The 144,179-nt window shown below is 42.4% G+C and overlaps 2 protein-coding genes across 4 annotated transcripts; one reads left to right on the top strand and one right to left on the bottom strand.

The window, feature by feature from the left end:
• Positions 1–60,997: 60,997 nt before the first annotated feature.
• On the top strand, positions 60,998–115,109 carry appbp2 (amyloid beta precursor protein (cytoplasmic tail) binding protein 2). The gene is made up of 13 exons (XM_055658090.1): positions 60,998–61,445; positions 81,619–81,707; positions 82,689–82,840; positions 90,063–90,186; positions 95,125–95,293; positions 97,082–97,171; positions 98,056–98,123; positions 99,478–99,583; positions 101,647–101,771; positions 102,178–102,263; positions 105,624–105,814; positions 107,783–107,948; positions 113,586–115,109. The coding sequence occupies exons 1-13, from the start codon at positions 61,308–61,310 to the stop codon at positions 113,837–113,839; spliced, it is 1,758 nt and encodes a 585-aa protein (XP_055514065.1). The 5' UTR covers positions 60,998–61,307; the 3' UTR covers positions 113,840–115,109.
• A 6,319-nt stretch (positions 115,110–121,428) lies between these two features.
• Positions 121,429–138,639, bottom strand: si:ch1073-145m9.1 (uncharacterized). Of its 3 annotated transcripts, XR_008725736.1 has the most exons (7): positions 138,276–138,639; positions 131,742–131,834; positions 130,466–130,561; positions 128,671–128,783; positions 127,177–127,300; positions 121,698–121,885; positions 121,429–121,612 (listed from the first exon to the last, which is right to left on the bottom strand). XR_008725736.1 is itself a non-coding variant. In XM_055658094.1 (6 exons), exons 1-6 carry the CDS (start codon positions 138,313–138,315, stop codon positions 121,553–121,555), a joined length of 621 nt encoding a protein of 206 aa, XP_055514069.1. In that variant the 5' UTR covers positions 138,316–138,603; the 3' UTR covers positions 121,429–121,552. The 3 variants fall into 3 exon arrangements, 2 of the variants coding, with proteins under 2 accessions (XP_055514069.1, XP_055514070.1); XM_055658094.1 differs by lacking the exon at positions 131,742–131,834 and having other exon boundaries at positions 138,276–138,603; XM_055658095.1 differs by lacking the exons at positions 130,466–130,561; positions 131,742–131,834 and having other exon boundaries at positions 138,276–138,610.
• Positions 138,640–144,179: the final 5,540 nt, after the last annotated feature.

Here is a 144,179-nt window from a genome sequence, read left to right as displayed (position 1 = left end):
TTGGTCAGCTTTGGTTGTTTTTAAGGTGCTTAACAAATAAAGTTATTATTATTATTATTATTTGATATTTGTTTCCGAGCCTGGCAAGGAGCGTACAGACTTGGGATCCCCACAGCTGGATAATGTCTGTTGTAGCGCTAAACGAGAGATGAGTACGTTTGGCTGAGTGCACAGGACAAATAAAATCAATCATGTTGCTCACCCAGTTACAAAAAATGTTTCCCATGCTGCGATAGTTCAGTAATGTAGGATTTAACCCCCTATATCGGACGTGACGTCTTGGGAAATGCAGCACCATGTTCTTTTAACTCTTTTGTCACCCAGTTATTATATCACAATGAGTTCCTGGGCCTCCTCCATGGCCAGAGTGAGCACCGCCGGAAATTGGAGGAGCAGCACCTCATATTCCGCTTGGGCAGTCTGCACCCTAGCAGCATAAACATTGACTTCTCCAATTTCCGGTAGCCCTTGCTGTCTCCTCCCCTTCTCAGCTCTCCCTCAGCCCTCGGGCTCTTCCTCTTTCTCCTTTCTTCTCCCCGCCACCCCCACCCCACGTCACATCAGTCTGAAGAAGGGTTTTGGCCCAAAACGTAGCCTATTTCCTTCGCACCATAGATGCTGCTGCACCCGCTGAGTTTCTCCAGCACTTTTGTCTACCCACATTTTGTTACATAGACAAGCAGATGGGTAAATAAGGACGGCACGGTGTCGCAGCGGTATAGCTACTGCTTCACAGCGCCAGTCACCCGGGGTTTCCTTCCTGTCCTAGTTTGTACGTTCTCCACATGACCTGCGTGGGTGTTCTCCGGGTGCTCCGGTTTCCTCCCACACTCCACAGACGTGCAGCTTTGTAGGTTAGCTGGCTAATAAATGTAAAATTGTCCCTAGTGTGTAAAGGGTAGTGTTAGTGTGTGGGGATCGCTGGTCGGCGCGGACTCGGTGGGCCAAAAGGCCTGTTCCCGCGCAGTATCTCCAAACTAAACTAAACTAAACTCAATAGTCAGATAAATAAATAAACGACATTTTTTAAATAAACAGATGAATAAATAAGTAAATACATTGATAATTAAATAAATGTTAAATAATAAATAAATACACAAATAGATAGACAGATAGATAAATAAATAAATTGATACATCTATGGATAAATAAACTGTTTACTGTTGGCCATTGCATTGTTATTATCCTGCATTGGTATTCTGATTTTCTGTTTTGGGAGCAGCAAGCGCAGTTTGTTTAGTATCTCCAAGATCAAATTAATCTGCAATGACAACTGCAACATAAAATTATTTATGAATGCATTCTGACCTCCGCGGGGACCTCCACCATCCGTATACCCCTCTCAGATTATATGGAGACACTAGGAACTGCAGACGCTGGGTTTGTCAAAAAACACACAAAGTGCCGGACAAGTCTGAAGAAGAGTCCCGACCCGAAACGTCGCCTATCCTTTTTCTCCAGAGATGCTGTCTGACCCACTGAGTTACTCCAGGACTTTGTGTCTTCCTGTTTTAAAAGGAACTGCAGATGCTGGAAAATTGAATGTACACAAAAATGCTGGAGAAACTCAGCGGGTGCAGCAGCATCTATGGAGCGAAGGAGATAGGCAACGTTTCGGGCCGAAACGTTGCCTATCTCCTTCGCTCCATAGATGCTGCTGCACCCGCTGAGTTTCTCCAGCATTTTTGTGTACCTTTGTGTTTTCCTCTCAGCTAGATGTTTAAATATGGCCTGTTGCACAATCACCTATTTTAATTTGTCCACCATTAGATGCCTTCAGATGCCAAGGTCCTATCCTCTGGAATACAAGAAATAAAGCAACTCCTCACACCTGTTGTTAGATTTCTCTAACTTCAAGTAACCCCCGGCATTCCCTCTCTCTCCATCCCTCCCCCACCCAAGTCACATTAGCTTCTCGTTTTCACCTAATAAACAGCTGACAATGGCCTGTTTACCTTAATCATCTCTATGTGTTTTACATATCTTTCATTCATTATTCTTTATCTCTCTACATCATCGTCTATATCTCTCGTTTCCCTCTCCCCTGGCTAGTCTGAAGAAGGGTCTCGACCACGAAACACCACCTTCTCTCCTTAGCTTCAGAGATGCTATCTGTCCCGCTGAGTTACTCCAGCTTTTTGTGTCCATCTTCATAACTGTTGTGGCTTTTCTAAAAGTTTGGCAAAAGAAAATGTAGCATCAATCATTGTTCTTTGAAGCTGTGAGGATAAACGTATTTTCAAGATACCTGGATGTATGCAGTAGCCACCATTTGTCACACATTAGTTTATCCTGCCACCCTTTCTGAAGACAATAGACAATAGGTGCAGGAGTAGGCCATTCGGCCCATCAAGCCAGCACCGCCATTCAATGTGATCATGCCTGATCATCCCCAATCAGTACCCCGTTCCTGCCTTCTCCCCATATCCCCTGACTCTGCTATCTTTAAGAGCCCTACCTAGCTCTCTCTTGAAAGCATCCAGAGAACCTGCCTCCACCGCCCTCTGAGGCAGAGAATTCCACAGACTCACAACTTTCTGTGAGAAAAAGTGCTTCCTCGTCTACGTTCTAAATGGCTTACCCCTCATTCTTAAACTGTGGCCCCTGGTTCTGGACTCCCCCAACATCGGGAGCATGTTTCCTGCCTCTAGCGTGTCCAAACCCTTAACAATCTTATATGTTTCAATAAGAAGCCCTCTCATCCTTCTAAACTCCAGAGTGTACAAGCCCAGCCGCACCATTCTCTCAGCATATGACAGTCCCGCCATCCCGGGAATTAACCTTGTAAACCTACGCTGCACTCCCTCAATAGCAAGAATGTCCTTCCTCAAATTAAGGGGACCAAAACTGATCAAGACGATCTGAAGAAGGGTCTCGAACATTTTAGAAACACCCTTATTGTTGAGCTTCTAATAAATTGTGCAATTATTTATGCAGAAAATTATATCTCTAAGTTTCTCCTCTACTATGCTAATCATCTTTCAAGCATTAGGAATTCATCAGTATGCGATTTATGTATCTCATATTTCATTCAAATGATCTCTGGATCTCTGCCTGAATGCATCACTTTTATACAATGTGAAGAGCCTTGAATTATGGTTGTTATCATTGCCTCTCTGCACTTGAAATTATCCTTCTGATGCCGTGTTGTGTTTCAAATAGAACGAATTACACAGGAACAGTCAGTGGTTTTCCTCCTCCTCACAGTGGCCGGTTCTCTACGATGCTTCAGTAATAATTATAGCTACAATGTTTACGTATTGAGCGCCTCATTGTCAGACAAAAGTTAACACCCAAATGCTGAGCGGTTAAAGAATATGCTTCATAGTCTCTCCACAGTTTGGGCGGCACGGTGGCGCAGCGGTCGAGTTTCTTCATCACGGCGCCAGAGACCCGTGTTCGATCCTGACCACGGGTGCCGTCTGTGCTGATTCGTACGTTCTCCCTGTGACCATGTGGGTTTTCTCCGGGTGCTCCGGTTTCCCCCAAGTACAGGGTTGGAGGTTAATTGGCTTCGATAATATACTTAAATTGTCCCTAGTGTGTAGGATAGTGTCAGTGTACGGGTGATCGCTGGTTGGCGTGGACTCGGTGGGCCAAAGGGCCTGTTTCCACGCTGTATCTCTAAAGTCTGAAGTCCAAAGAGAGAAGGCTTGAGTTATAAGGAGATTGGGACTGTTTTCCTTGGAGCAAAGGTCGTTGAGGGTTTATAACGTTAAGAGCGGCCGATACAGTTAGGTTGGCGGTCACAATCTTTTTTTGCGGGGTAGGGAAGTCTAAAACCGGAAGGCGTAGGTTTAAGGGAAGAAGAAAAAGATTTAAAAGGAATTGAGGAACAAGTTTTTCACACAGAGGTCGGTGAGTGTATGATGGAGAAAGCTGCCAGAGGAAGTGGTGGAGGGGAGTAAAATTACAGTGCTTAAAAGATCTTTGGCAGAATTGCCATGAAGAAAGATTTAGAGGAATATAGAACAAATGCAAGCAAATGGGACTAGCCCAGGAAGGCACCTTGGTCGGGTATGGACAAGTTGGGCCGAAGGGCCTGTCCCCAAGCTGTATGACAATTGTTACAATGGGCCCTGTAATCCTGATCATTAAGGAGGAAAAACAACAACAATCGTGTAATTTGGCCTGAGGAAGGGTCCCAGCCGGAAACGTCACCCATCCTTCTTCTCCAGAGATGCTGCCAGTTTTGAGTCAACCTTCTAAACACCTCCAGTTGTTTGTGTCAATCTTATAATTTGCCATTTTACTTAGTGAGGTCTTTAAACTTAAGCCTGTGTTTGTCTCTCAGCTGCAGGCAAGCACAAGCGCCCAGTTTACACGAGTGTATCAAAGAAAGAGAGCCATGTGTATGAAGTCATGAATTAATTTTGGCCTCTGTTACGTGCATCAGCCTACTGACTGGCAGGTTTGTACTAAGGAGAGTCAGAGTACGAGACGGGAGGACAGCCAACTTCTCCGCTGGTCTGGCTGCCTCTGAACAAAACACACTAATGAGGCATGGAAGTGCAGTGAGTGCCACAGGGATTGAAGGAGCAGGGTGTAGAACGAGATAGAGCAGCAGATTAATGAGAGGGAAGATAGACACACAAAGCTGGAGTAACTCAGCGGGACAGGCAGCGTCTCCGGAGAGAAGGAATGGGTGACGTTTCACGTCGAGACCCTTCTTCAAGGAAACTGGGATACAAAGATCAGCAGACTCTGGAAACCTGGATGGCAGTAAGGGTTTATTGTAGTTTAGGTTTAGAGATACAGCGCGGAAACAGGCCCTTCAGCCCACCGAGTCTGCACCGACCAGCGATCCCCGCAGACTAACACTATCCTGTACACTCTAGTGACAATTTACAAATTTACCGAAGCCAATTAACCTACAAACCCGAGATAGACACAAAAAGCTGGAGTAACCCAGCGGGGCAGGCAGCGTCTCTGGAGAGAAGGGATGAGTGGCGTTTCGTGTCGAGACGTCACCCGTTCCTTCTCTCCAGGGACGCTGCCCGTCCCGCTGGGTTACTCCAGCTTTTTGTGTCTATCTTCGGTTTTAACCAGCATCTGCAGTTCCTTCCTGCACAACCCACAAACCTGCACGTCGTTGGAGTGTGGGAGGTAACGGGAAAAACCCACGCAGGTCACGGGGAGAAGGTACAAACTCCGTACAGACAGCACCCGTGGTCAGGACCGAATCCAGGTCTCTGGCGCTGTGAGGCGGCAACTCTACTGCTGCGCCACCGTGCCGCCACCGTGTCTGCGGTATTGGTTCCCACAATTTAGTTTACTTGCCGCACGTTGACCATAGACTGGCTAATTGTTAGCAATTTCTCAGGAATGACTGCAAGACTCTCTGTACCGGGGTGAACTGGTATAAATAGATCCAAGTCTCTGATGTTTGCACAGATCAAAACCTCACATCTTCGACACGAGTTGTTGCATGTGGGAAGTAAATGTTAAACTTCCAGAAATAGTATCTTGCCTGTTCTGCAAAGAGTCATTGAAAATTAAACTCAGCGAGAGGCCATTAGCAGATGCTGAGCTGCCAGACCTATCCTTAGTCTATCCCACTGTGCATGATTGACGATAGAAACATAGAAACATAGAATCTGAATCTGAATCTGAATCTGAATAGGTGCAGGAGGAGGCCATTCAGCCCTTCGAGCCAGCACCGCCATTCATTGTGATCATGGCTGATCATCCACTATCAATAACCCATGCCTGCCTTCTCCCCAGATCCCTTGACTCTACTAGCCCCTAGATATCTAACTCTCTCTTAAATCCATCCAGTGACTTGGCCTCCACTGCCCTCTGTGGCAGGGAATTTCCCAAATTCACATCTCTCTGGGTGAACATTTTTTTTCCTCACCACAGTCTTAAATGACCTCCCCTTTATTCTAAGACTGTGGCCCCTGGTTCTGGACTCGCCCAACATTGGGAACATTTTTCCTGCATCTAGCTTGTCCATGATGGTCCGGTCAGTGTGAGGATGAGACTATGTTTCTCTTTATAGGATGAGACTATAAGTTTCTATAGAAACTTACTAAATTCTTCAGGGGTTGGACAGGATAGATGCAGGAAGATTGTTCCCGATGTTGGGGGAAGTCCAGAACAAGGGGTCGCAGTTTAAGGATAAGGGGGAAATCTTTTAGGACCGAGATAAGAAAAACATTTTTCACCCAGAGAGTGGTGAATCTCTGGAATTCTCTGCCACAGAAGGTAGTTGAGGCCAGTTCTATATTTAAGAGGGAGTTAGATGTGGCCCTTGTGGCTAAAGGGATCAGGGGGTATGGAGAGAAGGCAGGTACAGGATACTGAGTTGGATGATCAGCCATGATCGTATTGAATGGCGGTGCAGGCTCGAAGGGCCGAATGGCCTACTCCTGCACCTATTTTCTATGTTTCTATGTTTCTATGTCAGATCCGTACTACCAGAGGCAGGTTAGTGAGGACAAGGCCAACTGGGATCATCTCTTGTGTTGGTTCCCTCATTACTTAGAGAGAGTGAACATCCAGAACACAACTAGCGCAGCGGTAGAGTTGCTGCCTGACAGCACCAGGGTCCCAGGTTCGATCCTGACTGCTGGTGGTGTCTGTAGGGAGTTTGCATGTTCTCCCCGTGATCTGTGCAAGGGTTTTCTCCAGGATCTCTGGTTCCCCCCCACACTCCAAAGACGTTGGAGGTCTGTAAGTTAATTGGCTTGGTATAATTGTAAACTGCCCCTTGTGTGTGTAGGGACAGTGTTAGTATGCGGGGATCACTGGTCGGCACGGACTTGATGGGCCGAAGGGCCTGTTTCCATGCTGTATCTCTAAACTAAACTAAACTGCTCAAGACAGTGGTGGTGCTACCAACCCACATTTGGTGATGGCCATTGAAGTTCCCCATCCAAGAATGTAATGCCCTTACTTACGTCAGTCTTTCAAGCACTGTTCATTGGAAGAGTACAATACATTTTCGGCACTGTCCGGTCCATCACGGGTATTAACTGTGGGAATAATGAGAACTGAGCTCTTCTTCCATCTTGCCATGAACATAGGCACCACTTCATACAGTGGGAACTGAATATCTCAGCGTTTGGCTAAACATGTCTGCTCACACTGACCCACCAAGTCAACAACTTGAATACCTGAAGAAGGGTCTCGAGCCGAAACGTTACCTATTCCTTTTCTCCAGAGATGCTGTCTGACCCACTGAGTTTCTCCAGCTTTTTATGTCTATCTTTGGTTTAACCCAGCGTCTGCCGTTCCTTCCTACAACACTTGAATACCTGCATGTCTTGTTAGTCTAGTTGAGTTTAGTTTATTGTCACGAGTACTGAGGTATAGTGATAAACCTTTGTTGTGTGCTATCCAGTCAGCGGAAAGACAATACATGATTACAATCGAGCCATTTCCAGCGTATCGATAAATGATAAGGGAATAACGTTTAGTGCAAAGTAAAGCCAGTCAAGTCCAATCAAAGATAGTCCGACAGTCACCAATGAGGTGGATAGAAGTTCAGGACTGTTCTTTACTAATAGGCCCATGGGGCCTAACATTGGGGAAAATGACAGAATGCTGGGTCATAATAGTCTCAAAACCGCTGTCTCAAAAAGGCAGCCAGCATCATCAGAGAACCACACTGATGATGAACAGAACGGGTCTTCCATTAGCTAAGATGTAGTTCTGATTTTCCAACCTACCTCATTGCAGAAGCTGGAGATTTTCTCTGGAACTGTAACGTTGCAATAATGTAAAACTATATTGGGCACTCCGGTATTTCCCTCTTTGCACTTGTTTAGTTACAGCGAGGAAACAGGCCCTTCAGCCCACCGGGTCCGCGCCGACCACTGATCCCCACACATTAACACTATCCTGCACCCACTACGGACAATGGTTACATTTACTAAGCCAATTAACCTACAAACCTGTACGTCTTTGGAGTGTGGGACGAAACCGAAGATTTCGGAGAAAACCCACGTACAACTTGTGCTGTGATTGTGCTTACAGATAAAAAATATCTGATTTAGAACATAGAACAGTACGGTGCAGGAACGGGCCCTTGCGGTCCACGATGTTTTTGACAAACATGATGCCAATAGAATCCAAATCCAGAGGAGTGTTTTGCAGAAGAGTCACAGACCTGAAACACGGCCTATCTCACTTTCCACAGATGCTGCCCGACCTGCTACGTTTTTTCCAATATTTATTGCTTTGCTTCACATTTCCGATTATAGCGTTTAAATTGCAAATGCTTAATTATATTTATATCCCAGAGTCAGATTTGGCCTCACGTCTTGACATTACCCAGTATAGTAAACACACAGCTATTCTCAGAGAGCGTACACAAGTATTAAACTATTCACATAGTATTTTTTGAAAAAAAATCATAACTTCTATTTCATTCCCGCCCGTACTTCAAATAAAATATTTTTTCTGTGATGATTCCCACACCTCATTGAAGAAACACAAGTTGGTGCTTTGAATTTGCACCTCATTTGCACTTTTGTAGTATTTTGCTACGATCACGTTTACATAGAACGGTGCAGACAATATTAAGGTTGGTGAGAAGTTTGCCACTTGATAGGAAACTCCAAATGCCAACAATTATCTCTTAGGACCTGTTTCCGCACTGTATCTCTAAAATGAAACCGGTTTTATACAGCTTGCAGCCATTTATCCCAATGGTTTCACAATCTGAAGCTGGTGGCTGTTTACGCAGTGTGCTGTGTGACACCTGGTCCAACGTCAAGCTTTTCAATTACACCAGTTCCCTGGTAAAGTGGAATACAATTCTTACTGTGTGATTAATTACAGCATTACTCAGAAGGGAACAAAACAGTGGCATCTTGCAGTGATAAGTGAGCACTTTGCAGCCCCAACAACTTACATCTAGATGGGGAAATGGCAGCTGTTTATTCATTATTTGGTTGATAGTATTAATAGTCTTGGAATATTCTAAATGTCAGGGACACCCATATGTTCTCAGGCGTGATCACAAGGCAAAGAGAAACACGCGAGGCTGTAAAAAGGCAATACTCAATAACCGTGTAGCATCTCTGGAGAGAGAAAGCGAGTTCACATTTCCGTCAGAAACGGAAAAAAATCAAAGGGAGTATCTGATAGGGGTGAAAACCAAGTGGAAGTTGCTTGTTATTGACAGGAAGAGCACGCTGAAAATCTTTTAAAGGCAACTAATATATAAAGGTAGCTATAGTCTATGTGATAAGTGCAGAAGGGTGTCAAAGGTTATAGGGAGAAGGCAGTAGAATGGGGTTGAGGTAAAAAGATTGAATGGCGGAGTACACTTGATGGGCCGAATGGCCTAATTCTGCTGCGATAACACAAACTCATGAACTTATTCCTGATATTTTAGGAAAAATTACAATGAATAAATATTTAAATACACTCGATGGGCCGAATGGCCTATTTCCACTCCAATGTCTTATGGTGATATAAGCAGAAGGCAGATAGTACAGAACATGTGTAGGAAGGAACTGCAGGGGCTGGTTTATACCGAAGATAGACACAAAGTGCTGGAGTAACTCAGCGGGACAGGCAGCATCTCTGGAGAAAAAGGATGGGTGACATATCGGGTCGGGGTCGGAAGAAGTGTTCTGACCCGAAACGCCTCCCATCCTTTTTCTCCAGAGATGCTGCCTGACCCGCTGAGTTACTCCAGCTTATCTCTAAAGTCTAAAGTCGAAAGTAAACAGTGGGTCTATTAACTCCGTTCTGTGTACGTCACCTGAGCTGCCGAGCGACTCCAGTATTTTCTGTTTTATTATGCATTTTATTACGGTGAAGTTTTGGGATTAGATTTCTGTCACCGCATCGTTTAAATCCATTTTATCCACTCCTTGGCTGTTGGGGTGGAAGGTGAAGAGCTGGGAAACTTTGCCTCTGAGGCCAAGGTATGAGAGCAGACAGGTGAGAAATTGACAAGGTGAGGTCAGGGTCTCTGTGAACCATGATGGAGGGGGTGACATGGTCCAGGTTAACGCTCTTCTCCGACCAGTCTTACCGTGTCTCCGACTACATTTTATCTCTAAGGTACACAAAAATGCTGGAGAGAACTCAGCGGGTGCAGCAGCATCTATGGAGTGAAGGAAATAGGCAAAGTTTCGGGCCGAAACCCTTCGGTTTCGGCCCGAAACGTTGCCTATTTCCTTTGCTCCATAGATGCCTATTTCCTTTGTTCCATAAATGCTGCTGCACCCGCTGAGTTTCTCCAGCATTTTTGTGTACCTTCGATTTTCCAGCATCTGCAGTTCCTTCTTGAATACATTTTATCTCTGTTTGCTTTGTTGTCACCTTCTCCCAGCTAACAATGATCAATTCTACATTTTCCTTGATCGCCATTCCCATTGTCCTGGTTTCACACCTTACGCTTCCTTATCTATGTACCTCCCTCTCCCCTGACATCAGTCTGAAGAAGGGTCTCGACCCGAAACGTCACCCATTCCTTCTCTCCAGAGATGCTGCCTGTCCCGCTGAGTTACTCCGGCAATTTGTGTCCATCTTCGGTTTTAACCAGCATCTGCAGTTCCTTCCGACGTATTTAGTTATCTGTATGCTTTTACGTCCTGGCACAAATAGCTTGTGCTCATGCACATGGGTACAAAACGTCAGAACTAAATGTCACGTACATGAGCAGTGAAGTGTTTTTGTACCTGCTGTGTTAAAGTGCACTCAGCTCTTTGACATAAGATAACGTCTATGTGCCTTTTCAAGCATTGTTGTTGGACCATGGACAGGAAGCTCTTGCAGTAAACACCTCTTGTTTTATTGACCACAAACAACATCTATTTCGGTAACCTTACTATGTTCAACCTGAAAAACAACACGAGGCTCCAAGCAGTTTGGTGTTTTGCTACCTATGTCACAGCTAACAATGGCTTTGTTTCCTTTATCATCGCTAATCACTTTGCATCTTTCATTCATTTGTTCTATACATCACCATATTACCATCTATAACCCTCGTTTCCCCCCCCCCCCCCCCCCCGATTCTCTGCCTGAAGAAGGCACTCACCTATTCCTTTCCTCCGCAGATGCTGTCTGACCCGCTGAGTTACACCAGCTTTCTGTGCCTAATCTCCTGTTGTTTTGAATGTTTGATTTCAGAGTAACTGGTGCAGCTGGTAGACCCGTTGTCTCATGGCACCCGAGACCCGGGTTCAATCCTGACCCGTGCGCAGTTTGCACGCTCCCCCTGTGACTGCTTGGGTTTTCTCCAGGTTCTCCCTAATCCCAAAGATGTGCGGGTTAGTAGGTTATTTGGGTCTCTGAAAAAATTGCCTGTAATGTGTCGGGAGTGGATGCGAAATGTGGAATAACTTAGAACTAGTGTGAACAGGTGATCGCTGGTCGGCATGGTCGGTGGAACCTATTTCCATGCTGTTTCTCTCAACTAAACTAAATTAAATAGCATTCACACAAGTACTTGATGATAAAATGGTGCTGGATCATGCTTAAGTACAGAGAGAGAACATGTAATATTTAACATCTGAAAATATTAACTAAAACTCTGCATAAATCAAAGCTGACAGTGCCGTGGTACAAAAAAATAACTCCTAAAAGGTGTTAAAAAATAAACTGTAATAAACGTTGAACCAGTTACAGCAGTATTTTAGTAATTAATGCATTGGCCTCAGCAGTGCATTTCATTGCTGACAATGTTTTAATTAATTTCTAGAAATGCTATTTTTATTTTCTCAGAATTTTTTATTATCTTAGTAACTCTGGCATGGCAAAATTATGCTTTGATTCGTTTTTCCTTTCCAAATGCTCGAAGAATTGTAAAAATAGAATATGATTCCACAAATAAAGCCTGTCGCTAGATAGAAACCTGATGCATTATTAACAACCCTAAAGTGTTCAATGCTGCGAAAAGCCATAAACACAGATAACAACATCACTGCACAACAGATCATTCAGCCTTGATCCAGCCAGTTTGACTGATTGATCCATTGAAAAATACAGCATGCAAACAGGCCCAATATGTAGAAACACTATAGATGCTGGATTTTGTAAAAAAAAAAGACACTTCAGACAACATTCTGCATCTATCTTCGGTATAAACCAGCATCTGCAGTTCCTTCTTATCCATTCCTTCACATTTAGAAACAAGGAACTGCAGATGCGGGTTCACACAAAAGGACATTAAGTGCCGGAGTAACTCAGCAAGTCAGGCAGCATTCCTGGAAAACATTGATAGCTGAACTTTCAGATCGGGGCACTTAAGTCTGAAGAAGGGTCCCTCACCTAGCCATGTTCTCCAGGGATGCTGCCTGACCCACTGAGTTACTCCAGCACTTTTTGTCTTTTTTAATGGAAACAGGCCATCAGCCCATCAAGTCCATGCTGACCATCGGTTGCCTGTTCACACTAGTTCTATGTTATCCCACTTTCACGTCCTCTCCCGAGAGTGATTTTACGTCTTTGGGATGTGGGAGGAAACCGGAGCACCCGGAGGAAACCCACGTGGTCCCAGGGATCACGTGCAACCTCTACACAGACAGCAGCACCCAAGCTCAGGATCGAACACGGTTACCTGACGCTGTCATAGGTGATAGGAGCAGAATTAGACCATTCGGCCCATCAAGTCTTCTCCGCCATTCGATCATGGCTGATCTATCTCTCCCTCCTGACCCGAAGTTGGTAGAGCTATGAGCCAGCAGCACTACCCGCTGCACCACTGTGCTGCCCGATCTGATCATGTATTCTGACAGATAGAGGATTACATGGTGCATGCCAAATAAAAAGATGACATTGTTCCGCTGCAAATGACAACCTTGTAAAACACATGAAATTAGTCAAAACAAATTAGCCAACCTTTTTTAGGATCAACCAAGAAGAATCTGATCTGCATTTAAATGGATGGAGAAGTTACAAATGGCATTTCTGATTCTGCCAAACATTGTTTATTAAAGTACCTTCACAAACCAGCAACAACATCATTATGCCAAAGTTTTGCCAAATCCCAAATGCATTTTCCTAAGGTATCTCGGGATGTTAAAGAGGATTTATCGCGGTTCTTAAGAATGGCATTTTACATACAAATAATACATGTTACATTGCTGTGTGTTACCACGTGTTCAGCATAGCAACAGCATAGCAACACAGGAGTGTCGATTTAAATCACAATCCAATGGCACAAAATTTAATGGTGAAGAAACCCAAGCATGACAATTGTGACAACAGCCACAAAATGCTGGAGTAACACTCAGCGGACAGAAGGAATGGGTGATGTGTTAGGGTCAAGACCCTTCTTCAGACTGCGAGGCAGGGGAGAGGAAGACACGGAGATATGGAAGGGCAAGGTGTGAGAACGAGAGATCAAAGGGGACAAAGGTCAAGGAAAATGTGGAATAGATCATTGTTTGCCAGGGGAAGGTGACAGCGAGGCGTGCAAAGATAACATTTAATCAGGAGAACAGCCAAACTGGTTGGAGAACTAGGGTGGGGGAGGGATGGAGAGAAGGGGCAAAGCAAGGGTTACTCGAAGTGAGAAAAGTCAGTATTCATACTGCCAGGTTGTAAGCTGCCCGAGCAATTGTGACAATTAGAAACATAGAAACATAGAAATTAGGTGCAGGAGTAGGCCATTTCATAGCCTGCCCGCCATTCAATATGATCATGGCTGATCATCCAACTCAGTATCCTGTACCTGCCTTCTCTCCATACCCCCTGATCCCCTTAGCCACAAGGGCCACATCAATTGTGACAGCCAATTGGCCTCAACTACCCTCACTGGCCTCAACTACCCTCTGTGGCAGAGAGTTCCACGGTGGCGCAGCAGTAGAGTTGCTGCCTCACAGCGAATGCAGCGCCGGAGCCCCGGGTTCGATCCCGACTATGGGTGCTGTCTGTACGGAGTTTGTACATGTTTCCGTGATCTGCGTGGGTTTTCTCCGAGATCTTCGGTTTCCTCCCACTTTCCAAAGACGTACAGGTTTGTAAGTTAATTGGCTGGGTAAATGTAAAAAAAATTGTCCCTAGGGGGTAGGATAGTGTTAATGTGCGGGGATCGCTGGTCGGCACGGACCCGGTGGGCCGAAGGGCCTGTGTCCGCGCTGTATCCCTAAACTAAACTAAACCAAACTAAATTATGTCACCTGATGAAGCAAACTCCATGTGGAATCTAGTGCACGTATAAAATTTAATTTCACTTTAACATCCATCCATGTTCTCCAGAGAAGCTGCCTGATCCGCTGAGTTCCTCCAGCACTTTGTGTCATTTTTACCCCCAAAAGTTCTATTAGAATGGTATAGAGGTTCTAATAGAATGGTATTTATTGCCATAAATGTCTCTGGGATGGATCTCCAGGGGTTAAAAGTGGCCAGAAAATGCTCACTCCCCCAAATATCTGAAGATTCTGCACCACCTATTACAATGGTGCCAAGCGCAAAGTGCTGGGTTGACTCAGCAGGTCAGGCAGCATCCGTGGAGGGGAACAGACAGTCTTCAGACTGATGAAGGGTCCCAACCTGAAACTTCACCTGTCTACTCCCCCCCACAGGTGTTGCCTGATACGCTGAGGTACTTTATATTTTGCTCAAGATTCCAGCAGCTGCAGTTCCTGATGGTTCTACTGTAATGCTGGAAGGCAGAAAATTCCCGACAGATGAACTAATATGGGAGATTCCTGATTCTTCAGAATTTGGATGCAATACTCCTGGCACAGGAGTAAAAGAAAAGTGCAATGCAAACAACAGATCAGGCATTGGTGTAAACCTTGTAAACCTTGTCCAGTGAATATCCTACTGTAGGGCACAAAGTGCTGGAGTAACACATGCAGCATCTGTAGAGGAAAATAGACAGGCAACTGTCTCAGGTCGGGATCCTTCTTCAGACTGAAGACGGGTCTCAACCCGAAACATCACCTACCCGAGTTCTCCAGAGATGCTGCCTGACCCGCTGGGTTACTCCAGCAATTAGTGTCCTTTTGTGTAAACCAGCATCTGCAGTTCCTTGTTTCTAAATGCGTAGGAAGGAAGTGTAGATGCTGGTTTATGGGACGACAGATGGCACAATGGGCTAAGTGTTCGGCTGGCGACCGGAAGGTAGCCGGTTCGAATCCCGCTTGGAGTGCATACTGTCGTTGTGTCCTTGGGGCAAGATACTTCACCCACCTTTGCCTGTGTGTAAATGTAATGTAATTATGTGAAGCACTTTGGGGTCAATGCAAGTTGACTAAAAATGGGCTATAATAAAAAAATATATTATACCGAAGATAGACACAAAATGCTTTGTGAAGTGTCTGAAGAAGGGTAGCGACCCAAACCGTCACCTATTCCTTTTCTCCAGAGATGTTTCCCGTCACGCTGAGTTACTCCAGCACTTTGAGTCTATCCTTGTATAGTGTGAACAATTAGAGTAAAATACCATATCCAAATCAATGCAATTTCTTTAGATTCCACATTCAGACTATCTCTCTCGAATTGTTCAGACATGACGGTGTATTAATTAAACAGCTTGCACAATGAAGAGAAGAAAAGAATGAGACAAAGGGATGGCAGATACAAAATACTGGAGTAACTCAGTGGGTCAGCAACCATTGATTATTATTCATGTAACTGATTTGTGAAGCAGGCTGTGTAGATAAAGTGCTAAATTAAATTATTGATGCAGAATTCTCAAAACAAATGGAAAAAGTGAAGCTTGCGACTTCTTTGAATAGAATAAACACTGCACCTCGATCTTCAAAGAGATGTGATTAAGCCCATCAATTGCAGAAGGACCAGCCAGTAATGTTTTATTTTTCATTTATCTTGCCACTGCATCAAGCAACCCTCTTAAGACCATCCCGTGCATTAAAAATAGGTCGTTTGAAGGCCCTTATGTGAATACAGCTTGCAAAGAGATGGGATTTTTAATGTACTTCTCACAAACCATCCCGAAGATTTGCATCAATATTAACATCTCTAGAGTGGGCAGCACGGTGGCGCAGCTAGTAGAGCCGCTGCCTCACAGCGCCACAGATCGGGGATCGATCCTGAACTCGGGTGCTGTCTGTGTGGAGTTTGCACGTTCACCACGTGGGTTTCCTTCGCATGCTCCGGTTTCCTCCCACATCCCTATGATACGTGGGTCTGTAGGCTAGTTGATTGCCCCTGGTCTGTAGGGAATGGATGAGAGAGAGGGATTACATAGAACTAGTGCGAACGGGTGATCGATAGTCAGCACGGAGTCAGTGGGCCGAAGGGCCTTGTTCCTGTGCTGTAACTCTAAACTAAACTGAACTAATCTTTGTTAAACGTGGTGCAGGTTCTAAGATTTAGAGTCATAGTCGCAGAGCCATCCAGTGTGGAAACAGGCCCCATAATATTGTTATGTGCTATTAAGGTTGCCGGGGGTAAACGGGCCAAAAGAGGTTGGGAACCCCTGTTCTAGGCCATTAACTCCATAGATGCTGCCTGACCTGTTGAGTATTTCCAGTATTTTCTTGAAAGACACAAAATGCTGGAGTAACTCAGCGGAACAGGCAGCATCTCTGGAGAGAAGGAATCGGTGACGTTTTGGGTCGAGACAACTGAGGGCGGTACATAGATCAGATTCAGATTCAGATTCAGATTCATTTTAATTGTCATTGTCAGTGTACAGTACAGAGACAACAAAATGCATTTAGCATCTCCCTTGAAGAGCGACATAGCAAACGATTTGAATAAAAAAATAATATGTGTCCGGGGGAGGGTGGTGATTGGCAGTCACCGAGGTACGTTGTTGAGTAGAGTGACAGCCGCCGGAAAGAAGCTGTTCCTCGACCTGCTGGTTCGGCAACGGAGAGACCTGTAGCGCCTCCCGGATGGTAGGAGGGTAAACAGTCCATGGTTGGGATGAGAGCAGTCCTTGGCGATGCAGACAGCGCTTGCTTTGGACAGACTCAATGGAGGGGAGCGTGGAACCGGTGATGCGTTGGGCAATTTTCACCACCCTCTGCAATGCCTTCCGATAAGGAAATGCTTAGATAAGGAAGTGTAAGGTGTCCAGTATTTCCTTGGTGTATTTTACAGGCCACCCCTAGGTTATGAATGCCCGACTTATGGAAATTCTCACATATGAACGAGCTCCCATAATATTATCAACGATCCGTTCGTTCGTGCAAAACCACAGCAGAAATAAGTCATCCTCGATCTTGAGGGACTGGCGAAGAAGAACAATGACTAGGATAGATGTGGCATAAGCTGCTGCATAATCTTGCAGAGTTTGCATATTCCATGGTCCTCTCAGCTTCTATTTTTGTTTTATGCTTTCAGCTATCTGGGAACTCCATTGGGCATACAATGATGAAAGATCAGTGCAGTGAGGATGTTAGAGTTGCGGGCCATGTGGCAACAGGAACAGGTATTTTTCACTACTCTTTGGGTAACAGTTGTAACATCCATTACCCAGCTTAGCTCCATATCTTTCCATAATATCATAAAATAAATAATAAACGAGTTGCCCCCCCCCCTTTCCCCCAAGAAAAGATAGAAAAATAACATGCTAAGATGCTGGTACACAAAAATGCTGGAGAAACTCAACGGGTGCAGCAGCATCTATGGAGCGTGTTCAGAGGGTGGTAGCTGTGTGGAATGAGCTTCCAGTGGAAGTGGTGGAGGCAGGTTCGATTTTATCCTTTAAAAATAAATTGGATAGATATATGGACAGGAAAGGAATGGGGGGTTATGGTCTGAGTGCAGGTAGTTGGGACTAGGGGAGAATAAGTGTTCGGCATGGACTTGAAGGGCCGAGATGGCCTGTTTCTGTGCTGTAATTGTTATATGTTATAAGAAGACTGCTTTATAGATTGAGCTAGTCTTATACTTTACTATTGAGTCTGTAAATTATTAAGTGTTCTGGCCATCCCCTGCAATGTTTTGTACAATCTTGTCTTAATGATTAATGGATTAAAATGTTCTAGGCCTGTTGTCCTTTCAAAGACCAATACATAATTAACAGACCCATTCTGGATGACAAAACACATAATTTCTCTGTAACCCTGGATAAAGATATATGAGTACTGATTTTCCAACAACTTTGACTTAAATTGGACTATTGGACATACAATCTCTAACCTCTCCATCAATTGAATGTTCTAATGTTGTTTTACATGACACATTACCCAATTCTGACTTCAAAACACAGTCAAGTGATTTTCTTTCTTGTGGGCTTGCCAGCATTATTCACTATGCTCCTCAAATGGTTTGGATTCATTATATCCCTACGTAATGCACTGAATTCCCCATCCTCCGCATATATATGTCCCCTGCAAATCAATTGAGATTTTATTTGCTGCAAGCTTGGACGATTTCTCTATGTCCCTGAGAACGTTACAAAGCTCGTTTTAATACTTTCCGCTACTCCCTTCACTTGAATTAACCAAACATTTTTTAAAAAAGACAGTGAGAACCTAAATCGAAGAATCGCATGTGTGGGAAGGAACTGCAGATGCTGGTTTAAACTGAAGGTAGACACAAAAAGCCGGAGTCACTCAGTGGGTCAGACTGAAACTCTGGAGAAAAGGGATAGGTGACGTTTTGGGTCGAAACCCTTTCTTCAGCCAAGAAAGGGTCTCAACCCGAAACGTCACCTATTACTTTTCTCCAGAAATGCTGTCTGACCCGCTGAGTCACTCCAGCTTTTTGTGTCTGTCTCCAAAGAATCACATAACTGTGAATAAACAATTATCTTTATTTAAAAGCCAAAACGCATTTTAATTCATTTAATCAATTAAGCTTGCCGAATTCTGGAGAAGAGAGAGTGAGGCTTACTCTGCATGTTTTTGTCACGAGCATCGCTTATTATTGGAACAGACTGGAAGGCATCTAACTAATGGATTTTAATTAATTACGTTTGCACGATACTGGGAAAGAGGGATCGAGGCCAATTAGACATGTTTTTGTGACAAGCATGTATATATTTTTATTGGAGCAGGCGGTTGAACCTAGGGCATCGAATTAACACACAAATTACCACGACACCATGCCGTCTTTCACCAACTTCAGGCAGCGATGGCCTCCTTGACTTCTCTTTCTCAAACACAAGCTTTATCTTTTTAGATATCATCCTCTGTCATTGCAGCCAAGAGGCCCAGAGCTGCTTCTCTGGATGCCATCACTGTTATTTAGATTAACTTGCAAAAGACCAGGGTCAGAACAATGAAACGTCGGTGACGAACCCAGTGTACTTGACACGAAGGTCACATTACATCCTCGACTCAAGGGCAACTTGTGTGTTATTTAGAAGCTTTAGAACAGCATATTCTTTAATGTGTTTGTTTATTTGCCTCTAGTCTTTCCATCGACTGTGCCTGCCTTTTCACAGCCCTGTTCTCGCTAAATTGTAATGTCCAGGTTCAGGAACAGCTTCTTCCCTACAGCCATCAGGCTATTAAACACTACAACCTCAAATAAGCTCTGAACTAAATAGACTTGGGGCATTGGTTTTGACTTTTTCCAGCTATTATTTGCACTATTATTGTGTATTTGTTTTTATGTGTATGTATGTTATGTGTGTGTGTCTGTGTGTATATATATATATATTATATGTGTGTGTGTATAGGAAGAAACTGCAGATGCTGGTTTACACTGAAGATAGACACAAAATGTTGGAGTAACTCAGCGTGACACGCAGCACCTCTGAGTAGTAGAAGTCGAGACCCTCCTTCAGACCTGAAACGTCACCCATTCCTTCTCTCTAGACATGATGCCTGTTCCGCTGAGTTACTTCAGCATTTTGGGTACATCTATCTATAAACACACACTGAACTTTTTTTTTCTCGTTTATTATATTGTTTACAGTGATCTATGTTTACATATTGTGTTGTGCTGCAGCAAGTAAGAATGGCATTGTTCTATCTAGGACATATGACAATAAAACGCTCTTGACTCTTTGAGTCCTTGATTGCCACTTCCTTGGTTGTCTTCCGAGAAGCTTATCAAAGTCGGAGAGCCTCCTCAGCCAGTAGACTTAGGCGTGGTGAGCAGCCACCAGACTAACTATCAAAATGATTGGAAATAAAAATATTGATGTTCAAATCTGCCCTTACTGACACTGTTTGCAAAGTGGGGTCACCTCAGCCAGAGGGTGGTGAATGGAGTCTCACAGCGTGCCCACGCCGGCCAATGTGTCCCATCTACACTAGTCCCACCTGCCTGCGTTTGGCCCGTATCCCTCTAAACCTGTCCAATCTATGTACCTGTCTAAATGTTCCTTAAACAGTGCCAAAATTATTCAAGACAAGAATGGAACCTAATACTGAAATGATTATATTTGGTGTAATGGAAGATGGGAATAAATTGAACACATAAAATCTTTCCTAGAGTCAATAAGAGTTATACAGCGGAGGGTAAATCAGGCCCAAGTTTTGGCCCAACGATTGCAGCCACATCGAATTCGTCAACATGTCCACATTGTAAAAAATAACTGTTTCAGGACTACACAAGACTAGATCTCCCTTTTCATCTCTCTCAACTTTCTTCTTTACGTTTTCTTTTCTTCACACACTATATATTTCACATTTTTCTATCCTTTACTATCTAACCTCTTTTTCTTATTCTCATCTTTTTTCAATGTAACAAAAAAAAAAAAAGAAGTTGTACATAAAATGTATTATGAAAATATATATTAGGCACTTTGGTGCCATATGACTGTGCTTACTTCTAATAAAATAAAATTTAAAAAAAAAACAAAAAAAACAGTGCCATAGTACCTGCCTCAACTACTTCCTAGAGTCGTAGAGTTATACAGCGAGGAAACAGGCCCTTTGGCCCAACTTGCGCACATCAACCAACATGTCCCATCTACACTAGTCCCATCTGCCTACGTTTGGCCCATATCCCGCTAAACCTGCCCAATCCATGTACCTGTCTAAATGTTTCTTAAACATTGCGATAGTTCCATACACCCACCACTTGTGTGAAAAACCTTCTAACCTGTGTTTTGAAAAAATATTACATTATTTACTTTGAACAACATTTCTTTGATTCTGAACATTGTGTTATTTCACATCAAATAGTTCCATGAGCTAAAATGTTCTTGGCCTTTACACCAGACTCTCTGACACTGTGTTGCGCAAGATTTCACAAAATTGCAGATTCTAAAATTGTGTTATGTGAACCGTAAATGAGACCGAAGAATGAACAAATCAGTTTAGATTAGAGATACAGCATGGAAACAGGCCCTTCAGCCCACCGAGTCCATGCTGACCACGGCCCATCACCCGTTCACATTAGTTCTACGTTTTCCCATTTTCTCATCCACTCTCCACACACAAGGCGTAATTTACAGAGGCCAATTAACCTGCAAACCCACGTGTGGTTGGGATGTGGGAAGAAACTGGAGCATCTGGGAATTTGCTGTTCTAATCTGGGAGTCTCCTCACATTGACAGTCAATCCCGTGACTCTATCTGGCTTGTTAATCTACAAAATCTCATTGAGCCTCATGTGATGGGTATCACTCGCAAACTATTTTTGTCAACGTTTCGCTTATGATTTATTAACATTGAAAAGGGTCGTAGTGCATAAAGTCACATGTCCTTAAATAAGGTCAAAGTCTCAGTTTGAGACTGAAGCGATGGTTCTCATTTGAAGCCAACTTGGATCTACTTCAAAATAATAGCATGTCCTTCACTGCTGTTGCCTGGTTGTCAGGGGTTATGGGGCAAAGACAGGAGAATGGGGTTGAGAGGGAAATCAGCCATGATTGAATGGCGGAGTAGACTTGATGAGCCAAATGGCGTGATTGTGTCTCTTACAACGTACCTGGTCTCTTTGTGGAACATGCTGAGCTTAAATATAAAATTCAATAGCCAAAACTGATAAAGGCACAAAGTGCTGGAGTAACTCAGCGGGTCAGGCAGCATCCCAGGAGAACATGGATAGGTGACGTTTCGTGGTTGGGACCCATCTCCAGACTGTTCAGGTCCAGACCCAAAGTGTCACCTATCCATGTTCTCCAGGGATGCAGCCTGACCTGCTGAGTTACTCCAGCACTTTGTGTCTTTTTTTGTAAACCAGCATTTGCAGTTCCTTGTTTCCACAACTAAAACTGATCATTTAGTGTTGACGATACTGATTTCAAATCAACCTTTGGATAATCACCTCAGTCTGTTTGAGTAAAAACATCAGATTTTTATGCTTCTTTGACAGTCAACTACATTTTCCAGATATTTTCTTAACGTCTCACTAAGAACAAAAGCACCCCGAACCACTAGCTAGTACACACATGTAGAAGTTAGGAGATCATGCTCCCGTTGTATAAGATGTTGGTGAGGCTGTATTTAGAGCATTGTGTTTAGTTTTGGGCACCGTGTTACAGGAAGGATGTTGTCAAGCTGGAAAGGGTGCAGAGAAGATTTTTTCGAGGCTCTTGCCAGGACTCAACGGCCTGAGTGATGTGGAGAGTTTGAGCAAGCTCTATAGGACTCTATTCCTTGGAGTGCAGGTGGATGAGGGGTGATCTTATAGAGGTGGATAAAATCATGAGTGGAATAGATCGGGTAGACGCACAGTCTCTTGCCCAGAGTAGGGGAATCGAGAACCAGAGGACATACAATAGGTTTAAGGTGTGGTGGGAAAGATTTAATAAGAATCTTAGGGGTCATTTTTTCACGCAAAGGGTGGGAAGTGTATGGAATGAGTTGCCAGAGGAGGTAGATGAGGCAGGTACTAACGCAACGTTTAAGAAACGTTTAGACAGGTTGGGATTAGACAGGTACATGGATAGGACTGGTTTAGAGGGATATGGGTCAAATGCAGGTGTGTGGGACTAATGTAGATGGGACATGTTGGCCTGAATGGCCTGTTTCCATACTGTAAGACTCTGTGACTCAATAACCCTCTTATATAATGTTTAGCTGTTAGTTCAAGTTATCTTGCACAAGTTTCCACAGCAACAGAGCAGTGAAACATTGCATAGAAAATCTTCTATATTTTTTCTTTGATAAATTATAGATTGCAAACCCTTTCAAGGATGAATCCCTTCCAATTCTATGATTTTGTTTTCTAAAAAGGCAGATATACCTCGGACTTAATATGAGTAACATCACCTACTTGTGGAAAGACATTTGAAGCGTACATTATATTTTAAATCTGATGCCGCAAACACAATCGATATCGAAGGTGTGAAAGACAATATGTTCCATAACCTCCTCACAACTTAATTATCTCTGATTCAAGTTGTATCAGAGTAATTGCTATACTGGCTGAGTAGTCCGAAGATCAGTCAGAATTATTAATTTCCTTCAGCAATGGAAAGACTCGCAGCTATTTTTATATTCAGGTGTGAGTTGACAAACACGGGCCTTATGAAAGTCTATTGAGAAAATTTCCAACCTTGGAGCGAAAATTCTGTGGCAGTCAATGCCATTAACGCGGGATTGCATAACAGCAGAGGATAGACACAAAATGCTGGAGTAACTCAGCGGGACAGGCAGCATCTCTGGAGAGAAGGAATGGGTGACGTTTCGATCGAGACCCATCTTCAGACTGAAGTCTGAAGAGATGCTGCCTGTCCCGCTGAGTTACGCCAGCATTTTGTGACTTCCCAGTCTGAAGAAGGGTCTCGACCCAAAGCGTCACCCATTCCTTCTCTTCAGAAATGCTGCCTGTCCTGCTGAGTTACTCCAGCATTTTGTGTATCTTCGATTTAAAGCAGCATCCGCAGTTCCTTCCTACACATTGTATAACACGTCACTCTCACTCATTAACACAACTCACACCACAGGGTTAGAGAGTCATCGAATCATACAGTGTGGAAACAGGCCCTTCTGCCCAACTTTCCCATGCCGACCAACACACCCTACCTACGCTTGTCCCACCTGCCTACATTTGGCCCATATCCTTCTAAACCTATTCTATACATGTAGTCATCCAAATGTATTTTAAAAGTTGTGATTGTACTGGCTTCACTTACCTCCTCCGGCAGCTCATTCCATACATGTACAAAAGTTGCCTTATTGCAGGTTCCTAATACAGGCACCTATTACATATTTCCCCCATCACCTTAAACCTATGGCTTTGGTTCTTGATTCCCCAACTCTGGGTAAAGGAATCTGTGCATGTACCTTATCAATTCCTCTCATGACCTTACACACCTCTCTAAGATTAATACAGGTGTCAAGGTTTATGGGGAGAAGGCAGGAGAATGGGGTTAGGAGGGAGAGTTTGATCAGCTATGATTGAATGGTGGAGTAGACTTGATGGGCCGAATGGCCTAATTCTACTATTCCTTATGACCTTATGACCTCTCATCATCCCGCGCTCCAAGGAATACAGTCCAAGCCTGTCCAACCACTGCCTATAGTCCAGACCCTCGAGTCCTTGTACGGAGGACATTCTTGCCATAGAGGGAGTATAGAGAAGGTTCACCAGACTGATTCCTGGGATGTCAGGACTTTCATATGAAGAAAAACTGGATAGACTCGGCTTGTACTCGCTAGAATTTAGAAGATTGAGGGGGGATCTTATAGAAAATTACAAAATTCTTAAGGGGTTGGACAGGCTAGATGCAGGAAGATTGTTCCTGATGTTGGGGAAGTCCAGAACAAGGGGTCACAGTTTAAGGATAAAGGGGAAATCTTTTAGGACTGAGATGAGAAAAAAAAAATTCACACAGAGAGTGGTGAATCTCTGGAATTCACTGCCACAGAATGTAGTTGAGGCCAGTTCATTGGCTATATTTAAGAGGGAGTTAGATGTGGCCCTTGTGGCTAAAGGGATCAGAGGGTATGGAGAGAAGGCAGGTACTGAGTTGGATGATCAGCCATGATCATATTGAATGGCGGTGCTGGCTCGAAGGGCCGAATGGCCTACTCCTGCACCTATTTTCTATGTTTCTATGTCCTGGTAACATCCCTCGAAAATCTTCTCTGCGCCTTTTCCACCTTAATAACATCTAATAACTAAACGCAACACTCCAAAGGGTGAGCTCCTTCAAAAGAAATGTAGTGCTGCAGAACAAGCTGAAACTTAACTGAATTTGAAATATTACTCATAATACTTTTTGACAAAAAAAGGATTGGCATTTGGCCCATCAATTACATTCCGTCCCTCAGACCAATCCCAAAATCCTCATCCTCGCACCTATCCTCTCACCCATCCCCAATTAATGCCGCCCATTTCTTCCAACAGCTTCCTAAACCAGATGTAGTTTCCAGCAAAGATAGACACAAAATGCTGGCGTAACTCAGCAGGTCAGGCAACATCTCTGGAGAAAAAGAACAGGCGATATTTTGAGTCGGAACCCTTCTTCAGTCTGACCCGAAATGTCACCTCTTCTTTTTCTCCAGAGACGCTGCCTAACCCACTGAGTTACTCCGGCATTTTGTGTTTATCGTCGGTATATACCAGCATCTGCAGTTCCTTCCTGCACATTTGATATTTTACAGCAGAACAATCAGCCTACCATCCAGCAAGTCCTCAGGGTATGGGAGGAAACCGGAGCGAACCCGACCGATCCGGTCAGTTACAGGGAGAACGTGCAAACTCCACACAAGGGACACCAGAAGCCAGTATCGAACCAAGGCCGCTGGAGCTGTGAGATAGCCACACTACTGCACTGCCACTGTGCCACACTGCACGAAGACAGCCAAGATGATCCAAGCCAAGGATATAACATTCCTTCTTCACAGTCTGTAAGTACAATCGATAGTTGATGATGAAGAGCTTCTACCTTGTTAACTGTCATGTGGAGTACCAGCACATTAGCTTGTTAAGCGTTGGGAAGGGCATTTCAATGCACTTAATGGCCTCTGTTATTCTTCAAAAAAAGACCTTTGTTGCCTTACTCTCATGATTTTGAGTGGAATTTGTGCTCAAACTAAATGTGGTTTGATCAGACCTCTCCTTGAAATCTATACTTAGTTCAGATAGAATCATAGTATCATATAGTACAGAACTCATTTTCACCTAACAATGGCCTGTTTCATTTACCGTTGTTACTTTTTTGCATATCTTTCATTCATTTGTTCTATATCTCTCCATATCACTGTCTGTATCTCTCATTTCCCTTTCCCCTGACTCTCAGTCTGAAGAAGGTTCTCGACCCGAAATATTGTAGCGGCACCTAGTGGTGGGGCTGGGAAGTCAGAACCCTCGTCACTGGTCGGCACTGTCACATGACCGCGGGAGTTCGTTCGCGGGCTTTTAGTTAGTTATCAGCAAAGATACTAGAGGAGCTCCTCTAGTATCTTTGGTTATCTGCGCTCCTCCCATCGACACGTGTCCGTTAGCGAGACTAGGCATGCGGGTTTACGAGTTTCCGTTTGTTTTTGTCAATAAAAACTATTTTGCTCACCCTGTCTGGTCTCACGACAACATCCCTTTTTTCCAGAGATGCTGCCTGGCCCGTTGAGTTATTCCAACTTTTTGTGTCTATCTTCGCTATAATTAGCAAGTTTGCTGATGCCATGAGAATCGATGGAATTGTGGATCGCGAGGAAGATTATCAAAGGGTACAACAACATATAGATCAGTTGGAAAGTTGAATGGCAGACAGAGTTTAAGTGCGAAGATAGATACGAAATGCTGGAGTAACTCGGCGGATCAGACAGCATCTCTGGAGAAAAGGAATGGGTGACGTTTCGGGTCGAGACCCTTCAAGATTCAAGATTCAACGAGAGTTTATTGTCATGTGTCCCAGATAGGACACTGCAATTCTTGCTTTGCTTCAGCACAACAGAATATAGTAGGCATGAATACAGAACAGATCAGTGTGTCCATACACCATTATATAAATATATACACACATGAATAAATAAAACAGATAAAGTGCAAATAAACAGATAATGGGCTATTAATGTTCAGAGTTTTGTTTGAGTTGAGTTTAATAGCCTTCCCCAGACTGAGAGGCAGGGGAAAGGAAAACGAGAGATATAGGCGGTGATGTGGAGAGATATAGAACAAATGAATGAAAGATATGCAAATAAGTAACGATGATAAAGGAAACAGGCCATTGTTCGCTGTGGGCGAAGTGAAAACTAATACAGACAATGAGACTCAACAAGACGAATTTGAAGATGGCACGACTTAGGTTGGGGGAGGGATGGAGAGAGAGGGGATGTAAGCGTTACTTGAAGTTAGAGAAATCAACATTCATACTGTTGGGTTGTCAGCTGATTCACTTGGGCAGATACAACCTAGTGGTATGAATATTGTAAAATCACCTATTCCGTTTCTCCACAGACACTCTCTGACCAGTTGAGTTACTCCTGCTCTTGTGTCCATCTTCAGTTTAAATCAGCATCTGCAGTTCCTTCCTGCACAGTGAATACAGTGATATGGACCATAAGTGGGGAGGTGAGATTAGTTTAATTTGTCATTATAGTTCATGTGTACATTGTGTCTAGATTTTAATAAAGAGAGCCAGCAATGCAGAATACAGAGATCTCGTTAACTTAATCCTTTCTCCCTTCATCAAACATATCTAATTGCAGTATTTGTTTACCAAGTATTCATAATGTCATTTCATTTAATCAATCCCATTAAATCAGTGATCCTCATTATAGTATTTTTTACATTGCATAACTTTAACCCACTCCCAATTTTATTTTATGTAGATTGGGTGTAAATCGGGTGTTTGAGTGGTGGTGCCACTCGCTGCAGCTGTCTGGCCTTTCATTCTTTTTGTTATTTTGTGTCTGTTTTAAAGTTTGTTTCTGGAGATCTTTTAGTCTTTTTTTTATGTGGGAGGGGGGAAACTGTTTTCTTGGTCACTTCCTGGTCGAGGATGCGACTATTCTCCGCATCTTCACGCCCCCCCTCCTCGCGGCCTACCACCTGGATTGGCGCGGAGAAAACCCACGCAGGTCACAGGAAGCAGGCGTAAACTCCGAACAGACAGTACCCGTAGTCGGGATCGAACCCACTTCTCTGGCGCCGTAATGCCAATACCCTCAAATGCATCTGTGCTATTCCCAACTTTCCTGTGATTCCCATGAGGATAATCATTGCCAGGCTTTGCCTCTGGAGCTATAATCTCCTCATTTAACCGGCCCCACATAGGTGAGGCCGCATTTAGAGTATTGTGTTCAGTTTTGGGCACCGTGTTATAGGAAAGATGTTGTCAAGCTGGAATGGGCGCAGAGAAGATTTACGAGGATGTTGCCCGGACTCGAGGGTCTGAGCTGCAGGAAGAGGTTAGTAGGCTGGGACTCTATTCCTTGGAGTGCAGGAGGATGAAGGTTGATCTTGTAGAGGTGTACAAAATCATGAGATGAATAGATTAGGTAGATGCACAGAGTCTCTTGCTCATAGTAGGTGAATCGAGGACCAGAGGGCATAGGTTTAAGGTGAAAGGGCAAAGATTGAATTGAAATCTGAGGGGTAACATTTTCACACAATGAGTGGTGGAGGTTGAGAATGCGCTCCCAGAGGAGGTAGTTGATGCAGGAACTGTCCCGACGTTTAAGAAATAGTTAGACAAGTACATGGATAGGGCAGGTTTGGAGGGATATGGGCCAAACGCAGGCAGGTGGGACTTGTGTAGCTGGGACATGTTGGTCAGTGTGGGTAAGTTGGGCTGAAGGGCCTGTTTCCATGCTGTATCACTCGATGACTAAAATCAACAGCCAGCACCCATTCAGCTCACGTACGCCTCTGTGATTTCCTCCTGCCTGGTCCCATAGCAACCACATCTTGACCAAGTACCCTCCCTGTTGCACCAGGTACTTCATGGAAATATTGTCCTCGAAAAATGTCTTGGAATGTTTTACTGCATTAAGGGTTAACCTATGTGTTGCTTTTGTAACTGGAATCTGCAGAGTCCTGGATTAGGACACTTTATCTCCCCCTCCCATTCCATTCCCACTGACCTTTTTTTCCAGGACCGCCTCCACTGTCAGAGTGAGGCCCAACCAAATTGGATGAACAGCACCTCATATTTCACTTCGGCAGCTTAAAACCCAGCGGTATGAATATTGGCTTCTCTAACTTCAAGTAACCCTTGCTTTACCTCCCTCTCCATCCCTCCGCCAAGCTAATTCTCCGACCAGTCTCCTAATTAAACTTTCTCTTTGTCAACTTCCCCTGGCTAACAATGATCTATTCTACATTTTCCTTGACCTTTGTCCCCTTTGATGTCTCATTTTAACACCTTGCACTTCCATATCTCTGTGTCTCCCTGACTCTCAGTCTGAAGAAGGGTCTCGACCCAGAACGTCACCCATTCCTTTTACCCAGAGATGTTGCCTGTCCCGCCGAGTTACTCCAGCATTTTGTGTCTATCCAAGATTAGGCTATGCTAAAGTCTCGAATGTAGTAATTCCAAGCCACTGAAATTCAATGGCGGCATCAACATGCATTTCATTCCTCAGAGAGATCTCAGCAAGGGTAATAGTCATTGTGTACTTTCCATTCACGAGATCAATAGAATGAGCTTTCAGTCTCAGGCTTAATATATTGGCACTTGACCTGTTGTCGCTACTGTTTGCCTTGCTAGCTGGCACAATACCAGCTGAACACAGAACTATTTATCTGGGCTATTTTATTGTAGTACGGTTTTATGTTCCACACAGTAAGACTCTTCACCTCTCCCCCACTCCCCTCCCACCCCACATCCCATCTTGAAACTTTCCGACGTACAGCACATATACAGATTAGAACATAGAACATTGGCGCAGCGGTAGAACTGTTACCTTCCTGCCCCAGAGACCTGGATTCAATTCAGACTGCGGGTGCTGCCCGTACAGAGTTTGCACGTTCTCCCAGTGACCACGTGGGTTTTCTCCAGGTGCTGCCATTTCCTCCCACATTCCAAAGACGCACAGGTTTGGAGGTTAATTGGCTTTGATAAAATTGAAAGTTATCCCTAGAGAGTTGCCTGTCCCGCCGAGTTACTCAGCATTTGTGTCTATCCAAGATTAGGCTATGCTAAAGTCTCGAATGTAGTAATTCCAAGCCACTGAAATTCAATGGCGGCATCAACATGCATTTCATTCCTCAGAGAGATCTCAGCAAGGGTAATAGTCATTGTGTACTTTCCATTCACGAGATCAATAGAATGAGCTTTCAGTCTCAGGCTTAATATATTGGCACTTGACCTGTTGTCGCTACTGTTTGCCTTGCTAGCTGGCACAATACCAGCTGAACTATTTATCTGGGCTATTTTATTGTAGTACGGTTTTATGTTCCACACAGTAAGACTCTTCAGCTCTCCCCCACTCCCCTCCCACCCCACATCCCATCTTGAAACTTTCCGACGTACAGCACATATACAGATTAGAACATAGAACATTGGCACAGCGGTAGAACTGTTACCTTCCTGCCCCAGAGACCTGGATTCAATTCAGACTGCGGGTGCTGCCCGTACAGAGTTTGCACGTTCTCCCAGTGACCACGTGGGTTTTCTCCAGGTGCTGCCATTTCCTCCCACATTCCAAAGACGCACAGGTTTGGAGGTTAATTGGCTTTGATAAAATTGAAAGTTATCCCTAGAGTGTAGGGTAGTGTTAGTGTGCAGGGTGATTACTGGTTGGCGTGGACTCGGTTGGCCTGTTCCCATGCTGTATCTCTAAAGTTTAATGTCTAAACGTAGAGTAGTAGAGCACCGGAATGGGTCCATGGCCCACAATGTCTATGCCGAACATGATGCCCTATAAAGCTGAATGATCTCGACCCAAAACGTCACCTATTCCTTCGCTCCATAGATGCTGCCTCACCCGCTGAGTTTCTCCAGCATTTTTGTCTACCCTATTAAGCTGATCTCATCTGCCTGTACATGAATCTCACCTCCCCGCACCGCGTGATCGGACCCTGGGTCGGGGCTGGTCGAACCTCGTCTGGCTTGGAGCTTCCCGACATCAGTCTCTGCCCGAAACTGCGAGCTCCTCGATGTTGAAATCCGCAGGCTGCAGTTGAAGCGTCGATCCCAGGCAAGGAATCGGCTCCGATGGTTAGTCCACGCCCCGCGGTGGAGTTCAAAGTCAGTCCCGAGCAAGGCCTCCAGCTCCACGATGTTAGGCCGCAGAGCGACCGGAGATACGATCCGGAAAACAATCGCATCTCCGGCAAGGTAAGAGATTGAAAAAATGTTTCCCCCGACCCCCCCACATAGAACAAACCAGAGAACATTAACACAAACTTTTTAAACACACTAAAGATAACAAAAAAAGACAAAAAGGACAGACAGACTGAAGGCGAGGTTGCCATGGAAGCACCAGGCAGTAGATCCAGCATTTATAAGATGCATACTGTTCAAGATCACTATTTATTATTACCTGTCATCAATGCATTTATTGTTATGTTATGAGCTTACAAATAGCATTGTATCATGGAGCTGCTTGGTTCTTTCTACTTCATAGAGATGAATTGGGTTGAACCACTGAAGAGTTACGGTGGCGCAGTGATCGAGGTGTTCAGCACCCGGGAGATCAGGTAGGTTTAGGCGGACTGAGCGGAGGTCTTGAGTGAAACAATCGCCGAGCCTGTGCTTAGTCACACCGACGTATGGGAGTCCAAACCTGGAACAGCGGATACAGTAGACGAGGTTAGAGGAAGTGCAAGTGAACCTCTGCCTCAGCTGAAAAGATGGCCGGGGTTCTTGCACGTAGTCGAGGGGGAGGGGGGGGAGGTAAAGGAACAGGTGTTGCATCTCATGCGGTTGTCGGGGAAAGTACCTGAGTGGGAAGGGATCTTCGATGTTCGATCTATCTTCGGTGTTTACCAGCAGGTTTGCAGGTTAAGTGACTTTGGGAGAAATTGTAAATTGTCCCTAGTGTGTGTAGGATAGTGTTAGTGTAGGGGGATCGCTGGTCGGCGCGGACTCAGTGGACACAAGGGCTTGTTTCCATGCTGTATCTCTAAAAGCAAAAATAAAGTTACGAAGGCGTGTTGCTCAGGAACGTGGGATTCTGTGACCCTGACAAACATATGGCCAGTTTTTACATGCATGACTAACATTTACCCATAAAGATAATGGCATTCTACAGATTTAAAAGGAACAAACTTAAAGTGCACAAAGCAAACCTTATTGGGAGTCTAAAATTAAATTTTAACTCCAAGATCACAATTCAATTTGGGTTTTTTTTGCCTGATGTTTTGCACACACTCCTAATAATGATTGATATGTGTTGTGCCCTGGCCATGGGAATGACATATTTCACTAATGAAACCAGTACTTTGCACTTCAGGGCAGATGAAGCAAGAATCCATCATATTACTGCGATGCTTCTCTGGCGCCTGTGTTATGGGCTGACTGCTTTATTGCTCAGATGAAAGGAAAAGGAAATCTGAGCTAAACTGATTTTGGTAAAGATGCATCATTACAATCAATAAAAGGCTTATTGAAGTGGCGTAAATCTGAATGAAACCCTTCTTTAGTGGGTACAAGATTGTAGCACAAGCTCATCCAGAATGTAGTGTCTGGTCTGCCACTCTAGACTTCAAAGAATTACTTTGGACTTTAAAGATACAGCACGGAAACTGGCCCTTCGGCCCACTGAGTCCGCGCCAACCAGCGATCACCCCGTACGCTGGCACTATCCTGCACGCCAGGGACAATTTGCAATTTACCGCAGCCAATTCACCTACAATCCTGCACGTCTTTGGAGTGTGGGAGGAAACCGGAGCACCCGGGGAAAACACACGCGGTCACGGGGTGAATGTACAAACTCCGTACAGACAGCACCCGTGCTCAGGATCGAACCCGGGTCTCTGGCGCTGCGAGGCAGCAACACTACCCGCTGTGCCACCGTAGCTCTTCAGATGTTCAGATGAAAACGGGGGAGCAGAAAACTGGGAGAGAGGAGAGGCAAATGGCAAGTCATAGATGGAACACAGGTGAGGGGGGGGTTTGATAGGCAGATGGTTAGAATAGAGGACCAGAGAGTGAAGTGGAAGATGGAAGATGGAAGGATTGAAGCCAGAGGTAGTGAAGTAGGGGGAGGGGGAGGGGAGAAATAGGTGCAAGCCTGAGTGGGGCACAGAAGGGGGGGGGGGGGGGGGGGGGGGGGAGGGGAGAAAGGGGGATCTAGGGGAAGGTGGATTGTTAGAGGTCACCTAAAATTGGAGAATAGCAGAATATGAGGAGCTATTCCTAAATATTTATACCTGTCTAGGAAGGAACTGATCGCAGTCCCATCCTACACATTTCATCTGTTCCACTGCAAAATCTCCTCAAGATATGTCTACTTTGAAGTTCCCTTCCTCTCTCCGACGAGGGTTCTGCAACACCCTCTCTTGCTGCCCCTCCCTCTGTGACTACTTATTTTTACATTTCTTTCATTCATTTGTTCTACATCTCTCCATACCACCGTCTGTCTATATCTCTTGTTTCCCTTTCCCCCAATGCACAGTCTGAGGAAGGGTCTCGACCCGAAACCTGTCCCTTCTCTCCAGAGATGCTTCCTGACCCACTGAGTTGCTCCAGGTTTATGTGTCTATCTTCTCTTTGTATGTGCCTATCTGTACGTATTGTGACGTTGTTAATTAATCTCTTTCTTTTGCCGATACTTTGAAATTAAAACAAGAGCTGAAGTATTGACCCATTATTCATTTTTGGTAGCTGTAGATTGAAGTAATTAACAAGCAGGAGCTGCTAGCTGACCACTTGTTAAATTACGTTATAAATTAGCTATTGTGGGTGCATTACTGAAAGCCAATGTTAAGTGTCAGTGAAGATAGACACAAAAAGCTGGAGTAACTCAGCGGGCCAGGCAGCATCTCTGGAGAGAAGGAGTGGGCAAGGTTTCAGGTCAACACCCTTCTTCAGACTGAGTCACGGGAGAGAGAGACATAGAGATACATTGGAAGGATGAGGTGTGATAACGTGTGACACGGTGGCGCAGTGGTAGAGTTGTTGCCTTGCAGCGAATGCAGCGCCGGAGACCCGGGTCCGATCTTGATTACGGGCGCTGTCTGTACGGAGTATGTACGTTCTCCCCGTGACCTGTGTGGGTTTTCTCCGAGATCTTCGGTTTCCTCCCACACTCCAAAGGCGTAAAGGTTTGTAGGTTAATTGGCTTGGTAAATGTAAAAATTGTCCCTAGTGGGTGTAGGATAGTGTTGATGTGCGGGGATCGCTGGTCGGCACGAACCCGGTGGGCCGAAGGGCCTGTTTCCCCGCTGTATCTCTAAACTAAACTAAACTAAATCAAAAGATATGAGGGTCAAGGAAAATGTAGAATAGATCATTGTTAGCTAGGAGAAGGCGACAACAAAGCAAACAGATAAAATGTATTCGGGAGGACTGGCTGGCTGGTCGGAGAATTGGTATGAGAAGGGATGGAGAGAGAGGGAAAGCAAGGGTTCCTTGAAGTTAGAGAAGTCTTACATGCAGCACCATAAGAGACCTGTAAATACAATACATGCTATATAATAAACAACAATTAATAAATTAATTATAGTAAGTAATGAGCCATAAGGCAAGTGACCTATCCAGAATCACCTCGTAACTTGGGACAATGGGTACGAAAGGTTGAGTCACTAAACTTTAGTGGGATATGGGCCTAACGCAGGCAGGTGGGACTGGTGTAGATGGGGCATCTTGGTCACCATGGTCAAAGTTGAGCTGAAGGAGCTGTTTCTGTACCGTATGATTCTACACTCTAAAATCATCCCGTACAAATTACTGTGCCTTCCAATCTAAGGGAGACAAAAATGCTGTAGAAATCCAGCGGGTGAGGCAGCATCTGTGGAGCAAAGGAATAGGTGACATTTCGGGTCGAGACCCCTTCCTCAGACTGATGTGGGGTGGGGGGAGCGGGAAGAAGAAAGGAAGAGGCGGAAGCAGTGGGCTGTGAGAGAGCTGGGAACATCGAACGTTGTACTTTGTAGTACTTTGTAGGGTACGTCAAACAATTGTTGTTCGAGGCATACTGTGGCCCTATCCCCGAACTCTACCTCCGCTAAATAAACTCTCTCACTGCCTTTCAATCTGGTAAGGTATGCAAATGAAGAACTAATGAGATTTTGAAAATAATGTGACTTTAAAGAAGGCAGTCGTTTTTACTTTTCTCGTTTTGTACTAGTTTCCTCATCTTCTTTAGCTCCCTCGTGGGTCACATACTGGAGTAGTAGGTGATCAAAATCATCAGAGTTTTGCTGCCTTTGCTCTTCCTGATTGACCATGAACACAGACACTCATCTTTCGGTGTCTGCCTCCAGTATCCCAACTCCAAATCTCTGGCTTTCCACCTAATTTTCCATCTTCAAGATGCTCCTTAAACCTCCTCCTCCATCCAAGGCTTTAGTCTTATGCCCTGTCATCTCCTTAAAAGGATTCAGCTGCGAGCCTACTTACATTCCTGACCAAGTTGTTCAGACCCCAATCCCAAACTCCCGCTATTCAATTGGCACATAGTCTAGACACGCTTCTTCAAGTTGGATATTTTCTGGAAGCCAGCCACGTGAATATTTGGTGCCTGTAGGACGAAGAAACAGCCTGTGTCAGCATCCGCACATGTTCATCTCCATCCAAATCGATTTTAAACCAGCATCTGCGGTTCTTTCTGACACCTGGTCATCTCCAGTTGTTCGCTGAAGAATATTCAAGTGGGATAAACGTTGTCGATGTTCTCCCCCTTGGACTGCTGAGGGGAACCACTGGAGATGAACATGTGCGGATGTTGACACAAGGAACTGCAGATGCTGGTGTCTTGAGCAAAAGCACAAAGTGCTGGAGGGACTCGGCTGGTCCAGCAGCATCTGTGGAGGGAATGGACGGACAGGCAATGTTTCAGCTCGAGACTCTTCTTCAGACTGATGTGTGATTTCTAGCTGAGGATCTGGTTTAGTTTGATTGTAAAACCTCAAAGTTGACTGACTAGCTAAGACATAGTGTCAATGCTCACTCAGGAATACAGAGGAGAAATCTTCTAAGGAACTTGTCCAACTGGGCATTCTCCAGGGAATGGCCTCAGTAATTGTCGATGGGCTTCCAAAGCAAACTAAGCTACCAAGACTGACCCATCTCTCTCCGATGTTGCTGGAGAGTGGAAACAAGGAGTGTGGAAACAAGGAACTGCAGATGCTGGTTTACAAGAAAGACACAAAGTGCTGGAGTAACTCAGCAGTTCAGGCAGCATCTCTGAAGAACATGGATAGATGACGTTTCAGGTCAGGAAGGGTACCTTGGTGCACGTGACAATAAAATACAGTGAAAAGCTTTTGTTGCGTGCTAACCAGTCAGCGGAAAGACAATACATGATTGCAACCGAGACATCCACAGTGTACAGATACACAATAAAAGGAATAACATGAATAATGTTTAGTGCAAGATAAAGCCAGTAAAGTCCGAGGGTCCCCAAAGAGGTAGTTAGTAGTTCATCACTGCTCTCTGATTGTGGTGGGATGGTTCAGTTGCCTGATAACAGGTGTGAAGAAACTGTCCCTTAATCTGGAGGTGTGAGTTTTTACACTTCTGTACCTTTTGCCTGATGGGAGAGGGGAGAAAATGGAGTGGGCAGGGTGCGACTGGTCCTTGATGATGCTGCTGGCCTTGCCGAGTCAGTGTGAGGTGTAAATGGAGTCAATGGAAGGGAGGTTAATCTGTGTGGCTTTGTCCACAACCCAGATCTGCACAGCTGCCTGAGATCTGAGCTCACAGCATAGATCCAGTATGAAATCATTTGGGTCTGGCTCACTGAATGGAATTCACAGAACCATTGGGGAATTGTATAGAGTCAGTGTGGAAACAGGCCCTTCGGCCCAACTTGCCCACCCCGGCCAACAATGTCCCAGCTATACTAGACCCACCTGCCTGCGCTTGGTCCATATCCCTCCAAACCTCTCCTATCCATGTACCTGTCGAACTGTTTCTTAAACGATGGGAATAGTTCCAGCCTCAACTACCTCCTCTGGCAGCTCGTTCCATACACCCACCGCCCTTTGTGTGAAAAAGTTACCCCTCGGATTCCTATTAAATCTTTTCCCCTTCGCCTTGAACCTATGTCCTCTGGTCCTCGATTCCCCTACTCTCTGTGCAACAGACTCTGTGCATCTACCCGATCTAATCTTCTCATGATTTTGTACACCTCTTTAAGATCCCCCCTCATCCTCCTGCGCTCCATGGAACAGAGACCTAGTCTACTCAACCTCTCCCTATAGCTCACACCCTCTAGTCCTGGCAACATCTTTGTAAATCTTTTCTGAACCTTTTTCAAGCTTGACAATATATTTCCTATAACATGGTGCCTAGAACTGAACAGAATATTCTAAATGCGGTATAGTAATTTTATATCATTTATTCATCTGAAATGTAACTGTTAATGGCATTTTACCAAGTTATGTAGCAGAAACATTCATGTAATCTATCATTTTGAAATTCAGTGTTCATATTCAGTGGCAAACGTATATACAGTATGCCCAGTTCAAAATTCGACACCATAAATCGTGGCTGATCTATCTCTGTGCATGTGCCCTATCTATTTGATTTTGTACACCTCCCTCCCTCATATATCAGGGCATAAGACGGAAGGTTTGGGCCGAGAGGAGTTTTAAGGAGATTCTTAAAGATGGAAAATGAGGTGGCAAGCCAAAGAGATTTGGAGCTGGGATACTGAAAGACATCAATAGAAGAATCTTAAGATCATAAAATCATGTGATAGTAGAATTAGGCCATTTGGCCCATCAAGTCTTCTCTGCCATTACATCATGGCTGATCTATCTCTCACTCCTAACCCCCTTCTCCTGCCTTCTCCACATAACGCCGGATACCCGTATGGTTATATCCATGGATAATCAGGAAGATTAAATGCAGTAAAACTCTGATGATATTTCGCACCTACTGTATTACTCCAGTATGTGAGGCACATAACTGCAAGCAGAGTGTGTAGTCAGTGTTATAGTGGGCCTGGGCTATGGGCCCGGTGAATAGCTGGAACTGGAGTTGAGGTCTGGAACAACTGTGTCAGGAACAAGGGTAGATTTATCACTGGAGCCAGCTCAGTAGTGCTTCTATTTGTCTAGGTACGGGTGTCAGGGGTTATAAGGATAAGGCTGGACGATGGGGTCAAAGATTGATCAGCCATGATTGAATGGCGGTGTAGGCTTGGTGGGCCGAATGGCCTGATTCTGCTCCTGCAACTTAGAACCATAGAAACTTAGGTGCAACTTGTACACTCACAAACTTATAAATTCAGCCAGAAGAAAATCCATCACCTCAGACAAATTTGTATATCAAAGGCTCAAAACCCCTTTAAATCTCACTAGTCCTCCCAGGATGTTCAAAGAATTTATCTAGATTTTCTGTTCAGCGTTATAAGTGTGGCAGAACAAACATAACCAGGCACAGCTAAAATAATGTTAGTTGTAAAATCAAGGTCATAGCAATAACTCTGGGATTCAATTTGGCAAGAGTTCAACAAATCCTTGTACCCAAGAGGCTATAATTTTCCATGACAAAAAATTGATTTTCTTTTTCCTGTTTTTTTTTCCTTTATCAAAACTCTTAAAATGTATTTCGTTTTTTTTTTGTAAGCATTGGAACAGCGACAGCCTGGTTTACAATTGATGTTTAATCTTGTTGCTAAGTAACAACATTATGTCACTAGGAGGACTGAAGCTAAATTCAGGAAATCCATCATTCCTCCAAGGGGGCAAGGTAGGCTGAAGCAATAACAAAACCATCTGATGCCAACAGTTATTCAATACTCCAGAGAGATAGGTAGCGCAGCGGTAGAGTTGCTGCCTTACAGCGCTTGCAGCGCCGGAGACCCGGGTCCGATCCAGACCACGGGCGCCTGTCGGTGCAGAGTTTGTACGTTCTCCCCGTGGCCTGCGTGGATTTTCTCCGAGATCTCCGGTTTCCTCCCACACTCCAAAGACGTACAGGTTTGGAGGTTAATTGGCTTGGTCAATGTAAAAATTAGTGTCTAACCCTCGAAGATATCTCTGCTTCTCTCCTTTTTGCCTCTTGATCATTTCAACTGTAATACAGTAGCTCCAAGGCCTTAATATCTGACATTCCCCTTTCTAAACCTCTTGGTGTTTTTAATAGCTTCCTAAGGATATTCCCTCTAATATCCCGTTAAGGAAGCTCAGTGGCAATTTTTATTTTGTAACGCAACTTTATGAAATATCCTCAAGGGATGCCTACTTTCCAGACATTCTCCCCCTCAATTAGCATCTGCAGTTTACACAAAAAAGCTGGAGAAACTCAGCGGGTGCAGCAGCATCTATGGAGCGAAGGAAATCCTTCGCTCCATAGATGCTGCTGCACCCGCTGAGTTTCTCCAGCTTTTTTGTGTAACCTTCGATTCTCCAGCATCTGCAGTTCCCTCTTAAACAGCATCTGCAGTTCCTTGGTTGTACTTGAGGAGAGACAACCTTAAAGAGGAAACAGGATTCTGGAGACACAAGGAACTGCACATGCTGGTTTACAAAAAAAGACACAAAGTGCGTGAGTGGCTCAGCCGGTCAGGCAGCACCTCTGGAGAACATGGATAAGTGATGTTCCGGGCCGGGTCCTTTCTTCATGCTGATTGTGATAGAGGAGGGTAAAGCTGGAAGAGAGGTGGTGGCAGGACAACATCTGGCGCGTGATAGGTGGATACAGGAGAGGGGAGGGGGGAGTGGTTGACTGGCAGATGGTTGGACAAAGGTCAGAGGTGAAAAGCCAAAAAGTGTGAGATAAGGATAGAAGAGGTGTGAATTGTGAAGCGAGAGGAAGGAATATAGATGGAAGGGGAGGGGGTGGGAGAGACAGGAAGGGGTAAGGAGATGAATGGTTGTGAATCCACATGGGGGAGAGGGGGGAAAGGAAGGGGGAGAAGGGTTGGGACAGCTCTTTCACCTTACTCTTCCTCACATTGCACCTTCATAGCCATTGATATTTAGAGTGCTCTCTCTCCGATTTTCATACATTCATAAGTCCTTGGAGCAGAATTAGGCCTTTCGGCCCTTCTAGTCTACTCCGCCATCCAATTATGGCTGATCTATCTTTCCTGCTCAACCCCGCCCTCCTGCCTACCCTCCGCATAACCCCTGACACCTAATACTAATCAAGAATCTGTCAATCTTCGTATTAAAAATATCCATTGACTTGGTCTCCACAGCCGTCTGTCGCAACAAATTCCACAGTTTAACCACCCTCTCACTAAAGAAATTCCTCCTCATCTCCTTTCCAAAGGTACATCCTTTTATTCTGTGGCTGTGGCCTGATGTCCTCGTCTCTCCCACTAATGGAAACATCCTCTCCACACCCACTCTATCCAGGCCTTTCACCATTCGGTAAGTGTCAATGAAGGTCCCCCCTCATTCTTCTAAACTCCAGCGAGTACAGACCCAGTGCCTTCAAACGTATATCATTTGCTAACCCAATCATTCTTGGGATCATTCTCTTAGACTTCCTCTGGACCCTCTCCAGCACCAGCACATCCTTTCTCAGATACGGGGACCAAAATTGCTCACACTTTTTCCAATATTGGACCCATTTATTGCACTTGGTCCTTTAAATTGAGGTGGCTACTCAGGGCATGAGGCCTTTACTGTTCCATCCAGTCAGCAGCATTGGCATTGTCATTGAAATGAAGAGACATTACGTTCCCCGGACATGAACTGCACATCTCAATCCCTGGCCTGCGTTCAGGACCTAATGAATTTAGTCATCAACATTTCCTTCGGTTATATATGTGTGTTCAACTTCAGTCCAGTTGCCATGGGAATGTATTGAATTTGTATGTTATACCAGAGAAAATATCACAGCTGTCAACAAATCAGTATGCATCACTGCACAAATAGGCATCTCTGAACTGATTCTTGGAAGTTGTACGTGGTTATTTAGATTTACTGCACAACAAGATCAACAAGTCTGAAGAAGGGTTTCGGCCCGAAACGTTGCCTATTTCCTTCGCTCCATAGATGCTGCTGCACCCGCTGAGTTTCTCAGGCATTTTTGTGTACCTTCGAGTTCCCAGCATCTGCAGTTCCTTCTTAAACACAAGATCTACAAGACCTTGCTTAGGCTGCATTTGGAGCAGTGCATGCAGTTCTGGTCATTCTGTTACAGGAAGGTTGTGGCGGCTTTGGAGAGGGTGCAGAGAAGGTTTACCAGAATGCTGCCTGCATTGGAGGGTTTCAGCCGCATGGAGAGGTTGGGTAAACTTGGATTGCTTTCTCTGGATCGTCAGAGATTGAGAGGATGAAGTTATGAGAGGCATGTGGGGTAGGCTGTCAGAACCTTTTTCACCGGATGGAAACTTCAACACTAGAGGGCGCAGCTACGTATAAGTCGAGAAGGGGAAAGTTTAATGGAAATGTGAGGGGCAAGTTTTTTACACAGAGAGTGATGGGGGGAGGGGTGGAATGTACTGCTTGGGGTGGTAGCGGGAGAAGGAAGTGGGTGTGGGTACCAGCTAGGTTGAGGAGAATAGAGACACGGACATCTGGAGCGGCGGCAGCGTGCGCCCCATGCACATACACAGTGAAATCTTCTTCAAAGGTGCGCCAACACTCGTCGAGGGCACCATCAAACACTAAAGGCTCGGGCTTGCGAAGAGAAGCGGCCATTGTAAAAAACACAAACAGAACAAAAAAACAAACTAAAATAAACGTAAACCAACTAGGCGAGGACAGGGTCCGAAATATCTGACACCATGTAGGAAATGACAAGACTCACACATCGTGATTAGAATCCATAGTCTTCTATTAGCAACTCTGTAGAGGAAACACAAGGTGCTTTCGTCTCCACTTGCATACAGCAAGTCTGCTAGAGAGAGCGAGAGAGAGAGCTCTCTAATAAGCCTGTGGGCCAATAGTATGAGTGACACTAATCTACAGTGGGGGCAGATGCAATAGTGGTTTTTAAGAGGCTCATAGATAGGAGCACGGAATGCAAGGAATAGAGGGATATGCATTGTGTACAGGCAGATGAGATCAGGTTAACTTGGCATCATGTTTGGGGCCAACATTGTGGGCCAAAGAGCCCCTTCCTGTGCTGTACTGTTTTATTCTCTTCTCTCCAGAGATGCTGCCTGTCCTGTTGAGTCATTTTGTGTCTATCTTCGATTTAAACCAGCATCTGCAGTTCCTTCCCACACACTGTACTGTTTCCATGTTCTACGCTAACAAAGTGCTGGAAAGTGAAGACCCAGATACTACTGTTTAAGAAGGAACTGCAGATGCTGGAAAATCGAAGGTAGACAAAAATGCTGGAGAAACTCAACGGGTGAGGCAGCATCCATGGAGCGAAGGAAATACCAACTTTTCGGGCCAAAACCATCCTTCAGCATTTTTGCCTACCCAGATACTACTGATGCATTGACTATATTTTCCTAAACAATATACCTAAACAATAGATCAAAATCTCCCACCAGCCTTTCACACTGGCAAACTGTGCGAATATTACAACCATAAAAGGCAGGTACATTGCTGAACATTTCCCAAAGGGTTTAAGTCTATTTCTGCATCTGTCAGCTAAATGCCTGTTTGCCTGAAAGCCCGGAGGCTCGAATTTTTCCACTTGAAATATTCTTCCTTATAAATATACATTCAGCCAAAGAACATGCTGGAAGATTAGTAATTACCAGAAATAATAACAGCGCTGGTTTGTGTGAGACGTTCTTGTTGTAGTTACTCCAGATCTTCCTACTATTCTTGACCGCATCCACGCAGCCGGTGAACAAGATGAGAATCTAATTGCACTGATCAAACTTTAAAGTGTTCGCCCACATTCTTGTTGACATTGCAAACCTGTCGAAATAATGCAAAATTCCTCATTTGATATTTGAACTGCCTCCTTGATACTTTGCTTGAAAAGGCGCTGCTAATACCATACTTGGGAAGCAGCAACCTAGCACAAGAAGGATTTCATTAGAATCATATATTTCAAAAGTACTTCATAGTCATACAGCGTGGAAACAGGCCCTTCGGCCCAACCTGCCCACACCGCCCAACATGTCCCATCTACACACTAGTCCCACCTGCCTGTATTTGGCCCATATCCCTCTATACCTGTCCTATCCATGTACCTATCTAAATGTTTTTTAAACCTTGCGATAGTACCTGCCTCAACTACCTCCTCCGGCAGCTCGTTCCATACATCCACCACTCGCTGTGTGAAAAAGTTACCCCTCAGGTTCCTGTTAAATCTTTCCCCTCCCCCCCCTCATCTTATGTATGTCCTCTGGTTATTGAGACCGCTCTCTGGGCAAGAGACTGTGTTTTTACCTGATCTATTCCTCTCACGACTTTGTACACCTCAATAAGATCATCTCTCATCCTCTTGCAGTCCAAGGAACAGAATCCAAGCATGCTCAACCTTTGTTGAAGCAGAGTATTTGGAAGCATTAAGCCAAAAAGATAAATGATCTAGTGTCATTGAAATAGTTTCTGAAGTTGGACTCTCAGGACCACCTCTTTGTATCTTACCACCAATGATGGCTCATTGGAGACCCTCGAACTACCTTTGATCGGACTTTACTGGATTCTACCTTGCACTAAACCTTAGTTTGTCTATCATGTAGATGGCTCGATTGTAATCATGTATTGCCTTTCTGCTGACTGGTTAGCGCCCAACAAAAGCTTTTCACCGTATCTCGGTACACGTGACAATAAACTAAACTAAACTAAACTAAAAAAAATGCTTGCAATATTTTCCATTTATTTCCCGGTTATAATATTCCAAGCTGACTAGTAGCACTGGGTTTGTTGGTGAATTGGCCTCTGTAAATTAGCCCTAATTTGTATTGAGTGGATAAAAAAAAGTGGGGTAACAGGGAACTCATGATGGTTGGCATGGACTCGATGGGCCAAAAGGCCTGTTTCTCTAAAATTTAAGTAAAAAATGTAATGTGAATTTAAGAACATTGATATTGCTTTGACCAAAGGCAATTCCATGAAATCTGCTCAATGTGAAAAGGTTGAGTTTTAAAATTTCTCTCTCCTATAGCTGATTTGTTTCATCATCATCATGTAACCTTTGCTTTCATCTTCATATAGGAAAGATTTAAATTTTAAAAAGCAAGTTTAAATAAGTACTCTTAATATGCTTTTTGATAGATTCCTACCTGGGGAATGTTTACACTGGCTGAATGCTTTTAAAATACTGTGCTTCAAATGAGCAGGTTAATGTGTAAATAAAAATAGAGAATTATTTTGGATTTGTGCATGAACCTTTCTGTTAGGAAATTATCCCCTCAGGGGTTTCTGATGAATATAGTTTTATTCAAACATGAAGGTGGAAGGGATTGGGCTACCCAAGAAAAATCGTGGGAGTCTTGAAAGGAGATTTCCAGGATACTATTTCCAAAAATAACACTTCATTTTGTGAAGGCCCTTCTCTCTATTAACTTTGCGGGCGGAACAGTGGCGCAGCGGTAGAGTAGCCGTCTTACAACGCCAGAGTCCCGGGTTCAATCCTGACTACCGGCTGCTTGTCTGTACGGAATTTGTACGCTCTCCCCAATGGTTTGCTCTGGGTGGTCCAGTTTCCCCCCACACTCCAAAGACATGCAGGTTTGTAGGTTAGAGGCAAAATGCTGAAGTAACTAAGGGGGGGCAGGCGGCATCTCTGGATAGAAGGAACAGGTGACGTTTCGGCTCGTTGACCCTTCTTCAGACTGAAGGCTGAAGAGTTGCTGCCTGTCCCGCTGAGTTACTCCAGCATTTTGTGTCCATCTTCGGTGTGAACCAGCATCAGCAGTTCCTTCCCACAGGTTTGTAGGACAATCGACTTTGGTAAAATTGTAAATTGTCCCTTGTGTGTAGGATAGTGCTAGTGTACGGGGTGATCGCTGGTCGGCGTGGACTCAACGGGCTGAAGGGACTGTTTCCGGACTATATCTCGAAACTAATTATTTGTACATGTTCTTTTCCATAAGGCTGTTATGTGGCATGTCAATTGTAGTGATCACACAATCTACACCTTACATAAGACAGCGCGGTGGTAGTTTAACACTGGATTGGTAATTGCTTTTTGTTTGTGCTAAATCAGCTGCTCCACAAACCCTCATTCTTTGCATCTTTGTGAGAAACTCAGTGACTAATGGCATTACTCGGTACTCTTGTGTAAATGTCACGCTAAGGTGCGGTTTTAATAACTGAAATAGACACCTTCCATTGTCCATGTGGATCCATTACAACCTTTTAGTTGGAATTATTGGTATCTAACAGATGGTGATCTGAGATATTCAGCACATTGTGTTATTGCTGGATCATCAAACACTTATTTTGCTTAGCGTGCAATTTATTCAGAATCAGTGAAACCCAAAATCCTCGTTTTCTCCCATTTAGAGCTCGTAGTTCTACCAGCTCCTGATTTACACTGGATTTAGATTTACGGGGATGTTGCCAGGACTAGAGGGCTTAAGCAATAGCGTGAGGTTGAGCAGGTTAGGACTTTATTCCTTGGAGCACAGGAGGATGAGAGATAATCTTACAGAGGGGTATAAGAGCATGAGAGGAATAGAATGTACAGAATCTTTCACCCAGAGTCGGGGAATCAAGATCCAGAGGACACAAGTTTAAGGTGAGAGGGGGAAGAGATAAGAGGAAAGTGAAGGGCAACATTTTCGTTAAAAATGTTGTGGGTATAGAAGATGAGCTGCCAGAGGAGGTAGTTGAGAGAGGTGCTATAACAACATTTAAAAGGGTCTCCACCCAAAACAACCCTTATTCCTTTTCTCCAGAGATGGTGACTGACCCGTTGAGTTACTCCAGCTTTTTGTGTCTAACATTTAAAAGGCATTTGGACAGGTACATGAATGGGAAAGGTTTAGAAGGATATGCAATGAAAATTCATGTCATAGTGAAATTTTTTTAATATTGATATTTAAGGCAAATTTTAAATCCAACTATTTATATTTGTCAAAGGCCTCTGAGATTCTAAATTGTGTCAATGCATTGTGCAAAGCATTACTAATAGAGTCATAGAGTGATACAATGTGGAAACAGGCCCTTCGGCCCAACTCGTCCACACCGGCCAACAATGTCCCAGCTACCTTAGTCCCACTTGCCTGCGCTTGGTCCATAACTCTCCAAACCTGTCCTGTCCATGTACCTGTTCAACTGTTTCTTAAACTGTTTAGAAGGAACTACAGATGCTGGAACGTTTCCTATTTCCTTCGCTCCATAGATGCTGCCTCACCCTCTGAGTTTCTCCAGCGCTTTTGTCTATCCTCGTGGCGGAGGTTGTGTGTTGTGAAAGACACTGTTATGCCCCTGTCCCACTTAGGAAATCTGAATGGAAACCTCTGGAGACTTTGAGCCCCACCCAAGATTTCCGTGCGGTTCCTGGAGGTTTTTGTCAGTCTCCCTACCTGCTTCCACTACCTGCAACCTCCGGCAACCACCTGCAACCTCCGGGAACCGCACGGAAACCTTGGGTGGGGCACAAAGTCTCCAGAGGTTTCCGTTCAGGTTTCCTAAGTGGGACAGTGGCATAAGAGTAGCTGAAGGCAAATAATTGCTTACATTTTGTAGATGTCTCACCACCCCTGTCATACGGCACAAATAATGGAGTGAATGACCGCTGATGGTGGTGGATAAGATGCCAATCGAACAGGCTACTTCATCCTGCATGGTGGCAGCCCTTTGGATAGTTTCTGCTGTCTTGAGGTTTAACTCAACCGGTCAAGCAGCATCTCTGGAGGACATGGATAGACGACGTTTCTGGTTGGGATCTGGTGTGGTGTACACTCGCTTTTGTTTTCAATAATTTGTGAGGTTATAGCGTTGTGAATCAAAGTGAACTTTATTGAGGTAATACAGAGAACAGCACACACGCGACTGGGGTGGGTTTTCCCAGGGCTCTCTATATGTACCAGGGCACACACACTAACCACGTGACGACTCCTTCCCGCCAAACACAGTCACGTGACCCTGTCAGACCAAGTACCGAGGGTTCGCTCAGTAAGTGGCTTAACCACAAGGTGGCGCCACAAGGTTGCTTTGTAATTAGGGGGAGGGACATCTTGATGTTATACTCACATGTACTCAATGGAACTCAGTGCAAGCGTGGCTTATTTTAGTTACTAAATAAGTATCTCTGGCTGTGTTCTACAGGAAATATTAACGTTGGAACATAATTATATTGCGTAATCAAAAGTGTGGTTTCTCATCGAGTATTGGTGGTGTTAGTAGTACAGGTAGTTGGCTTTCTGATGTATCTAAAAGTACAAAGGGAATCTGTTGCCACGGACAGGCCAGACCGGGTAAAACCCCCCAGAAATTCTGCCTGACCTGTTTAATTACTCCGGCACTTTGTATGTGTTTTTTGTTGTTGTTGTAAACCAGCATCTGCACAGTTCCTTGTGGCTCCATCTTTAGGTTTAAAAAGGATTTATGGAAAAAGGTTTGAAGGATTCCATTAAAAAAAAAAGTCAATTGCAGAAAGATTCATCTCGATGGGATGAGGACAGGTCTGCACGAGTAAAACCCCTGTCCCACGGTACGAGTTCATTCCAAGAGCTCTCCCGAGTTTGCCCCGATTCGAACTCGGAGATTTACGGTAATGGCCACTCGTTGGTACCCGGGGCTCTTGTGGACATTTTTCATCATGTTGAAAAATCTTCACGAGTCTTCCCGTGCTTACCTGCCGTTAGCGAGTCTTCCCGAGTACCTGCCGTTAGCGCTAAGAGACGTCCCCGAGCTCCAACGTACCCGCTGCGTTCATTCTCCGTGCTTACCACGAGTTTGATTTTTTTTTTAAACTCGGGAGAGCTCTTGGAATGAACTCGCACCGTGGGACAGGGCTTTAAATTGTAACCTTGGAATTGGTCAAAGTAATTGAACATTTGAAGGATTTGAGTATAGGAGCAGGGAGGTTCTACTGCAGTTGTACAGGGTCTTGGTGAGACCACACCTGGAGTATTGCGTACAGTTTTGGTCTCCAAATCTGAGGAAGGACATTATTGCCATAGAGGGAGTGCAGAGACGGTTCACCAGACTGATTCCTGGGATGTCAGGACTGTCTTATGAAGAAAGACTGGATAGACTTGGTTTATACTCTCTAGAATTTAGAAGATTGAGAGGGGATCTTATAGAAACTTACAAAATTCTTAAGGGGTTGGACAGGCTAGATGCAGGAAGATTGTTCCCGATGTTAGGGAAGTCCAGGACAAGGGGTCACAGCTTAAGGATAAGGGGGAAATCCTTTAAAACCGAGATGAGAAGAACTTTTTTTCACACAGAGAGTGGTGAATCTCTGGAACTCTCTGCCACAGAGGGTAGTTGAGGCCGGTTCATTGGCTATATTTAAGAGGGAGTTAGATGTGGCCCTTGTGGCTAAGGGGATCAGAGGGTATGGAGAGAAGGCAGGTACGGGATACTGAGTTGGATGATCAGCCATGATCATATTGAATGGCGGTGCAGGCTCGAAGGGCCTACTCCTGCACCTAATTTCTATGTTTCTATGTAACATTGGAAAGGCTTTAAACTGCAAAATGGGTGTATTCCTATGAGGGAGGAAAGTAGGGGTTTGAAGCCGGTGCTCTCTCGACGACAAAAAGTACAGAGATTAAAATAGAGCTGAAAAGAACAAGAACCCACAACAGGTGGGCAGCGCGTGAGAACCAGACCGGACCAGACAGGAAGTTCAGCTGGGAAGTGAAAAAGGGAAGAAAAGTAAGAACTTAAAAAATGTTCAAAAGAGGAACCGAGAAGTCTGGTATAAACTGAAGGACACAAAGTGCTGGAGTAACTCAACGGGTCAGGCAACATCTCTGGAGAACATGGATAGATGACGTTTTTCGGGTCACGACCCTTCTTCAGACAGTCTGACACAAGACATTGGTGAGGCCACACTCGGAGTATTGTGTTCAAGAAGGAACTGCAGATGCTGGAAGATCGAAGGCACACAAAAATGCTGGAGAAACTCAGCGGGTGCAGCAGCGTCTATGGAGCGAAGGAAATAGGCGACGTTTCGGGCCGAAACCTTTCTTCAGTCTGAAGAAGAAGGAATAGGTGACGTTTCGGATCGAGACCCTTCTTCGAAAGGTCTCGACCCGAAACGTCACCTATTCCTTTGCTCCATAGATGCTGCCTCACCCGCTGAGTTTCTCCAGCATTTTTGTCTACCTCTGATAGTCTAATTTATTTTGAAATTGGTATTTTGATGGAATATGAGTGGTTTTTTTTAAGTTGACATTTGGTGCATGTTAATGATTTTCTATTACTTAAAACTTTATTTAAGCTACGAAAGTTTTGGCTGCTGAAAATTCAGAAATGAATTACTCTGTCTGTGGCTAGCTGTGGAGAACAGAAAATACAGCACCGCCCAGTGGCCATAGCTTGCAACTACATTATCGTAGCAGCTATTTAATACTGACATTAACCGCATGCCCCAAATCACATCAGGGAAGGCACGGTGGCGCAGTGGTAGAGCTGCTGCCTTACAGCGGCAGAGACCCGGGTTCGATCCTGACTACGCATGCTGTCTATACGTAGTTTGCACGTTCTTCCTGTAGCCACGTGGGTTTTCTCCGGGTTCTCCAGTTTCCTCCCACATTCCAAAGACGTGCAAGTTTGTAAGTTAATTGGCCACTGTAAATTGTCCCTGGTTTGTAAAATGGTGCTTGTGTATGGGGGTGATCACTGGTCAGCATGGACTCGGTGGGCCGAAGGGCCTGTTTCCTCACTGTATCACTAAAAACTAAGTTGCAAAACTGCTGTGGTGAAGTTAACAGAGCTGCTGCCTCACATCGCCAACAACCTGCATTTAATCCTAACCTTTGCTGCTGTCTGTCTGGAGTTTGCATGTTCTCCCTGTGACCTCTTGCAATCTCCCAGAAATACCAAGGGAACGAGGGTCTAGTGGGAGGGACGAACTGAAGGGAATCCACATTAGTCAGGAAATGGTGTTAGGTAAACTGTTGGGACAGAAGGCAGATAAATCCCCAGGGCCTGATGGTCTGCATCCCAGAGCACTCAAGGAGGCGGCCCTAGAAATCGTGGATGCATTGGTGATCATTTTCCAATGTTCTCTCGACTCTGGATCCGTTCCTGTGGACTGGAGGGTAGCTAATGCAATTCATTTTTTAAGAAAGGAGGGAGAGAGAAAACGGGAAATTATAGGCCAGTTAGCCTTACATCGGTGGTGGGGAAGATGCTTGAGTCGATTACTAAATATGTTATAGCCAATTCACTGGATGTTTTCAAGAGAGAGTTATATTTCGCTCTTAGGATTGAAGGAATCAAGGGATATGGGGAAAAAGCAGGAACGGGTACTGATTTTTGATGATCAGCCATGATCATATTGAATGGCGGTGCTGGCTCGAAGGGCGGAATGGCCTACTCCTGCACCTATTTTTCTATGTTTCTATGTTAAATTGCCCATAGTGTGTAGGTACGTGATGAATCTAGGGGGAGTTCTTAGCAATGTAGGTTGATTAAAGCAGTGAAATAGAGCACGCTGCTAAGGATAGACTCAGTGCTTTGAAGGATCAGTTTCCAAGTTGTCTGACTCTATGACATTGCAGAAGAGAAAGAGAGAAAAGAAAGGTGAACGATACAGAGGGAGAGAGAGAAACAGGAACTGAGGAAGAGAATAAGAGAAAAACAATTGGGATTGGGAAGGAAAGGATACAATTCTGCTGTAGTATTGCGTTCAATTATAGGGACCACATTTCCAGAGAGATGGCAAGAGGTTCAGGAGAGTTCTTATGATGCAGATGAGAATACTTTGTCAATGAGAATTGTGCCAGAGATGTGAGAAAATAGATGTTGCATTATAAATCCTTCAAAAATCATTAAATTAAGCCTGGTTTTTGACAGAGATCTGCCAATATTGGTGCACGTTTCAATAATAATAGACACAAAATGCTAGAATAACTCAGCAGGTCAGGCAGCATCTCTGGAGCAGTCTGAATATCTTCTGCATAAACCAGCATCAGCAGTTCCTTCCTGCACATTTGCATAATAGTTTGATCGTTAAGATGATATAACTTGAGTCTAATGGCTTTCAGATGCCCCAGTTCCATATTTGCACAATCCTCAGTGTAATTCATCAAGGCTTAAATAATTCCAAAGTAATACGTGCAAGCTCTAAATAGCTGTCTTCCTTCCAACAGCAAATGGATCTGTACCCAAAGGACTCTGCAGTCAATAAAAACCTCCAAGTTAATGCTCATTTATCCTTGGTTATACATGAATGGTTGGAAATATATCTCCATTCATTTTTCTTCTTTGCAATTCTTTGTGGCAGGTATCCATGTTTAAAAATTATAGATTAAAAACAAATCTGAGATGCAAAATAAATCACTGTAGCAGAGGAACCTGCATTGAAGTTACTGATTAATTGCTTTTACGGATAGTTCCTGAAACTGCTCTTACCAAGTGCTCTTATTACTCTTACATCCTAGTGTATAAATATTGATTTCTCTAGCTTCAAATAACCCTTGCATTCCCTTTCACTCCATCTCTCTCCCACCCATGTCATACCGGTTTCAAAGTCGTCTTGTTGAGTCTCATTGTCTGTAACTCGTTTTCACCTAGCTCACAGCTAACGATGGCCTGTCTCCTTTATCATCGTTACTTTTTTGCATATCTTTCATTCATATGTTTTATATCTCTCCGCATCACTGTCTACATCTCTCGTTTCCCTCTCCCCTGACTCTCAGCTTGAAGAAGGGTCTCGACCCGAAACGTCACCTATTCCTTTTCTCCAGAGATGCTGCCTGACCCGCTGAGTTACTCCAGCTTTCTGTGCCTATCTTCGGTTTAAACCAGCATCTGCAGTTCTTTCCTACACACTACTGTTGCCAATCTGGCCTTCCAGAGGGAAGTGCTTCAAAGAGTTTGTGGCCTGGGTGAGAGGGGTCAGAGATGATCTTACCCGCTCGCTTCCTGGCCCTTGCAGTGTGCAGTTCATCAATGGGGGGAAGGTTGCAGCCAATAACCTTCTCAGCTGATCGGACGATTCGCTGCAGCCTCCGGATGATTGTGCTTGGTGGCTGAGCCAAACCAGACCATGATGGAGAAGGTGAGGACAGACTCTACGATGGCCATATAGAATTGGACCTTCACTATCTGCCTCCACTACTACCACCCCTGGCAACACTTTCCAGGCACCCACTACACCCTGTGTAAAAAACATTCCCCACACATCTCCTTTAAACTTTGCCCTTCTTCAAAAAGTGAACAAGAAGTAATAAACGTTTCTTAAATACACCTTAAATGCATCTGTATTAGTAGATTACTGTATGAATGAAAGGTTTGTGAGTAGTATTCTGACATTAGCCTGAAGGCAGCCTATTTATAGCCACGTTAATGTACAATGTCATTTGTTCTCCATTTGAGTGGAACACGGAAAAGTAAATTGCTTTAGATTCAGGAGCATATCAACACAGAGCGTAAATAAGTAAATGCAAATATATGAACTCAAAAATGTACTAAATTCATGTTACTACTAAAAAAGGAAATAGCATTTAACCATTGCAGAAAAGACAGAGTGTGTGCTTTTATCACAAATAGGATATATTTTGGCATTCTTGCCTGTCTCAAAAGTGAATGGATCAGTTTTGCACCAGCTCGGTGCCCACACAAAACTGATCCAAGTACGGAAGGATCTTTATTTAAGAAACTCCTCATGTAATGGGCAGCATTGTGGTGCAGCTGTATAATTGCTGCCTTACAGCGCCAGAGACCCGGGTTCGATCTTGGCTACGGGTGTTTGTCAGTACGGAGTTTGCACGTTTCCCTGTGACCTGCATGGGTATTTTCCAAGATCTTCGGTTTCCTCAAGCACTCCAAAGACGTAATGGTTTGTAGGTTAATTGGCTTGATATAAATGTAAAATCGTCCCTAGTGTGTGTAGGGTAGTGTTAATGTGCGGGGATCACTGGTCGGTGTAGACTCGGTGGACTGAAGGGCCTGTTTCTGCACTGTATCTCTAACCTAAACTAAACTAACATTTTTAACATTAAAAATAGTTTTAATACAATAATATTTCTGAACGTAAAAAAAATATTGCTAATCGTAAGGATGGCATGCTAGATCGTGTTTAAAGTGTGGATTCATTGAAAAACAGTTCCTTGCGGAAACAGCATAAGCACGGCGTATTTTTGGCTCTGCTGCAGAAACTAGAGAATGATAAATGTTAAAAATATTTCCATCTCTCTCGTTGCAGGAATATTATTAAAGAGATAGTCCACATGATATATGAAGGGTCAGCCATTTACAAATACATTTCTTCTTAATGCTTGAACTTTAGAATTACATAACCGCCTTCACCCAGATGTGTCGAATGCTTCTTCTCCACTTTTATATTATTCATTAATAATTCTCCCCAACACACCATATTTTATAGGTAGCACACAACACACTTTGAAAAAAAATTCTATGATGAAGACAGTGGCCTGTGCAATGTTTAGGGGAGAAATGGGAGCAAAAAGTTTAAATGTATTGTTCCTTGTGTAGTACATGAAAGATAGATCATTTTCATAATGTAATAATTTCTGTCAGCATCTGAAATATGGTAGGAAAGACACTGACGTGATATACACTGTGTTCCGTGGAATTATAACAATCTTCCAGTTATACTGAGGGAGCTCAGTTTTCCAACATTTATCCGGTTTTACAATCATTTTAAATTCTACATAAGTTCAAGGTCGAAAGATTACACTGAGCCTGGACCATAAGTTCATAGGTTCTTGGAGCAGAAATAGGTCGTTCGGACCATCGAACCTACTCCGTCTACTCCATGGCTGATCTATCTTTCCCTCTCAACCCCATTTTCCTGCCTTCTCCCCATAACCACTGAAATTATTTATTCCTCACGGGGATATCCTTCTTCTTTGAGAGTGAACTAGTGTAGGCAGCAACATGAGACAGAGTTCCCCACACACCCATCATACATATACACTCTGGCTCTGTTTTGTTCTGGTCTTTTCTCACCTCCAGTTCGCCCACCTCTATTTTTCAGTCTGAAGAAAGGCCCCGACCCGAAACGTCACCTATTCCTTTTCCCCAGAGATGCTGCCTGACCTGCTGTGTTACTCCAGCATTTAGTGTCTATCTTCAGCATAAACCAACATCTGCAGTTCCTGCACACAGATTGTACCCCAAGCTATAAACCAGTCATTTTGTGCAGAAGGACAGACTGACAATTCAAATCACATCTGAAAGCCACTCGTGTGAATCAACTTTTATTTTTAGCACACATGGACAGATACCTTTGATATTTTTGACATTTATATGAAGGCACAAATGCTCGAATTTATCGGGAGTAGAATTTCTGCTCTGATCCTAACAAAACAACAGGTCAAAATGTAGCCCCTTGTTGCAGAGGATGCAGGAGAAATGTGACTGATGAGGAGATCTTACAGACCTTCTCAATCAGGGAGATTCCGATAGGATTTTTAATCTAATCAACATCTCATTAACTATAAATTATTCACCATCTTTCCAAACTAAAATAAATGTAATTATTGCAGGAGTTTAAATCGGCCAATAAGTGTTACAATAATACAAATTACCACTCAAATGGTAAAACGTTTTGGAATTAGTCAAAGAGTGATAGAGTGTGGAAACGGGCCCTTTGGCCCAACTTGCCCACCTCGACCAACATGCCCCATCTACAATAGTCCCACCTGCCAGTATTTGTCCCATATCCTTCCAAATCTGTCCTATCCATGTACCTGTCTAACTATTTCTTAAATGTTGGGATAATCCCTGCCTCAACAATCTCCTCTGGCAGTTCGTTCCATGCACCCACCACTCTTTGTGTGAAAAAGTTACCCCTCAGATTCCTATTAAATCTTTTCCCCTTCACCCTGAAGCTATGCCCTCTGGTCCTCGATTCACCTACACTGGGCAAGAGACTCTGTGCATCTACCCGATCTATTCCTCTCATGATCTTACACACCTCTAGAAGATCACCCCTCATCATCCTGCATGAGTACCAGCCTATTCTACCGCTGCCTATAGCTCAGACCCTCTAGTCCTGGCAACATCCTTGTAAATCTTCTCTGTACCCTTTCCCACTTGCCAACATCTTTCCTATAACACGGTGTCCAGAACTGAACACAATACTCCAAATGTGGCCTCACCAATGTCTTATGCAACAAGATTGTATTGATATTATTGATGTAATTGGATCCTCGGTGGGCTGAAGGGCCTGTTTCGATGCATGATGCTGTATCTTTCAATCAATCCATCCAGTCCCAATGCTCAGGTAAACTGATGGATCACAGATCAACCACTAGGTGGTGCCATGTCACTGGTACCAAAAACATATTCTGAATACTCAGTCTGAAGAAAGGTCTCGACCCGAAACGTCACCCATTCCTTCTCTCCAGAGATGCTGCCTGTCCCGATGAGTTACTCCAGCATTTTGTGTCTATCTTCTGAAGACTTCTTCAATTACTGAGGTCAACAAAACTCCACAGTTGTTCAACCATTGTTTGGAAGAACATGTTATACATTTTCTACCAGTTGCAAATTTGTAGTAGGAATTGCACTGGAAAAGAGAGAAATGGAAAAACAAGTATTCTGGATAATTAAATGAGAGGGCTAAAAATACATAAACAGGAAGGAAATTATTTGTAATCTCTCTGTGTATGTCAGTAATACAGTCTACAGGCTAGATCATGTGCAACTAATTTATTCAACTCCTTATCTACACTATCCATGTGCGCATGCATCATAATATTAATTGGGCTTTTCACAAACTTTGGAGCCTCGTGAAATAAGGTCAGCTGATCTCAAATTCCACGACACCACTGATGGTGATCAATGAGAATGGTGCGTCCTAAACATTTACAATGCAAACCAGAACTGTCGTCATTTAATTTAAGAAGGAACTGCAGATGCTGGATAATCGAAGGTACACAAAAAAGCTGGAGAAACTCAGCGGGTGCAGCAGCATCTATGGAGCAAAGGAAATAGGCGACGTTTCGGGCCGAAACCCTTCTTCAGACTGATCGGGGGTGGGGGGTGGGGTGTCATTTAGTTTAGTTTAGTTTAGTTTAGAGATACAGCACGAAACTAGGACCTTCAGCCCAACGAGTCTGCGCCGACCAGCGACCCCCACACACTAACACTGTCCTACGCACACTAGGGATAATTTACAATTACACCAAGCCAATTAGCCTACAGACCTGTAAGTCCTTGGAGTGTGGGAGGAAACTGAAGATCTCGGGGTAAGTCCACGCAGGTCACGGGGAGAACGTGCAAACTCCGTACAGACAAGCATCCACAGTCAGGATTGAACCCAGATCTGTGGCGCTGTAAGCGCGGTAAGGCAGCAACTCTACCGCTGCGCCACCTAATATTGGAAACATTTGGGCAGGTTCATGGATAGGACAGGTTTAGAGGGATACGGGCCAAACGCAGGCAAGTGGGACTAGTGTAGATGGGACATGTTAGTTGGGCCGAAGGATCTTTTCCCAAGCTGTATAACTCTATGACTATTGAAAAACAATAGTGCCGAATTTACAGCACTGGGTGAATATTTTTTTTCTCTAACTTTATTGTTTCAATTTTACCATTTGAACTTATGCATTTATTCGAGAAATTATCCACAAGGATAGAGATAAAATATGTATTTCATGAGAATAATTAGGTATAGACTCCCTGTAACAAAATACACAATACATGGCTGTGTAGTGTAGCATTACTTCTAGTTATAAAATATTATAAAATAGTGTAAAATCTTCAACCTTTATTTCTGTTTTGAAACATCTCTTATGTGCTAATACTTTAACACAGGAAATTCACAACCAAAACATTATTGGTCAATGGGCCGATATTTATCAATTTTGAGATCTCTTAATTTTTGGGGTATTAGTATTGTAGTGCAGAGAAGATTTACGAGGATGTTGCCAGGACTTGAGGGTCTGCGTTATAGGGGGAGGTTGGGCAGGCCAGAACCCTGGAATGCAGGAAGATGAGGGATAGAAACATAGAAACATAGAAAATAGGTGCAGGAGTAGGCCATTCGGTGGCCATTGTGAGATGTGGAAGTTATTTAATTAATTAGGGGTGAATCTGCGGAATTCGTTATTGCAGAAGTCAGTGGACATCAAGTCACCGATTACATTTAAGAAAGATGTAGGTAGGTTTCCAGAAATATAGACATGAAGGGGTGTGGAGAGGGAATGAGAATATGGCATTGAGAAATGTGGTTAACCCTAATAATATTGAATGGCAGGGCGGGCCCACAGTTGTGACCAGAAATAAGGCCTGTCTATTCCCTCCACAGATGCTGTCTGACTCACTAAGTTACTCCAGCACTTTGTGCTTTGTACAAAGCACTGAATGGCCTCTTTTTTATTGTTTCTTTATTTCTATGTTCCTAAAATCTTGATGTTACAAACATTAATTTTCTTACATAATTAATATTTTTTCTGACATGAGGATTAGTCAATCCCTTTATGGTCAACATGGACTTGGTTGGTTGAATGGTCTATTTCCATGCTGTATCTTTCAATCAACCAATTTGAATCAGTCTGATGGAAGAGTCCCGACCCGAAATGTTGCCTTTCTATTTCCTTCAGAGATACTGCCTGACCCACTGACTTACTCCAGCACTTTGTATTTTGATTAACATTGCAGTATCTTCGGTTGCTTAAGTCTAAAATCCACTTGAACAGATGACTGTTTCCTTCTCCACAGATGCACATAGGTATAGAGAGGCACTTCTGCTCAATTTGCCTATGCTGACAAAGATGCCCCATGTACACTGGTCCTACCTCATAGAGTCATGCAATGTGCGAACAGGCCCTTCGGCCCAACTTGTTTAGTTTAGTTTTGTTTATTGTCACGTGTACCGAGGTAAAGTGAAAAGCTTTTGTTTCGTGCTAACCAGTGGAAAGACAAAACATGATTACAATCGAGCCATTTACAGTGTATAGATACATGATAAGGGAATAACATTTACTGCAAGGTAAAGCCAGTAAAGTCCAATCAAAGATAGACCGAGGGTCACCAATGAGGTCGATAGTACCGACTAACATGTCCCATCTACACTAGTCCTACTTGCATGCATTTGGCTCATATCCCTCTAACCCTGTCCATATCCTGTCTAATTGCTTCTTAAACGTTGCAATAGGCCTCAACTATGTCCTCAGGCAGCTCGTTACATTCACCCACCACCCTTTGCGTGAAAGCGTTACCCCTCTCATTCCTATAAAATCTTCCCCCCCCCCCCTTAACCCTAAACCTGTGCCCTCTGGTTTACAATTCCCCCGCTCTGGATAAGACTCTCTGTGCATCATGTGCTATTCCTCCCATGATTTTATACACTTCTATAAGATCACCCCTCATCCTCCTGCGCTCCAGGGAATAGATTCCCAGCCTGCTCAACCTCTCCCTATAGCTCAGACCCTCAAGTCCTGGCAACAACATCTTTGTAAACATTTGGCCACATTCATACAAGAGCGATTCCTCTTTCAAGAGAGTTAGATAGAGCTCTTAAAGATAGCAGAGTCATGGAATATGGTGAGAAGGCAGGAACGGGGTACTGAATGTGGATGATCAGCCATGATCACAGTGAATGGCAGTGCTGGCTTGATGGGCCAAATGGCCTATTGTCTATTCCCTATCCATACTATATACACTACCCAATCTGCTGAGTATCCTCTGTCTTATTTTAATTGCCCTGCCCATTGGATATTTATAAAAACTCATTCTTTGTAAGAACCTTAAGGGAATGGAATAAACTAGACAACAATATAGTCAAATCACCTTCACGAGACAGTTTTAAAGGGGCACTAACAGCACGTTAGTATGCACAACACATCCAAGTTGGCGATATGCAGAGTACTGAACTGAAATGAACTTTATTTATAGAGCACTTTAAAAACAACCACTATTGAAACAAAGTGCTGTACATGACTAATCATAAACATAAAACAAAACAATAAAAACATTAAAAGACAGTAAAAACAATAAAAAAACAATAGAAACACTAAAACAGGAGCAAAGTCTCATGCAGGGTCGAAAGCCAAGGAATAGAAAAGGGTTTTAAGACTAGTTTTGAAAATGGACAGTGAAGGGGCCTGTCTAATGTGCAAAGGTAGAGTGTTCCATAATGTCGGAGCAGCAACAGAGAAGGCTCTATCCCCTCTGAGCTTCCGCTTAGACCTCGGTACCTCCAGGAGCAGCTGATCAGCTGACCTGAGGCACCGAGCAGGAGCGTAGGGATGAAGCAGCTCAGAGAGGTAAGGCGGGGCGAGACCATTTAAAGATTTAAAAACAAATAAAAGAATCTTAAAATGAACTCTAAAGTACACAGGCAGCCAGTGGAGGGAGGCCAGAATAGGCGTTATGTGCTCCCTCTTACGTGTTCCAGTTAAAAGGTGAGCAGCCCTGTCGACTACAAATTCAGAAGATTCAGAAGTCAGAGAACTTCTAAAATGTTTGCAATCGCCTCCCGCCCGCGCCTGCCACATCCTCGCTCGGCGCGCTAACCTGAGAATTTATTCTTCTTCTATGTAGTTTTTTTTTGGCGGTTGGCAAACAACTTTTTAGTGCATTACCGCCACCAACTGGTATGGAGTGTGGATCAAATAACATTATAACTTATATACTAATAACCTATATCTTTCCGAACAAATTGGTTACCCTGAGAAAAAGCAATAGGATTTGATAGCACTTATATGAATTCTTTTGTAAAATATCTATTAAATCAAATTGTACTTTTTCTTTTCTGAATCGTTCACTCATTTGTCTTCTTTCTTCCTCATACCTCTCACAATGTATAATGACATGCTCTATTGTCTCTTCTTGCCCACAGTATTCACATCTGCCTGTATTATGCTTGCCTATTATAAAAAGTGTACTGTTCAGACCAGTGTGTCCAAATCTGATTCTTGAAATTACTGTCTCCTCTTTTCTGTTTTTTCCTGCACATCTCATTTCTCCCACTTTCCTCTGGACTCTGTAGAACCACCGTCCTTTCCGCTCTTCCTCCCATTGCTTTTGCCATCTTTCCTTCAGTCTTTGCTTAATAATGTCTTTAATTTCAGTTTTACCTATGTTAATACTTAAATCAATCTTACTTCTTTTTGTTACCTCTTTTGCTACCTTATCTGCCATTTCGTTTCCTCTAATGCCAATGTGTGCTGGTACCCATAGAAATATGGCTGTAAGCCCCATCATTTGAATTCTGAATAGGGTGATTTCACCAAAGGTCAAATGAGCGTAGATCCCCCCTCACGTGACCGAAAATTCTGACTGGAGGACATCTCTCAGTTTGGTACATGTAAGTGAATGGGGAAACACGCACTTTCCCACCCGTTAAAAACATGGAAAACGGCCGATTTTTGAGCTGAAAATTTCTGTGCTAGTCGGGGTGACCCTGAAGCACAGCGACCTAAATTTTCAGGCAAAACAAAAGATAGAAAGTGAGGTAATTACAAGAGGGAACTGAAGGTAGAAAACCGCGGAAATGAGCAGCTGACAATTGCCGTGGTGATTTTAAGATCCAAAATATCGGGAATTATCGCATTTGCTCGCTGAATTTCATCAAAAGTAAGGCATTATTAACTTAGTTTTGATGAAATTCAGCGAGCAAACGCGATAATTCCCGATATTTTGGATCTTAAAATCACCACGGCAATTGTCAGCTGTTAATTTCCGCGGTTTTCTACCTTCAGTTCCCTCTTGTAATTACCTCACTTTCTATCTTTTGTTTTGCCTGAAAATTTAGGTCGCTGTGCTTCAGGGTCACCCCGACTAGCACAGAAATTTTCAGCTCAAAAATCGGCCGTTTTCCATGTTTTTAACGGGTGGGAAAGTGCGTGTTTCCCCATTCACTTACATGTACCAAACTGAGAGATGTCCTCCAGTTAAAATTTTCGGTCACGTGAGGGGGGGATCTACGCTCATTTGACCTTTGGTGAAATCACCCTATAGTGTTTGTTGTATTTCAATCGAAATGTCTGGTCTACTGTCTGAATGGCTGTGCTGTAAACTGTTTATTGCTAAACTTGAATCTGAACAAATAACTGTCCTTAAAGGCCTAGTATCCTCGACCCACTGTACTGCTAACAATATTGCAATCAAGGCCTGGTATCCTGGACAACCTGAGGATTTAAAACCCGTGGCTGCTTCCACGTCGCCTTCGCGTCACCAGCCTCCTCCCACGGGTGCCCCTGCCCCCGCCCCGCCCCCTCCCGCGACGTGTGACGCGGCGCGTCGGGCTGCCCCTCGCCCGACGACGTCAGCGCGCAGGGCGTGAGGTTGAGATGGCCGTGTTCTGCTTGTGACCGAAAATGAAGTGGGAGGAAGGGAAAGGCGGTGGAGGTTGTGTATGTGTGTGTGTGTTTTTGTCTCTCCCTCTCTCTCCAACTCCTCCCCACCCCCGGTCCTGAGTGAGATGGCCGTCTGACCGTTTGGGGATTTTCGTCGACGGAGGTGAAGAGAAGAGAGGAGGGTTGGGTTGGGTTGCGGAGGAGGTGAGGGTGAGGGTGAGCGGGCCCGGGAGGGAGGGAGGGACACGGACGACCACTGAGGTGGGGGGGACGAGGCATCAACAACATGGCGGCCGTGGAGCTGGAATGGATTCCCGAATCCCTGTACAACACCGCGATCTCCGCCGTGGTGGACAGCTACACCCGCTCCCGCAGAGAGATCCGATCATTGCCCGAAAACATCCAGTTTGACGTTTATTACAAGGTATGTCTCACCCCGGGCGATGCAATTTTTCTTTTTGCATTGAAGCTCTCTCTGGAGTGTGAAGTTGTTTTTTTCCCCCTCCTTCTCTCTTATTTTCTCCCAGTGTGTATTTTAATACAACGTGGTGCAACGAGAGCGAGCTAAATGTTATTGTCACCAGACACTGGGTTGCAATGCTTTTATTTTTTTGTGTGTGTTTTTCATTTAAGGACACGTTTGCCGCAGATGCAATCCGTCATTTGCAATCAAGACCAGTACTGACATATTCCCATCCACCCCATCACTGCGGGCTATGTGGTATATCTATGGGGGATGATTTGTACAACGTCGTGTGATTGTTGTAGTTAAGGACACGGCAATGTCATTTTTGTGAAATTCCAGGTTTAAGAAATAATGTTTTGAACAATGAATACATCTGCTGTGTACACAGTTTTGTTTTAAACGTCAACAGCGGGTCAGACAGCACCTCTGGACTCTACCACTTTGTGTTTTTGCTCAGAATATCCTGAATGCTGCCTGATCCGCTGTTATTCCAGCACTTTGGGTTTTGCTCAAGATTCTAACATCTGCAGGCCCTTATTTACACATCCTTCAAATTCTTATTTAGGATAAAAGTATTGTTGATTTATTATTTATTACAATCCCAGATAAATTCCGCGCACTGTTCAAATTGCTACTAGGTTAGGTATTATGCAGTTCAGGCAAATTCATTGAATTAAGATCTGAATGCCATGATATTCACTTTTGTTATCATGTTTGGAACTCAAAAGTAATGACATGCATTGCACAGACACCATGTTAAACATAAAATATTGGGGTGCAAGATTGTCCATGTAGAAACATAGAAAATAGGTGCAGGAGTAGACCATTTGAGCCATTCATTATGGACATGGTTGATCATACAAAATCAGTACCCTGTTCCTGCTTTTTTCCCATATCCCTTGATTCCCTTTGCCCTAAGAGCTAAATCTAACTCTCTTGAATACATCCAGTGAATTGGCCTCCACTGCCTTCTGTGGCAGAGAATTCCACAGATTCACAACTCTCTGGGTGAAAACATATTTCCTCAACTCAGTCCTGAATGGCCTACCCCTTATGCTTAAACTGTGATCCCTGTTTCTGGATTCCCCCAACATTGGGAACAATTTTCCTGCATCTAGTGTATCCAATCCTTTAAGAATGTTATATGTTTCTATCCCCTCTCATCTTTCTAAATTCCAGTGAATGCAAGCCCAGTCGACCCATTCTTTCATCATGTGTCAGACCAGCCAACCTGGGAAATAACCTGGGGAACCTACGCTGCACTCCCTCAATAGCAATACAGGTGCTCCTCAACTTACGATGGGTAGGTTTCTATAAACCCATCATAAATCAAAAATATCATCCATCGAAAATGCATTTAATACACCTAATCTACCAAAATACAAATGGTGAGGAAAGTTGGAAAATATAATTCATGGAACTACCACAGCAAAGTATTGAAGAAAAATAAGTATTTCTGGTTACTAAATGTCATGTATATCCTGCTACAAATTATTACGTTGCATTCTTACTTAACGAACTGTCCTATCTTATGCTTTATTTAAATAGAACAAGCTGCAGGGGACGTTTTTGGGGGACAGTTCCGGGATTGTCAGTACCCCAAGGGGTTAAAAAAAAGTTTTTCATGATTACATAAATAAACTTATTGAGAATTTTTCCACCTCCAAAAAAATTAAACGTAATTAAGGTTGATAGATAAAGGCTGTACGACGCAGTGGCTGAGCTCGACCAAGGCAGGGGCTGACTGATGAGAGAAGGAGGGCGGGAGTTGGAGCTCAGCCACTCACTCGCCTGTCAGCCACTTCTTACCTAAATAGGACAAGCAAATCAGCCGGGGATCTCCAGCCCCAGCGAGCTCTTCCTCACATCCCACACCAGGTTGGTAGGACGTGACATCTTGCCCCTCCTCCACTTATCAACCGCTCGCAGCCTCCAACATTGTCCGCTCGACAGGCCACCAGCGCACGAGTTCCCAGGGCACAGCAAAACCAGCCGCTGCCCAACTGACGGCAATTTTTTTTATCATGCTGGCAACACTACACTGTGTACATTTCCAAAAAACGCTGGCAACACAGCACACTGTAGAGTATCGTGAACGCGTGGCTGAATGGGAGCTGCGGCTCGCTGCCATCGCCCAGAGTCACGAGAGAGTATCGTACCGCATATCGCTAGCCGGGGAAAATGACAAAATTTAAAATTCGAAGTACGGTTTCTACTGAATGTGTATTGCTTTTGCACCATTGTAAAGTCGAAATATAGTAAGTCGAAGCATCGTAAGTCGAGGAAAATCCTCAAATTAGGAGACCAAAACGGCACACAATACTCCAGGTACGGCCACACCAGGGCCCTGTATAACTGCAGTAGGACCTCCTTGCTCCTAAACTCAAATCCTCTCGCAATGAAGGCCAACATGCCATTAGCTTTCTTCACTGCCTGCTTTACCTGCATGCTTACTTTCAGTGACTGATGTACAAGGACACCCAGGTCTCGTTGCACCTCCCCTAATCTGACACCCTTCAGATAATCTGCTTTCCTGTTCTTGCCACCAAAGTGGATAACCTCACATTTATCCACATTATAGTGCATCTGCCCACTCACCCAACCTATCCAAGTCACCCTACAGCCTCATAGCATCCTCCTCGCAGCTCACACTGCCACCCAGCTTGGTGTCATCCGCAAACTTATAGATGTTACATTTAATTCCATCGTCTAAATCGTTAATCTATATTGTAAATAACTGGGATCCCAGCACTGAGCCTTGCGGCACCCCACTAGTCACTACCTGCTATTCTGAAAATAACCAGTTAATTCTTACTCTTCGTTTAAGAAGGAACTGCAGATGCTGGAGAATCGAAGGTACACAAAAAAGCTGGAGAAACTCAGCGGGTGCAGCAGCATCTATGGAGCGAAGGAAATAGGCAACGTTTCGGGCCGAAACCCTTCTTCAGACTGATCGGGGGCGGGAATTCTTACTCTTCGCTTCCTGTTTGCCAACCAGTTCTCTATCCATGTCAATACCCTACCGCCAATACCATGTGTTCTAATTTTGCTCACTAATCTCTTTGTGTGGGTCTTTGTCAAAGGCTTTTTGAAAGTCCAGATACATCACATCCACTGGCTCTCCCTTATCCATTCCACTTGTTACATCCTTAAAAAATTCCAGAAGATTAGTCAAGCATGATTTCCCCTCCATAAATCCATGCTGACTTTGACCGATCCTGTCACTGCTTTCCAAATGTGATGCTATGTACTCTGATAATGTTAATATTCGTCTCATCTGTCCACAAGACCTTTTTCCAGAACTGTGGTTGCTCTTTTAAGTGCTTCTTGGCAAACTGTAACCTGGCCATCCTATTTTTGCGGCTAACCAGTGGTTTGCATCTTGCAATGTAGCCTCTGTATTTCTGTTCATGAAGTCCTCTGCGGACAGTGGTCATTGAAATTCACACCTGACTCCTGAAGAGTGTTTCTGATCTGTCAGACAGGTGTTTGGGGATTTTTCTTTATTATAGAGAGAATTCTTCTGTCGTCAGCTGTGGAGGTCTTCCTTGGCCTGCCAGTCTCTTGGGATTAGTAAGCTCACCAGTGCTCTCTTTCTTCTTAATGATGTTCCAAACAGTTGATTTTGGTAAGCCTAAGGTTTGGCTGATGTCTCTAACAGTTATATTCTTGTTTCTCAGTCTCATAATGGCTTCTTTGACTTTCATTGCCACAATTTTGGTCCTCATGTTGATAAACAGCAATAAAAGTTTCCAACGGTGATGGAAAGACTAGGTGCTGAGAACTCTCTTATGCCTGCATTAAGGAGGCATTTAAACACACCTGAGCAATTACAAACACCTGTGAAATGGGGAGACTATGTATAAACGTGTATATACAGCTGTAATTACTACATGGTAAAACCAAAATGTATAAAAATACCCTTTAATAAAATCTGGCAATGTGCATTTTGACCACATGTGATTTTTTTTTCTATTACAAATCTCAAATTGTGGAGTACAGAGGCAAATAAATAAATGATGGGTCTTTGTCCCAAACATTATGGAGGGCACTGTATGTTCCCTATCTTGATGCACACTATTAAGATCAGGCATGGTGGGGTTTTTTCCCCTATAGGGAAGGAGAGTTAGAGTCTTGTTCATCCTAAACTGCGAAATAGCTTCAACATTTTTTTATAAAAGAGTAACAGAGACAATAGCCTTGAAATGTCCTTGCCACTTGGTAATGTGATATCTGCAGCACAGGAGAAATATAGTTAACCAAATGGAAAGTGACAGTAGCTTATTCAAAAAAGACACCGAGCTCTTGAGTAATTCTGCAGGTCAGTCAGCATCTTCAGAGAACGTGGCTAGGCAAAGCCTATGGATTCGATGTCCAAAAAAGGGTCCTAATCCAAAATGTCACCTATCCATGTTGCTGCCCGACCAGCTGTTAATCGAGCATTTTGTCTCTTTTGTGTCAAACCCGCATCTGCTTTCGAAACTATGAACTTCAGAGATGAAACTACAGAGATGCTCCTGACCCATTAAGTAAAGGGCCTGTCCCACTTGCGCGTCCTTGGGTCGCAAATTACGCGTGGTCGCTTGAGGCGTACGGGCACCGTATGGCCGCGCGGGGCCGGTCCCACTTAGATGCGCGGAGGGGTATGGAGTTGTGCGGGGCTGGTCCCGACATCGCGTGGGGCTCCGAAATTCTTGCTGTGAACGAAATCTTCGCGCGCCAACGGCCTGTCGCCGAACTGACGGCCAAAGTGGGACAGGCCGAAGACCCTGCCGCGACACAACGTCTCACCTTCAACAGCAGCAGAAGCAGGCAAACGGTCGCCGAACTCGGCCTGAGGCTCACGGCCGTTGCGGATCCGGATCCGCCCCCACTTCTACTCCCAGAGCGGGGCCAAGAAAATTGAAGATAGACACAAATTGCTGGAGTAACTCAGCGGGACTGGCAGCATCTCTGGAGAGGTGACGTTTCAGGTCAAAACCCTTCTTTTCAGACTGAAGAAGAGTCTCGACACAAAACGTCACCCATTGCTTCTCTCCGGAGATGCTGCCGGTCCCGCTGAGTTACTCCAGCTTTGTGTCCATCTTCAAATGACGTCGCGCTCTAGACGGCTGTGCGTACGCATGTAATCGCGCCCGACCTTCGCTCGACCGTCTTGGCTCAACGCGACCATGAGGTCGCATAATTTGCGTGCCAAGGACACATAAGTGGGACAGGCCCTTTACTCCAGCACTTTGTGAATTCCTTTTGTCTTTGTAGCTTATTCAACGGTTGTTCTGACATCCACAATGAACAAGTCTTACTATCATCAATTTTAATATCTGATTATATTATCATGATTATTTTTTAATCATTTGATCTATTTGCTTCATGTCCTTATTACAGTCATATTGATTAAATTGCAATCGGAGCAAGGAGTTGTAGGCTTCTATAGATTTCAAAGTTAGTGAATAAATACAGAAAATAAATGAGTGCTATGTTTGATGTGATCTTGAGAGAATTGGAATGCAAAAAGGGAAAGATGTGCTTTGGATGCATAGAGTCTTGATCAAATGTCATCTGGATATTGTGTTATGTTTTGGCAACACACCTAGCAGGATCTTAGAAGTGAAATAGTGCAGATTCAGCAGAATTACACTCTGGGTTGCCATAAACTATGTTTGTATTCTATTGTATTCCATTGCATTTGGATGTTAACGGGAAGTATTTCAGATATGGAGAAAATCTTCCTTTGGCGAAAATACACACTTTAATAGCTGCAATTTTGAATTTTGTGGCCTCAATAGCCACAATTGCAAAACAAAAGTTGGTTTTGCTCGGCGTTGCTTGCTGACAACTGATAAGAGAACTTCACCGTTCTTCTGCTTTACTTTGTTCAAATTTGACTTTATAATGAAAAAGTGGTAACCTAAACATTTGTATTTCCATTGGAAAGTTAGATATATTTAACTTGTGTTGAGAGGTGCTAATTTATGCTAACTAAATGGGTCATTATCCACTATGGGTCACAAAAATAAGAACAGGGGTTTCCAGCACCCCAAAGCTGCTCCACCATTCAATAGAATTCTGGATGATCATTTACCTCTTGCATTTTCCTGCAGTAGCCCCATATCCCTAGATTCCCTTAAAATCCAAAAATCTAATGTCATATAGTTATACAGCACAAACATATGCTATTTGGCCTACCTTGTCCATACCCTACCAAACTGCCTTCCTGAGTTAGTTTCATTTGCTTACATTTGGCCCATATCTATGTAAAACGTCCCTGCCCATGAACCTGTCCAAATGTCTTGAATATACTTGGTGACAGCTTTTAAACATGAGTGAATTATGAAGATTCCACCATCCTCAGGGTGAAGAAATTTCTTCTCCTCTGTCTTGAATGTCCAACCCTTTTATCTTGAAATTGCAATCCAGCCAGAGGAAACATTATCCCTCATCTACCTTGTCAAGCCCTATTAGAACTTTGTATGCTTCAAGGAGACTATCTTTTGTCTTTCTAAACAAGTGTTTTGGTCCAGTTTGCTTAATATCTCTTCATATTGCAGCTCCCATCTCAGCAGATGAACTGTGTATCACGAATGCATCCGTCCTTAAGAAGACACAGTTTTACTGTATTCCTTTTAAAATATTTTCCACCAGTGTTATTATTGCAAAGTGCATTTTATATTCTACCCACAATAAGACATTTTTTCAATAATAATAAATTTTATATATGGGCGCCTTTCAAGAGTCTCAAGGACACCTTACAAAATTTAGCAAATAGAGTAAAAACATGTAAGTGGAATGAAATAAATAGTAAAGACATCACCAGTACACAAATTAATGACAGAATTCAATCCAAAGACAAAAATCAAAAACACAATATGAAGAGAGAGCAGCGGCAGCTAAAGCGCGCCAGCGTTCACTCTCCCTTCCGGCAGCCATCTTGGGTAGAATAAAATAATCATTTACACACAAAAAATCATCCCCCCACAATGGTTACCACTGTGGGGGAAGGCACAACGTCCAGTCCCCATCCCCAGTTCTCCCATAATCAGGCCTATTGAGGCCTCCACAGTTGCCTCTACGGAGGCCCAATGTTCCTGGCCGTTCTCGCCGGGTGGTGTTGCTCCGGCATCGGGAGAGTGCTCACAGCGGCTGGAACGGCCGATTCCCTACCGGAGTCCGTGGCATTCCGAAGCCGACAGGGCCGTGTCGGTTGGTGCTCCGAGGCTCCTGATGTTAAAGTCGGCGCGGCCGCCCACGGCTGGCCGCTCCACAGTCCTGCAGCTCGACGATGTTGATCACGGCGGTCTCAGAATACTGGAGCTCCAGTGCGGCGACCCAGGCAAGGCATCGCCCGCTCCGCGATAGCGCTCCAGTGCTGTGCCGCCCCCAAAGCTGAAGGTGCTGAGCGGTCCCCGCCAGGAAAACGCCGCTCCACTCCCACTGGTAGGCCGCAAGGACGGGTCGACGGTGCAGCCCGGGGAAAAGGCTGCATCACCGACCAGGTAGGGACCTAGAAAATAGTTTTCCCCTTTCCCCCCCCCACATAAAAAAAAGTCAAATTCCCCAACAAACATAGGACAAAATTCACTAAAAACTAATTTAAAGTGAATTGAACGGACAGCTGCTGGTTAGCAGCCGTTCCCCAGGATGGCTCCTCCTCCGATGGAGAAGGCACAAAGTACAATGTACTTTGTGCCTTCTCTCTCCTCTCACAGGGTCAGCAATACCATTGTCTGTAACACCCCATTGATGGCAACCTCATAATCTAACATAAATCATTTTGTTATGTCTGTCTGAAGAAGAGTCCCAACTCGAAATGTCACCCATCCATGTTCTCCAGGGATGTTGCCTGGCCTGCTGAGTTACTCCAGCACTTGGTCTTCATTTTGTTCCTTTCGGTTTGTGTAGATGAACCAATTCTCAATCCACTACAATATATTGTCCCCAATCTCCTGCGCTCTAATTATTGTCATAACCTTTTGTATGGCATCTTATCGAAGGCCTTCTGAAAGTCCAAATACTTTGCATTCGCACATTTCCTCCAATCTTTTATGCTCAATAAAGAAAATGTCCCTTTCAAGAAATCCACATGCCAATTGTTTTCCTTGTGCAATGTTAAAGTGGCAAATTTAATACCCTCTATGTCAGTTCTGGTACTTATTTAAGAAGGGCTGCAAGGACAGGCCAGGGATTTACCGGATGGTGAGTGTAACATCATTGTGCAGAGGGAGAAGAGGAGGGAAGAGACTGCAGACCAAAGACTTTTGCCTCCATCACAGTGTTGAGATGTTGGGTGGTCTCACTGTGGTGGATGTTAATATGTGTTTATTGTTGTTTTTTTAATTTTATGTATGACTGCTTAAATTTTGTTCAGACTTCGGTCTGAATGACAAATAAAAGGCTATTCTGTATTCTATTCTACATCATGAGTGGTGGGAAAGTTACTGGAAGAGATTCTGAGAAACAGGATCTATCTGTCAGGAAAGGTAAGGGGTGGTTAGGAATAGTCTACATGCCTTTGTGCATGTGAAATTATGACGTATTAGAGCTTTTTGAAGAGGTGACCAAGAGGATAGTATAGAATGAGTGTAAGGATGATTATTGGTCAGTGCAGACCAAAGGGCATGTGTTTCCACGCTATATCTCTAAACTAAACATGCGGGTTTGCAGGTTAATTCGTCTCTGCAAATTGTCCTAGTGTGTAGGGAGTGGATGCGGAAGTGGGATAACATGGAACTAGTGTGAAAGGGTGATTGATGGTTAGCGTGGAATCAGTGGGCTGAAGGCTTATTTCCATGTTGTCTCGAAACTAAACTAGAACTACTAGAGGGCTTTAGCTGCAGGGAGAGACTGGATAGGCTGGAACTGTTTTCCATGGTGTGTAGGAGATTGAGCAGTGGTCTTGGAGAAATGGAGGAGCAGAGATAAGATGGATGGTCACAGTATATTTCCCAGGGAAGGTAAGTTTGAAATTAGAGAGCATAGATTTGTGATGAGAGGGGAATAATTTAAAGGGGACGTAGGGGGCATGTTTTTCCAATCTGGATGGTACATATATGGAATGAGCTGCCAGAGAAAGTGGTAGAAGCAGATAGTTACATAATTTAAACGGGTACATGGATAGGAATATAGAGGGATATGGGCCAACAGCAGGAATATGGATCGAGTTCAGGAAAGCACAACGATTTGGGTGGAAGAGCCTCTCCTGTGATGTATTATTATGATTCTACTGTATACTTCCTGTAGCCAAAGACATTGAGTTTATTAATAAGTCAATCACATTATTGTTTAAAGCCTCCTCCCCTTCTCATTCTGCGCCATGTCTTATTTTCCCTTTGCACCAGCTTCCACTGTTGCACAGGTCACAGTGCATCAGAAGTCTTCACCATTTTAAATCCCCTCGTTATTTCTGTTTTTACTGCCACTGTTTGTCATATACCAGCTCTCTTTTTCACTAACGTCCATTTGGCTTGTTGTTGCTAATTGCTTCTTCTGCTATACAGTCCGTATGATCAAAATGCCCCTTCTGAATTTCTTCCCACTTCCATCATTCTAACTTCAATTGTTTTTTATAACAGCAAGTGGTCTGGCTTTTGTATACTTTTTGGCATGCCTTTGATGCGTGCCAAATCTTCCCCATAGGAATAGAATATAGTCAGTGTATATATGTTTGTTGTCAATTCGGCAATAAACTGAAATATTTCACATTTATGTGTATTACAAATCATTAGACTGGTTTTTGGCATGAGAGTTTTTAAATTCCTCTGTAACTTGGCCCATCGGAAAGCAGCACCACTGCGTCGCAAATGTTTTCAACGATTTGATAAAATAAAATGATAATCTGTAACTGAATGCATTTGCTGTTAGTTTGTTGCAAATGTATTTGAAGTAGTTTCTGCCTTGTGACACTGTCACAGATTGAGTTAATTAAACAATGCAAATTCCAGAGTTTTTTTTAAATTGCAGAACCATATGTCCTAGTGGCTGAATTGTATCCATATTGTTGCTACTTTGCCTAAAGTTTTGGAATAAATGTTAAAAGTGTAATTTCACTGTTCAAGAAGGAACTGCAGATGCTGGAAGATCGAAGGTACACAAAACTGCATCCGCTGCTCTAGATGTTAGCTGATTTACATCGGGGAGACTAAGCGGAGGTTGGGCGATCGTTTCGCTGAACACCTCCGCTCAGTCCGCAATAACCTACCTGAACTTCCGGTGGCTCAGCACTCCCATTCCCAATCCGACCTCACTGTCCTGGGTCTCCTCCATTGCCAGAGTGAGCAACACCGGAAATTGGAGGAACAGCACCTCATATTCCGCCTGGGTAGCTTGCGTCCTGATGGCATGAACGTTGAATTCTCCCAATTTTGCTAGCCCTTGCTGTCTCCTCCCCTTCCTTAACCCTCGAGCTGTCTCCTCCCATCCCCCCCGCCCTCGGGCTCCTCCTCCTCCCTTTTTCCATCCTTCCCCCACCCCCCCCCCCCCATCAGTCTGAAGAAAGGTTTCAGCCCGAAACGTCGCCTATTTCCTTCGCTCCATAGATGCTGCTGCACCCGCTGAGTTTCTCCAGCAATTTTGTGTAATTTCACTGTTTAGCTTTGGTTTGTTAAACACAATAACATGGTGGCTATAATTTTAATTGAACCATAACTTCTCTGGAAAGTGAAATCTAATTACGGACTGATCTGCGTTTATCAAATGGTACAATAATAATAATAAGTGAAATTCCATGCCTAATAGAAAGATGGTTATGTTTCCACCTGAACTAAAAGATATCAGTTGCACAAATAAGATTGAATGAATAATTGGATTCCTTGCTCTCATTTCTTAGCTCATTTGTAAACAGAAGGCATTTTTAAGATAAATACTAATTTGTGCTCCCTAAGACCTCTTGTAGGTTTCCCATTGCTTGTTCATTTGCAGGGCCCTCCATAATGTTTGGGACAAAGACCCATCGTTTATTTATTTGCCTCTCTACGCCACAATTTGAGATTTGTAATAGAAAAAAAATCACACATGGTCAAAATGCACACTGCCAGATTTTAATAAAGGCCATTTTTATACATTTCGGTTTCACCATGTAGAAATTACAGCAGGTTTATACATAGTCTCCTTATTTCAGGGCACCATAATGTTTGGGACGGCAATGTCATGTAAATGAAAATAGTTATGTTTAGTATTTAGTTGCATATCCTTTGCATGTAATTACTGCTTGAAGTCTGCGATTCATGGACATCACCAGTTGCTGGGTGCCTTCTCTGGTGATGTTATTGAAGAAGCATCTGTGGTTCAGCGAATTCTGATCACGATACCAATGATTGCATTCTATCTTAAACATTTTCTCTCCACAAATGCTGCCTGGTCTGAGAATTTCCAGGGATTACTGTTTCAGGGCTCTCACTTAACTTTTTTTCGCTGTTGCCAGCCGGGCAACCTCAGGAGATTTTTAGGTTGCCGAATGACAGCTTAGGTGGTTATTTAAGACGGCTGGCATGATGCGTGCGATAATGTGCTCGGACGAAGTGCGGAGTTACCAGTCGGAATTATGCTCAATGAAGCATTAACATATTATTTCTGCTCCAAATAAAGTCACAAACTAAACATATTCACCAATCAAGATATATACCATAATGACATGCAGCTAAATTATAATACAGTTATAATCTCAACTGTTTTTACACGTTGCAATTAATGCAATTTCTATTATTTCTTTCCACTTCCAAACAAAAATGTGGTTAGATTAATCAGCGTATGATCAACCTCGGTGAGACCAAGCGCAGGCTTGGCGATCGCTTCGCTCAACACATCCACTCAGTTCGCAATAACCAACTTGATCTCACGGTGGCTCATCACTTCAACTTCCCCCTCCCATTCCGAATCCGATCTTTCTGTCCTGGGCCTCCTTCATGGCCAGAGTGAGGCCCACCGTAAATTGGAGGAGCAGCACCTCATATTTCACTTGGACAGTTTACACTCCAGCGGTATGAACATGGACTTCTCCAATTTCAGGTAGTCCCTGCTTTCTCCTCCCCTTCCCAGCTCTCCCACAGCCCACTGTTTCCGCCTATTCCTTTCTTCTTCCCGCCCCCCCCCAACCCTCAAATCAGTCTGGAGAAGGGTCTCGACCCGAAACGTCGCCTATTTCCTTCGCACCATAGATGCTGCCTCACCCGCTGAGTTTCTCCAGCATTTTTGTCTACCCATTTGCACAAGTTCTGTTATCCCACTTTCCTCACCCACTCCCTGCACATTAGGGGCAATTTTACAGAGACAAGTTAACCTACAAAGCCAATGTGTCTTTGGGATGTGGGAGGAAACCCACACGCTTGCAGGGTGAATGTGCAAATTCAACACAGACAGTGTCCGAGGACAGGATCAAACACTGATCTCTGGCGTGTGAGGCAGCAAGTCCACCAGCAGTACCACTATATTTTGTTTTCCAACACACAAAAAATTATAATTTTGCTTGATAATTTTGCTCAATAAAATTTTCAGAGGAAATGTAACTGAAGGGTCTCTACCCGAAACGTCACCCAATTTCTTCTATCCAGAGATGCTGGCTGCTCCATGGAGTTCCCCCGCACAATTAAACCATGGAATAGTCTTCACCCTACCATAGTTAGCCAACCAGAATTTAAGGTAGCTCGTTTTCCCCCAAAAAAACTTTTTTGCTTAAGTCCAAGTCAAGAGAGTTTTATTGTCATGTGTCCCAGCTAGGACAATGAAATTCTTACTTGCTGCAGCACAACAGAATATATAAACATAATACAGAACAGGAGATAAATGTTCAGTGTGTCTATATACCATAGACCTTATATGTACACAATAAATAAACAGCAATAGGCTGTTAGTTTTTGGAGTTTTGTGGGAGGGTCCACTCCACTCCAGTTTAAATCCCATTCGGAATATTTTTGGAGGACCAGGAAACCAAGAAGCAAGAGTTACTCCAGCTCCAGGGAGTTATTCTGCGTTAGTTTTCAGCGGTCGCTGTGGCCATGTGCAAGGCGGCCGGCCATGCCGGCGGATGAGGAGCGGCGGAGAGTGGAGAACCGACGGCCCGGACACGGATGGCAGGCGGAGACGGAGAGTGACAGAGATAGAGATGGAGAGGGCGGTCTGAGCTGAGTTGAACGATAGGTGTCCCGGGTGCTTGCCAAGCCGGGTAAAATGGCACAGCTTTTAGGTTGCCTAGCGGGACTTTAGGTCACCATTGGCACCTGGGCAACCGTTAATTTCGAGCCCTGCTGTTTATATTGTGAAATAATTTGAAGATATTACGTGTAGATATTTCAATCTTGTAGACTTCAAGATATATTTGATGAAATTCTTCACAAGAAATTAAAGTTCATAGAATTGACTGCTGACAATTGACTTGGCAAGAAAATCAGTATCAGGAAGTAGAGAATTGGATTAATAGTCCTGTCCACTGTTGTCATGCTGTGATTAGTAATGTCCACAAGAACCAGTGTTAGGCCTGCAACTATCCACTATGTTTATAAATGTTTTGGGTAGGAAGATTTATATCCATGGTTCCTGATGACACAGATAAGCAGTATTGTAAGCAATGTTGGCAAGCATTAAATTACAATGAATAGATTACCTGAATGGGCAGAAATAATGACAAATACATTTTGTTGTGGATAACATTGGGTCGCTGAAGGAGTAACCAGTATTTTCCATATGACATAACAATAACCATTGATTCATAGACTATGCATTATGAAAGAGTTTAAGGTTGCTGAAAAATTTAATTAAAAAATTGAACTGGAACAGTGGTATTCCGGCATTAATATGGTGGACTAGTGTACAAGAAATTTTGCGCAGATTTAATTGACTACTTCTTGATTGCCACTAATAGGGTATATTGGCTGACAGTTTCCTCTGTAATTCAAAAGAAGTATCGGGCATGTACTAACACAGAAGTCGCAAACTACTTCACAACTGATTGTCAAAAAGTTTTTACAACTGTATTCAAGCATAGCATTTGCTCATAGAGTCCAGTAATGAAGCTACAACTTCCTAATCTTTCTCAGCAATTATACTAGATGTATGCTTGTTAAACTTGTTTCAGGGCAGACTATGTTCATTTCAATAAATAGGAATAACTAAGAAAGAGAGATATATATTTTTGATTGCTCAAGTTTAAATTCACAAAACAAAATGCTTTATAATGTTTACGATGTTTACTTCCAAGCATTTTCAGTGTGCAGGGGTGTCATCCTCCATATAATGAATTGTATGCCCAAAAGGCCCAATATTTTGATTGGAGCTGTTGATATGGACCGTAATTGCTTGAAGATCCATGCAAGTGCTGTTGGCCGGTAGGAGATCACCTTCGATGGACAGCTTACTGTTCAAAGCAAGCCCGGCTATTATGGTGTCGAAAGGAAGTGCAGATGCTGCATTAAACTGAAGATGGACACAAGATGCTGAAGTAACTCAGCGGGACAGGCAGCATCTCTGGAGAGAGGAATGGGTGACTTTTCAGATCGAGACCCCTCTTCAGACCCTGAAGAAGGGTCTCAACCTGAAATGACACCCATTCCTTCTCTCCAGAGATGCTGCCTGTCCCACTGAAATATTCCAGTATGTCTATGCCCGGCTATTCTTGAAATAAATGCAATGTAGATTAACTTAATTGATATCTAGACTCCAAAATTTAAATTATAAGGGATGGTGAACCAAACACGGATTGCTTTTACTAGAATTTGAGAATCTGATTAATATTCCGAATATTAAGGAGAACAGAAGTGGTAGAGATGGAGAAATAGTTTCTGCTGTTGGGGTTTGGACTAGGGAAAAAGGTTACATTCTTAGATTGATGGAAAAGGCTCAAAGGGCAAGATGGCCTACACTTTACAATGCAAATAGAATCCTATGATTACTTTTATGACAAAGCAGTATCTTTACCTCACCAGCCTGCCTATTGATTTTTTTTTAATGCGGTGTAAGTGAACATATTTTGTGCACTCAACGCTACTTTAATCGCTTATAAAATGCTTTTGAAGCAATAATCGAACAGAGAATGACAGTTATTTGCAGGAGACAAGGTCAGCTATAATTAATATATTGGTTCTTTCTAGGTGGAATTGGATATTTTGCACTAATTATTTGAAATATGACTGACTGACTATGTAAAGTGTTAATCGCAAAAATATTTGAATGATTACCATGATGAAAACCCTTTAGCATAACAGTTTTTACCGATGTGTATTAAAAATATGATTTAAAATGGAGTTGCTGGAGATATTTGGTTTTCATTGTATTTTGTAAAACAATTTTTGTGCAGATTGCAGTGGGCTGGGTCGTCAACAGATCTGCTTGTGTCTGCTAGTACATTTTACTGTATGGAAGAGCACCAGCCCCAAGACATCGTTGTACTATGCTTGTGGAGCACAATAAGGCAGAGCCAAATTTCACAGGTTTTCTTGTTCTCGGATTGGGAAATAAGTTTAGTTTAGTTTAGAGAAACATAGAAAACAGGTGCAGGAGTCGGCCATTCGGCCCTTCGAGCCTGCACCGCCATTCAATATGATCATGGCTGATCATCCAACTCGGTATGCTGTACCTGCCTTCTCTCCATACCCCCTGGTCCCTTTAGCCACAAGGGCCACATCTATCTCCCTCTTAAATATAGCCAATGAACTGGCCTCAACTATATTCTGTGGCAGAGAATTCCAGAGATTCACCACTCTCTGTGTGAAAAATGTTTTTCTTCTCTCGGTCCTAAAAGATTTCCCCCTTATCCTTAAACTGTGACCCCTTGTTCTGGACTTCCCCAACATTGGGAACAATCTTCCTACATCTAGCCTGTCCAACCCCTAAAGAATTTTGTAAGTTTCTATAAGATCCCCCCTCAATCTTCTAAATTCTAGCGAGTACAAGCCGAGTCTATCCAGGTTTCTTCATATGAAAGTCCTGACATCCCAGGAATCAGTCTGGTGAAACAAACCCTTCGATCCACTGAGTCCAACCAGCGATTCCCGCACGCTTACACTATCCTACACACGCTATGTACAGTTTATAATTATACCTGTACAATTTTGGACTGTGGGAAGAAACCAGAGCACCCAATAAAAACCCACACAAGTCACAGGGAGAATGTACAAACTCCGTACAGACAAGCACCCGTAGTCAGGATCGAACCTGGGTCTCTGGCACTCTAAGGCAGCAATTCTACCGCTGAGCCACTGTGCCACCATTTGCGTAAGGCGAAGAAATTCACATTAATTCAACAAAAACATTTCATGACTGTAACAGCTTCACTATTTGGCGACTTTGGGACATGGTTGAGTTTTCAGTCAAATCTATTCTGTCAACAGATCCTTTTTGTATGTTAGGGATTTTTCATGTGCGATCCTATGAGTGCAAGGATCTCTAATGACCATTATGCATATGTTAAATATTGATGGTGCCTATTAAGACAGTGTTAGGGCAGTTTTAGGGAGCATCCTGGTTTAGATTGATCCTGCCATTGCATCACTCGTAAATGCACACACTTCCTGCTAAAATTGGCACAGTAGTAAGTAAAGAAATATGAATATGTAAATCATGCAAATTAAATTCTCAGTTTTATTTCATTGTGTATAAACATAACGTGTGCTATTGAAGTGATTCATTCTTGGATGATTTTTCATTAAAAAATCATACAAAAAATAGATTTTCTTTTTTTTTGTAATTCTAACGTGCTGAAGCATAGAATGGAATACGTTGGATGGAACAGTTGACCACGTAGTGTTTTGTGTTTAGAATGAATTTCTAAAAGTTTTGATATCATGATTTTATTTCATAAACATTTTTTAGCTTATCTTTACATGAAATGGTGAGAAAATCCCTGTCTCTGTTCAAACCAAAAAATAATGGATAACATAAGAAATAGGTGTGGGATTTGTCTACTTAGCAATTCAACTTGTTCTGACATTCAATGGGATCATGGCTGACTGTCCCATTATATTATAAGTCCTGGTCTACCCCCATACCCTTGCATCTAGAAATGTACCTATCCTTTCCATAAGATTCAACAACATGGCGTTTACAAAGCTTTGGCAACACATTTCGTAGGTTTGCTGCCTTTTGAGTGCAGATATTTCTCCTCGTATACGGATGTGTGGTAGGGATGTTTCACAGCTTCGTTTGTCAACAACTCCATCCAAGACGAAAAAGAAATTGCAGAGGCATGTGGACGTGGCCCAGACCATCACGTAAACCAGCCACTCGTCCATTGCCTCCATCTACACTTCATGCTGCCTCCACAAGGCCACCAGCATACTCGGGGATCAGTATCACCTGGTCACTCCCTCTACTCCCCTCTCCCATCTCCCGAACTTCTTCGGATGCGCAAAAAAAGTATTCTGATAGGATGTATCTCACTCTGATCTGGCAGCTGCTCTGCTCTTGACCGCCTGAACTGCTGAGAGTGGTGAAAGCAGCTGGTACATCACAGACTCGTCACTTCTTAAATCCAGCCCCTATTTACAGGAAAGTTGGAAGTATTGTCGAGGATACCTGCCTCCCTGCCATACCCATTTCTCTCTTCTACCTTCTGGGAGAAAATTGGCTGAACTTCAGAACAACTTCTTCCCCACTGCTCAGATTCTCAAACCTTCACTTCTTTCATAGCCCCCTTTCCGAAGGTGCTCCCACATACTCTTAACTATCTTGTCTGGTTATTCTGTATTGTATTTTGCATTATAATCTTTGCACTATTTGGTTGTATAGCACCCACATTTATTATTGCTTTTAACATTATTTTGTCTGTCTACTGTTTACTCCGAGCTTCATTGCACACCATATGACAAACTACTCTGAATCTCCTAGATCAACAATGAGGCAAGCAAAATAACTGCTATAAAAGATGCCTTAGCAGCCAACATGCACCAATTTCTGCATGTGGTTAGTAATCTGGCTGAAGAACAGAAACTATTTTTGATATTACAGGAAATATAATTTACATGAATTTACAATTTCTCAGTCAATTGAGAATGATGCAAAATTGTCTGCAATTTCAAGTCTGAATAACAAAGCTGCAGCGACTAATAACTAAATCCCATGTTGTGCCACAGTTTAAAGAAAAGTACTTCCCAAGCAGTGCTGACGTTGCTAGTGGGATCTGCAATACGCTTTGAAGGATTTACTCGCGTTCTGCATCACTCTTGACAAGTCAGCAGACATAGATGAAATTGCACAACTAGAAATATTTGTGAAATACAAATTTAGCAACGTTACGAAAAACAATCTGAAGTAATCAGGATGAAATGTGCACTTGGCTTCTTTGGAAAAAATGTGGCGTAAAAATGCAAGTTCATGCAAAGATGAACCTCCCAGTGGTGCAATGGATGAAGGGAAATATTTCCCCAGTTCAATGCATCATTCATCAAGGATATCTCACAGACAATTATTTGAAGCGCAAAATGTTTCAAAAACTGTTTCAGAAATTGTCAGCTTCATCTCAACTGGGAAGATGATCAACATTTTAGAAAAACTAATCAAAGTGCTGGAAACTTAAGAGAAATATAACCTCCTTGTGTTGGTGATATTTTATGTTTGTGCAACTACGAGAGTCCTTTATTACAACAAATAAAAGATGGAAAATATTGATTTCTCAACTGATATCATGCATGACCTTGTGTCATTAGGGTAAAATAATTATATCTTATACAGTCTTCATCTTTCAGTGCAGGTTTAAACATCGCCAAAGTGACATTGTTTTAAGACACTTTATTCATCTTAAGTGGAAGGTGAATTACCAGAAATCCCAGTATGTGACCACAAACTCTAGGACTATTACGATAAACCACAAAGACTACTTCATGACTTTCAATCAAGTTTTGAAAACTTGTGGAAGTGGACATTTTATTCCGTAAATAATGGTTATCGAAACCTCCACTGTAGAAATAAAATGATTGGATATCCAAAAAGGACAAATTTTGAAAAATGCAAAAATCACAGCTTATCTATTCTGAATCAATTAGATGGAAATGTAAGGAATAAAATATTCTCGACTCAAGAAGGACCTGAATGCAACTTATTTCCGTTTGTACACAGCGTAAATGATTCTATTCTGCAATGAACTTTGTAAATTTGAAACATCTTGCAACATGAGCAAATCAATATCTGTCCAAGTTTCTTCATGCCTTGACAAAATCACTTGTCCAAAGGCGTGGCCAGATTGGTGTTGCAAAGACTCTGACTCTATCTATGTGGAATTCATGGCTGTGGTGGCCAAGTCATTGGGTATTTTTAAAGTGAAGATTGGCGGATTCTTGCTGCTTATTAAAGGTATCATGGGTTACAAGGAAAAGGCAGGAGAGAATGGAGTTGAGAGGGATTGATAGATCAGCCATGGTGAATGATGGAGTAGAACCGATGGTCAGAATGGCCTAATTCTGCTCCTATAACTTATGAACTACAATTAGCTGTGATGCTACAAGTACTGGCAACACGCCCAAGCCCCATGTCTCCATTACAGCCACTCTGGAACCGAAATTAGTCTATGCAAATCATTAATTTGAGATACAAAATATAATTTGCTCTCACGCAATTTGTGCGGGGAAAATAAATGAACACACAATTATTTTCTCAACGGGTGTTCCTTGATGCACGCGCAGATGATGCGGGTTTGCGTTGGAGAAAATTGCGATATGAGCAGTTTTCTTGGAGCGTTTACCTTTTTCTCACTGGATTATTAACATTAAAAACACATATCAAGTTCTGTGTTCTTGAGAGTCTTAAACCTCAATGTCATTGGAAATTTGATCTGAATGCATTTGGGATTGGCACCTGTGTGATGCAGAATATACGAACCAAGTTATTAGTTACTTAAACCTTTGTCCACAGATGTACTTTGTGCACGGTGCACCCTAGAAAAGTTCATAGCTCTTCCTAAACCCAATGTTATTGAATGTACCAACATTTCCATTTTCACGACCTGAATGCAGTTCACATCCCTTGATAAATCACATGGGCATAATTGCATCGTTTCTTAAAAATAACCAAAGTATATTTATATATTTTTTAATTGCTCTCAAGGGCAAATTAAAATGGGAATTAAATGCTAACTTTGTCAGCCCTACTCGCATTCTATGAGAGAGTATTAAAGTACTATTTTTTTTTCTCAATAAATGTACTTGTTTTTTTACAGCTTTATCAACAAGGACGTCTTTGCCAACTGGGTGGTGAATTTTGTGAGCTTGAGGTATTTGCAAAAGTACTGCGAGCTTCAGACAAAAGGTAAGCCTTCTTTGTGCATGTTGATATTTATGCTGTCATTTAATCGGTTTGTATTTGTTGTCTCGCCGTTTCCATCTGGAATCAACCACTGAGTAATAGGATTTTGAGAATGAAACGTAGTAATCTAGAATTGTCTGCCGTGATCTTTGTGTACTAAATTCTTTCTTTAACATTTTTTTGTGACTGTAGGCACCAGTATTGGCACCTTTATAAACTAGATTTTCACATTTTTCATTTCAAGTAAGCCCCAGCTGACTGCAGGGCCTCAGCTGGCTCAGTCCATAAACTGACATCCCTCTCCTTGCACGACCGCCTCTGTCCATGAGCACCTCCTGCAGTCGTCCTTGAAGACGCTGGAGGCAATACCCCAGTCCCTCTCTTACCGGCCTACTCCTCGCATCCATCATCACCTGCGGCTCCCTTTTCCTCGGTCCTTTTTCCATCGGGTCCTTCCTCACGGCGGTGGGCTGTCCACCAGGTTTTCCTTTTTACTTTGTTTGACTCCGCGGCACATCCCGGGAGCCTGTTAATTTTTTTTATACATTTTTATTATTACCCAAAAAAAAGATTTATAAAATAAAATTTATTAACTGAATTAAAGGGCGGCACGGTGGCGTAGCGGTAGAACTACTCCCTTATAGCGCCAGAGACTATTTAATAATTGTTAATTGTCCATAATAAAATGTGACTCTGCCTCGTCCTTTCTTTTTCCCACCCCCCCACATCAGTCTGAAAAAAGGGTCGCCTATCCCTTCCCTCCATAGACTCACCCGTTGAGTTTCTCAGCATTTTTGTCTACCTCCTATAATAAAATGTGATGTTATTCTTGATATGGATATGTCAGTAAGTTGGGTGTTCATAACCCAGGCACAGCCTGTCTTCTGTTTTTTCCTGCATATCATTATTATCTGTAAAGGTAAAAGTTGGTTGTATCAAAGGATATTTTTAAGTTGGCTCTCATGCAGAAGTTCTCTCTTTTAGACATCTCCTGCATCACTGTTTCCAAGCTTTAATGGACCATGGAGTAAAGGTGGCTTCAGTATTAGCAAATTCCTTCAGCAGGCGGTGTTCCTATATTGAAGAGTCAGATGCCCACGTAAAAGAGAAAGCAATCCAACTTGGCTTTGTGTTAGGTAAGCCCTGTTTTTAAATTGATTAAAAAAATTGCTTGGGTTAGGGTTAGGAAATAAATGTATTTGGATCATGGTGTGATGGTAGGTTCTTGTGCTGCGCTGTTCTTGAAGACAATACTGCCCCTCCATCTTGCATTGCGTTTTGATGGTCTCTCTTGTTAATTTTGAATTTGTCTTCACAAGTTTGAAAAATACATATGTTTTGATTTTTTCCCTCTATAATCAATTTCTCATTACTTCCTACATTTTTTTGAACCACTGACTTTAACAATAGGTCCTTTATTTTTTTTCAAACATCTTTTCCAAGAATTCTGTGGATTTTTTTTTTTGTGTGGAAATTCTAGACTTGAATGAATGAGTACTTTATTGTCTCATGTGACAAGTCTTTGTTTTGCATACCCAAGGTATGCATAGAGTCGCCACATGAAGGGCGCTGACAAATTTACAATGCATCCCATGCCATGTCCTCCTTCGTCCATCCCTCCCCTCCTCCCCTTCCCTAACGGCAGTTTCCCTGTATCAGGTCCCCCTTTGTTCTCCTTTTCATCATTTATTCATAATTGCTAAACTGTCGGTCAAAATTCAGTGAATTTGAAAGCTAGTGTTTCTGCTGATAGCTCTTCTGTTTCGTTAGCATTGGACACAAGTCATTTACTACCTTTTTCATTTTTTTTTAGCAATTGTGACTTTGACTTTAAATATTCATGATGAACAATTTGTGTTACAATCTAAATAAAATACACAAATTCCATTCTGTTCAATATTGAAAGTTCAAATTAAATGTACGTATGGTTATAAATAAAATTGCCTCGAATATAATTCTTGCTGAATACAATTTATTAGATATTCATGCACTATTTTGAACAGTTGGGGAAAGACAGGGATATAATTTAACTAGAGGGTTTGCAGCTGTTGCTTTAGAAGGTGCAGTGAGTAAATGTAGAAATAACATTTTACAATTAATATTAAAATAACTGATCCTGTCAGTTGCTCGATCTAATTTCGTGAATGTGAGAATTAGATTGTTAAATATGAGCTCAGTGCCGTGTTTAAACAGTCTTTGAACGTTTAATTATATGTAACTTGGTCAGACATTTAGATTTTTTTAATTGGCACTGCAGTTTTTATTAAATGCTCAACTGCTTTATCTTGAACTTACTGTCCGAGCTAATGTATAATGCTCTCTCTTAAATTGTCTTTGGTCTCTAAGATTTCATGTTTAATTTTTAACAGTTAAAGCCACCACCCCTCCCAATTCCTACAACAATATGTGATTTGATTTTGCAATTGACAGGAAAAGATTCCTGCATGTATTCACCTTTTTGTCAGGAATTTTAGGAATAATTAATTTTGAGCATTGTCTGTTTGGATCTTGTAGACATTATTAAGAAAGATTAAATATGATAATTGTGATAAGAAACCACTCCAATTGGACATTTATTTTAGTGTTTCATCTAGCCTTCAATTTAATTACTCAACTGGAATTTTCCACAAATGCTCATTTAATTATTGTTACAAACATTTGTAATTAGCCAGCTCAATTGGGTGGTGCTTAAGTATTTGCTATAAAAAAAATATTACTATATACCTTTTGCAGTGGTAAAGTTTCATAAGTACAACAAAAAAAAACACAACAAAGCATTTTTAGTAAAATGGTCAAGCTATAATTTTTAAGAAACAAATACAGAAATATTCATCAGGTATATTGCGTCTAATGCTATAGTCTAAGCTTTTAAAACATGCTTGATACTCTTTCTACCCAAAATAATCAGTTTAAATCAACAGGCCATTTAGATCCTCAATGGTCTACAAATGTACGTTGTAGACTTAACTGTAGTTTTAAGAATAAGTTTTCTTGTCCTTCCATGACAACTTCTAGCATTTCATAAAATCAGGGCTAATTATTGTGGAAAACTGGGCAGAATTTGCACTTGAAACTTTGCAATGCATTGAATTGAGGGGAAACCAAAGGTCGTGTGGGCCTCTTTTCTAAAAATAATGTTTTTTTAAATATACACTTCAAATTTGGCATTTTCAGCAATATTATCTTTGGTTTGAAAATATATTGATATCTGTATCCTATTGTCATGTGTACTGAGCTACAGTGAAACATGCTGTGTGCTATTCAGTTAAATCAACCTACACATCAGTACAACAAGCCATACATAAGTACAACAGGTAAAGAGAAAAATACCATACAGAATCAGGTGTGCAACATTATAGTGTTACAGCTCCAGAGAAAGTGTAGGTTAAAAGAAAGTGCAGGGGCCGCAGTACAGTAAGTTGGGAGATCAAGGCTATACCCTTAACTTATGAGAGAGCCGCAGTCTGATAACAGCTGTTCCTGAGTCTGGTGATGCGTGCTTTCAAGCTGTTTTATCTTTTGCCCTATGGAGAGAAAAGAAAATGACCAGCGTGAAAATGGTCTTTGATTATGTTGGCTGTTTCACCAAGGTAACGTGGTGTAAATGGAGTCGATGGGAGGGAGGCTGGTTTGTGTGGTGGACTGGGTTACGTTTACAACTCTTGGTCCGGGCTGTTACCAAACCAAGCTGTGATGCATCCTGATAGGATGCTTTCTATGGTGCTTCTGTAGACGTTGGTATGAATCATTGTAGACATGCTAAACTTCTTTCATCTTCTGAGAAAATAGAGGCATGGGTGTGCTTTTTTGGTCATAGCTTCTTTGTGGTTGGTCTAGGTCAAATTGTTGGTGATATGTATGCCTAGGAACTTAATGCTCTCAAGTGAATGGATATTTTAAGGTGGAAATTGACAGATTCATGATTAGTCAGGGTGTCAAGGGTTATGGGGCAAAGGCATGAGAATGGGGTTGAGAGAGAAATATAGATCAGCCATGATTGAATAGCAGAGTCTTGACGGACCGAATGGCCTAATTCTACTCTTAGAATTTATGAACTCACGACCACTTTCAGTTCAGCACCATTGCCAACGTGGGAGTGTATACCACCTTGTTTCCTGAAGTTAATAACCAGCACCTTCATCTTAAGTGACATTGAGGGCGAAGGTGTTAACTTGACACCATGTTACTAAGCTCCTTGTCGTCTTCATTTACTCCATCTCGTTATTGTTTGTGATTGGGTCCACTGCCGTGGTGTCCTCTGCAAATTTACAAATATTATTGTTTCTAATGGATAATAGCCCTGTCCCACGGTACTAGTTCATTCCAAGAGCTCTCCCGAGTTTGCCCTGATTCGAACTCGGAGATTTATGGTAATGGCCACTCGTCGGTACTCGGGACTCTCGTAGACATTTTTCAACATGTTGAAAAATCTTCACGAGTCTTCCCTTGCTTACCTGCCGTTAGCGAGTCTTCCCGAGTACCTGCCGTTAGCGTTACGAGCCGCTAAGTGAAGTCCCCGAGCTCCGATGTACCCGCTACGTTCATTCTCCGTGCTTACCACGAGTTTGATTTTTTTAAAACTTGGGAGGGCTCTTGGAATGAACTCGTACACCGTGAGACAGGGCTTTTAGTTGTTAAGTCACTGTTTTACAATGACGGGTTTCTGTTTGTCCTTGGAGCTTTCCCTTTGAAGGTGGTTCAAGATCAATCTGTAACCAAGCTGTTCTATTGCATGCTCATTCAGCAGAAATTACTGTCTTGATATCTGAAGTCAGAAACCAGGAGAGTTATTCCACTATTTAATATAACAGTAATGATCCACTATTTCACATCACAACCCATCAACTGATTTAGACGGATGAGGAGTTGAACTCGGAGAAATGTATGTGCTGTGTAATGAATTATTTGGTTCATTACACTGTTGAGCCATCAAGCAAACTTGAATGGTAAACTTGATTAAGAAATGTTTTAAAGAAGAGGGGAACGTTGGGCAAATTAAAAATAATTTAACATTTGAGCACAGATTTGTACAGGGTGGGCTAAATACTCTGCCATGCAACACAGGTGAGAGGTATGGGTGCTTAGTTATTTTCACCCCTGCTGCTGGTGTTCAAGATCGACTACAAAATTTGCCCTCAACCATGCTCCATGCATTTTGAAGCCAATCACCAAGTCATCAACTTATTCTGTGAAACAAGAGAGCAAATCATGGCACTCAAAATCCTAAAAGCAAAAATCTTTTGCCAACCTATCCTAAACACGAAAGGTCTGAAAAATATTGACCATTCCTTGTATATCGGATGGAACATCGGCAAAGATAGACGGCAATAATGAAATTTGCCGTCACCCACCATATACCAGCACAACCTTTGTTGTTCTGTGGATATGGCTGTTTATAACACCGTGAAAAACCCAGGACAAAGCTCATGACCTACCAGGCATCAGTGATCACTGCCTTATTTCATACCTAGGTCTGAGCCTTGGGCTGCCTATTCAACTGGATCAAGAATAAGCAAACCAATGATTTATTGATACCTTATTGTCAAGTGTACTTGATTCATTTTTTGCATACAGTACAAATATGCAAGAGTTGCCACGTAAAGCTGTGCCTTCAAAGCTCAATACAGTCCCCCCCCCCCCCACCCCCATCCCTCTTTGTTCTCGGTGCCCCCCACCCCTCCCCCCAGCACCAGATCCTCTTTATTCTCGGCACCCCCCCCCCCCCCCCCAAACAGGGTCCTCTTTGTTCTCGGCTGCATTGGGAGTCAAGCGGCCCCATCCTAGGCCGGCCACCGGCACACTCACGCAGACGACGGCTCCCTCGATGGTCCTTCATTATCACCGAATTCTCACCCGCCGCCAGCCGAGCCGGGTCCTGGTCAGCTCCAGGCCGGTGGCCGGGCCCAGTCCAGCACGGCTGCGCAGCACTGGCTCCCTTCTGCCGGTGATTCCTCCAAGGCCAATAGCCTTGACATTATAGCCCTATTTACACTCTGTCGATCGTGTCATGCAGGATTCAGTGTTTCGAAGGAGGAAAAAAACTTTCTTAAAAGGACACTTCCATTCTCAGTTCTGACGCAAAAATGAAATTACCCAATTCATAGGCTAAAGATTGAATGATATTCTGAAAATCTCTTTGAGGTAAAAATGCAACATTTCCATTGACTCCTTGGAATTCCTCGTTCAAGGCTTTACCTTTGAGATGCCACTGGGACCTTGAGTTTATATGCAGGATCACATTGATTAAAATGCGCACAGCAACCTCCAAGCTACCCACCCTTTCTGCCCCACCTGAAGCAAAATGTACAGGTTTTCTGTAGGCCTCAGCAGCCAGTCATCTGGGAACCCACGGAATTTGCATGGAAACAAGCATTCTCAATTCTAAGGCCCGCCACAGAAGTATGAAGCCTCAGTTTTATTTATAAGAAAGGTTTTTCTTTGTTCCTTAAAATTTCTTGTGTAAACATCAGCTGAGGAACATCAGCCGAAAAATATTTTGCAGCTAAATTGATTTTCCTTGACATTTTACACTTCAAATTAAGTATGTTAAACAAATTGAGTGTATAGAGATTTGAATAAAAACAAGGAAAGTGAGTGGCTCATGAAATAGCTTGCAGAGTGCAATATGTAGGAGAGGAAAATAGAAGGTTTTGGAGGTAGTCTCTGCTTGTATCGATGGGGTCAATAGGGCTTAGCTGATGATTCAGAGTGGGATTTGCGAAATCTTCCAGAACCAGCCAAGCGTTTGAAAAACTCAGCATGGTTACATAAATCCTTTCGGTTTGCTAGATGCTTCTGTATTCAAAGATGAAGCATTCACAAAAGTCAGCTGGGTGACCATTTATAACATTAATGTGGCAAATTCCCTCATATTCTCCACATGTGACTAATGAGGAAGGAAACTATTTAGCCCATCAGAACCATGCCAGCCCACAACGGAGCTATAGTTCACCTGACTCGCTGATTTCTTTTGATTCATGTGTCATCTGCTGTTCTGGTGATTAACAAAGACATAATAAACAGTTTGTACTTTCTAAGTCACCTCTGGTGATGTGGGAGTGGGATGAGGGATAAATACTTAGTTGGATGTTTTATCCCAAAAAGATCTGTTTATTCTATTTTCACTGTGACCTCGAGCATTATAATGTTCTATTGAAATGGACAAGGGCCTATCATCTTGCTCTCAGTAATTTTAAAAAGAAGATGGAGTTATAGATATAAATGCATGCTGGAGAAATGGCCTGTTGCACGGTTGTTGATCATCAGCTGAAAAGCAGCTGTGAAAGCTTTGATTAATGCAAGACTTTAATCTGACGCTCCAAGACCACTCCATGCAAGACCGCAAGAAATTGCAGTGTGTTGTGGATGTAGCCCAGACCATCAGACAAACCAGCCTCCCTCCCATCAACTACATTTACACTTCACACTGCCTCTGCAATGTCGCCAGCATAATCAAGGACGAGTCTCATCTCAGTCCCTCCCTCTTCTCCCCTCTTCCATCAGGCAAGAGGTACAGAAGTTTGAAAACACATGCCTCCAGATTCAGGGATAGTTTTTTCGCAGCTGTTATCAGGCAACTGAACGGCCCTCATCAGCTAGAATTATCTTTAAATGGAAATGATCGGATTTATATCTTTGCACTAAATGTTGAACCTTTATCCTTTGTGCTCTGTGGAAAGGGCCTGTCTTATTTGGGCGTCCTTTACGCGACATCACTTACGCGTCACGACGCGCGTATGCCGTGCATTACGTGCGCGTGGTGAGACATGGTGGCGTAGGCAGTGATGCACGGTAGCGCGCGGCGCCCCAGGATTTTGGAATTCTCAAAATCTTCGCTCGCCACCTGCGTGACGCGCAAATTGACGCCCAAGTGGGACAGGCCCTGAAGGCTTAATTGTATCCGTGTGTAGTCTTATTGTAACCGGATCGCACGCAAACAAAAACTTTTTACTGTACCTCAGTAGACGTAACAATAATACACAAACTAGACATTTGATGGCCGTGATGTTCATTAGAAATTGAATTGTGTGCTTAACTTCATGATCAGCTGAATGAGTACTCATGGTACAATCCAGTTCACTTATTGTAAGTCTGCTGCTGTGATTAATAGAAACTAAAATTAGAAAGCAGCAAGTTATTTCGGTTATTTTTGGACAGTTGAGGCAACTGTTCCAAAGCCTTTTTTAATTGCATAATGAAAGGTCAGCTGAATTTAAATGGAATATAGTTTGATGGCGTGCCTCTGATTATGTACATATACTTGAAAGCTATATAAAATACCATAAGCCAAAGAAATGTATTGGAGCAGTAAAGCAAGACCATGTTTGATCATTTTATTTTTCTTTTACATTTCTCCAGGTGGGTTTCTTTCTGATGCAGGCTGGTACAGTGATGCTGAGAAGGTGTTTCTTTCCTGTCTTCAGCTGTGCTCGCTCCACGATGAGGTGCTTCATTGGTTTCGTGCTGTGGAATGCTGTGTCAGGTGTGTGGCGGACAGATACATCTTTTTAAATAGCTTGTTTCGCAATTGCAGTCAATTCATTACTTTTCAGGTGTGGTCTATGTTATAAAGTAGTTAAATATTGCACAGGTCCACCAATGATTTTCCGGCAACTGGTCCTCCTTTAATTACCAAAAATACGAGAGCGCAGTTGAAATCCCCCCCCCCCCGGAACACCTCCCCCCCGTCCCTGAAAATGTGGCGTCAAAGCAGGGTGAGGCGGCCAAGCTTGACCGCACCAGGATTTCCACGGCTGTTCGGCAGGTCGAATTTACTCACCGCGGCCGGCAGATCTCTGGATAATCCCCCCCCCCCCCCCCCCCCAATAGCCGACTATATAGGCCGGTATAGCTTGCCACCCCTGCGTCCTAGGTGGGTAGTTTACAGCACCGTTGGACTCCACTTGGAGGCTGTGACCTCTGGTCTGGATAATCCAGAAATATCCTGAAACCAAGGATGCCGAGAAATAGGTGGTTGACCTGTAATAGTTTACTGCAGTCTTTTAAAGTGTAGTAGCTGATGAATACCTAAACATCGGCGTTGAATGCTGGAAATATTCAATAGATGAGCTAGTATTTGTGAAGAGAGGAATGATCCAGCTTAATGCCCTTGCCTGTTACATTTGCCAGACTTTGTCCTTCCCCCCCTTCTCTTCCAGCTTCTCTGCCCCCATAAAGAACCAGAATGGTTCTGGTTCTTTATGGGGGATGAAATCCACTTCAAAAATTGCTTATGATGGAAGATCTTTGCTAACTGTAAAGTGCAAGCAGTTTGATTACAGGATGCAGCAATTTGACACGAGGGATAATCAAATCTACTGCTAAATCTACTGTTCTATTTTGACTTAACTAGCCATCACCAATAAGATTAAGCAGTCTATTTTAGTTCCTAAATAATATAAATTAGTTAAATCGTGAATAAGACCTGCCTTCAACTTCAGATAAAAAGGATCAACTTGTACTCTAGAGTATGATTAATTGCATGGTATATCCTTTAAATCAGTGATGGAGAAGTTATACTTTATCCTTTGTGTAGGAAGGAACTGCAGATGCTGGTTTGCACTGAAGATGGGCACAAAATGCTGGAGCAACTCAGTGGGACAGGCAACATCTCTGGATAGAAGGAATGGGTGATGTTTTGGGTCGGCTGAAGAAGGGTCTCAACCCAAAACGTCACACATTCCTTCTATCCAGAGATGCTGCCTGTCCCGCTGGGTTACTTCAGACTTTATCCTTTGGTTTTTTTGGGGGGTTTTTTGGACAAAAAATGAAATTATGCTGTTCATTAAAGTGTCACTACAGCAGCATGAGGGAAGAGCTGGGTAAAGTTGATTGGACAGGGACCCCAGCAGGAATGATGCTGGAGAAGCAGTGGCAGGAGTTTCTGAGAGCAATTCAGAAGAGTCATAGAGGGATACAACTTGCCCACACCGGCCAACAATGTCCTAGCTACACTAGTCCCACTTGCCTATGCTTGGTCCATATCCCTCCAAACGTGTCCTTTCAATGTACCTGTCTAACTGTTTTTTAAACGATGGGATAGCCCCAGCTTCAACAACCTCCTCTGGCAGCTTGTTTCATACACCCACCACCCTTTGTGTGAAAAAGTTACTGCTCAGATTCCTATTAAATCTTTTCCCTTTCACCTTGAACCTACGTCCTCTGGTCATCGATTCCCCTACTCGTATAACCTATCGCTCAGAATACTTGCTAGTAACTTTCCAACTACAGATGTTAAGCTCACCAGCCTATAGTTCCCGGCATTTTCCCTGCAGCTCTTTTTGAAAAGAGGCACAACATTTTCCACCCTCTAGTCTTCCGGCACCTCTCCTGTATTTAAGGACGACTCGTAATTTTCAACCAGGGCTCCCGCAATTTCCTCTCTAGTTTCCCGCAATGTCCTTAGATATATCTGATCAGGCCCTGGAGATTTGTCCACCTTCATACACAACAGTAACCAGTACTTCTTCGATGGTAACACTGACTGCTCACAAAACACTTCCATTGACTGCCCAAGTTCCTCTGTCCTACTGTCTTTCTCCTCGCTAAATACAGAGGAGAAATACTCATTTAGGACCTTGCCCATCCCCTGTGGCTCCACACAGAGGTGACCGCTTTGATTCCTGAGCGGTCCCACTCTCTCTCAAGTTACCCTTTTCACCCTAATGTATTTATAAAATCTTTGGGGATTGTCCTTAATACAATCCGCCAGAGCAATCTCCTGGCCCCTTTTTGCCCTTCGGTTCTCCTTTTTCAGTTTACTCCTTACCTCCCGAAACTTCTCCAGGGATGCACACTCCCAGTTGCCTATACCTGTCCCATGCATTCTTCTTGTTTTTGACCAACGCCTCAATTTCCCTCGTCAGCCAAGCTTCCTTACATTTGCCTGCTTTGTCCTTCACTCTAACGGGGACGTACACACCCTGAGCTCTCTTCAGAACCCTTTTAAAAACATCCCACTTGACCAAAGTTCCTTTCCCCTCAAATAACCTGCTCCAGGCAACTTGAGCGAGACCTTCTCTCATACCCTCAAAGTTGGCCTTGCCCCCGTTGTGCATTTTAACACGTGGACCCTCTCTGTCCCTATCTATAACTATCTTAAACCTAATCGAACTGTGGTCACTGGTCCCAAAATGCTCTTCCACAAACACTTCATTAACTTGCCTTTCCCAAATTCCCAATACTAGATCCAGCGTTGCCCTCTCATGTGTGGGGGCCTCTACGCACTGCTTAAGAAAACTGAACACTTTTGAGGAATTGCACCCCATTTAAACCCATCACTCTATGATTTTTCCAGTCTACATTGGGAAAGTTAAAATCCCCAAGTACAACAACCTTATTTAACCTGCACTTGTCTGCAATCTCTGGGCATATTTGTTCTTCTAATTCCCGTTGACAAGTCGGGGATCAACAAGGTGATCATCCCTTTCTTGTTCCTCAGCTCCACCCATACAGCCTTACTAGATGAACCGTCCATAATGTCACCCCTGATCACTGCAGTAACATCCTCCTCAACTAACAATGAAAACCCCCCCTCCTTTTTCCCTCACCACCGTCTCTCCCGAAGCTCCTGTACCCCGGAACATTGAGCTGCCAGTCCTGCCCCTCCCTTAACCAGGTTTCAGTCATGGCTACAACGTCCCAGTATCCATGCCCTGAGCTCATTTGCCTTACCCGTCAGGCCCCTTGCATTAAAATACGTGCAGTTTAAACCAACCCTCCTTCCTCGCTCTCCGCATTTTACCTGCCTATTCTGTCCGCTAACTTTTCCCACGCCATCCTCCACACCAACTTCTAGCCTCTCACGTGCCTCTGTCCTGTACGAGATCCCGACTTCCTGCCAATCTAATTTAAACTCTGGGTCTTTTAATCCCAAAGAGCAGGAAACATTCCAAAAGGGAGAATGAGGTGACCATGGTTGACAAGGTAGCAAAAGTAAAAGAGAAGGCATATAATATTGCAAAGATTAGTGGTAAGCAAGAGAATTGGGAAGCTTTTAAAAAATAAAAAAAACCCACCAGAAGGCAGTTAAAAAGGCAATAAGGGGAGAAAAGGTGAAATATGAAAGTAAGCTAGCCAATAATATAAAAGAGGATACCAAAAGTTTCTTCAGATCTATAAAGAGTAAAAGTGAGGCAAGAATGAACACTGGATCTCTGGAGAAGTTTAGTTTAGAGATGCAGCACGGAAACAGGCCCTTGGGTCCCACCGAAGGTAGACACAAAATGCTGGAGTACCTCAGCAGGACTGAAGAAGGGTCTCGACCCAAAACGTCACCCATTTCCTTCTCTCCAAAGATGCTGCCTGTCCCGCTGAGTTACTCCAGCATTTTGTGTCTACCTTGAATTCAAACCATCATCTGCAGTTCTTTCCTACCCTTTGGCCTACCGAGTCCGCACCGACCAGAGATCCCTGCACATTAACACTATCCTACACACACTGGGGACAATTTACATTTAAACAAGCCAAGTAACCTACAAACCTGTACGTCTTTGGAGTGATAGCATACAAACTCCGGACAAACAGCACCTGTAGTCGGGATCGAACCCGGGCCTCCAGCGCTGCAAGCACTGTAAAGCAGCAACTCCACCGCTGCGCCACCGTGCCGCTCAAGCAATGAGGAATAAAGAAATGGCGGTTTCATTGCTACGTTTTTTGCATCAGTCTTCACACTGGACGACACCAGCAACATGCCAGACATTCAAGAGAGTCAGGGGCAGAACTTAGTGGAGTTGATAACTCCAGTAGATAAGTCACCTGGAAAAGATGGACTACACACCAAGTAGCTTTCCAGATTGTGGCGGTATCAGTAGTGGTCTTTCACGAATCACTAGTGGTTCCTGAGGATGGGAAAATTGTAAATGTTACTCCACCAGTTTTCACATTGAGATTCAGCGTTCCATTTAAGCTTTAGCTTTGTTCCGCTATAAGAAAATAAAAATTCCTTTCTGTGTGTTCATGCAGAATGAGCTGATGTTCATTTTTAATTCCGTACTTTCGGACCATCGTGATAGATAACATTTCAGTACTACAGTACATTAGTATATGCCACATGGGGGCTCTGCATCTGTGCTGCGACGCTCCGCGAGAAATAAGAAATTGGCCGCTGCATAGATATTCGTGTGGGGCTCTTTTGCATTCCTAGTAACCGGCGCCGCCCGCTGGAGATTTACTGAGGCCCGGTTTTGACACTTGGGTATTTTAAAGTTTACCCTGCAAGCACTTCCCTCATTTGAAACATTTCTGTGGCGTCCAGCACCGGGGACAGCCGCTATTGACCAAGGAGGGTGGCAAAGAAATTTGGTCCAACGACTACTATATATGCTACGAAAAGCAACTTTAACTACAAACTTTAAGTGTGGAAAAGTAGTGATTTGTTTTAGTGACTATTTGTTATAATTCTAATGTATTTATTTTCAAGGTTGCTCCATGTGCGTAATGGCAATTGTAAATACCACTTGGGGGAAGAGACGTACAAACTGGCTCAGACCTACATTGAAAAGTTGGCAAAACATGGCCATCAGGCAAATAGAGCAGCGCTGTTTGGAGAGCTCTGTGCGCTACTTTTTGCTAAAAGTCATTATGATGAGGTAAGTTCTGTCCAAAATGTGCTGCATATTTTATTTTAATTGCACATCAGAAAATCTGAATAGGTTTTTTTTTTAATGTTTGAACGTTGTTCAAAATTTCAAATTGTATGCAAATAATGTGCAATATGATAGTCCAAATTCATGCGCATGATAAACTCATCTCAATCTTTGCTGTGCATGAGCTCACAAAATATCATCCTGGTTTCTTGTTCCAATAAAGGGGAAATTAGCTGTGACGTTTCCCAACAAATGTCTTTGGTGCATCCCTGAAAGTTTGTTTCTGTTACCTTTTATGTACGAGGTTTATGTAACGTTTTTCATGTTGGAATGTCCTGCCGTTCCTCTGTCCAGATTGCAAGTTGAAGGAGAGTTTCAAGTCCCTGCAGCAACACTGCAGTACGTCATTATGCTCAGATACGAGTGAAAATGAATACAAATGAAATAATCATTGTTACTTGCTTTTATCACGCTGGTTGGAGTTATACATTCAGTAGCATTACCATTAAAAATACATTTTAAATTGCGTATTTGCAAATTTTGTTTAAAAATAACAGAGGCCAACATCCAAGGACTCCTGACAAATACCTGTCATGTATTTGAATGCTATATGTTCTCCATAGCAGCATTACTTTTGAAATCTAATCACTCTTGAAATGTGCCATGAACTGTGCACAAATATTGAAGTGAAGTGAATAATTACGTTGCAGTACGTGAAATATTGGTTTGGGCTCTGGGAAAGTTTGCCGGGTCTCAACTTGCCAGACAAGGTAGGGTTTGTTAAGTTTCAACATGTCTCAACATTCTCAGAAAAGGGGCACCTTTGACACTGCTGCATAGGCACGTGCATATTTGTTGATTTGTTGCTAAAATGGATGTTGACTTCCAATCTGTTGAGATCTCATCTGCCTGAACAAAGTATAACATAGATCATTAAGGTATAAATAAATGTTAACCAGAAAGAATGAGGGTTCCTTTCACATATTCAGGTCATGTTAAAAATATTGTGCAAATATGTTCATGCTTTCCCAGAAGCACTGTGTTCTCTTTTGCTACTGTGTTACATTTTCTTTGCCTAAATTGTTTTTATCGAAAATCATTCTTATATTAGCGGATAATTTTGTTTCTTATGGGCACTTTGCTAGTTTTTGGAAAGGTTAATTTTGATTCTACATTGATATTTCCTGTACATCAAGGAACCTTAATGTACATTTTAATCATTTGGATTGCAATGTAGATTTAAGTAGTTAAAAATAATAGACTTTGGAGAAACAGCATAGAAACAGGTCTTTCAGTCCACTTCCCCCTGCGATCACCCCTTACACTAACACTATCCTACACTAAGGACAATTTACAATTTGACCTAAGCCTAACCTACAAACCTGTATGTCTTGAGTGAGGCAGGAAACCGGAGAAAACCCACAAAGTCACATGGAGAATGTACAAACCCGTACAGACCGCACCCATAGTCAGCATTGAACCTGGGTCTCTGGCAATGTAAGGCAGCAGCTCTACCGCTGCGCCACATTGCCACCCTAATTGAGATGGAATCTTTTTGTGGCCATCCAGTGACCTTGGAGGTAGGCTCATGTCAAATGTGCACTGAATTGCTTGTGTTTCATCCACCTAATGTAATATGAATGATTATTGTAGCATAACCTTTAATATGGTCAAAATTATTGCAATCATTATCATAAAATGATTTTTTTAAATTGTAGCAATTAATTAAACTTGTTGAGTCTCTGGTGTTTAAAAGGCATGCAATTAAAATGCTTTTATCTTTGTTAATAGGCTTATAAATGGTGTGTAGAAGCAATGAAGGAAATCACTGTTGGCTTGCCAGTGAAAGTAGCAGTTGATGTTTTGAGACAAGCTTCAAAAGTGAGTTATTTTTTATTTTGGTTAATGTTGAAATAATGAAGATTATAATGAATCAAAGGGTGCTGAGTCGTTACCTCTTTCAATTAATCGGTAGTGTACAACCATCGTAAAACCTTGCTCCAACTAATTGTACCGAAATTCAAAATCTAATAGTATAAATTTGCATAGCCTTAACCCACATGCGTTGAGGCATTAAGTGTAAGGGTCAGGAAGTCACATTGAAGCTGTATATGACATTTGTTAGGCAACATTTAGAATATTGTGTGCAGTCATGGTCGCCACACTATTACGAAGGCTTTCGAGAGGATGCAGATGAGTTGCTTCCTGGATTGGAGTACATTGACTATAAGGAGAAGATGAACAAACTTGAATTGTTTTCTCTGCAGTTGGGTGAGGGGAGACCTGATAGAGGTTTAAAAATTATGAGATGCATAAATAGTGCAATTTCCCAGGGTATAAATGTTAAACACTAAAGAGAGTGCATTTTAAGGTGAGTGTTGTCTCTGTACTGTACACTGGAAAGTTTAAAGTGGGAAAGTTTAAATGAGATGTGCAGGATGTTTTTTTTGACAGTGGTTGGTACTGTCAGGGATACGGGGCGTGGAAGCTAATATCCTAGTGATGTTTGAGAGCCATCTAGATAGGCACATGAAGATGCAACGATTGTAAAGATATGGATTGTGCAGGTAGATGAGGTTAGTTTAATTTGGCATTATTGGTATCATGAAGGGTCTGTTCTTGTGCAGCTTTGTTTAACTGTACTCAATACTGATATCTTTAATAAGTTCCCAATAATGCTAACTTTATAATTGATCATCATTACAATCTCCAAATTATATTCGGGTCATCAAGTTGCTTGGAATTGAATTAATTTTGCTTTACAGGCATGTGTGGTGAAGCGAGAATTCAAGAAGGCAGAGCAGTTAATAAAGCATGCAGTGTATTTAGCACGGTAAGTTCTCGTGTAAAAGTATCAAGCTGTGTTGATTCATGCTTGGAATTTGTGTGTGGAGTCTGGGGATGTGCTAGTGCTTTGCATCTGTTATCACCAAGGAGAAGGTCATGTGTAGTAGGCCTGGCCATCTGCGAGTCACGACGCCAGGCGGAAGAGGGCTCTGCCCGAGCCGGCTGCCTGCCCCTTTACATCCGGGTTACATCCGCGCCCTGGTGGCACATGAGAGGGTCGACACGCTGTCCACGGGCGCCCTGGGAGATTTCCGAGACCGCTTGGGGTGGAAGTCATCCTCGATGGGGATTGTAATATAGTTGTATAGGAGTTTATTTCATATGTTTGTTTGACGTGTATTATGGTGGTGTGTTTTGTTTCGTTTTATATTGTACTGTAAATATTATTTTTAATAATTGATTAAATTATTTTTGGTTTAAAAAAAAAAAAAGGACATGGAGGACAGTGAGATCAGTGTGGAAAATACTAATATGCAAGGGCAGTTTGAGATTAAGAAGAAGGAGGTGTTGAAGATTCTTTAGGTGGATAAATCCACAGAACCCGATGAGATTTAACCCAGGTCATTGAGGGAGGCAAGAAAGAAGATTGTGGGAGCCGTGACGAATATCTTTGCATCTTCTCTAGCCACAGGCGAGGTCCTAGGGGACTGGAGAGGAGCTAATGTTGTTCCTTTATTTAAGAAGGCAACACGAGAGATCCAGGGAAATATAGGCCAGTGAGCCTCACATTAATGGTAGGTCAGCTATTGGAGAGGATACTTTGCAATAGGATTTACTCCCATTTGGAAGAGAATGGGTTAATTAGTAACAGTCAGCATGGCCATGTACATGGCAGGTCATGTCTTTCTAACTTGATCCAATTGTTTAAGGAGGTGATGAAGTTGATTGATGAGGGTAGGGCAGTGGACGTCGTCTACATGGATCTTAGATAAGGTCCCCCCCCCATGATAGTGTGGACCAGAAGATTAGGATGCACGGGATTAACAGTGATTTGGCCGTGTGGATTCAGAACTGCCTTACTGATAGAAGACAGAGGGTTGAGGTGGAAGGCCAACATACAGGCTGGAGGTCTGTGACCAGTGGAGTTCTGCAGACAGGTTGATTAGTAAGTTTATAGATGACACCAAGATTGCTGTAGTGGTGGGTTATGAAGAGGGCTGTCAAGATATCCAGCAGAATATAGATCTGCTACAGATACGGGCAGAGAAATGGCTGATGCAGTTTAATCCGGGCAAGTGTGAGGTGTTCCACTTTGGGAGGTCAAATGTAAGGGGCAATATAAAAATGTCTGAATTGTGATAATACGTGACTTAATATTAACTAAAGCCATTTATTTTCAGGGAGCATTTTGGACCCAAGCATCCCAAATATTCTGATACCCTCTTAGATTATGGATTTTACTTGCTGAACGTAGATAATATTTGTCAATCAGTGGCTATTTATCAGGTACGTTGGATCATTGAGATTTGTACCTATCCTCTTTGCATGTGCTTATTTGAATAGAGGAAGGAAGTCTATTCTTGGACTTTGTCGGACATGCTACATTAGATGACCTAGTATTTTCTCAGGCTAAAGTTTTGGAAGATCAGAGTAAACATATATGAACCTGACACAAATACCATGCAGTCTTCCCTGTACTCTCTCTCTCAAACTAAACCAGACAGTTTTTGCTAACTATATTCAATCAAGTAGATATTATAAAAAGCCTAATTTGACCACTATCTTGGTCTGTCTCCGCCTATACTTCAGATTATCAGTTCTGCAATTTGTGCTTGAGTTGTCACCTCTATACTCAAGCACGTGCTTTGCTCACTAACCTTTCAGCTTCTCAATAATTCACCTCATTCTCAACTTCAATACCATTCACAACCGTATACCAGATTCTCCTTGTGTGTCTACGTCGACTCTAAAACATTAATCCCCAAATTGTTACTGTTCAGTCTCAATTATAAATAATGTTCTGAACGTTGTGTTCCCTCCACTTTTCCTTTCCCCTTATTTCCACCAACACTAATAATCAAGTCACATGTCTCCTCCGATGTCCCATTTTTGGGGGGTATTGCACGCAGTTCTGGTCTCACCATTACAGGAAAGGGTGAAGGCTTTGGAGAGGGCGCAGAGGACGTTTACCAGAATGCTGATTGGATTAGAGGGTTTCAGTTACAGGGAGAGGTTGGATAGATTTGGATTATTTTCCCTGGAACGCCAGAGTTTGAGGGAAGACTTGAGAGAAGTGTGTAAACTTATGAGATAGTTAGGATAGACAATCAGAACTATTTTCCCAGGATGGATATGCCCAACAGCAGAAGGCATAGCTAAAAAGTGAGATGGGGAATGCTTAATGGAGATTTGCAGGGCAAGTTTTTTACAGAGTGGTTGGGGCCTGGAACACATTGCCAGGGGTGGAGGTGGAGGCAGGTCCAATGGTGGCATTTAAGAGTCTTTTAGATAAGTACATGGAAGTGCAGGGAGTAGAGGGATAGAGATCATGTACAGGCAGATTTGATCAGTTTAACTTGGCATCATGTTTGGCACAAACCCTGTGGGCTAAATGGCCCATTCCTGCACTATTCTATGTCTAATTGCTGGTAACACCATTAGTTTCCAGTATCCAAAACTGCAATTCCCTCCACCATAGCATATTTCTTTCTCATCCAAAAATTATCCTTTGGGAGATGTTTTTGGTTCCATAACTAAGGAAATATGTGCAATGGAGGGAGTGGAGTAAAATGTTACCACCTTGTTTTGCAGGATGTTGAGTTTGTCATTTGAGGAGATATTAAGCAGGCTGCGTCGATACTCGAGAATAATGAGTCAAAACGTACAAATTTCTTGGGGCTTGATTGAATTAGTTGCAAGAATGGTATTTTCTCCAGCTAGGGTGTCTAGACAAGGGATCACAGTGTACATTCAGGGCAGGGATAAAAAAAAATTCTTCCCAGTGAGTAGAGAATCTTTGGAAGGTTACAAAATTTCAATTGCAGAGTATATAACAAGCATTGATCCATAGGTTTTTGACCTTACGACAATCATAACGGTAGGAGTTCCGTGAAGGAAAGTAGTGCTAAAATAAAAGATCGGCTCTGAGCTTGTTGAATTTTGGAGCAAGTGCAAGAATGCTACTATCCTTTGCATTCTTATTCTGTATTGTAATATTTAATGTCTTTGGTGTGAATATAGAGGGCATTAATTTTATACGTTAGCCAATGGCCATATTGAAAGCTAATGGCAAGTTAATATAGAAGACTTTGGCAAAGGAGGAAAGACTTATTGGCTAATTAACCTGAGACTATTCTGGTCACTGTGACACAGTGCCCGTGCACTCATTGTAAACTATTTAAGTTTCATTATGTGTAGTCATGCATAACGTGGCCTAAAATGGAGTTTTGATCATGGATTAATTTGTACAATTAGATATCAGTCAGAGTACTCAAAATAAGTTTGTAGGTAGTTGATGCGTGCAGCATGTACAGGCTAATAATTGTAGACTTTTAACTCTTGTTTGTTAGACAGCGCTTAACATCCGACAGTCTGTGTTTGGAGGCAAGAATATCCATGTAGCAACAGCTCATGAGGACCTGGCTTATTCCTCTTATGTACACCATTATAGTTCTGGGAAGTTTGACAATGCACGGTAAGTCATTTAGTGTGTTTTGTTTTAGAAAACTGGTGATTTAGAAATCCTTTTCAGAACTTCATGTTAAGTTAGAACATCCTCTCAATTCATGCAGATAAAATATTTTCACACATTTTGAACATTTTTAATTTTAGAAAATATATTTGCGGACATTGACATGACCCATCAATCCACATTTAATGCTCATTCTGTAAGGTGTTCTGACTATAGATGACTGCTATTGTTTATATATGATGTGCTCATGTCTTCCATATACTAGTTTGGCTCTCCATCCTTCCTTCTCATCTCCTTTTTCTTTTTCCTTTTTCTTTAGAATTATCTGATACTTTTTGTTTGAAGGTTCACTCCCCTGACAAAAGCAGCAGTCTGCATTTTTAATGCTGAGTGTACTTTTCCTCAACAGATTTCACGCTGAGCGTGCCATAGAGATCATCACTCATATCCTCCCAGAAGACCACTTATTGTTGGCTTCTTCCAAAAGAGTTAAAGGTTTGTATGTTAAAATTGATCGTTTGATCAAAACTCATTGTACTTTTGAGACTTGCCTTCAACTTGTACCTTTGAGCACATGTATAATTCATAAAGGCAATATTTTGTTTTTAGTTTTATGATTATTCAAGCTTTGAGTAGTCTCGTCTACTACCAATAAAAAGACTGCGCTAAGATAATGCCCAGGCGCTGGCATTCTGAAAACAAGCCATGCGTAAAATTTTCTTCCATAACCAGTCTGACCATGAATGTAAAAATCACAAGCATGCACTTAATGAGGATGAAGCATGAGATATTAATGAAGAAGAAAAGGGCATAATAATATATAGCAAATTGTCTTGGCCCAGCTAAAGTACTGAGCTGGCATGGATTAAACCCAAATGTTTTACCCCAGTGCATATTATCCGCATCCAATATTGTTCGACCTGTAGAGACCATATTATTGTACGGGTGCGAGGCATGGACTTTCACTCGAGCACTGTCCAAGTCTCTCGATGGTACCTACACCCGAATGCTCAGAAAAGTTCAAAATGTCAGTTGGAGGGACCACATCACCAACGCCCAGCTCGATGGGGAGAATCCACCTCTGACCGAGAAGATCAGGTGGAGAAGGATGAGGCTCGCTGGTCACTGCCACCGCCACCCAGCAATGACCAGAGGACAAGGTTGTGCTGTGGGAACCCACCCATGACCCGGGACGGCTACTCAAGACGATGCTGAAGACGTTGAACAAAGACGCATGTGTAGAGGCAAGAGGAGCTTGCCAGCTGCATGGAGGACAAGAGATGTGTGGTGGGTCCATCAGCACCACTGCCTCACTAATGTCTTCAACGATAATATCTATCTATCTTTAGACCTCGAGTCAAAGAGCTAAGCTTTTTAAAGGAATGTGTAAGTCATGCATTTTATCAAACATTGGATAAAATTGTGAACTGAAACGAAAAAGAATTACACATGCGGGAAATGTTTAAAAAACAAAACAGACCTCCTTCTGGAACCACTCAGCAGTTTGGACAATATCAATTAAGTTAATGGAGGAACAGCCCAGAAAACACAATTCTCAGCTAAATTTTCAAAAGTATAATACTGCCAAGCTTTTACTCTGTATAGTTTTGGTTTAATTTAAAGATACAGCGCGGAAACAGGCCCTTTGGCCCACCAAGTCTGCACTGACCAGCGATCCCCGCACACTAACCCTATACCACACGCACTAGGGATAATTTACACTTATACCAAGCCAATTAACCTACAAACTTGTACGTCTTTGGAATGTGGAAGGAAACTGAAGATCTCGGACAAAACCCACGCGGTCACGGGGAGAACGTACGAACTCCATACAGACAGCACCCATAGTCAGAATTGAGCCTGGGTCTACAGGGGCTGTAAGGCAGCAACTCTACCGCTGCGCCACCATGCCGCCCTATGTTATGAATCTATCTATATCTCCCTAAATAAGTTGAGCACTGTGGGCATTGATGGGGTGAATATCTTGTTCTGGAATTTTTTCCAAGACTATTTCTGCAGCAGCCATTTGGTGGCGCTCAAGAGCAGCCAAGTGCACTTGCTTGATCCATCTTGTCATCTCTGGTCTCCACTGATCAATTAAACGTACTAATGAAGGTGAGATTGAATACTTTGGAAATGTGCAAACTTTGAACAAAACTTAGTGTTTGGAACTTAATAGCTTTAATATGTGATGGCATCGTAATGAAACAGAATTTGTCTTTCTATCCTCCTCGTTTTTATACCACTATTAACTCGCTCTTCAGCCTTCTCTGCTTCAAGGGAAATAAATCCAGGCCTATCCATTCTCTCCCGGTAACTCAAATGCTCCAATCCAGTCAACATCCCGAGGAATATCCTCTTCACTCTCTCTAGTACAATTGCATCCTTCCTATAATGTGGCAACCAGAACTGTATACAGTAATCCAGATGTCGCCTAACCAGTTATATAAAGTTGTAACAGGACATGCCAGCTCTTGTATTCTATACAAAGGCTGATGAAGGCGAGCGTCCTTCACTACTTTCTATCCACCTGTGCTTCAAGGATCTATTGACTTGAACCCCAAGGGCACTCTCTTCATCAACACCATCCCAACCATTTACTGTGTATGTCCTACCGTTGCTTGCCCTCCCAAAATGTATCGCCACACATTGTCGAGGTTAAATCCCATTGCCATTTTTGCCCAACTTTGCAGCAGGTTTCCACTCTGGTGTAGCCTCAGATACCGTTCTTTGCTATCTGCAACACTGCCAATTTTAATACAGAACAATTCCTGAAGATCTGCTCTTCAGGTTTTGGTTGCAGCTAATGGCATTTCATAAGATTCTTTATAAAATGCCTTCTGGAATGCAACATAAATGATGTACTTTGACACTCGCTATCTGCCACTTCAGTCACCTCGTCAAAACAGAAGCTCAGTCATAATATAGCCTTCATAAATGCATTCTGGCTGTCCTTGATCAGCTTCAGATTCAGATTCAATTTTAATTGTCATTGTCAGTGTACAGTACAGAGACAACGAAATGCATTAAAACAATGAAGGTGTTCAGTAGGTCTGTCCTTGATTCTATTAACTTCCCGATTGCAGAAAATAAACTCATTGGTTTTACCTTAAATTACAATATGCATTTTGGCATTTTAGTGCTTTCTGATTATAAATAGCTATGGAAGGCAATGTTAGATCTCTGCTATTTTCTCCAATTTCCTTTGAAATACTTTAATAGGCGTGGTCAAGCACTGATGATCGTGCAGCTACTTGCTATCGTTCTCTTTGCATTAACTTTGAGTCCACATCCCTCTTTCTGTATCGGCTTCCTTGTCACCTCCTTCCTCAGTTGTAGATATTGAAGTGAACATTGAACGTTAACTTTTCCTTGGTTTGCCATTTATTTGGCAATAAGATATTATTTTGTTTTGGTGTGGCGACAAGCTGCTGTCTCAGTATACAGACATCTACATGAGTCAAGGAAAGGGTCCAGATGGAGATGACTCCTCTACCAACAGCACTCATGTCGTAGTCAGCTCACAAGTGAATAGTTTGTGAAAATGATATCAAATATAATTATTGCTTTTGCTTATGTTTCTGATCAATTTTAGTATTGTACTACATTAATTTGTGATATTCTTGACATTTGTTGTGCTGTTTTAAAAAAAAATCCTGATTTCAAATAATGAATGTCGAGAGGCAAGAGTGTTTTATTATGTCCCAAACTAATCAATGAAATTCTTGCTTTTTTGTTAAGCTGGCAAATTCAAGTGGAGTGTGCTGTATATTTTTCAAAATAGGAAAGGTAGATGACTTTAACATAAGCTCTATCAGAATACTAAAAGTTTATTCCAACTTGTTTATGTTGCAGCACTTATATTGGAGGAGATTGCTATTGACTGCCATAACAAGGAAACTGAGCAGCGATACCTTCAGGAGGCCCACGATTTGCACCTTTCTTCACTCCAGTTAGCAAAGAAAGCCTTTGGAGAATTCAATGTGCAGACAGCGAAGCACTATGGAAACCTGGGCAGACTCTATCAATCAATGCGGAAGTTCAAGGTAGTGCTTAATGCAGAGCTTTCTGACTCGAGGATTGATATTTTCAGAGCCCATTTTATTGTCTCCTGTCTTACCCACCCTCTATCTAATACTTATGTTCATGCCTTGCAAATGAAGTATCCCTATTTCGGAAAATCTTTGTTGTTTTATCACCTACTTGCCGAACGTAAAATTCTGTCCTTTAGCTGCGACAAGAGAAACGCAAACTTGCAATAGACGGCAAATGATGCTGGTGCTTGCATGGAAACAAAGTTCAGTGATATTGGTCAGGATTGGCCCCGGATATTAGGTTAGTATGCTGCTGAGGTTAATTTAATATAATATCTCAGGGCAAACATGAGGTTCTTTAGCTTTGAAACACTTATATAGCATCAGAGGGAGATGGCAGAACCCTGGGAACAAACGTCTTTGTCAAGAAAATATACTTGATGTAGCCTTCACTTTGATGCTACTTTTTGTGATTGATTACTTCACACTGTTCTTGCACCTTGGGTATCCAAGCGTTCACCAGCGTTGATGTTCTGTCTATTTATCCATTTGCTGCGAAGGATGGGTCTCCCCACATTGCCTCAGCATGTTCATTTCAGTTATGCATTTCAACACCATCTGTCCTTAGAACACTTTATCCATGATAACAATTTTGAACATGCATATCCATGCACCAGTGTGCTGCACAACAGTTCATCAGAGCTCAGCTGGAAAAGGAGATGGTGGATCCTGTCAAGTGTCTTTCTGAGAAAACTGTCAGTCATTTGGCTGAATATCTCATCACAAAAATTTCAACAAGCACAAAACGCTACTTGGTTAGTGGTGAGAGAGGCTATTTGTGTCATTTCTTTCATTTATGGTCAGAATGGTGACCTGGTAACGACTGCTCTGAAAATGACTCCGTTACCCATCACCTTCTAGAATGCGACTTAGATCAGGGGATAGATGCCGAAGTATTTGTGAAAGCCCGTTCTGAACAGCTGTATAACATGGGACTCAGTGTTGGATGGGCTGTTCCCAGGTACTGCCATTGATACAAATATTCATTGCTGCTGGAAAAACTGTAATTGTTGGGAAAGACGGCTTCTAGGATGCTTGAAACTCAATGATATTCTGGAACGAGCAAAGTGTTGTCTGCAACCAAGTGTTGCAACCTTGCATTGTATACGTCCAGAACTACTTGCTGATCCTGATAGCAGCTATCGCAAAGGTCTCGTGGACAGGAAACCTCCTACCATTGCACACTAATTGGTGTTTTGCACACTAATTGGCTTTTCACGGGTGATGCTTGAGATTAAGGAGACTCGATAGGGGCATTTAAAATTATGAGAGGCATAGATAATGTAGACAGACATAAACCTTTTTCCCAGGGTGGAAATGTCCAACCCTAGGGCCAAGGAGTCCAACAAGGGCTAGAAAGATGAGACAGAGAATGTTTAATGGAAGTATGCAGGACAAGTTTTTTACGCAAATAGTAGTGGGGGGCCTGGAGAGCATTGCCAGGGGTGGCGTGGAGTCAGGTACAATAGTGGCGTTTAAGAGGCCTTTGGATAGGCACATCGAGTGCAGGAAATAGAGGGATATGGATCATGTACAGGCAGGTAGGATCCGTTCAACTTGGCATCATGTTTGTCACAAACATTGTGGGCCGAAGGACCTATTCCTGTGCCATGCTGTTTTATGTTTTACTAATTCATTGGAATCCTTGTTAAAAGAGATGTATATCAATAACGTCTGATGTCATGGTAATGTTAAATAATTGGAATAACATGACAAAAATATTAAATTGAATGTTCTCTATTATTAAAAATGTTTTTCTTCAGAAAATATTTGAATCGGTTTTGTCCCAAGTATGTAAAGCAGTAACTTATAGTAGTTGACATCATGTCTGTGAAGGGGCAATGCTGCAAAATAATTGCCTTGAAAGATAAGTCATCTCAATTGTAACAATTCTTAGTAACATTTCTGTTGCCTTTGTAGGAAGCAGAAGAAATGCACATTAAAGCAATTGAAATTAAGGAGCAACTCTTAGGCCAAGAAGATTATGAAGTGGCATTGTCAGTGGGACATCTTGCTTCTCTCTATAACTATGATATGAATCAATATGATGATGCTGAAAAGCTTTATCTAAGATCTATAGCAATAGGTACGTACAAGTGTAATTTCAATTTGAGGATTAAGTGCCAAACTCTCCTATTTTTATTGCATGCTTTTGTATTTGAACTTCAAATGAAGGTTCCAGTCATGACCAAGATTTTGACAGGTAATAATTGCAAATCTAGTGCTGCTTGCCATCGGTACTTCAGACCTGTCCCTGCTTTTGAGTTTCATGCAAAGACCCAAATGGTGCTGTATGCAAGCATGACTACTTGCCGGCTTCTCTATCACTGTAAAGGAGAAGTGATTACAAAAGGCATGTCGCCATAAAGTAGTCTGAAAAGGAAAAAAAAAAGCTGCAGAGACTCCAACAATAAAAGAGTACTGGAAGTACAAAGCAGATCAGACAGCATCAGGAGAGAACTGACAACATTTCAGATTAACAACCCTAAATCAGAATGAATACCTGAAAAGTTAATTATTTTTCTCTCTCCTCAGATGCTGCCTGACCTGCCAGGTGTTTATTGCATTTTCTGTTTTTATCTTTGAAAATCTTGCACTTAGTTTTACGAGTAAGGGAGAGATCGGCATTCACGAATATGTCTATTCCAGAAACAAGGTTGTTTGCAATCTTCTCTCTCAGTGTGAAGAAAGGTGACTTGAATAGGCATAAATCTAACCTATTTATATATTTGAATATCTACATCACGAAGGGAAGTTGTTTGGCTGATTGACTCTTGGTGGAATTTTGTACGGGTAATCTGCCTTTGTAATATCCTTAATTCAGCCTGCACTGTATAACATCCATGCTAAAATTCTCATCCGAGACTTTACTAGCTCTAGATTTATTCAATCCAGTGCTATTCCTACTGGGCTCCAGTGTTCCAAATTATAACTCATCTAATACTTTACTTCCTATACCTCATCTGGCACCAGGTCTTTGGCATATATGTTTGGCCTGGTCCTTTTCCTTTTTTTATTCCCTGTGTGATTTCATACCTCCTTTTCTGAGTGGTTTTCTATTAGGAGTCTTTTAACATTTAAAAAGTAAGCTGTGTAAAGACTCCATTTGATAAATCTGCGTTAACCTCTGAGGTCGTTTTTGAATTCCTTCCAAACCCCCCTTTGTATTAAAATCTGACTCTTTGTTCAAATTCCTGACATTTTTAGCATCTAGTTTTACTTGAAATGCTTTTTTGAAGGACCTTGCTACATTTACTTTGTACAACAAGGGAAGTGGGCATTCTGGCTATTGGGACAGCTCTAAACAAAACGGGTGCTTTGCCCTATGGACATGCAACTTATTCTCTCTCAGATGCCCTTAACTCCCATATGGTTCTTTTGCTACTTACCTGAACTGACTGAAGTTACTAATTAAGCCGCAAGATTGTCTTTTGGATGTTGGAAATAACTGAGCTTCCACGCAGAGAAAATGCAAATTCCGTATACACCACACCAAGGCTCAGGATTAAATCTGTGTTTGGAGCTGTGAGGCAGCAGTAATAAGTACTACATTATTATTATTGTTACTCTTACACACATGCTAAAATAGCTGAGGGTTTTTTAATTCTATGAAACCTGTAACTTTTCATATCTGCATGTTCAATGCAATGTGGCCAGGGTTAATGTTAATACTTTTATTCGTGTAGTTTATGCGAATTGCCTGACAAGTTCTCTTGCTTTCTCTGAATAACGCTAGACATGATACAATTTAAATGTTGAGTATAGGACAGAATGATTAAATTTGTTCACAACCAAACCCCTACGCTACCGCTGCAAGTAGTGAATTATTGCAAGTGACCAGGTAAGTGTTGCTTCCATTGTTAAACATCAAGAGTGTTTAATAATTGTAGTATATACGAACAACAGAACAATGAAACTCTTACTTGCTTGATGAAAATTGCCTCCTGACCATCTATTAGTTTGTTTGATTTTGACGTTTGGCAGGAATTGAAACTGATATTAATTTGATTAATTTGAATATTGTCCTTACAAATTTAATTTAATCATCAGTAAAAACAACTTTGGCCCTCTATTTTATCCTTCTGATGGCCTTCTTTCACCTATGATTAGAAACCGAAGGTTGTACAGTTGAAGAAGACAGAATGTGTGCTTTTATCATAGATAGGATATATTTTGGCATTCTTGCCAGTTTCAAAAGTGAGTGGATCAGCTTTGCACCAGCTCTGTGCCCACACAACACTGATCCAAGTATGGAAGGATCTTTATTTAAGAAACTCCTCATGAAATGGGTGACATTATGGCACAGCTGTATAATTGCTGCCTTAGAGTGCCAGAGACCCGGGTGCTATCTGTACTGAGTTTGTTTATTTTCCCTGTGACCTGTGTGGATTTCTCTGGGTGCTCCCGTTTCCACCCACACTCCAAATATATACATGTTTGTAGGTTAATTTGTTTGGTACAATTGTAAATTGGCCCTAGTATGTGTAGGATAGTGTTAATGTGCGGGGATCGCTGGTCAGCACTGACTCGGTGAGCCGAAGGGCCTGTTTCCACGCTGTATCTACAATAAATGGAGTGGATTATGAGGAACAACTAGTATCAAGTGGTTTCCAGAATTTACTGCTGTTTAAGGACTTTGAACTGCAGTCAAAAACTGTTCAATAGGCTTATGTAATTTTTAAAGAAGTTATTGGAAGTGCCCTAAAGTACTAGAAATTAAAAGAACAAGGAAAAGTAAATGAACCGGTTATTAATGAAGGTCGCAATCATATTCAAATAAATGAGGCCATTCCAACACAGAATTGAGAGGCCGCACCTGGCCACTGAGCTCACCATGTTAATGCTGGACTCTGGGATTACAAACACACCAGGAGGTCAAATGCTTTGGTGTCTGACCACCTGTGTTTCAGCGCAGAGATACTTGTATCAGCAATGAGCTGAGGATGTGGTTGGGTATCTAGAATTGGCAGCCAGAGGCAAGTACAGAGAAGTCCAGTTTAACTGCATTGTCTGATTTCTAAATGGTGTGGCACAGCGTCCAGTCAGATTTGAAATTTGCAAGCAAAAGTGTACTTAGAAAGTCTGAATTGTCTAGTGATTTGTTAATTGCACAACCAGTGCTGCAAGTGCAAGTCAAAGCATTTAATGCCAGTGTTACTCTGTCAAGCTATTTCACTATTGTCAATGCCTTGAATGAATGGTTGGCTAGTTCAAAACTACCATCTGCATTTTCTTTGTTAATGCCATTCTACCAATAATAATAGATATTACTGTAACTAATTTGATGGCTGGGTTATTTGTATAATTTCTACAAGGTAATTGGTTTATGTGAAAATGTTTTTTTTTTAAAAAGGCCAGTCCTGAAAATCTGAAACCAAACCAAAGAATGCTATATTGGGCCATTAGAAGAAGGGTCCTGACCAGAAACATCGCCTGTCCATTCCTTCCACGGATGCTGCCTGACCCGCTGAGTTACTCCAGCACTTTTTGTATTTTCCTTAACCGTTAGAACTGACAAAGGGTTTTTGACCTCCACCATCAACTAACTCATTCTCTTTCCACAGATGTTGTCTGACCTGTTGACTGCCGTCAGCATTTTAACTTGTGTAATCCTTGTTCACCAGCTCATTTAGCCCTGAATGACAGTGGATGATTCTAATGTAGTTTTGTTCATACTTGAGTTGTGATCTTTAGTCACCTTATATCTTTTTTTTTTTGTCAGGCAAGTGGGCATTCTAAGTGGATGCTGCCTGTGGGCTTTCTTGTAGTATTGAGGCTTAATATCCTTAGTGCCAGATTAATATTAACAGTAAATGAAAATCAGATGAACAAATTGGCTATTATAACTTCTCCTCTTGCATCATTCCCACCTCCACGTTATCATATAAACTATATTAGATGTTTTAGATGCGCATTGAGAATGTTTCTTCTTCACACTAGTGTGTTCCTGAGGTCTTACTAAACTACTGCTTAAAAAAAAATTAAGCTTGTCTTTCTGATCTCCCACCATTATAGCAGCATCAATTCACCTTGCCCCTTCGAGTTTCTTTAATTGGCAAATGTACGTCTGCTGTAATACTTTTATTTTCAGACACTTCCACATTCCAGAGACAGGCACTGTTTTAAAGAGACCTCTAATCACCAACCATGCAGTAAATTGTCCGAGCGTAATGTGGCCCTATGCTTCCTTCACTGAAATGGAACTCATCGTCTTGTTCGAAATTAAATCTGCCAGTGTAATTTTCAACATATCCAAACTATTGCATAAATTGTCTTGCCTTTCCGTCAAATAAAATACTACTGAAGTTTTATGTTTCATATTAGTAAGCTATATTATCTGGTGTTTGTGCATTAAAAGTGGATTCATTTGGTTGCCATACATTTGTGTTGGTTTGTTCGCCTGCACGCCATAGCGCACCTCTATTGCAACCATTTCAATTTTGAATACTCTGTCTTTTCACTCATTTCTGTATCTGTACTGTTATTAAAACTAGCTACCCTTCAGGGTGTTTATCAATGGGAAATTAACATTTAGAGTACAGGACACCGATAGTTATGTTGCTCTGCCTTGAAATGCTATGCAAGAAATAAATGGCCATGGCCAAAAGTTAGGCAATGTCAAATATTACCCGTTTTAACCCTTTTCCTCCTCCAAAACGTTGCACTGAATTATATCGATTCATCATCTGTTACACTGGATCTGGCTTTTGTCCATCCCACAGCACTGAAAGGAACCAGTTAAAAGTTGCACGCTGTTCTGTCTCACGATGCCCATTGTGTGCACTTCCATCATTTTAATTTTGTCAGTCATCCGCATCTATGCCCAGTGTCGCCTTATCTGACGAGAGGCAATATTTGTTGTAATAATTTGGATATCCAATGTCAATAATGGCTTACACATCAAGCCTCGATTGAATTTATTTAGGCCCTCACTAAACTTTCTGCAACAGTGCAACAATGCTTAACTAATAATTTCTCCAAATGTATTTCTTGCACTAACCTTCCTCGGTGACAGAAGAGCATTGGTGCTCCCTCACAACTCCAGCGATCATGGTTCAGTCCTGACCTCTGTGTGGTTACTGCAGTCTGTGGAGTTTACACTGTATGACTTTTGTCCAAGTTCTCTGGTTTCCTCACACATTCCAAAAAAATGCTGGTCAGTCCTGTACATTATCCCAAATATAGATGGGTAGTGGGATAATCATGAAGTTGATGAGCTTGTGAGAGAATAGGCTATATGGAAGTGTGAATTATTGTGAAAACTGGCCGTCAGTCAATTTGTCGCCTCCTATGTCACAAAAAACATAATCTCATAGTGGGCTGAAGGGCTGGTTCAGTACTGTATAGCTCTCTGTATAACGTTCAATGAAAAGAAAACAATGTAATAAGATTTTTCTTAATTCTACCTACTGTTGTCACCTTTCTTAATTTTTCTTTTATTTGAGTTGAGCATTAAGCTGTGAAATATCATGAATATTTTACTACATAAGACGTGTACATAAGTACAGGTTGTAAATTGATCAGGATCTGGATGTAGCCCAGTCTAAAACTTTGCTCTTAAGTTTCTTATCAGATGTTCATATTACCTGAAGGCCACTTACTCTGATTCAAATATAAATCACTGTCATTTTCGATTTCAGATTGAAGTGTCTTGATTCGTTTCTCAAAGAATCGAGCTTGTTTTACTCGGCAAATAACAAGAGTTCTATGTGTTTTCTTGCAGGAAAGAAGTTATTTGGCGAAGGTTACAGCGGACTGGAATATGATTACAGAGGTCTCATCAAACTGTACAACTCTGTTGGCAATTTTGAGAAGGTATTTGAGTACCATAATATTCTGTCCAACTGGAACCGACTGCGAGATCGACAGTTTGCCATTAGCGATGCCCTCGAGGATGTTAATGGCAGTACTCAGTCCACAGAGGAAGTAGTCCGATCATTTCTGTTAGCTCAACCTACGAATGGACAGGGATGCTGAGAATCATGACAGGAATAAATGGTCACGTGCAGTCTTTATTCCCTGGACTGAAAGGGAGAAGCATACTGTGAAACAATCCAGTAACTACACTTAATACCGTTAGGGTAATTATTTTCTTTTAGGTGTTAAGCTCCAAGGTAAAGGCAACAGGAAAAAAAAAATTAATGTAATGGATCCGAGACTAGGAACGATCTGACCAGAAGCAGTTGCCATGACATGTCATTGTATCGTAAAGTTTGCAAATGCTGAGGGCGTGGAGGATTTGTCTCAGCAAGTGAACATTTTTTTTGCAGCTGCAGCCTTTAATATTTTAATTATATTTCAAATCGTTTGCTGCTGATCAAAAGTAATTTTTGAAAAATAATTCAAATATTTCTTTGCATAAGAGTTCAGGATGTGCAAGTGGATTTCAAACATTCAGGCCTTTTTACCTATTTTTGTTTTGCATCTTGAAAGTTACCACATTTCCATGTCGAGTATGCTAACAGGTGCCAGCCATTGCACTGCGAGTCCACAAAGACAACTTATTTTGCTTACATCACAATTTCCAAAATGACAACCTTAAGGGCACAGTGATCAGTTTGCTGTACATTACAGTATGTCATTATATTCCTAGGTATCTATAGCATGGGTGGCCTTAGTGAATTTGTTGAAGTGCACATTTTTTTTTTTTAAACTGAAGTATTAAAGGAATATATCTAGAAGTTGGTTTGTGGTGCACAAGTTCAGTGTCGGATCACTAACTGATGTTTTTAGGTACCATTTGTGTCATCCAATTTTTAAAATTCAATTTATATTCCTCATTGGGAATAATGTTGCCATATTCCACATTAAGTAAATAAAGTTTTGATAACATTTGTGGACATGGAAATGAAAAAAAAGTCAACTGTGTTCATTTTATTGCACATTTAAGTAAACAGTATTTTTGTATTTTCCTGAATTGTGTTGACAAGCAGTTGCTATACACTATTACCAAATTCAGCCTCTGCTGTTAAAAGCAAGACCACAAACAGACACCTCCTTGATACTTGAGCAGGAAGTCCTGTATTAGTGCCACGCTGAATTTGTACAACAACATCATAATTTTGTTGTTTTAATTTCATTATTTGTGTACAGAAACTTTTAGTGTAACGACGTAACAGGCTGCAGCGCCCAATATTATGTGCAACCATCAAGCCAGTATTGCTTGTTTGTAACAAACATTGTGATATTCTGTAACTGTACTACTACAAAATATTATTGATCTGCTAAATATAGTGTTCATGCACCACCTCGGTCTTTGCTTCTTAGCTGATTGTTCAATCACTGGTATTTTAAGACATGGTACCTTTCACATGACTGCAGGCACCACATTATCCACAGGGAAGTCGAGAGCTGTAGACTTAAAGGGTGGGACAAACTCAGGAAAAATTGCACCCACCAAGGAAGTAGAACTTGGGCTGATCAGTCCTTGTGTTCTGATGGACCTTGTGCAGAGTTGCTGAAAACGGAAAGTGGCTAGTGAGATAGTTGATGTGGGAATTGGAGAGTAACAAATTTAATTTGAGGGATATGGGCCAAATGCAGGCAAATGGGATCAGCCTAGTCGGCGTGGACGTGTTGAGTCAAAGGATCCGTTACGTGTTGTATGACTCTAACTCAATGACTTATTCAAAAGAGAGTGCAACCAGAAACCAGGAAATCTCAGGCCAATTAGCTTAACACCTACCACTGATAAGCTTTTTATTTAGTTGCATGCTGTACATGATTATAATCGAGCCATGCACTGTGGACGGCTTGATTGTAATCATGTATACTCTTTCCGCTGACTGGATAACACGCAACAAAAAGGTTTTTCACTGTACTTCGGTATGCGTTACAGTAAACTAAACTGCTAAAACTGTTAATAGCTGTTATTAAAAGACATTACTGTGGGGCATTTAGCAAAACGAGAACATTAAGCGAGGCCAACGTGATTGTGTGGAAGGGGAATGTTTTTTAACCAATTTGTTGGGTTCTTGGAGGATGATCCATTCATTGTGGATGGAAACCAATGGACAAACATGATATCATTGATATGGTGCAGGATTTAAGGTAATTGTAAAATTATACTTATGGTGTAGGAGGTAGCACATTGGCAAGGATATAAGACTGGTTTGCTTACAGTCAGCATGGGAAAATAGTAACTGTTGGATTTAATGTATGGTGCGCAGCAGGATCTGCTAGGATCTTGACTGTCTACCATTTATTTTACTATTTACCATTTATATAAATAACTTGGATGAAACTATCAAAGGTGTGGTTGCTAAGTTTGCTGTTGACAAAACTAGATGGAAAAGTTGTGTTCTGGGAAGGACAGAGGGAGGCTACCAAATAATTTTAGGTAGGTTATTATATGAGTTGACAAAAGATCTGGTAAATGGAATACATATAGAAAAATGCAGATTTCTCAATTTTTGCCCAGAAAAAAGTAAAGAAAAACCATTATTTGAATGGTGAGAAATTCCAGAGCTCCGAGCTGCAGAGGGGTCTGGATGTCTTTGAGGATGATCCAGATGGTGAGGATGAAGGAACTGGGAAAGCTAACCATGTTATTCTTTATTGCTGGCAAGGTGGCGCAGCAGTAGAGTTGAGACCTGGATTTGATCCTGACTACGGAGTCTGTACGGAGTTTGTACTTTCACCCCGTGAACTGCATGGATTTTCTCTGGGAAGCTCCGGTTTCCACACACTCCAAATACGTACAGGTTTGTAGGCTAATTGGCTTGGTATAAATGTAAATTGTCCAGAGGATAGTGTTCGTGGGCAGGGATTGCTGGTCGCCACGGACCTGGTGGGCCTAAGGGCCTGTTTCCACGCTGTATCTCTAAAGTAAACCAAAAAGAAAATACTGAAGTAGGGGGGTTGTCCACCAGTTAAATAGTGTACTGATGAGACCACCTCTGCGGTACTGTGTTTGTAATTGGTTATCAGATTTAAGAATAGGTGCAATTCCACTGGAAGCAGTTTGGAAAATGGTCTGGAATGGGCGAGTTCTCTTACAAGGTAGACATAAAATGCTGGAGTAACTCAATGGGACAGGCAGCATCGCTGGAGAGAAGGAATGGGTGACGTTTCGGGTCGAGAGTCTTCAGGGTTCTGTTACAAGGCAGGCTAAACTTTATATCTGTTAAGTTTAGAAAAGTTTGGGGTGATTATATTGAATATAAGATCATGAGGAGTTGTGAGGGTGAATGGTGAGAGAATCTAGAACGGGAAGAGTAGTGCCATTAAAACTGAATCGTAAATTCCTCTTGGTATGCCAAGTCTTTGCAACTTTGTTTGCACCATCTTCTGAACTGTCTGAATATTTTTAAGGCAGCAGTAGCTAGATTCTTGATTAGCAAGAGGGTGAAGAATTGGAAATATAATCAGATCAGTCATGTCCTTGCAGACTGGTGAAACAGATTGAAGTGGATTCCTTTTGCTCCTGGTGTATGTGTACTTGCGTGTGTTGAGTTTGCATTGTCCTAAAAAAAAACGTACTTGACCTGACACAGGAACTCTTTCTCATCCCTCAGATGCTGTTTGTCCTAAGTGTTTCCAGCTATTTCTCAATTTCTTTCAGATTTCCAGCAAGTTTGTTTTCTTTATGAATACATGAGGTAAACTAACATGGAATAGCAATGATTTTCCTAAATTGTGCCTAGAAAATGTTTAAATGCAAAACATCTGCATGAATGAAATTAAGAGCAGTGCATGTTTTTTTTTTAAGGGAGGTCGGCATTGCAGGATTACAAGTATGTTTTGTATTTAGTGAAAAGGGCATTATAAAATCAGAATAAAACCAGGTCTTCAAATTGCCATCTCAAATGCCCTCTTGCCACTGCTGTGCTTGTAAGGAGCCATACTGTTTATACCTTTATTGTCAGAATGACACTAGTGATGTGCTGCCAGGGCATTTCTTCCAATATTTAGTGACCACAGGAATGCATTTGTAGCATGACGAGAGTTTGGGACATGATAGTATAGTCTCGCAACGAGGGCAACCATTTCTAGATATTTGTGGATATTGAAGACCATCCACGGATTGTTTAGTTGGTATGGCCACATGTTGGATGTACAATAGTCTTAAGCAGGTTTGAGGTTTTATATAATTCCGTTAGCATAAAAATGCTCACATCAGCTGGCCTAATTAACTCTTATATTCACAACCTTATGAATTTTAAAAATCCTATTATGATTTAAAGCTCCATTAACTGTTTCCTAATGGCAAGTTAAAAGCTTGTGTGGATTCATCAAACAATAGCACTGGTAATACATTTTGGAATTAAGTAGTCAGGAAATCGTATTGTCTTGATACTTAAGCTGTGAGTTTTGTAATAAGAGTTCAGATTTGCTCAATACTCAAGTATTTCCGTCTGCAAAGAAACATGCATTGTATTCTCGGGTACTTTCTATACTGAATGCATGAAGTAGAAATATCATACATCTAAAATGGAAAAAAATAAGTACACTGGGTTCACTGTCCTGCTGCTGCTTCTGACTTTCATTAAGGGCACAGATAATATTATTTGTTGTTCCAGCGACTTTTTATGGCAATATTGCTGATTTATCAAAGATGAATACTGTTTAATGTTGATGTAAATTGGAGCTATATCTTTTAACAGTGAACCAATTGCAAATACTTTTTCTTCTGGTGTCTTGATTAATTGGCCTATTTTCTACTTTACATCTTTAAGGGTTTATGTTACTCAGTTGTTACAAGCTAGTGGAGATGAATTAGTAAGATGTGTTTTATCAATTGTGCCTTCTGTATAGGGCCTTCTAATCTGATAAAGTTGGGTCAAAGCAATATTAATGATTAGGGCCACTTTAAAAAAAAAAAAAAAAAAAACGGATTATAGTGAGGTTCATCGTGCCGTAGTTGTTCCTACGGAATAGTTCCTAGTTGTTTGCTGTCTTTTTGTCATAAAATTGCTTGGAATAGATTTGCACCGGAGAGTTTAATTGTAGACAGGTGATCCCATGGTACATCATAGTTTGGCTCACCCCAAACCTGGCTTTTACCAAGTGGTCCTGGTCAATCAGCACCTGCTCTGTAAATACTTGTGTGAATTAAGAACATGATGATAAAAATTGATTGCAATTCTTCAAGAACACATCTCGCGCTGTTATATCCCTCCAGCATTTAAGTTGTGAATCTTGTAAACTTTGTCATATCTACAATATTTTAATAACTGATTTTATTAACATGCTCATGGTTGACATTTTGCTTCAGTTCATGGAAGTATAAATAAACATACAGCAATAATGCAGTCAGTTTGAATCCCCATTAAACTTGATAACCAAAGAGCAATCATTTAATATTATTAAAATTTCTCCTTTATTTTCAGATTATAACTTGTTCTGGTATAGGCTACAATGTCTTGTCCTGCCTGCTTTTAACAGAGAAAAACAAATGTCTGGAATTAGATTTGTTTGTGTTTTCTTTCTATGAGAAGCAATCTTAGAGCTATCTGCTGTGCTGCTATTAGAATTAAATATCTCACTTGTAAGGTTAATGCATAATGAAACACTGCTTTTGTCTTAGCTGTTGAGGAAGAGAAAAATAAACATGTTTGGTGATGTAATCGCTTTAAGATGAACCATAAATAAGTGAAAACAGACTTAAAATGTATACGTGAGGCACTGCAGATTCTGGCATCTTCAACAAAACACGAAGGCTGAAATCGTGTGCAGTTCCATGTACGTCCTCGCGTGTTGAAGTGCTAGCTGGTCTTAGAATTTCACAACAAATGGACAGATCATATTTTTTTAAAGGAAAATTACATGCCCCTTTAACCATAATGGCAAGCTAGTTTATTTTAGGAGAGTAGATTCTCTACACTAATTCCCGCTTTCTGTCATTTGCAGTCTCTCTGCTGTTCCAAATGGTTACATTGGCAATAACAGCTTCCAACCTGAAAGCACCTCAGGTCATCCATTGCTACTCCTACAAGACGATGACAGAAAAAAGCAGGGAAAATTTAAGATCAATATCACTGGGAGTTTAGAAGCTTGAAGGTCATGGGGAACGGGGACAGAAACAATGAAGAGACCTGAAGCAGTCTAGATATTACACAACGAGACAGACAGTATCCATTCCTTCTCTCCAGAGAGTTACTCCAGCATTTTGTGTCAGCTTTGGAGTATAACCACCATCATGGTTCCTTCCTATAAGGACACACGTTAATGGACCCCCCCCCACGACAATGTCTACAACAACCTACCACCTAGTCGACGACAAGCTACCAACATCCGGCGACCCATTAGAACGTCCACCTACGACAACCTACATCCACACACGGCAAGCTGTGACAAGGTAAAACAATTCAGTCGCCGGTTGACATAGGTAGTCGCCAATGGAATTCACCAAAGTCCGCACCGGCGACAACCTATGTCACCCTGGCGACAACCTTCGACAGCACCTACGTCAGGAGAAGTCGAGCTACGACATGCCCACGGTCGTCGAAAGGTTTTAAACATTCCAAAAAAAATTATTTGGGCGACTGAGGAGACCATACAGGTGACACCCCGGCGGCCATGTGGCGACAGTCTAGTCGCCTAAAAAATCGCCTAAGTGGGACAGGGGCATTACTCCTCCTATTTCCTTATACTCTCCATGACTTGCGCTGCAAAGCTAGTTTGGTTTCCTAGCTGAATTCAGGGGGGGGGGGGGAGGGAATGAAATGAAATAAACACTGCATTCATCAATTGAAAACAAAATGTACAGTGCTCAAACTCAACTCGGGGTGGTTGCAGGTACAGGAGACTGTAAATGCTGGAAACCTGCAAGAGGTGCAGAACAGCTAGGGAGCTCTGAACAGGCAGCATTGGTGGAGGGAAATAGCCAATGTTTTGGGTTAAGACACTTCATCTACACTGAGTATGGAGTTGGAGAGTAGCCAGTGTAAAGTGGTGGACGGGGACGTTTGACAAGCTTGTGAGTGATAGGTGGATACAGGAAAGGAGGGCTTGATTGGCAGGTAAGTTGGTGCAGCAGGGAAGGATGGAGAGATAAGCGGTGAACAAAAGACCCCTGATTCCACCTTTCTTCCCAATATCTTTTAAATGTACTTGCCTCAACTATTTCCTCTGGCACCTCGTTCCACATACCCACCACTGTGAATAGAAAAAGGTTCTCTTCACTTTAAACCAATGCCCTGTAGTTCTTGATTTTACCCTCCCCTGGGAAAAAATACCGTGCATTCACTCTTTCTGCCCCTCGTGAATTTATACATCTCCAAAATCACCCCTCCGTTCTCCCACACTCCAAGGAATAAAGTCTTAGGCTGCCCAACCTCTCCCTTTAACTTAGACCCTCAATTCCTGGCAACATCCATGTAAATCTCTGCACTTTTTCCTCGCTATTTACTTCAAAAATAAAAGAATGCAGTAACTTTAGAATAATTCTCTAACTAATCCATAATCAAGACGTAATAATTAAAGCAAATAACATTTAATACCTTTTGAACGTTTAAATTGGAAGTGCAGACAATACTACTATTGACATGTAGGTTTGTCATGGTGAAAATGTTCAAGAATTTAAAACTCTCTCCCTCAAATAAATGGACTAACACAAACAAGTTCAGTGAAAACATTTTAAATCTTAAATTATACTGTACGTAATTGTATTGCAGTGTCCGACTACCTTCATTCAACAGAGTCGAGTTCCTGAGTAAACTAGTCTTGAGTGAATAGATAATCTGTCCATTATTTTCCTTTGTCTTCATTTTGTACAAGGAATACGATATGGATCCAGATACACCAGAGCTGTAAATGGGAACAAATCTCTCGGTTAACTGCTCTGGAAATAAGGTTTTTTTTGTTAATGTTTAAATGCCAGTGTTTTTCTCACCTCCGCACCCATACAAAGTATCCTTCCAGAGATGAGTAATCCTGTTACAAACCACTCGCTGTAGATAGAGGCAGCAGTTACAGGCAGCACAAGTGACTTTGTTAAAATCAGTTTCTGGTACCCATACAACCAAATGGGAAGTATGTGTATTCCACTGATGGCCCATGTTCCTAGAACAGACCTGAAATCTGAAGATAGAACATTTACATGGATAGAACATTAGAGAATTTCAAGAATACAGTTGCTTTACCCGAGACAGACACAAAAGGCTGGAGTAACTCAGTCCATCAGGCAGCATCTCTGGAGAAAAGGAATAGGTTACTCCAGCAACTTGCGTCTGTCTTTGGTTTGAAGGTTAAGAAATCGAGGCTGAGATAAGGTGCAGAGCAAGAGCATGTCTTCCTTAACTCGGTCCGTAAATGTGGAATAGATTTAACCTCAGTGGCAGTAGGATTTGAGAAAAATTTGCAACAAAAAACATAATATGCAGATGGGCGTGGGTCTGGGACTCATTGCCCGAACAGACAATGGATGTAGAAACTCTCATATTTAAAAGGGACCTGGATGTGCATTAATGACCTGCGTTTGTTTTCTCAGATCTTCGGTTTCCTCCCACACTACAAAGATTTACAGGTTTATAGGTTAATTGGCTTGGTATAAATGCAAATTGTCCCTAGTGGGTGGAGGATAGCATTAATGTTCAGGGATCGCTGATCGACTCGGTGAGCCGAAGGGCCTGTTATCGTACTGTATCTCTAAACTAAACTGACCAGCAGGGTTAGAGCCCTAGGGTAAAGCTGGCTTGGTGCTGCTGAAGTCTAGCTGTAAGGTACAACCATCCGCCACCCCCCCCCCCCCCCCACTTCAAGTTGTGGTGGGATCTTGAGCTACTCGTGGCATAGCAAATAAAACCTCGTCCAAAAAATTCCTTGCAGACCGTTGATGTACAGTAAAGCCGTGCCCCCTGGCTTTGCTCTCAAAGCTGTAAATGTCTGCAAAGTTACAGGTAACAATGAAATACAGTAAAAACGTTAACCACATATATAACCATATAGAACATTTCAAGAGAAAAGTGGCCTGTTTTAGATTTCTGTGCAATAATATGATTCCCTGCTGAAATGAACAGGTCGTGCATAAATGGGGTTAAGTGCTGGGGAATCTCAGCAGGCGCGCTCAGTCATTGGATTTCACTGGGTGTCCAGAGCCAGGAAATCATTGGAGCTCGGCCAGTGAGCCAGTGAGTTTCTCACAAGGCACAAAATCTAGCAAAAGTTACATTGTACAACCTAGCAAAATCAGAACCATTATATATCAATACACTCATTTTTATCATATCTTATCTTCTTATCAATTAGTTCAAAATTCATTACAGTTAATCCTTAGAGAAATTAGTGTGACTTTTTTTCCACAGTCTTGTCCTTAAGCCAAGTTGCATTAGATTTCTTTGGATGACTTCCCAGTCCTTCAGCAAAGTTGCACTTCAGCTGACTGTAACTGGGCGTGGAAACTAACGTTAGTGTTGTGCTTGAGTCTCTTGCTCTCTCACTAGGACACACTAAGGGGGGGGGGGGAGAGGGAGCCCTTGACCTGATCTGGCTCCTAAAGGCAGCAGGGCAGGGAGGAGCATGAAGGAATCCTTCCACGAAAGTGCGTTGGAATGCCAAGTTGTCAGCCAACTCCACCCAGATCAGTAACAACCTGTATCATGGCCAGTAATGAGAAATGCCAATTCCCAGAGTGAAAGTTGACTCTTTTCCCCCACACATTTTCAAAATACAAAAGTAATTTTTCATAAAATTTGGTTGAAATTATTAAATTAGAATTTCACAACTCAAAACCCCCCACAATTTATATTGTTTTTAACTACCTTGTGAGATTAATATTTCAAATATTTAATATTTCAGTTGAATAAATTAGAAAACCAACTTGCATAGAGGTCTATATTTCAACATCTATTGCCTAGATTAAGATAAAGTTCTACAGCCTTTGGCCAGGAGAGAAACCAAGAGAGCAGAGCTCCCTCCTGACCTGGCCAGTATTTTGTCACGATAGACTCCTGGGCTTCTGCCACACACTTGGCATTACAGGCCATGAGCATGCTGCAGCAGATACTAAGGTCATAAGTGATAGGAGCAGAATTAGGCTCTTCGGCCCAACAAGTCTAATCTGCCATTCAAACATGGCTGATCTATCTCTCCCTCCTAACCCCATTCCCCATAACCCCTGACACTCAAACTATCATCACTGGAGAGAGTTGGTTGGCAAAGCTGTCGGTTTAAAGTGCTGTAGAAACAAGGAAGTGCAGCTGCTGGTTTACCAAGGACAAAATTCAGGAGTAACTCAGCGGGTCCGTCAGCATCTCTGAAGAACATGGATAGTTGACGTTTCCGGTCGAAACCTGAAACGAAACGTCAACCATCCTTTTTCTCCAGAGATGCTGCCTGACCTGCCGAGTTACTCCTGCACTTTGTGTTTATCTTTGTCATAAACCAGTATCTGCAGTTCCTTCCAAAACACATGCTGCCTGACCCACCTTTCCACTTTAAAGTTTTAATTTGTTCTTGAAAATGTTACTAACATGGACCACATTGGTATCCTCTGATATACCCAAATACTTAAAAGGTATTTACGAAGGAACTGCAGATGCTGGATAATCGAAGGTACACAAAAATACTGGAGAAACTCAGCGGGTGCAGCAGCATCTATGGAGCGAAGGAGATAGGCAACGTTTCGGGCCAAAACCCTTCTTCAGACTGATGGGGGGTCTGGGGAGGCGGGGAGAAGAAAGGAAAAAGGAGGAGGAGGAGCCCGAGGGCTGAGGGAGAGGTAGGAAGGGGAGGAGACAGCAAGGGTTAACAAAATTGTGAGAATTCAATGTTCATGCCACCAGGATGCAGACTCTCCATATGAGGTGCTGTTCCTCCAATTTCTGGTGTTGCTCACTCTGGCCGTGGAGGAGGCCCAGGACAGAGAGGTTGGATACAGACTGGGAGGGGTAGTTGTGCTGAGCCACCGGGAGGTCAGGTTGGTTAGTGCGGACCGAGCTGAAGTGTTAATCGAAACGATCGAAGGTATATCCCCTAATCTTTTTGAGAATTAAATCTGCTCGGGTTGTGCTGGGAATCTGGAGTGAATGCCTGCCCTCCATTATGTTAATCAGCCACTGTTTGGGTGCGGGAGGAGAGGTTGCCAGCAGGGCTGGTGTTGGTGGTGGGACTGCTCAGCAGTGAAATACAGGGATAAGGTCTGTACACGGACCAGCACAATGAGTGTGGACCAGTGGTGGGGAGAGGTACCATGTGTTGACATGCCACCTGGATCCTATCTCTTTCATCATGTCTAGTTGGATTTTGCTGCCTCCCCGTTTCTTTATCTGCACCACCCAGACATTTGTGGTAACAATACCCATGCAATTGCCCGACACACATCATAGTGCATGCACTGACCGTCCTGACAAAGCTCTAAATGCCGAGCGGCTGCACCACTGACCACATACCCACCCTCGCTAGTGATCTCTCCACATCAAGCCTTGGGATGATGTATCACAGGTTTCATGCAACTATCTCTGCAACACAGATCACTCTTTATACACAATGCCACATTGAACTCTTACCAGCAAATACGTCAGCACTCCTGTGAATGCATCCTGCCCGTTATGCAAAATACAATTTGCAAAGGCTCATTTTTATCCCAAGGTGTCAATGCAGGGTCAATCCTGCATCAGGAGTGCAAATAGACGCAAGGACCAGTGGTACGAATATTGACTTCTCTAACTTCAAGTAACCCTTGCTTTCCCTCTCCTTCCCTCCCCCTACTCGTTCTCCAACCAGTCAGACTATCCCCGATTATATTTTATCTATGCCTGCTTTGTCGTCACCTTCTCCTAACTAACAATGATCTATTCTGCATTTTCCTTGATCCTCGTCTCTTTTGATGTCTCATTCCGCAAACTTACCCTTCCTTATCTCTGTGTCTCCCTCTCCCCTGACTCGGTCTGAAGAAGGGTCTCGACCCGAAACATCACCCATTCCTTCTATCCAGAGATTCCACCACCTGCAACCTCCGGCAACCACCTGCAACCTCTGGCAACCACCTTCAACTAGCATCGCAACTTGCTTTGACTAAAAAATTACCGATTTTTAAAACGGCAACCTATTTTTAGTCACGGCCGGTTTTGAATTTTTTGAAATAATCGCCAGAACATAGGAGAAGCGGAAACCACTTTCGGCCATTAGGGAGACTGACAAAAACCTCCCGGGAATCGCACGGTAACCTTGGGTGGGGCGCAAAGTCTCCAGAGGTTTCCGTTCAGGTTTCCTAAGTGGGACAGGGGCATTACTCCAGCATTTTGTGTCTATCAAGCACCTTCCCCTTATTGTACATATTTTCACCCTGTTGGGTCCAGCTGCATTACAACAGCAAGAGAACTTAACCACAAATTGTTTTACTTCTCACTACAACCCGTTGAAAGAGGAAACTGCTTATTTCAGCAGGAACGAATGTGGTACCTGGGGACTAAATGGCTTACCCACTTCTATAATCTATATTTTGCCTACATTCAGTTCTGCTGCAGAAAGGGTTTATTTGATCAGTAACAATTCTACCACATTACCAATGCCATCTCGGGGTGTAAACAATAAAATTATCCACATGTTTTACATCTCCATGTACACTGGTTGCACAGAAATTTAAAATATAAAAAATGTACATCAACATGGCACCTAGCACAGAGACAGTCCATAGTCTGAAGGGCAGATTTCATATAAAAATAATTCACCATCATGTACTCACCAAGTTTCTATTTTAATATGGAGAAGTCTAGACAAGCTTCGTTTACCAATGGCTACATTTCCCCCCCCCCCCTCCTCGGATAAGCAGTCCAACCAATAACTTCAGACTACGATATTATTTTAATCCAAATTTAAAAGGCAAATTTGGAATCAATTTTGAAAATATAAAGTGAAATAAAATCAGTTTTCACACATTTGTGTGAGATTGATCAAATTAAGATTCTGTAAGCAGAACTAATTATTATTTCCCTATTGTCACCTAGTTTATTATTTGTGAACGATAAAGATTATATTACTGGGATTAATTTTGTTCCTCCGCTGGCCTTACAGCGCCAGAGACCCAGGTTCATTCCTGACTACGGGTGCTGTCTGTATGAAGTTTGTACGCTCTCCCCGTGACCGCGTGGGTTTTCTCCAGGTGCTCCGGTTTCCTCCCACACTTCAAAGACGTACAGATGTATTGTTTAATTGGCTTTGATTTTTTTTTTTTTAAAGTAAATTTTCCCAATGTATAGGATTGTGTTAGTGTACGGGGATCACTGGTCAGCATAAACACTGTGGGCCGAAGGGCCTACTTCCACGCTGTATATCTAAAGCAAATATTTTTACTGGTTGACAACCAGATGGAAATTGTAATTTCCCATGTAAATGTAAATTTGCTTAATAAATTAATAAAGTAGTTATCGTACCATTTGACATGATTTTCTGAATCAACCAAGGACTCTTCTCAAACTTCTTCTTCCAGTCAGAGCCCAAGGAGCTGTGTGTACAGACGAAAACACACCACTCTAAGCTGCTCATAAAATGCCCCCACTGGAAAATAAAATAAAAACAAGCTGTTATCTGCAATCTCTTTTCATTCAATCGATAGACGTTTACATGGAGGTGACCAATTTTTCATATCCATAACAAAACACACAAAGTGCTGGAGTAGCTCAGCGGGTCAGGCAGCATTTCTGGAGGGAATGGACGGGCGATGTGACTCTTTCCTATTGAAAATGATGAATGATATTTTCATTCATCATGATGAACAGGGTAGAGTTGCTGTCTTCCATCACCAGAGACCTGGGTTTGATCCTGCCTAGGGGTGCTGACTGTACGGAGTTTGTACATTGTGATCGCGTGGGTTTTCTCCAGGTGCCCCGGTTTCCTCCCAAGCTCCAAAGACACACAGGTTTGTAGGTTAATTGGCTTCTGTAAATTATAAATCATCGCTACTCTGTAGGATAGTGTTAACGTACGGGGTGATCGCTGGTTGGCGCAGACTCGGTGGTGGGCTGAAAGGTCTGTTTCCATGCTGTTTCTCTAAAGTCTAAATCATCAATCTGAAACATTAATTTTAAAATCGCTGTTCATAGATGCTTTGTGACGCACTATTTACAGCTTTTCTTAATTTAAATCTAGAGCATCCATGGTACTTTTATCTGTCGCCGAGCCTAACTTCAGTATTTTATTAAAGTGTTTGTTTACTTTTTCATTCAAAAATTATCACCATCGCAACCAATCTTAGCATCAAGATGTTCATCGATATAACAACCCACTCTGCAACAAAATTTCCTACAACCTCTCCTCACTCCTAGTCAGGATGTTAAAGTGATCGATGTTGCATTAGAGACTCTCTGAAATGAATAAAGGGCCTGTCCCACTTGGTGATTTTTTTTCGGCGACTGCCGGCGTCATATCAGGGTCGCCGAAAGATTTTGAACATTTCAAAATCCAGCAGCGATAAAAAAAAAGTTGCGACATTTGAGGAAACGCCGTGCGTCAATAATGTAATCACGTCACGTCACCGCTGCATCACGCCGCGACTTTTTCGGTGACCTGACACGTTAGTCAATGATGCCAGCAGTCGCCGAAAAAAATCGCCAAGTGGGACAGGCCCTTAAATGTCTCTGTGGTGGTAATTTTACAATCTCTATTAAATAGTGCACGGTTTTCTCTATTCCAGTAGAAGTGTCTCATTTTACGCAAAATCACACATCATTATTACAGCTTCCACCCTCAGGAGAGATCTTGCTAGAGCTACTGCGGTAAGTTCTCTCTTTATTTAACTTGTGCATCTCTCCCCTTTCCCTTTACCTGAAGCAAACTGGAAGAAGTGGCCATGCGTCAATTTAAATGGGCTAATTTTGTGCTCTGTTGCACACAGTCGTTTTCATAGCTAATAACTGTTTCGCACTTACATCGTAGAGCGAATTCCACATCATGCTACGCCCAATGTTGTCAATGAGCACATCAAACCAGGCTCCAAATTCAGATGTCTGGTTTAACCGGCGAGCTGAAAATCCATCTACACCTGCAACAGTTGAAACATTTTGTAAATCAATATCTCAGGGTAAATATATGGAAGACTGATGATGAGTGCTATTTATGGATGTTAATTAGCTCATCAATCTTGTACACACGTATTACCCGAGTTGGCATGTAGACCTTATTCCATACCACTTTTAATACAGTACTCAGCATGGAAACTATTTATAAATGTTTCTGCACAATGTGACAGGATATAGTTTAGCATTGGTTTACTATCCAAGTGCAGTTTAGTTTTGTGGGAAGCTTTGATTAAAAGTCTTAGGACAAGAAAAGAAAAGTATGGTTTGACAGATAAAAGTTCATAAGTAGGAGCAGAATTAGGCCAATCGACCCCATTGTCTACTCCGCCATTCAATCATGGCTGATCTATTTCTCCCTCCTAACCCCATTCTCCTGCCTTCTCCCCAAAACCCTTGATATCCGTACTAATCAAGAATCTATCCATCTCTGCCTTGAAAATACCCATTGACTTGGCCTCCACAGCCTTCTGTGGTAATGAGTTCCACAGATTCACTACCCAATGACCAAAGAAATTCAACGTCCTTCAATTCTGAGGCTATGACCTCTGGTCCTAAATTCTCCCACTAGTGGTAACATCCTGTCCACATTCCCTCTATCCAGGCCTTTCATATCATGCAATGCTTCTTGTGAACATGGTTAAGTGGGAACTGTGTTCGAAGAGATCCCAAGCTTAAGTCCAGGGACCAACGCAACAGAGGAGAATGCAAAACAAATGTGAACATACGGATCCTGAGCATCCAAAAATGATATCTGTTAATAAAGTTAAACGTTCACATGCTTAACAGATGATAACTTCAGTAATAAATGAAGATTGGGTAATGAATTCAACCTCGATTGGTGAAACCCGAGCTGAAAAAGTAGAGGGAATGGACAGGTGATGTTTCAGGTCGGGATGCTTCTTCATTCTGAAGAAGAGTCTCTACCCAAAACATCTCCTATCCATTCCCACCACAGAGTTCTTTCCGCTGACTGGATAGCACGCAACAAAATGCAGCTTTTCACTGTACCTCAGTCCACGTGACAATAAACTACACTAAAATAAAGATGCTATCTGACCCGCTGAGTTCCTCCAGCAGTTTGTATTTTGCTTAGGATTTCAGCATCTGTAGTCTCTTGTGTCTAAAAAAAGTATATACACTATTATGCCCCCCCACAAACAAAAAACTATATACACTATTTTGAAGTATTTAGCAGTTTGTATTTAAAGAGCTAAAGGGAAGTTTTATTTTCATTATTAATAAAAGGAAGTTTGTGCTTTATTAAGAAGAAAACAGATGTGGTAGAACCCCAAATTCAAGAGAACTAGCAACATAGCTACATAACCCCAAGATTAGAAACCTCAGACATTGGGCAGCACAGTGGTTCTCCCCGTGACCTGCGTGGGTTTTCTCCAGGGACATCGGCTTCCTCCCACACTCCAAAGACGTACAGGGTTAATTGGCTTGGTATAAACATTTTGTTTTTTTTAATTGTCCCTCATGTAGGATAGTCTTCATGTGCAAGGATCGCTGGACAGTCAGTGGGACAAAGGTCCTGTCTCCACGCTGTATCTCTAACTAAACTAAATTGAAGCAGATTCAAGTTATGTCAAAACTTCTCCTTCCCCCCCCCCACAAAGGATACATTTTAAAGATGAACACTTACCATCAAGAATAACAGATGACAGATAGCAAGGAATAAAAATTATAGGATAATTGAAATGCCACCAGCCAATCACCAGTAAAAGTAGCCTTATGTAACCTGAAAATGTAAAAAAGACATCTGGATTTTAGATAAAGCAGAGAATGTTGATATACTAATAAATAAACCTCTCCCTGTTCCATCCCACATTCCTTCATTGGAACTTTTCATAACAAGACAAAACAAAGGCAATATTCCTTGAACACTTGCTCAAATTTGCTTTAAAATATACTTTTAAATGATCTTCCCAAAGGAGTTACAGCCAAGTTACAGACTGGTCTCCCATACGGAACCCATTCACCCCATCTTGTCTACATTGGCTTCGCACTCAAATTACGTTTAATTTCATTCATGTTTTGTACCCAGGATCTCTAGTCTTCGATCCTTCACCTAATGGACACAGTTCCCCTCCAGCCCCTCTGAAGATTTACAGCTCTATCCCCAGATTTGTGTGTGTGGCTCATTCACGCATCCCAATCTGCTCTGCCACCTCCAATGACTTATGTATCCATACCTCTTCCAGGTATCTGTAGAAAAATATCCCAATGTCTATAAGGTCTCTCCTTTTTCATAATATCTTTATTCAACATTTTTTCCAACTTTATCTGCCTTTCTTCTACCTGTTTCGCCAGCCTCTTAGTGATCTCTGCCATTGCTAAGCCCATGTCATAAAGTGATAGAATCATAGAATGATGGAGTCATAGAGGCATAGAGTGCGGAAACATACCCTTCGGACCATCTTGCCCACACTGACAAACATGTCCCATCTACACTAGGCCCACCTGCCTGTGTTTGGCCCATATCCATCAAAATGTTTTTAACGTAGTCACAGTACCTACCTCAATTACCTCCTCCAGCAGCCTGTTCCATATACCCACCACCTCTGTGTGGAAAAAGTTACCCCTCAGGTTCAGAACCAGGGGCCACAGTTTAAGAATAAGGAATAAGCCATTTAGAACGGAGACGAGGAAACACTTTTTTCTCACAGAGAGAGGTGAGTCTGTGGAATTCTCTGCCTCAGAGGGCGGTGGAGGCAGGTTCTCTGGATGCTTTTAAGAGAGAGCTAGATAGGGCTCTTAAAAATAGCAGAGTCAGGGGATATGGAGAGAAGGCAGGAACGGGGTATTGATTGGGGATGATCATCCATTATCACATTGAATGGCGGTGCTGGCTCGAAGGGCCAAATGGCCTACTCCTGCACCTATTGTCTATTGTTCCTATTAAATCTGTCACCTCTCACCTTAAATCTATGTCTCTGTTCTTGATTCCCCTATCCTGGGCAAGAGACTCGGTGCGTCTAGCCTATCTGTTCCTTTCATGATTTTGAACACCTCTATAAAAGCAAGGAGTAGAATTAAGCCATTCAGCCCATCAAGTCTACTGTGCCATTCAATCATGGCTGATTTATCTTTCCCTCTCCACCCCATTCTCCTGCCTTCTCCCCAAAAGTTTTGATACCCGTACTAATCAAGAATCTGTCAATCTCCATTTTTAAAATACCCATTTATCATAATCCTCGTCACAGTTCACAGTATGGCTAAGTTTTGTGTTGTCCACAAATTTAGAAATTGTAGCTTCTAGCCTCAATTCTAGGCCAATAAATCCATAAAGTGGCAATAATGTTGAGTTACAGATTAAAAGTGCTTTCTTCCACAATGGAGTATGCCATTTGTAGCATTTGTTTTATGCAATTGCACTCTTAGTTTTTCTTGACTAACATTGCCATTGTAGTATATTTAAAAGTTAAGCAGAAATGTCTGTTCTCTAAACCACAGCTGACTTAGTTACAATCTCAATTTCTGTCAAGGACAGAACTTTAATTTTAAGGCCACAGATATAATTGGTTACAAGTGTTCTTGTAAAGTGTTTTTTAATGAATACAACCAGAACTTATTTGTATGGAGACAGTGCATACTGATACCAGAATAATCAGAACATAGTGCGTGTGTTCTTCATGCTTTGATCACTTCAATTGTACCGAGGGTAAATGTTTACAAAATGTCTATGAATTAGTGCAAAACTGCTATATTTGTAAAACCACACAGACATTGAAAAAAATTAAACTATTTATTAGTTATATTACAAAATCATGTGCAAAATCACGAGAGGAATAGATTAAGAAGAGTCTTTTGCCCAGAATAGGGGAATCGAGAACCAGAGGACATAGGTTTAAGGTAAGGGAGAAAGATTTAATAGGAACCTAAGGGGTAACTTTTTCACGCAAAGGTTGGTGGGTGTATGGAATGAGCTGCCAGAGAAGATAGCTGAGGCAGGTACTATCGCAATGTTTAAGAAACATTTAGACATACAAGGATAGGACAGGTTAAGAGGGATATGGGCCAAATGCAGGGAGGTGGGACTAGTGTGCAAAGGGCATGTAGACTTGTGTGGGCAAGTTGGGTCAAAGGGCCTGTTTCCACACTGTAAGACTCTATGACTCTACAAGCAAAACCCAACTAATTCAAGGTTCATTAGCACAGTCTGGGGAGATATGACAATTTGTGTACAAATCAAACCACCTGCGATCCTATTCCCATTGGACTGTTGCCAACTCAAGAGCCATCCCAGCTGATTATGGCTCCACCTCACCTGTACTTTTGATTAGGACGGGTATCGGGTGTTATGGGGAGAAGGCAAGAGAATGGGATTAAGAAGGAAAGATAGATCAGCCAAGATTGAATGGCGGAGTTCATTTGATGGACCAAATGGCCTAATTCTGCTCCTATCACTTATGAACTCATCAGATAACAAACCCGTCAATGTTAGTTTTTGAACTAACATTTGCCAGCCCCAAAATCATCATCATGAATCTGTTCAGCAAGCTCTCATTTCATAACATTCTGCCTGTTACGTGTCAACTGGAATGACCCACTATGCTCCTGTTGTGGCCCAACTAATGGATTTGTATGGTTCCAGTTTGACCTCTCTCCTCTGCTTTAACAAACAGAGGACACTGTTCCTCATGCCTTCTTAACATAAATAGTCTTGCCAACTTAAAAAATCTGTGGCCATGCACTCTACACTAAGTATCATTGCACTTGGCTCCCTTTCCCCCGGAGAGTGGTAGGGATATGGAACGAGCTGCCAGAGGAGGTAGTTGGGGCAAGTGTTGCAACAATATTTTCAAAGACATTCAGGCAGGTACATGGATGGGAAAGGTTTGGAGGGATATGTGCCACACAAGTGGGACAAGTGTGGCATGGCAAGTTGGGGCAAATGGCACGTTTCCATGCTGTATGACTCTATCTCACATTTCAGATATTTTACTTTGTCATGTCGTGTGCTCCAAATGCTTTACCTCAGACTTCCTTAGATTATATTTCATTCGTCACTTCTGCCCACCTGACCTGTCCATATCTAACGACTACACTGCCAAATTTGATGCCATGACCAAACTGGTTATTCATTGCTCTTACACAAGCCCAAATCATTTATACCCTACAATCTTACCAAGCCAATCAGCCTGCAAACCTGTGGGGAGAGGCACAGGATTTTGTAGTGTGGGAAGAAACCGGAGCTCCCGGAGAAAACCCACGCAGGTCACGGGAAGAGCGTACAAACTCTGTACAGGCAGCACCCGTGGTCAGGATTAAACCCAGGTGTCTAGCGCTGTAAAGCAGCAACTATAACTGTTGCACCGTCATGCCGCCCCACATCTTGAAAAGGTGATCAGACTATTGTTTTGGAGGTGGCCACTATCAAAATTGTTATTGGCCATTTATCAACCATGATCGAATGATGCCTAGGTCTTGATTGTTTGAAATAGGTGCTTTGGATCACCGTGTCCACGCCAACCATCAATCACCTGCTCACATTAGTTCTATATTGTCCCACCTACACATCCACTCCCTACCCTCTAGGATCAATTTACAGAGGCCAATTATCCTAAAACTGGCTAATGTGCAAGGTGAGTCTTGCACACAGTGATGGATTGTTTTATTCACTGTGAAGTTGCCAATGGAATGGAACATTGGGCAATCAACTTTCAATTATCAAAGTGGTGGAGGGTGGAATTTTATTGCAAAGAAACCGAAGATAAACACAAAAAACTGGAGTAACTCAGCGGGTCTCTGGAGAAAAGGAATAGGTGACGTTTCAGGTCGAGACCCTTCTTCAGGCTGAGGTAAATGGGAAACGAGAGATATAGATGGTGATATAGAGATATATAGAACAAATGAATGAAAGACATGGACAAAAGTAACAATGATAAAGGAAACAGGCCATTGTTAGCTGTGTGCTCTGTGAAAATTAGTACAGACAATGAGACTCAACAAGATGACTTTGAAACTGGTACGACTTGGGTGTGTGAGGGATAGAGAGGGGATTGTAGTTCGGTAATCAATTTCATACCACTGGGTTGTAAGCTGTCCAAGCAAAATGAGGTGCTGTTCCTCCAATTTGCGTTTGGCCTAACTCTAACAATGGAGGAGGCCTGGGATAGAAAGGTCAGTGTGGGAATGGGAATTAAAGTGTTCGGCAACCGGGAGATCAGGTAGGTCCATGCGAACTGAGCGAAAGTATTCAGCAAAACGATTGCCCTGTCTACGTTTGGTCTCGCCGATGTCCAAGAGTCCACTTCCAGCTCCTTCAACATTTGCTCTCCATCTTCCCATGGCACATTCCTGTGCAGTTGCAGAAGATACCGCACCTGGAATTTCATTCCTCCCATCTCATCATCCACAAATGCACGTGATGTTTCTTTGTGTAGTTGATCAAAATTAAAAGTGTCACAATGTTTTTATTTACATGTTCACATGTTTTACAGAGAGAGAGAGAGATAGATCAGTCATGATTGAATGGTGACTTGATGGGACGAATGGCCTAATTCTTCTCCTACCAATTATGACCTTGTGCTCCAGTTTCCTCCCACGTCTCAAAGATGTGCAGGTTAATTAGCCTCTAAAATCGCCCCTAATGTGTAGAGAGTGGATGACAAAGTGAGACAATGTAGATCTAATGTCAATCGGTGATCGATGGTCAACGTGGACTTGATGGACCGAAGGGCCTGTTTTATGCTGCATCTCTAAACTAAATAAAATTCAGTTCAAAATTGTCAATGAAGCAGCTTTCCTAAGAACCTCCTTGGTTTTGCCTTTTATTTCCATTCTTGCAGAATAGTGGTTTGAATTAGTTCTGCGGTTTCTCGAGTTGAACCTAGGCATGTCGTTTAAAAATGGAAGGTGTAGAAATTGGATGAGGAAAATGGATTCATAATTAAAGACGCTAATTTAAAACCCTAGCGGCCCTTTTAATTTTGATCAGAAACATGGTGGTGAGAATGAAACATGTTTTGGATTCTCTTGGAAAATATGTTGTTGTACATCTTTAAAATAGCTTACATGTTATTAATTAACTGGATAAGCTACAAAAACCTGTTCACAGAAGGTATTCTCTGCTTTGCTCGCTATAATTAATTTTAAAAAAGGAATACAAAACTCAGGTGCAATTTACCAGCTATCAATAAAATCCCACTATGTTACATTCCAAATATTTAGGTCTTTGTATTCCTCTTTCTTTTGGGAAGTGCAAATATTTTGTTTCTCCCTTTTAGATTTACCCTCCAACTTAAAGCTTGTTTTTCATCCAACTTCTCTCAGTTCTGATGAAAGGTCTTTGACCTAAAGCAGTAACTCCATTTAACAGACACACATTTTCATCAGTCAAGGTCATACAGCACGGAAAAATGCCCTTTGGCCCAACTTGTCGATGCCCCATCCAAGCCAGTTCCATTTACCCACATTTGGCCCATATTGCTCCAAACCTTTCCTATCCGTGTACGTCTCCAAACGTCTTTCAAATGTTGTTATTGCAAAAGCTCAACTACTTACTCTGGTATCTCGTTCCATATACCAACCACCCTTTGTGTGAAACAGTTACCCCTCAGGCTCCCGTAAAATCAATAGGAAATCGGAGCACCTGGAGAAAACCGACGAGGTCACTGGGAGAACGCACAAACTCCGTGCAGACAGCACCCGTCACCAGGATCGAACCCGGGTCTCTGGAGCTGCAAGGCAGCAACTCTACCGCTGTGCCACCGTGCCACCCTAAGCATCTGCCAGGGCAATCCAGCTTGTGAATGTTGGGAGCGAGATAGAAAAGGGCAGTTAGGGAACCAAGTTAGTGGCTGTGGAAGAGAGAATGCCAGAGATGAGATTGGTGATGGTCTGGGAGATGGTGACTGGTGGTTCATAGGTTCATGGGAGCAGAATTAGGACATTCGGCCCATCGTCTTGTCCGCCATTCAATCATGGGTGATCTATTTTTCCCTTTCAACCCCATTCTCATGCCTTCTCCCCATAACCCTTGGCACTCGCATTAATCAACGGTTGTGGTCAAGGGGTTGGTATGAGGTGTCAGAGAGCTGGTGCCTCGTCTATTAGTAGAATTTTACTGACAGTTTGTAACTGCCACCTTAACTTTCTTTCCGACATTGTATTTTATTTATTAATTACAGAGAATACAGCAGAGGACACTTGGTGCAAACAGGTTTTTCCAGCTGACGCAGTTGATGACTAAGCAATTTAAAAATGTGCTGCACTGTATTTTCCATTCGAGGATCTAATGCACATTTTACACTTGTCACACGTTTTTAAATGTGTAACTTAATTATTTATACTTGTCTATTCATCCTATTTCTGCATCTTCTGTTTCAAATTGCACACCAAGGTCCCACTAGCCAAGAAGTAGAGGGAGCAGCTATATACGATACCATACAATCGGACTTTTTATCCCAGGAGGGAAATTAATTTGCCAACAATCATAAAAAACACAAAATCCATGATACATGAAAATAAAGTGACGAGTGTGCTTTGGGGATGTGCAAGGATTAAGGAGATGGGGGTTAGTCTCAGTCTACCCCACGACAGAAGGGGGAGCAGTTGTACAGTTTGATAGCCACAGGGAAGAAGGATCTCCTGTGGCGTTCTGTCCTGCATCTTGGTGGAACCAGTTTGTTGCTGAAGGTGCTCCTCAGGTTGACCAGTGTGTCATGGAGGGGGTGAGCTGTATTGTCCAGGATGCTCCGCAGTTTGAGGAATATCCTCCCCTCCAAGACCCACCTCCCAAGAATCCAACTCCACCCCCAGGACAGAGCCAGCCTTCCTGATGAGTTTGTTGATCCTATTGGCATCCGCGGCCTTCCACCCTGCTGCCCCAGCACACGGCAGCGAAGAAGATGGCACTGGTTCCAACAGATTGGTGGAACATCTGCAACATCTCACTGCAGACGTTGAAGGGGCCTTCTCAAACAGTACCTTCTTGTACAGGGCCTCAGCTTTCCTGGACCAGTCCAGTTTGCTGTCCAGGTACACTCCAAGGTATTTGTACCACTCTTTCATATGATCATAATCATACTTTATTAGCCAAGTATGTTTTGCAACATACGAGGAATTTGATTTGCCATACAGCCATACCAATAAATAGCAACAAGACACACAAATATTTTTTTAACATGAACATCCACCATTCAAATTAAATCACTGCTCTGCAAATATGGGATGAAAAAAAGATATTAAGGGGGTTCTTGCAAAGGCATTTTCCCAACAGGACACTATGTTGTAGCACATTAATAAACGTAAATTGTCTGGGCACAATCCAGGTGATAAACCTATAAACGTGCAGACGGCAGATCAGGTTACAATAATATTAATCCCATTCACTTCAACAGCGCAACAGTCATAATCTACAAACACACACACATCATATCCGCGTATTTAATATATAAATAAATATATAATAAATAGAGATGTCATAAATCTGAAAAAAATCCACTCACCGATAATGTTTGGCACATAAACAAAAACTCTCCAACGCATATCTAAGGCAAAAGAAACGTTAACATGTATAGGTTGGGATCCAACTGGCCGTCGGATTTAGTCACCTGCTCGCGTTTTTAATTTGTGGCTGTTAATCCGCTGAAGCCTCGCAAAATGCGGGTGGCTTCAATGTTGGAAAACCAAATAAATAGACAGCACGTTGCAAGAGAAGTTACGGGACCCGCCTCCTTAAAACCCAACCCAACCCAGGGGTTATTTGCATAGCGGTGATCTATCTGTGCGCTGCCTCTGTTTGTCCTGTCGGAGGAGTCAAGGAGGCAGAACGCCCTCTGGTTCCTGTTTGGCTGTTACTGTCCTGAACCGTCAGCTCCACTGACTGGAATCACTAAATCACAGCGAGTCAAGCAGCATTCCTGGAGAACACGCAGAGCTGATGATTCTGGTCGGGTTGTGTGTTGTCTGGAGAAAGGTCCCCACCCGAAACGCCACCTATCCAGAGATGCTGCCTGACCCGCTGTTACTCCAGCACTTTGTATCCTTTTGTGTATTAGCCTGCATCTGCAGTTTTTTTGTTTCTACATTTTGCCTGCACCAACTGCATCAGTTTGTCTTAATGCACCTTAAGCGTCTTAATGGTGGTGCTTATACGACTGTACATAATAAAACATTATTATCATTAAGATTACCATTAAATGCACATTCCAACACAATGTTTAAGAAAGAACTGCAGATGCTGGAAAAATCGAAGATAGACAAAATGCTGGAGAAACTCTGCGGGTGAGGCAGCATCTATGGAGAGAAGGAAATAGGTCGAGACCCTTCTTCAGACGAAGCCCGTTGTTTCGTCATCGTGTGACCCTTCATTACAAATTCAATTATTAAATAAAAATATCCCGAGGAGCCTATGGAAAGTGTCACAAAAGAGAATAAGCAATTTAATTGTGCAGATTTCTTAATTTCTTTTCAGAAATTAGTTCTGGCTGTCAATTTTTATATAATCACACTATTATATTGTAGGAACCAGGAACAGGAGATGCTGGTTTACAAAAAGAAGATACAAAGTGCTGGAGTAACTCAGCGGGTCAGGCAGTGTCCCTGGAGAACGTGGACAGGTGACATTGCCGGTTGGGACCCTTCTTCAGACACATTTATATCGTAAATTTACAGAATTACAAAACAGATTTAGCCATTTTAATTCTGAGTTTGTCCAGCATTTTCAAATGTCTTTTATTGTCATATACAGTAATTTGCAGATTTCTGTTTTATTTCAGATTTTCAGCATCTTCAGTTTTTAAACGTACTTAAGCATTTCTTTCCAAGTCACACACTACCCTGCCATTAGAATTATATCACCGTGCCTTCATCTTTGCTGGGTCTCAATTCAGAAGGTTTCTACCCAATAACACCAAGATTACCTTCACCAGTAATACATTAGCTCAAGATGTAGTATAAGGAACTGCAGATGTCTTTAAAAAAAAAAAGAGACAAAGTACTGGAGTAACTCAGCAGGTCAGGCAGCTTCTCTGGAGAACATTGGGCCTGAAGAAGGGTCCCAACCCGAAAGGTCACAATATGATAAAACTTTATTCATCCCCGGAGGGAAATTGGTCTGCCGACCGTCACAGCACACAAGGTACACAAAAACTTGAAATTAAAAGTGAAAACAAAAAGAAAAAGACAAGCGACTATTGGCTGGCTGCTGTGTGCACAGCGCTTTCGCTGGAACAAATTAACAAACAAACACAGCCCTCCCCTGTGACGACGCCCCCCCCCCCCCCCCCCCCCCCCCCCCCCCCCCCCCCAACCACCCCTCAAACTCTGCACTTGATGATACAAAACTAGGTGGGATAGAGAAATGGGAGGACATAAAGAGGCTTCAAGGAGATACAAACTGATGCAAAATAACATTGAAAAAATGATTCATCTTGGGTACATTAAAGAGAAAAACAGAGTACATTTAAAAGAACATAGATTAGGTAATAATGTACAAAGGGATATAGGTGACCTTATGCAAAAGTGACAAAGCTAACATACAGGAATAGCAAGCAGTTATGAAGACATGGAAGAACTATTGCCACATAGCTCCGGGACCTGGGTGCAAATACTAGCTTTTGTTGCTGTCCATGCAAAGTTTGCATGTTCTCTCTGTGACCCTGTGAGCTTCCTATCACATCCCCAAGAATTGTTGGTTGGTAAATTAATTAGCCACTGTAAATTGCCCTTAAAGTGTAGGTTGAGTTAGTTTAATTAAGACTGTACGTTTTGAAACAGGCCCTTTGGCCCACCAAGTCCATGCTGACCAGCAATCATCCGTACACTAATTCTACTCTACGCACTAGGGACAGTTTCCAGAAGCCAATTAATTTACAAACCTGCACGTCTTTTCAAAGTGGGAAGAAACCAGAGCACCCGGAGAAAACACATGTGGTCACAGGGAGAATGTACAAACTCTGTACAGACAGCATCCATAGCCAGGATCGAACCTGGGCTCTGGCACTGTAAGGCAGAAACTCTCGCACTGTGCCACTGTGCTGCCTCTGTAACAGTGGGTAATAGAATCCGGAGGCAGTTGGGAAGAATTGGTTACTGTGAGCCGACGGACTGATAGACTTAAATGGCCTCTTTCCATGCCAAAAGGTAATATGGAACTCAGAATGTATTTTTAAGTTCATTTTCTAATTATTTACCTTTTCTACATTTATTAAGAACTGTCTGTAATCTGTTGTATGGTTTATTAACTGAATCAATTTTGATGATTCATGTCAAAAACAGCATAATACCAACAGTGACAAATTAACTTCTAAGCTTCTATACATTTGATGCAGTTTGAATTTGGAGTAAATGATATAATAAATCTATATATTTTATGTCATCAACAAAATTCAGTGATCTGACATGTAATTGCACAGTTACAAACTTTAGTTAGCCTAGTTTATTGTCACATGTACCAAGGTACAGTGAAAACCTTTTGTTGCGTGCTAACCAGTCAGCGGAAAGACTATACATGATTACAATTGACCCATCCACAGTGTACAGATACACGATAAAGGGAATAACGTTTCATGCAACTTTGCAGCAGAAGCAAGGCATAGAGTACAGAACATTACGAACGGATAAAATGTTTGGATGATATAAAGTCTTTTTTAAATGACACTGGTCTATTGAAGAGAAATTCTATACATTTGAAGTATCAGACAAAATGAAAGTTTAAGGAAAAGCAAATATAAAAAGTTGCTGGAAATATTCAGCAGGTCACGCCTCATCTGTGGGAAGTGAAATAGAATTAACCTTTCAGATCGTAAACCTAATTCTGCTGAAATCCTCAACGTGAAAAGGTCGATTCTATTTCTCTTCTCATTAGAAAGAATAAATTAGACTAAGAATCCATTATCATATTTTAATCCAAAAAACAATTTTAGAATGAAAAGTAACTTTAGAATGGTATAGAGGATTGGTTTGTTAACTGTCAGGATAATGCAGTATTTTTACATTGAAAATCTGGAAATGTTGCAAAACAGAAATCAAAACAGAAGCTCTTGAAGATCCTCAGCAAGTTAAGATAATATCAGGGGTACAGTAGACAAGATAATGTTTTGATCCATATGCTTGTTTAAAATATCAGGCAGTTTGACTCACCATACATTCATATATAGTGCTTAACCTGATATCTAATGACTTGCTTTAGTAAAATGTGACATCTAGTGGTTTAGATTGTCAAAGACAGAAAACGGAACTATCCACAGCTTGCTCCTTCATTGTTCTAGACCACCATGTATACAGATGACTTTTTCTTCATTTTACTGACAAAACAAGATGGTGGCTGAAAACAAGATTGAGGCAATTTTCGAAATCCGTAAAAACCTATGATTTGTTCCCTCCAAGAATACTCTGGAACTCTGGAGTTCCTTTACCGAACCTCTCACTGTCTTTAGATCACTTTGCTTCAAAAGATGCGTCTTTAAAGTTTGTCCAAGTTGTTGATCACCTGTCCCAATACTTTAACTCCCCCTCCCATTCCCACACTGACCTTTCTGTCTTGGGCCTCCTCAGAGTGAGGCCCAACGCAAATTAGAGTAACAGCACCTCATGTTTTGCTTAGGCATCTTACAACCCAGCAGTATGAATAATGACTTCTCTAACTTCAAGTAACCCTTGTTTTCCCTCCCTCTCCACCTAGTTCTCCGACACCGGCACCCGCATAGGTCGCCGAAAATTTTCAACATGTTGAAAATTCAGCGGCGACCAGAAAGACACTGCGACTCTTTGGGTGACAAGGAGACTACGCACGGCCATACAGGCGACACCTTGGTGACATGTATGGTCGTGAGTACTCGCCCAAAGAGTACCTTGTTCTGGTTACCGCTGGATTTTCAACATTATTAAAATTTTCGGCGGCCTGTAACGACCTATGACGGATGCCGGCAGTCACCGAAAAAGTTGTGTAAGTTATTCATCTTCCTCTGAATGTTTAATTTTACTTCCCTTGTACTTCAGTCTTTCTCACCTTTGGTGTCTTCTCCTTGATTGGCTGCTCCCTGCATTTTATGGGCCATGAGCATGAAATGAAGTGGTAAATTGAAGGGCGCTGCACAATTCTCATAATCTTGGTGCTTTTCAAACTGGACAGGGACTTAGTTATTAGGGATCAAAATCACATGCAGCCTGTTCCCACCTACCTAGCTCTAGTGGTGACCTTGAATATTCTTCTTCTACATTACCATAATTAAAAACACTCCTGTTTACATTTTCTATTCTTATCAGCATTTACGGAGGATAGACTAAGAATAGTGGTGCAATTACACATTTCTTACATGTGCATAGTTGAAGTCTCCAGATTCAAGGACAATTTCTTCTCAACTGTTATCAGGCAACTGAACCATCCTACTGCAACCAGAGAGCAGTCCTGAACTACTACCTACTTCATCAGGGACCCTCGTACTATCTTTGATCGGACTTTACTGGCTTTATCTTGGACTAAACGCTATTCTCTCATCATGATTCTGTACACTGCGAACGGGTCGATTGTAAACATGTATTGTCTTTCTGCTGGCTGGTTAGCACGCAACAAAAGCAACACGTGATAATCAGTGGGTCAGGCAGCATGCATGTCCCGACCCAAAACATTGCCTGCCCACTTCCCTTCACATGAGCTGCCTGACCCGCTGAGTTCCTCCAACAGTCTGTTTATTGCTCACGTTTCTAGCAGCAGCAGTCTCTTGAGTCTCTCTGAAATCATGTTGCCTGAGAGAGATAACTTTGTGAATACCAAGGATATTCCTTTTTGGAATTCCCCTTATTAAGAACTCAGGCAAATGTTTCATTTGGAATTACTTCAGCAGAGAATTACAGAGAGATGAGTCAATGCATACAAGATGAGTTATCCCAGACCAGTAAAGGCTGGAAATCTAATGTCACGTCTCCAGCCTGAAAATAATCCCCTCTATTGAGAAATGTCTTAGCTTCCAATCCAGAAGGAATATATATTTTTAGATTTTTGGCAAATAGTTACGCAGCCTCCAAAAATGAAACTCCAAGGAGCCAGCTTTTGATCAATGGCTCTACACACAGAGACAGCAGTGATAGGGTTCTAGTGAGAGCTGGAGATGAGGCATGCATTAGTTTGGGATGTCATTTCTCTTAATGATGCAAGCAAAGAAATCACAAAAGATCAGAAAACATACTGTCTACAGCTATTTTTGGCTGAGGTAAAATGTCTTGTGTGTGCACCATGTTATATTAGAGCAGAGCAACGAGTTAAATGCAGGATCAACAGTTTTGGGAAATTAACTAGGATGTTGAATTGTTTCCAACTCTACAGCAAAAGTTGCATTAACATTCTCAGACACCAAATCTGAGGTGGAGGCACAGAAAACGACAGATGCTGGAATCTTGAGCAAAACACA

The sequence above is a fragment of the Leucoraja erinacea genome, chromosome 28 (assembly GCF_028641065.1).
Source record: "Leucoraja erinacea ecotype New England chromosome 28, Leri_hhj_1, whole genome shotgun sequence".
In the NCBI taxonomy this organism is placed as follows: Eukaryota; Metazoa; Chordata; class Chondrichthyes; order Rajiformes; family Rajidae; genus Leucoraja; species Leucoraja erinaceus.
The sequence above is the reverse complement of the archived record's forward strand: the minus strand, read 5'-3'. Positions and strand labels throughout refer to the sequence as shown.

Coding starts and splice junctions, on each gene's coding strand:
- appbp2 (XM_055658090.1), top strand. CDS start 61,308: ATGGCGGCCGTGGAGCTGGAATGGATTCCCGAATCCCTGTACAACACC. Junction 81,708..82,688: donor CTGCGAGCTTCAGACAAAAG/GTAAGCCTTCTT, acceptor TCTCTCTTTTAG/ACATCTCCTGCATCACTGTT. Junction 82,841..90,062: donor CCAACTTGGCTTTGTGTTAG/GTAAGCCCTGTT, acceptor ACATTTCTCCAG/GTGGGTTTCTTTCTGATGCA.
- si:ch1073-145m9.1 (XM_055658094.1), bottom strand. CDS start 138,315: ATGCGTTGGAGAGTTTTTGTTTATGTGCCAAACATTATCG. Junction 127,301..128,670: donor TGTGGAATTCGCTCTACGAT/GTAAGTGCGAAA, acceptor TTTATTTTCCAG/TGGGGGCATTTTATGAGCAG. Junction 121,613..121,697: donor TACTTTGTATGGGTGCGGAG/GTGAGAAAAACA, acceptor TCCCATTTACAG/CTCTGGTGTATCTGGATCCA.